The 143,599-nt window shown below is 42.6% G+C and overlaps 4 protein-coding genes and 1 non-coding gene across 7 annotated transcripts; 3 read left to right on the top strand and 2 right to left on the bottom strand.

Moving 5' to 3' along the window:
- The first annotated feature begins 2,295 nt into the window (after positions 1–2,295).
- On the top strand, positions 2,296–18,880 carry Rnf122 (ring finger protein 122). 2 transcript variants are annotated; one of them, XM_027389099.2, is made up of 6 exons: positions 2,296–2,638; positions 9,335–9,491; positions 15,118–15,163; positions 15,452–15,493; positions 17,522–17,601; positions 17,837–18,880. In XM_027389099.2, exons 1-6 carry the CDS (start codon positions 2,614–2,616, stop codon positions 17,949–17,951), a joined length of 465 nt encoding a protein of 154 aa, XP_027244900.1. In that variant the 5' UTR covers positions 2,296–2,613; the 3' UTR covers positions 17,952–18,880. The 2 variants fall into 2 exon arrangements, with proteins under 2 accessions (XP_027244900.1, XP_027244899.1); XM_027389098.2 differs by having other exon boundaries at positions 17,519–17,601.
- Positions 18,881–34,288: 15,408 nt separating this feature from the next.
- LOC113832536 lies at positions 34,289–34,393 on the bottom strand. Its single transcript, XR_003479836.1, has one exon. It is a non-coding gene; the product is annotated as a small nucleolar RNA U13 (small nucleolar RNA).
- A 335-nt stretch (positions 34,394–34,728) lies between these two features.
- Positions 34,729–44,251, top strand: Tti2 (TELO2 interacting protein 2). 2 transcript variants are annotated; one of them, XM_035452364.1, is made up of 7 exons: positions 34,729–35,759; positions 37,588–37,726; positions 38,236–38,328; positions 39,654–39,841; positions 39,916–40,059; positions 42,505–42,667; positions 44,050–44,251. In XM_035452364.1, exons 1-7 carry the CDS (start codon positions 35,110–35,112, stop codon positions 44,152–44,154), a joined length of 1,482 nt encoding a protein of 493 aa, XP_035308255.1. In that variant the 5' UTR covers positions 34,729–35,109; the 3' UTR covers positions 44,155–44,251. The 2 variants fall into 2 exon arrangements, with proteins under 2 accessions (XP_035308255.1, XP_027244897.1); XM_027389096.2 differs by having other exon boundaries at positions 34,730–35,759; positions 37,540–37,726.
- Positions 44,252–44,486: 235 nt separating this feature from the next.
- Positions 44,487–53,050, bottom strand: Mak16 (MAK16 homolog). Its single transcript, XM_027389097.2, has 10 exons — positions 52,962–53,050; positions 50,842–50,891; positions 50,632–50,741; positions 50,489–50,553; positions 50,156–50,307; positions 49,053–49,107; positions 47,226–47,300; positions 45,535–45,639; positions 45,136–45,201; positions 44,487–44,957 (listed from the first exon to the last, which is right to left on the bottom strand). Exons 1-10 carry the CDS (start codon positions 52,974–52,976, stop codon positions 44,760–44,762), a joined length of 891 nt encoding a protein of 296 aa, XP_027244898.1. The 5' UTR covers positions 52,977–53,050; the 3' UTR covers positions 44,487–44,759.
- Positions 53,051–69,409: 16,359 nt separating this feature from the next.
- On the top strand, positions 69,410–136,650 carry Fut10 (fucosyltransferase 10). The gene is made up of 4 exons (XM_035453317.1): positions 69,410–69,738; positions 79,821–80,115; positions 120,470–121,305; positions 136,305–136,650. The coding sequence occupies exons 1-4, from the start codon at positions 69,658–69,660 to the stop codon at positions 136,536–136,538; spliced, it is 1,446 nt and encodes a 481-aa protein (XP_035309208.1). The 5' UTR covers positions 69,410–69,657; the 3' UTR covers positions 136,539–136,650.
- The last annotated feature ends 6,949 nt before the right edge of the window (positions 136,651–143,599 follow it).

Raw genomic sequence — 143,599 nt, 5'->3', positions numbered from 1 at the left:
GATCACTATCAAATCAGAGTGCCATTTCTCTCAACAACTGCAGGATTGTCACAGGAAACAAGGCCTGTTGGAAAGACTACTGGAGCAGGATTATAAAACAGAATCTCTGGGCTCAAGCTTGGGTGTCAGTAGATGCCACTGGCCTGATTGTGATTCCTGTGACTCTGAAGTCAGAGGCAAAGAGGAGGATCAGAGAGGCCATTAGAGACTCTTTGCACTGATCTCATTAAGAATCCAGAGGAGACAGGTGGTGATGGCACACAGCACTTGGGAAGCAGAGGCAGGCAGATCTCTATGAGTTCAAGGCCAGCCTGGTCTACAAAGCAAGTGCCAGAACAGGCTCCAAAGTAATACAGAGAAACCCTATCTAAAAAAAAAAAAAATCCAGAGATGTTTAATCCCAGCATGCAAGAGGCCTGTCTAGTCATATAGAGTAAGTTCCAGGTCAGCCAGAGCTACAAATTAAAACCCTGCCTCAAGAAAACAACAAACAAGGGCTCGAGAGAGGACTCAGCGGTTAAGAGCACTGACTGCTCTTCCAGAGGACCAGAGTTCAACTCCCAGAACCCACATGGCAGCTCACAATTGTCTGTAACTCAGTTCCAGGGGACCTGACACCTTCACACCAATGCACATAAAATAAAGTTAAATAAATTAATAAATAAACAAGCAAACAGAGAAGCAGTTAGATCTGCATGTGACAACACACCTCAGCCTAGCTCTGAAAGAACAGAATTGTTAAGGAAGCAATTGATAAACTACAGTGAGCCCTCCACATTGTCAAATTATGCAAATAAATATTAGAGGAAAAGACTATTTAACGTTAAGGGATGTATAGCTTACTTTTGAACACCATGTCGCTGCCCTCAAGGGCCTTCTGAATTTGGAGCCATCTAACCATCCCCAGAGACTGCCTTGGTTCCAGCAGCTCCATGGTGCTGAGCAGGACATTTGATACTTTAACGACTATACTTTGAAATGGCAAAGCACTCACACGGATTAGCTTACTTAGGTGCCAGAACTCCCCAGAGTTAGGGAAAGTACTCCATTCCAATGGACAGATCGATAGTGGGATAAAAAGTGTGTCACACACGAAGAGCAGGACATTTTGCTTGCTTAGTTGTGGGTCTGTCTCCTCACACAGCCTCTGACCCTGGATGAGGCTCCTGTACCAAGGTACTCTGAATGATACTGTACACTCGATGGTAATACTTTAAGTGGAAAGATAAACAAAAACAGAAATAAACCAGATGGGTGTGGTATCGTACACCTGTAATCCCAGCAATCAGGAAGCAGAGGAGGGCAGATCTCTCTGCATTGGAGGCCAGTCAGGACTAAATAAATTTCTATTTAAAAAACAAAACATGAAGCCTGGCAGTGGTGGTGCAGGCTTTAATCCCAGTACTCGCACTCGGGAGGCAGAGGCAGGCGGATCTCTGTGGAGTTCGAGACCAGCCTGGTCTACACAGCGAATTCCAGGACAGACTCCAAAAGCTACAGAGAAACCCTGTCTCGAAAAACCAAAATAGATATAGATAGATAGACAGATAGATAGATAGATAGATTTTTAAAAATGAAATAAAGTGTGGAATGTCATGCAAAATAAATAATACTGCACAGAAAACTGAGATTGTCTTTCCTTCATGTGCTGTTCATTCCACACAGACACAAGACCCAGCACTGACAAAGCCACAATCTGGGAGACTGTAATCCTGGCAAGTGATGGTCTCTCAGCTTTAGGCCTTAAATCCTTGTTTGTAAAAGAAGGCGCTGTCCTGAAGTGAGGTGAGAACAATAGCCCTTTTGAAGATCCGAGTTTTGAGTTTCATTCTGCTTTGCCTTCTTGTCTCAGTTCCCTCCTTTCGCAGTGGATCTGGGAATGCGCTAGCTGCCACGCACAACCCTCCAGGACTGGCTGCTACAGAGCTATAGAAATTCGAGACAGGGACGGATCTGTAGGCGGAAAACAAAAGTGGCACTAATAGTCGGGTCGTTCCCCTGCCCTACTCTCCCACCCCCCACCCCGCCCCACGCCCGCGTCCTGGGAGGTGGCGGTCCCCGCCCCCTGCGGGCGTCGCCCCTGAAAACCCGGGACTCCCCAGCTCTGGCTAGGAGGCGGGGTAGGAGACTACCCAGCGAGAAAACTCCCCTTTCCAGAGGGGGGCCGCCTGTAAATAATACCCGGGTGCAGAAGAAACGCTCCCATTGGCCGGAGGGCAGGTGACGAGCAGGGGGCGGGCTCCCAGGAGGGGGCAGTCATAGGGAGGGGGTGTGCGCCTCTCCGTGTCAGTTTTCGGAATCCCAGCGCACACTCCTCGGCGCGGTGGGACCCCAGCCCGGCTTCGTGCCCCGGCTGTTGCCTCCTTGGCCGGGCGTCCCGGCCCACTCCGCTGCCATCCCGGCCCGGGCCCTCCGTGATTCCCCTCGGCAGGGCTCCGCAAGACTTTGTTTGTTTCCTTCTCTGCCCTCTTTGTTGCTCTGCAAACCGGCCTCTCCGGAGCCCTTGACTCCTCCAGGAGTTGCATCTCCAGCCCGGCGGTGGCCGTGCACAACCCCACCAGGTCTCAGCACCCTGTCTCCGTTCGCTCCGGGAAGCCGACCTTGACTTCATTGATGCACCCATTCCAGTGGTGTAACGGTGAGTTCCGGGACGGGCGGGTGAGTGGACACCGCTCAGGTTCAGGTCCTGAGCCAAGTTTCCCCGTCTCTGGGATGGCCCAGAAGGCGTCCTGGTGCTCTGTTGTGCTCTGCACTGCACAGCGCGCAGTTTGAAACGACCCCCATTCTCAGTGTTTGGAGATGAAAAGGGTCTAGAAGCGAGTGGAGGGCCAGGAGCATGTGAGCCGAGGGCTTCCCGGCCTTTGTGTGGTGGTCCGGCTCTTCTACCCCTTTCCCCTTTCGCCTGCCTTTGTGCGCTCTCAAACTCTGTTCTTTGTTGTGGTGGTTAGAGAATTAAATCCGCGCTCCGGCTAGGATCTCCTCCTAGAGGGAGCTCAAGTTCCGGTTCTGAAACTTTGCAGGCTCTTTTAAATACGTCTGCAGTGCGATGTGCGGGACAGGGCGCTGAGTGACTTTCCTCATCTTTTGTTGGTTCCCACCGGCTTCCAGGGACAAGATTCTGGATTAAAGAGAGTCAATACTGAATAGATAACGCCTTGCAGACTGCTGGGCCCCTCCAGCTCAGGGCTGGCCTGGCAAGAGCTTTGATTTCTGGCAAGGAGGCCTGACCATGGGGTCTGCTTTCAGCCTAAGTGGTGACAGTGCCTCCAGACACAGCCACTGACCACCATCCCCTCTCCATGCCCCACCGGGTAATGATGCTAAGTTAGTTCACCTGAGGCTTTTTTGGGTGGCTCGGGTGTTATGGATAAGGAGCGGATCTGGATTTCCTGTCTAAGCTACCTGATGGATCTTTCTGAGACGGTCACTTAAGCTTTAGATGTTAATACCATTCACCCCTCTCCACAATGTTCCCCAGAATCTTGGCTACTTTTTCTAAGCTTGAAGAGTTGGGCGAGGTGGAAAGCAAAGCAGAAAGCAGCTGGCGCTTTTTTTTTTTTTTTTTTTTTTTTTTTTTGTATGGCTGGTTGGTTACTGGAGGTCGGGGGGAGGATCCATTCTTGAGTGGGCTTCTGCCAGATCTTGGATTAATTATTTCAAGGATCTTTTGTTTTAAGGCAGGGTTTGGGCCACATGTGTATGAGTGGCCCCCATCCCCCCTCCTTCCTCCTTTTGCTAGTCGGATCTAATTTCCTGAAAATGAACCAAGCTGTGTGTGATAGGCGGGTAATGGAGAGGGGCGGGGGATGGGGGCTAAGGCCTGACGGTGTATTCCAGCATCTGGGAAAGATTCCCTTTGGCTGGAAAGAAGCAGTTCCCAGATCCGCTGGTCTTGGCCAGACCTGCCCTGACGTCATTCCTGCTTGCAGCCTGCCAGCTGAGATGAGACATACTGGTGTCAAGTCGAAGACAATGGACCAGAGACTTAGGGAGGACTAAGCTGTCAGTAACCCCGACCTTCTCTGGCAGCTCCCTTTGGGAAGTGTTTTATCTTTCCCTGCTTCTCTGCCCCACCCCCGCGGGCATGGAACCCAGGCCTTGCTCATACTACACATAACTTCATCACTGACTGGCACTGCAACCTTTCTTTATCTTGCACTTCTTTTATTTTGTTTTTGTTTTTGTTTTGTTTTAGAGACAGGGTTTCTCTGTATAGCTTTGTAGACCAGGCTGACCTCGAACTCATAGAGATACACCTGTCTTTGCCTCCCGAGTGCTGCGATTAAAGGAAGTCACCGCCAACACCTAGTTTATATTGCACTTTTTAAAGTGAGTGGGCCAGGCTGTGGTGGCACATTTCTTTAATTCCAGCACTCAGAAGGCAGAGACAGGTGGATCTCTGAGTTTCAGGACAGTCTCCAAAGCTACACAGAGAAACCCAGTCTCAGAAAGCCAAAATAGATAGATAGATAGATAGATAGATAGATAGATAGATAGATAGATAGATAGTCAGACAGACAGATAAGGTGATTGGCAGATCCTGTCTCTTGACTCCAAGGGAGATGCAACCCCATATCTGCCCCCCTTAAAAATCGTCTTAGAGACCCCATATCTGGGTTGGGTATTCTTTGACCTTAAAGTTTTAAGGAAAAACTCTATTGTCCAATTTAGATCAGTATTTTTTCCCATTTCTCTTCAAGAGTACAAATTGAACATTCCCAATCTGAAAATTAAAAATCCTGGAAAGTCCAAATTGTATAAAATTTGAACATGAAATTGCAAGAGATAATTTCACACCATTAAACTTTGCTTTTTGCAAAGGTACTTCAAATGTGTAGTTATCTTCAGGTTGTGTGAATAAGGTGTATATAAAACATAGGACGACTTTCGTGTTTAGACTTGAGCCCTATCCTAGTGATATCATAGTATGTACAGATATTCTAAGGTAAAAACATTTCAAATCCAAAACTAGTTCTGTTCTCTAAAATATAAAATGAATGAAACTCATTCACACTGGGTTTTCACTGTCACCCATGCTGGCCTCAGGAAAACTCATAGTTCTGCCTGAGCCCCTCAGACTGCTGAGGTCACACACATGAGCTACCTTGACAGCAGGCTGTTGTGTGACAAAGCTTTTTCCTGGGGATATGCAACTTGAATGCCTACTCACCCCAGCTAGGGATTCCAGGACAGACCAAAGTACGGATACCACTGAAGTCCAACTTGGGTGGATCAAGGAGTTTTATTGGGGTTACTTAGAAGAATACGGGAGAAGGGTTACTATTCATAGCAGAAATGACTCCAATAGCTAGCTCTATCACCAAAGCCCATCCCAGCATGGGTGACTGTTCACAAAAGCTGTGAACCTGGAACACACTGCACAGACTGCAGGTCAGCAGGTTGGAGAGTGACTGAGTCTGGTTTTAAGAGTCTTCTTTACAGCTCGTTTACATCTGAGTTCAGATTCTCTTTTGTTGTTTCCTCTGTCAGGAAGGGGCCTGGTGAGTCTGGTCAGCTTCAGGTACTTCCTGAAGCTATATAAGTTTACCCTCCTGCTTGAGGAGCTTCCTGCAGAATGAAATCTTTGAATCTCAGAGGAAACTATACACAACACAGGCTGAACATCTGCTCTTGAAGCTGACACCTTATAGGTTCCATAAAGTCCCAAGTTCATTGATTCAGTCCTAGAGCCCCAAGAAAAGCCTTTTAGGAGATGGGAAAAGATGGAGATAAACTGATCTGGCACTGCTGGGACCAAAGTACCTGTAGGGTGCAAGTGCATACCCTCCAAACACAGTTCTAGTTTTTCAGAATAGAAATATGAGGTTCCATGCTGGTTTCCCAACTATCAGTCTGGGAACCAAGAGCTCCCCCTTGTTCAGGTCAGCTGTTTCTGTGGGTTTCACCAGCCCAGTCTTGACCTCTTTACTCATCACTCCTCCCGCTCTGCAACTGGGTTCCAGAGTTCAGTTCAGTGTTTAGCTGTGGGTGTCTGCCTCTGCTTCCATCAGCCACTGGATGAAGGCTCTAGGATGGCATATAAGGTAGTCATCAGTCTCATTATAGGGAAAGGGCATTTAGGGTAGCCTGTCCATTATTGCTTAGATTGCCAGTTGGTGGCATCCTTGTAGATCTCTGGAAATCTCCCTAGTGCCAGATCTCTCCTCAAATGGCTCCCTCTATTATGGTATCTCTCATCCTGCTCTTAGGGGAGCAGGGATTGACATGTGAAGCAGGCTTGTTTCTAGTTTGAACTAGTAAAAAAATAATTTCTTGGAAAAAAATTTTAAAAAAAGAAATATGAGGTTCTTTAAGACCCAGTAGATACCAGGATCCTGCTTATGTAAGGTTCATAGAAGGGCCATAGTAACTGTAGAGAGGATGTTGGCTCTCTTACAGCATCAGATATTTCTGTGGCAGGATGAAGGAGGCTATTGGCAGTAGAAGGTCCTGTTGGTCCTGAAGGTGCAATTTTCTGGAAGAGAGTTCCCTGAGGCCCTTTACTGGTGCAGAGTGGAGGATGCTGGGTCAAGTCTAGCATGATATCTTAGTAGAGAGTTACTCTATGAAAGGCCCACAGAAAGCAAATCCTCAAGTGGAAACCAGTGATGGAAATGGTATTCTTTCTAGCCCTCCAGTGGAACCTAGAAGCAAGAAACATTCTATTGAGCAAAGCAAGCTTTAGTAGCTAATTGCTTCTTTAATTTCCCCTAATTGAAAATGCCTTCAGAACAAGAGCTTCTTTTGCTTTTTGTTTCCCCACAAGGTCTAGGTCAGTATATAAAGCACACCCAGAACAAAACCTGTTGGCTGACTGGTGATTTATTAGCTGAGGGCAGTTTCTGGGCAGTTTTCCCAAACATCAGTCTTCCCACTTTGAAGTAGGAGCTTTTGCCAAGGAGACTAAGTTGTTTTGAGAAAGTAGGGAGCTGTCTGTTAACTAGCTATGTAGACAGACCAAGCACTAGCTCAGGGCACTGAAGAGTGTTTAGGAGTCCAAGTTGGTATTTCCAGGTTGAGCAAAGTTCAGGCTTGTTGAGAGGACTACAGTTACTCCCAGAATTGTAGACTCACCTCCACTATCGCATCTAACTTTGTTAAGGAAAGTTCATGAGTCTGTCTCTTTCCTACATGGAAAGTCATCCAGCCATTTGCTGGTATGCTTCTTTTATTCTTTATCTCAACTATCATTATTATCGTATAATCGATGTAGAATGCAACAATAACCAAATTTAAGTTTATGCTAGCAACATCAGGGTAACAGAAGATGTTTGGAACAAAAACCATGGCAAGTGATACAAGTCTTAAGCATTGTAGAGTTCCAGAGAGCTCCCTGGAATATCCTAAAGACCATGCAGGAGCTGAGAGGTCAGCACAGTAGTAGATCACTGCCTAGCCTATGCAAAGTACTAGTTCAACCCACAGCCCTGGCATCAGAAAGGAAAATTATCACCAAGACCAAGGCTAGACTCCAGAAAGGAAAGAATTCTAGGCAGAGAAGGTGACATAGATAAAGGTGTGGAGACCAACAAGGACATGGGTGGCCAAGATGTAATAAGACTGACCCAAGTGGAGAAAGCTCACAGGATATTGCAAGGGGTTGGGGTGCATGTTCATATAGACTTGAAACCAGACAAGAGTTTGGAAATTACATGGTAAGTGGAGTTGGAGGATATTGCCAGGCATGGAGGACAATTAGAGAAACTAGAAACAGTGGTGACATCGATAAGACAGAAGAAGGTGTGTAAAATAGAGATGTGGCAGGAGGATGTGGCATGGCCTTAGACTTTTGGGTGAAGGCTTAGGTCATCCACTGATAAGATGCAGAGGAATGAATGACATGTACCATGTGTGACACTTAGTTATGTCATCACTGTGACAGACTCCTAATCATACATGACTTAGACAATTTTAGCTCATGGCTTTTTGAGGTTTAAGTCTATCAAGTGGGAAAGATGTAGCTTTACTTCATGGGGTCTAAGAAGCAGAGAGGAAGAAGGGCCAACATCTAAGCCCACTGCAGGGTTGCCTCAAGTGCAGACCATAACACAGTGTCACAATTGATTGCAGTCTCTGGAACTGGTCTACTTGCACAGTTGTGGTAGCACTCAGTCATGGTAATTACCAGGTAGAATCCTGGCTCCTAATCAAACAGCCAGGAGAGAGCCTGGATCCTGAGAACTGGCAGTTCTTGGGAAAGTAAAAAGGTGAGGAGTGTAGAATGTGGTTGGAATGTAGGACACAGATTCTGGTTAAATCAGGGATATCGCCCTTCAATGCTTTTGGCTCTTCTCTTCTAGCTGTGTCTTGTCTATACCTTCCTAGATGTCTGAGGTGATAGAAGAAGAAAATATTTCCTTAAAGGAATTTTTGGGGAGGGGTAGGGGTATCCCTGCATTGCTCAGGCTAGCCTGGAACTCATTCCCTTGTTCCAGCCTCCTAAGTAGACACTTAGATCATTAGGATCTTCCTAATGAATCCAGTTCATGTAGTGTGGTATAGACCCAAGACTGTACATTTCTAACAAGTTCGTAGGGAATATACACAAGGAGGGACCTTGCAGCTGTGAGTAGAAAGGCGACCAATCAATGAAGATAGTCCCTGGCACCAGTCCCCATCAGCACCTTCTGGAATACTGGCCTGGACTTCTAGTGAACAATTTCTTTTCTGATTTCTGGCACAGCTTGCCTTCTGCAACAGGTGGTTATTAGTGACAAATGACCTTTGCAATTGCTCTTTCTTTGCAGCTTACTAATTCTCAAGCCATCATTTCTATTCCTTTATTTTGCTAGTTTTCTTATGATGAGGTTGATTCTATAGTAATAACTCATTGAATGTCACATAGCTAGCTGAGGAGGCATGTATATTTTCTCACCTAAGGCTCTTCTTTTTCCTATGTATTCAATGAGTGTCTCCTACTTGGAGGCAGTTTTGTTATTGTTTCCTTTTTCTACTTTCTACCCTTTCTTGCCTTAATTCTTTGTTTGGTTTATTGAGACAGTTTCTCTGTGTAGCCCTGACTGTCCTGGAACTTGCTCTATAGGCCAGGCTGGCCTTGAACTCAGAGATCCACCTGCCTCTGCTACCATGGAGTGCTAGAACTAAGGGCATGCACCACAACTCCAGGTTTCTAAATTCTTAATCCATTTAAATACTTTGCTTAACATTGCGTTTCATAGATTGGCTAAGTAATTTACTTAGGACCATGTAGTTAGTAGTTAGTGCTGGGATATAAGCTTAAGCTAGAACCTGCTAACATCCCTGCTAACACAATGCCCCAGGCCCCAGTGGTAAAAGTGTCTAACTTTAGTATTATTTGCCTCTTGCTTTGCAGGGTGTTTCTGTGGCCTGGGACTGGTTAGTACCAACAAGTCCTGCTCAATGCCACCTATCAGTTTCCAAGACCTTCCCCTCAACATCTACATGGTCATCTTTGGTACAGGCATCTTTGTCTTCATGCTCAGCCTCATCTTCTGCTGCTACTTCATCAGGTTGGTTGCTGGCTGGCTGATATGGGGAGGGGAATGAAGAAGGAAGGAGACTAATGCATGGAGGATATTGAGCAAGGCATGCAAATGCATGAACACACACACACACACACACACACACACACACACACACACACACCCCAGAGCCTTGTGCTGGAGCCTCTATGGAGGATGTTAGCCTGCCCGTCTCTGGACACTTGAGGTCTAGTGTTTGCATTTATATCAGCCTATCAAGTTATCTCAAAGCACATAAGGTCACCAAGGGTTGGACTGCATTCCACCTCTTGGTCAGTTATTTGAGGGTTGTCTAGAATAAGTGTTAGCTGAGTGATAAAGCCAGCATTCTTAACCTGCTTCCCATCCACAGCCAGGGAGAGGTAGGTAGATATCAGTTCTCTTGTTCACCTGTGAAATTAATTGCCAGTTCTCCCAATGCTGATGTGAGCAAGCTCATGTTAGAAAGCTCCTTGCTTATTCTGTCTTGTAAGCTTTTTATTTTTTGAGAGTGGAAAGGAAAAATGACACTAACTCTTAGTTGCTTAGGGATCAAGGGAAGGGCTTGAGCTTGGCAGGGGTAAGCTCCAGGAACTATTTCTCCTTATTGTAAAGGACATAGGAGCTTATGGCTGTTGTCTACTAAAAAGCCGGAGAGATGGTTCAGGAGTGGAATTTGAATACCAGAACCCATGTTAATGCTGGGTGAGCATGGTGGCCTGAGGTAATTCTAGCCTGGAGTGTGGAGATGGGATCCCTAGAATGAGCTGGCTATCTAGACCAATCATATCAGGGAACTCTGAGTTCAACGGAAGAAGTTGTCTCAGTCAATAAGGTAGAGAGCCACTGAGGAAGACTGCCAGTGTCAATCTCCTACATACACACGAGTGCTTATACACATAGGAATGTGAGTACATACATGCACGTGGGGGAAAGTGTTGGGCATGTGTGATGCTTAGAGCAGAAACCAAAGCAGAGTTCTAGTGGGGTGCTCTATTGGTACTTTTGGGTCTTTGTCCCATGGGTCTGCCCTATACATTGGAGAGAGTGGGATATTTCTGGTCAATAGAACATGTTCATAATACTTGCAGTCCTGTGACAACTGCCCCCTTGCCTGGCACACACATTAATTACCCAATGCTTGGGGAGACATGAACTAGGGTCTAATCAAATCAATTTAGGAAATTAAGAGACCGGAGTCTTGGTACTGCTTGATTTTTCCTCTGATACAATTAGTGCAAAATCCACACTTAACTGCTAAGTGAATGTAGGCTTCCTCTTTCCTGTTCTATAATCCCTGTGTTTCTCTCCCCAGACTATTCTTATTCACTGATCTTTTCCCTCAACTCCTTTAAAATACAATTAACTCAATTCTTGTGAAGGGTAAAGGTATGCATGTTTTAAGTTATCACAGATTTATTTAGGATGTGACTGATAGAAATATAAATTTATATAAAACTGTTTCTCGATTTGGTTCCTTTACACACACACACACACACACACACACACACACACACACACACACACACCAAGGACCAAAGATGATAAACAAAAGAAAATCCAGAGGCTAACACTCTGACCAACAAGTAGATGACTGAGGCTCGTTCCCTAATTGCCACTACCAGGCATGACCTTGTGCTTTAGGCTAGTCTTTGCTAAGGGCTTTCTCGTGCCAGGCATTTCGGTAAACCATTTAGCTCACTTAATTCTGTGAACAAGCATCCAATGTAAGGCTTAGGGAATTGCATAAATGAAGACATTCATGTACAGACAGTTAAGAATTTTTCCAGAAAGATCCTGAGGTGGGTTAATCTGACAATTTAGCTTTTCATGCTGTCCCTCATGTTTGTCTTTTGTGTGTCTTCTTCCTTGCGTGGGAAGTAGAGCTGCTGAGACCTGCGTGGCTAACCCCTTTCAGCTGGTGTCAGGGTCTTACAGGAGAAGACAGGTTGTTCTGTTGGTTACTGATTTGTTTTGTTTGAGTTGTAGCAGAAGAACAGAGAGAGTAGTGACCACATGATACTAAAAGCCATCCACACTGTGGTGCAGCTCAGTGCCATCTGTCCACTCTGCAGTATTTGTCTCCTTCACCACCCCACCCTATGTCCCGTAGTCTGTCCAGAGCCATCTGACCCCTGGGTCTCATGCTTCCAAAGGCTCACTGGCATGTGGTATCTGTGTCTATATATAGAGAGACACACAGGCACAAAAGCCACTTCCTCTCCCTGCTTCTCAGTTTCCACCTCTGCCAAAATAGGTCCATGACTGCCACTCCTGACCCGGTGAGCTCACGAGCCAAGGACACATTGACTGCCAGCTGCCCCTTGTTTCCCCTCTTTCCCCTCAGAGCTGGCCTCTGCTTACACAGGATGGAGGGGCCAGTGGAGTACAAATAGGCAGGAAAGGAACAATTATTTTCAGGAGCTGGCTGCATTGTCTTGCTCTCAAAGGGAAAGGAGGGAAGGGAGAGCCTGCTGGCAGTGGCTTGCAATGGTCTCATTGAAATGGTGGTATTTTTAGTTGCTTTGCTCAGCCAACAGCTGAGAAAGCCACCTGTCTAGAGTTCTTGGCTCTCCATCCCCAGCTGGGACAGCCCAGAGCATGATTTTTGCTGTTGTTTTCTTTCCAATTATCTGATCCCCATCTCCTCAAGACCTATCCCTTTCTGAGCCGAAATAGCCATGCAGGATGAAGATGGAGCCATGAGGGCTCTGGATCCCTCCATTAAAGGGAGCATGCCATACACAATAGGTGAGAGGACCCCAGGCACTAAAACCCGGTGGTCATAAAGCGCAGCACACGATGCATAAGTGTATCAGTGGTGGAAGGTGAATTACGAATTGTTCATGTTAGATCTCTCAACATGCCAGTGTTGTTGGTGAGGTAGAAAATGTATGACATTCTCTCCTTTAAACTTCTACCCCAGACAGGGTTGGGATGTAGCTCAGTATCCTAGCAAGCATTAGGTCCTTAGACCTAGAGGGAGGAGGAAGAATAAGATCTAGAGTGCAGATGGACTGGGTTATAGCTAAACTGGAGAGTGCCTAGCAAGCCCAGAGCCCTCATAATCAATACTAGCGTCTCAGAGATGGAGGAAGGAAGATCAGAAGGTCAAGGTCATCCTTGCCTAAGTAGCCAGTTTTGAGGCCAGCCTGGGTTATATAAGACTCTCAAAAACAGGGAAGAAGGCTGGCAGTGGTGACGCACGCCTTTAATCCCAGCATTTGGGAGGCAGAGGCAGATGGATCTGAGTTCGAGGCCAGCCTGGTCTATAAAACAAGTTCCAGGATAGCTAAGAATGTTACACAGAGAAGCCCTAAAAACGGGAAAGAAAATGAAAAGTTCTTCTGAAGAAAGATCAGACACAGTGTGGTCAGGTAATAGCTCACTTGTGCTTTGGACACACCCTTCCCTGCCCATCCCCTTTGGAGGCTGAGAAAAAGACACGCTTGTATTGTATATGAAAACCTTTCCAGAATTGGAGAGTTCTGCACATTAAGGGTTTAGTCTAGGCGTAAAAGTGAGCAAAAAGTACTGGGGGGGTGGGGAGGAGCTCGGGGCGGCAGTGGCGAGCATAGATGTCAGTGCTGCCTAAGCCCAAGCCCTGGCAGGAGGCCACCTGGCAGGGACTTTCCCAGAGGCTCACAGAGGCCCCAGGAACATTCAACCTTGCCAGACCACGTGACTTCCTGTCAGGAAGGATGGAGGCAGCTGGTGACCAGATCTTATCTGTCCTGACCCACCTTTCAGGCATGCCTAAGCACCCTGCTTCTTCACCACCCTGGGAGGGGCTACAACCCCTGAAATGAGGTGTTCTGTGTTTGTCACTTAGAGCATCAACCTTCTTATTTACAGGCTTCCTGGGTTGTAAAGTCTCTGTCACAACCACCCAGCAATTCTAGTATGCCATCACAGCCAGTTCCAAAGGCAATGCATAAGCTGATTGGACTAATGGCATAAAAAAAATGGATTTCTTTTTCTTTTGTAATGCCAGGGATCAAACCCAGGCCTTCATGCATAGGAAACAAATGCTCTACTGCTGAGCTACGCCCCAGCCCTAAAGTTTCAGGTCATGCGATAAAAGTTTTTATACTATGAGATGTTGATCTTTTTTTTTTCCTTCTATCTTCACCCAGTGAAGAATAATAAAAGCCATTCATAGCCTGTCGAACCAGTAAGAACAGGTAGTGAGGTGTAGCCAGGCTTCCCTCCCATACTCCAGGCAGATCTATATTAGAAAGTGCTGGGTGTGTAGCTCAGTGGTGAAGCATGTACTCAGTAAAATATATCATATATATCAAATATACTTTTATCTTTGCTATGAAAGATACCTGATTTGATTTGTGATTTTGGAGGGTTTCATCTGTGGCCACTTAGTCTCAAGCGCTTAAGCAGAAAACTGTGGTGGCAGGAGCATGGACAAGAGACAGAAAGGGGCCAGGACAAGATCCCTCTTTCTACAACCTTCCAGAATGCCATTGAACCATGAATCCATTGGAGGACCAGGTCAAACTCTCACTGGGAAATGACATCATAGATGCACCCTGATATGTTCTTCACATAATACTGAGATATTAAGGTATTTCTTAATCAAATTAACTTGATCATTATAGCATGCCTGAGGCACTGGGGTTAATTCCAAGCAAGGTGAGAGAAAGTTCTGTGCCCATATGTAGGAAGCATGTATACTTACCTACAGCTGGGCACAGTAGCACATGCTTGTGATACCTCCTTTTTGGAGATTATGAATTTGAAGTCAGTCTGGGCTATGTGTAGAACTCACAGTAAAAATGTCCCCCACTGATGTAAGGTGGCACAGACTCAGTCGAATCATGCTTCCAGTCATCTGCACAGTGGGTCACCCAAAGTCAAGGGCTTAATAAAGCATGCATTGTATCTCCAGATCAAATGAGAACTCAAGGCTCCAGTGTATTCCACCTTATTACAGAAGCAGGGGGGATCATGTTCTGTGGTAAAGACATTGGGCTCTGTAATCACAGAAACTGACTTTTAACCCAGGAATTGCTCCCCATCAGCTCTGTAAAGTTTGGGCAAATTGCTTGATTTCTTTGGGGTTCTTTTTTTTTTTCTTATCTATGAAATGAAAAGTCCCTCCTTCCTGGAGTCCTTTGGATTCAGTGACACAATGCCAGTCTCCAAGGGACAGACACACAACATAGCCTGGATGAACTGTTTATTATGCCATTGCTATGAATAACAACATGCTGTGTTGTAGCTATCAAGAGTGGCTTTGTGCAGGCAACCAGTTGAAATATCTGCCTACCTCAGCACACAGTAAACACACTGTTGGTCTATGTAGTTTGGTTATCTGGAGGAATTTACATACTGGGAAAAAGGCAAAGAAAGCAGATAAGCCATTTATCTCCAGCAGGATACCCTGCTGGAGAACAGCCCAGAATGTGGCTGGGACCTGGTAAGAAAAATCCTTAATCCTTATCATTTCTGATTGGCCGGCATACTCCTGAACTATGCCACCATTGACATTTATGAAACAAGTACCCATCTCACCTCCAGAAAAATGTCCAAGCAGTCGCATACTGTCATTATCTTTTGTATCTTAAAAAACAAAACAAAACATGGTCATCTGCCCTCTTCTCTTTCTTTCTCTATCTAGTAAACTCCGGAACCAGGCACAGAGCGAGCGATATGGCTACAAGGAGGTAAAGTACCACTACACTTCTCCTTCACCACTTGCCCTGATAGATAAGGAGAGCAAGCCCAAGCTTCCATAGCCTACATTCCCTGACCTCCTGGACATCCCGGAGACTTACCACTCTTGCCACTGTTCTGTAGTTGGGTTTGCCCTCCACTTTCATGGAGAGAGAGAGAGAGAGAGAGAGAGAGAGAGAGAGAGAGAGAGAGAGAGAGAGAGAGAGAGCGCATCATTGGATGAGCCTCTCTGGCTTCAGTGATTGGTACCTGCAGACATCACCTGCTTCTTTCCTTAGGTGGTGCTTAAAGGAGATGCTAAGAAGTTGCAGCTCTATGGGGTAAGTGTCTTGGGATAACTAATGTTTGGGAGGTTTCTGCTTAGGCATCCTTCTCCAGCTCTTGGGTTGAACCTTTTCTAGACTTTTTAGTCCCTGCCTTCAGGTTACCTGTGTCCAAACAGAAGGAATTCATCCTGGCAGGTAATATATTTACTCTAGAGTCAAATAAGTCAGGAAACAAAGGGATCACTGCCATAGACATAGAATCTGTAAGAGTGCCACAGACAGGCTCTATGCCATAGGCAGTATGCTGTACAGAATCTATAAGTTTGGTCACAGGCTCTATGTTATAGGCAGTGTGCTGTGTTGAATCTTTAAGGGTGTCATAAGCTCTATGCCATAGGCAGTGTAGTGTGCAGAATCAATAAGAGTATCACACACTCTGTGACATAGGCAGTGTGATGCTAAGTTTCCCTTTATTTGATACCTTTAACTCATGTGTATTGCATTGTCCTAACAGATCAGTAATTTGTATCCTCCCCCCCACCCCACCCCCGCCACACACATATAATGCCAATTCCATAGGGTCTATCAACTTTGACCTTTTTATTTTAATTAAAATATAATCACATTGGTCCCCCTTCCCTTTTTTCCCTCCACCCCCTCTTTTAATGGACCATTTCCAGATCAGTCCCCTCAGTCTTTAAGGTTACCCAACTTATCTCCCAAGGCTTCCACCCATAACCACAGACACCCTAACCAGAGATTTGGCCTTTTGTGGTTGTCTGAAAATGAATACGATTCCAACATCACCAAACATGAGACTCTCTGGAGGTAGCCTCATTTTACTCTTGTTTTTCATATTGCTACTATACCTCAGGTTCTTAAAATAAGTTCAGGTGTTTCCTAAAGCCTTTTGGAATAGTTCAGCTGAGATCTTGGAGCTTCATAAATGGAGATATAAGTCTAGATTTAAAGAATGTAACAGTGCATATATCTGTATTGATCAGGTTCTGTAGTGGAACAGAACTATATATATATATATATATATATATATATATATACATACATACACATTTGCTTACAGGCTGTGGTCCAGCTAGTCCAACATTGGCTGTCTACCAAAAGGTCTAATCCACAGGCTGGCTGTCTCAGCTGGTCTTCGTTATACGCTAGAATCCCAAAGTAGATCTAATACCACTGAAGGAATGAACCTGCCAGTGAGAGTGAGAATAAGTGGAGAGCACACTTCTTCCATTGTCCCCTTCATAGGCTGCTGGCAAAAGATGTGGCCCAGATTAAAAGTGGATCTTCTCACCGCAAAGATCCAGATTAGAAGTGGGTCTTTCCACTTCAGATGATTTAATTAAGAAAAATCCCTCACTGCCAGGTGGTGATAGTACACTCCTTTAATCCTAGCATTCAGAGACAGGTGGCTCTCTGAGTTCAAGGACAGCTAGGGCTACACAGAGAAACCCTTTCTCAGAAAAGAAAGAAGGGAAGGAAGGAAGGAAGGAAGGAAGGAAGGAAGGAAGGAAGGAAGGAAGGAAGGAAGGAAAGAAAAAGAAAGGAAAGAAAGGAAAGAAAGAAAAAAAAAGAAAATCTCACAGGTGTGCCCAGTCATTTGGATTTTAGTAAATTTCAGATATAGTCAAATTGACAACTAAGACTGCCATCACATCTATCCTATGGTCTCACTTATTACTGTGTGCCTCCTTAGCCCATGCTGTAGGCTGGAAAAGATAAAACTATTTGAGACCAACACTGTCAATTCAAAACTTGAATGTTCATAAGAATGTCCTGAGACTGTACTCTCTCCAATCTGGGACCCATCAACCATAGGTAGCTTTTGAGCACTGGAAATATGGACAGCTGCCTCCAGGGTTTGAGAGAGGCTTAGAACTCATCAAATTAGCCTGCACCTACTAAGTAGTCACCATGAGCCCAACTCTCCTCTGAGACAAAATATACATAATTTGAATACCTGAGAAGTTATCGGTGACAAATAATTTTCACTCTCTCTCTCTCTCTCTCTCTCTCTCTCTCTCTCTCTCTCTCTCTCTCTCTCTCTCTCTCTCTCCATAGCAGACCTGTGCAGTTTGTCTGGAAGACTTCAAGGGGAAAGATGAGCTAGGTGTACTTCCATGCCAGCATGCGTTTCACCGCAAGTATGTGAGGGTGTGATGGGGGGGATCCTGTAGGGGAGAAATAATTAGGGAGTGTCTTTAAGAACCTTCTAATCCCCTCCAGTGCTGTTCAACAGTGATGCCCTAGGTTCGGCACCCTAGAGGGGTTAGCTAAGGGCAGGCACAGGGGCACTTTGTTCTCAGAGGCAGCTGGACTCAGAGACAGCTGGAGCCATCTGGAATGTCTCCTCAGAGATAACAGTCCTCTTGTTCACAGGTGTCTGGTGAAGTGGCTAGAAGTGCGTTGTGTCTGCCCCATGTGCAACAAGCCTATCGCTGGCCCCACAGAGACCTCGCAGAGCATTGGGATCCTGTTGGATGAACTGGTGTGAGCGCTCCTTGTATGTGGACACTAGAGAAGACGGCTTACTCTGTGGGCGCTGGGGTTCCTCGACACAATGAATAGGACTTTTGGGTATTAACCAGCAGTGTGGGACCAGTACCAGACTTGCCCGGGCTCTGCCTCCCAGAGCTTCTTTCCCTGTTACCCAGTTCCAGTGGCCTCATTCAGCCAGACTACTCCATCATGGCCCTACACTATCCACCTGTCTCATGCTCGCCCTGGGAAGGAATCAACCCTGTGACTGTGAACGTGGGCACTTCCCCTTTGGAGAACAAGCTACTCTGGCTTTGAAAGGGTGAGGTGGCTGTGCCCCACCCACATCCCTCACTCCTGTCAGAGCCTTGGGATGATTTAAAGGGAAGGAAGGGAAGATCAAAAAAAAAAAAAAAAAAAAAAAAAAAAAAAAAAAAAAAAGCCAAGGTGAAAGACTCCACCTGAAATAAAGGACAGCAGGGACCTAGAAAAGGGAAAAGTCGATGTTTACATGGGATGTAGGAAACAAAGGCCAGCTTTGTCCTGGCTGACTGCAGGGTGATGGGACCAACCATCCCCTGTTAGATTCTTAGGTGCTATCCATTTTCTCCCTGGCCCTGGTTAATCTCAGAGCTTCCAATTCCTCGTTGGTTTTGAAGAGACCCCACTCTATAGAAAGGAACTTTTTCTATCCTCATCACATTTCCAGGAGCTTTTTAAACGAAAAGGACCCTGGGATGGGGGTTTCTGAGGTTACAGTAGAGCAGGTGCCTGCTTCCCCTCTGTAAATAGTATTTTTATACTTCATCTTCACCATCTCAGGCTTTACACATGCAGCCCCCAAGGATGGAGTGGGTGGAGTCTCCCCGTCCTCAGCCAGGTGGCTGAGAGTGGAAAAAAGTTATGTATTTAAAGAAAATTAAATTTAATAACATGTTTCTTTAATCAAATTTGCTCGTGGTGTGGCTCTGTGCCAGGAAAGGCAACAGAGCACTTCACCTGATTCTTCCTCCTTCCCAAGTCAGAGCATACTTGACATTTCTAATCCATAAAATCTAATCCTTGGAAGAAAGAAAGAAAGAAAATTGAGGACTGGGCAGGCATGTAGCTCACTGGTAGAGTGCTTGGTTAACATGCTCAGGGACTTTCTGGCAATGAAAAAGAGAAAGGATTACCTGTTGAACACCAATGTGCAATAAGATCTGATGAAGCCAGAATCAATCGTCAGAATTTTTTGAAATGTTTTAAAGTCAGTGTTTTCAAGTGTCATTTACCAATTAAGTCTTGGAACTGATAGAATTCAACCTGTAAGCTGACTACCTGTGACCTTGTAACCTCTCATAGGTCCAATGTAGCTATTCTGGTGCCCCATCCCTACTTCTGTGTCACTGACAATCCCTGAGTGGCATATCCTAGCCTCCCACACCCCATCTAGAATTCTGCATGATAGCAACTCACGGCCCTGTGTGCATCCAGATTGTCTACCTATGGCCTCCAACTTAGCTTTGCCAGTATCCCAAGGGGCTGCTGCATCAACATTGAGTTGATATATTGTATATCCCATTGTATAAAGAATGGGATGATGTTGGGAACACTTTTTTTTTTTTTGGTTTTTCGAGACAGGGTTTCTCTGGGTAGCTTTGGAGCCTGTCCTGGCACTCCCTCGAGACCAGGCTGGCCTCGAACTCACAGAAATCAGCCTGCCTCTGCCTCCTGAGTGCTGGGATTAAAGGCATGCGCCACCAACGCCCGGCAGGAACACCTTTCTTAAGCATAAAGATGCTAGGCCCTGTTTGCCCCCTGCTTGGTAGCACAGGTCAATGCCAGTCAAGTGGGCAATATTCGTTGGGTGGTAAGGTCAGGAAAGCTAAGTTCAATATAGTGTATTGATATCAACTGTACAGGAGCTATTGGGTACCAGCCACCAAGAGTGGGTATGGAGCCTTCTTACCCAGACATTGTCTTGGGGAGACTGAACAATACCAAGGTATACCTGAGTACATGAGTATGGGGTCCTCTGCAGGAAGGTGCCCTTATCCTTCATGCTAAATAACCCCTGCTTGCTGCTGCCAGCCTTACAGGACGTGATCTCTTTACTGGGTCACTGCACCCTCTTCTAACACTGTCAAAAGGTGTGTAAGTATTTTCTTAGCCCATTTCAGCCTCTGCTCCCATCCTGCCACTGGTGGGTACATTGCTGGAATATGATGGGGAAACTGATCACAGCTTTGCATCTCCTGCCTCACCATCTCTCCTTGCTTTTGGGAGAATCCCTCAGTGTTGGCATCCAGATGAAAATGTTAGCACTAAAATGCATGTTTCACAGATTTTTTTAGTCAGTATACTGAGGTCAAAATAAGGTGGGAGAGAAAAACATGTTTTATTCCCAGCACTTGCATTCAGTTATATTGAACTAGAGTAATTTGTATTAGAGTACACAGAAGGGGAAATGATGCTGTTGAGCTGACTGGCTGTGAATTGGCAGCTGCAGAGCAGTTAGGTAATATATCCCTAATTCAGACAGTCATTGGTGAAGTCTTGTTACTTAGTGCCACCTTTCTAGAACACCTGGTACCCAGATCAACGAGTTACCAGGAAAATCCTGACTTTGGGTAAATGGTGTGAGCACTATGTTTGGGTAGAGCACATGGCAGGGGCCTTTACTCCACTACAGCAGTAGCAAGAGTGGATGGCAGGACATGATGTCCAACCTTGAGAGAGTTGTAATGTGGCCATTTACCATGATTAACCAGTCTATTGGGGGCCAGAGAGTGTATTCTATATGAAGCTAATGTGGGGAAGAACCATGGGGGGCGCGGGGAGAATAAATACTGTGTGGAGACCAGGAACAAAGGATTTGATACAGTAAGCACCCTGAAGTTTATGTAGATAAAACTTAAACAAAGCTGGGAAGTGGTGGCACACACCTTTAATCCCAGCACTCAGGGAGGCAGAGGCAGGTGGATCTCTGTGAGTTTGAGACCAGCCTGGTCTACATGAGCTAGTTCAGTACAGCCTCCAAAGCCACAGAGAAACCCTGTCTCGAAAAAGAAAGAAAGAAAAACCTAAACAAGCCACTAAGTACCATCTGAGAACTAAGCTAATTATTTTCGATTGGAGTCCCACACAGTCATACTACAACATGCCCAGTCCTATTTAAGTTAACAAAGAACTTCATCCTGAATGTATCTAAAAGGGAAAAGTATCAAGGAAAGTTGTATTGTGACTATACATACCAGCTTCAGTAACCAAGGGTTTTCGTTTTGCTTTTTTTTTTTTTCCAACAAAAGATAAACTTTGCTTGCTTTTCTGAATGCATCCTGAATACACTGAATTTAGAGTTAGGATGTTAAAAACAAATAGTGCTCTCTTAATTAAACACTAAGTGTCAAGGCTAATAGAAACCCCAGACAATGTGGATCCAAGTTCAATGTCAGCTTCATCGCCCCACTGTTTTGGAAGCAGATGAGGCTGAAGGTTTTCAGAGGACAAGGTGCTGTGGAGCCTGATGCAGCCAGAGAAGACAAAAGCCCCATTGTCCCTGTATTCTTCACCCTCCCCATTATTAGGTGCATGGCAGCGTTTTGCAACTTATGGTCTTTGTTTTTGTTTTAATTTGGCGGCTTTTGTGTTGTTTAAATTCCACGGTGGATGTCTTAAGTCTTAAATAGAACCATCACTTACAAAATGGGTAACTGAAGTAAGGAAGGAGTTGAGAGCTCTTTTAGGGCAGAATTTGAAATTCAGTGAAAGAGTGAGGTGTGTCACCTTGGGCGGGCATGGTGGTACACAGCTTTAATCCCAGTACCTGGGAGGCAGAGGCTGGCAGATCTCGGAGTTCAGCATGTGTACATGGTAAGTTCTAGGACTGCCATATAAGTAGTCATGTACATAGCCAGGCTATGTAGACCGACCCTGGTTCCAAAAAAGCACTACCTTTCCTCCTGGTAGTTCCAACTCAACCCTCCCACCCTGACCAGGGCTTTCCTTGTTTTCACTCTTCTTTTATTCCTCAATTTGATCATTTTTCCTCCTTACCCATCATCTGCCCTCTATTCCACTATCTCCTATCTCAGAGCAATAGACTAACATCTTCACTGTCCTGACCTGACCATGTCACCCACAGCTCAGTCTTCTGTTGAAGGCTTATGTGCACAGGTTCAGAGGGACAAATGTGATTGAGTTGGAGACAAGAATAAAGTGACCAGTTTTACAAGCTTGTACAAATTCATGGAACATATTAAGCTGTTTGTTGTTCCACTCAGTAGCATTGGATTACAACTGATCCAATGTAAGAAGTTAAAAGCCATACCCATTTCCTTTCTGATGGGAAGACATCAAATGTCACCTTTGTGCTTTGATCTTCCCCCTGTGACAGCTCATCAAAAGACCGTCAGTTTTGCACTATAGATGAATAGCTGGTGGGGGGGTGGGGGCGAGGACACATCAGCAACAGGAGATGCTGGGGTCACTTGATGGCTGAGTGTTCTCAGTCATAACCTCTTTCAAAGTAGCACATTTATCTTTATCTGTGCCTATTACTAAGAATGCCATATCATTGTAGAACTCCCCAGATGAGCTGCTGTTGCCATGAAAGGAAAAAAAAAACAACCCCCACCCCCCCACACACAAAAAACAGGAAATGCTAAGGGTTTATGCATAAATGATGGTATGAATCTCTACAGAGACTGTCTCTGAGTTCTAAATGTTCAATGAATAAGCATTGTGTCTCAAGAAGGTGCTGATGTCCTCAAAGACATGAATAACATTTGTGATAACTATAATGTTTTTTTTTAAAAAAATTGAAGTGTGAAGAGGCCAACAAGAAGAGAAACTACTGGTACTCAAATCCAAAATACAATAATAAACCAAATGCCAGGGAATTGTTTTCTCTGCTACTTTCCACATTTAAATCTCTGTTGGGTTGACTCAGTTTTTATGTCTATTGAAAGCCAGGGATGGCTTTAAAACTCCTGTGGAGGGCTTGAGGGTGTCCTGGGTTGTGAAGCACTTAGCACTGGAAAGGTGTTGAGTCTGTCTCCTGTGCCCCTAAACAAAAAGCCCAGAGAGCAAGAAACTGAAGGACTGCATCTGGAGGGATGAAGACCAAAGAACAAGCAAGTCTCTGGTGGCCTTTAGCAAGCTGCTTTTGCTGTAAGCCATGCCCATTTCCTTTCTGAGATAGTGGGAACACATCCTGTCTGTGTTTCTATCATGATCTCATTGCTGTGAGCAGACGCCCAGCAAGACACATCACGAAGGAGAAAAGGGTGATTCTGCTCCCATGGTTTGAGGAGATGCAGCCCATCCTTGTAGGAAAGGCATAGTGCTGAAAAGCTGTGTGGTGCTAGCAATGGGTGTCAGCTGGTTCCATTAAGTCAGCATTGAGACAGGAAGCAGGTTCATGCTATAAAACCTCAAGGTCCACCACCTTCCCAACTAGGTCTGCATCTAAAGGTCCTATAATCTCTTCAAACAGCAATGTCATCTGGGGTGTAAAATGTTCAACGTGAGAACCTGTCAGGAACATTTCACTTTGAAACTGTAACATGTCCCTTCTTGCAATATTCAGGAACCAGGGATTAATACCCTCTACTCCATTCTTCTGTAATTGTTAACCCTGGATTGCTTTCTGTGTCCCCCAAGACCTCACTACTACCACCAGCCTGTCATCTGGGGCCAGGTTGAAGGTGAGTTTAATGACATGTCCAAAGGTGAAGACATCTAGGGCCCCATGACAGCTCTGTCTGGCAACAGCTCTGTAGTTCTACCTGGGAAGTAAATTTGGTCTCAACTATGTGTGGTACCTGCCCCTTTCATCCTTTTTAGCAGAAAGGTTGTAGCGTGAACCATTTGGATTATTCCAAGAACATTTTGCTACATCTACTTTATGACTTATTTTTCCATCATCAATATGTTTTTAATGTATTTCAAAGTAGGCTACAGATAATGGTACATTTCTTGTTGTACCAGTTTGTGCAGGGAACTGCTGCTGCTTTTTTGATTTGTTTGTTTGTTTTGTTTTGTTTGGACAGTAGACTGAAGATGACTTGAACATTAAGGAGGATCAGGATTTCAAGCCAGTCTGCCACACAAAGTGGCCAAAATCTCAAAGGCTGGGAATGTGATTACCAGGGGGTACTTCCCTAGCCTTGCCCAGTGCCTTCCATTTGATGCCCTGGCACCACAAAATTACCAAAATAACTTGCTGATTTTGAAGAATGTCTCTAACTTCAAGGCGTTTTTTTTTTTTTTTTAGAATAACTCAAATATGAAATCATTTATTTACTTACTTATAGTGGTAGGAATTGAAGCCAGAACTTAGCATGTACTAAGTATGAAGGGTACCCCTAAACCATATTTTATATATAAAACTGTCCTTGTTTTATATTTAAAATTCAGTCCTGGTGATAAAGAGCTTGTCACTAGCTCAGTTAACTTTGAATCTTGTTAAATTACATGTTGTGTGTCAGAGAGGGAGGGAAAAATCATCCGGGAGTTTGAAATACCCTCCATTGCCTCACATATTAACATTTCTTGCACAATTACCAATGGAGTATTCTCACTTTGGACTTTATCCACACCCTAAATTTAGCAAGCTAGAATTATCTTTTAAGCACCACTTTGAGCAACCTTTCTGAAAGGAATGCCGACGAGGGGGGAAAAAGTCTGTGTTTGCTCTAGCTTTAAACGCAATGCCTAATTCGGTCATTCAACCAAGCAGCAGTCTTATATGCTGACGACTCAGCAAAGACAGAAATCCGGGAGATTCATCCCAGGTGTGTAAGAGTCAAAAGTTACACATTCAGGTTGAGACACATGAGACCCAGACTCCACCAGACAATGAATCACACGCTCTGTGTGTTGGGGAAGCTGTGTGCATGGAGTTGGGAAATGACTTTCCGTATGCCATAGGGTTTTTCTTATTATTTAAAGGAATGGTACATGAAAGATTTTGAAAGCTAAAGCAGTTGGGAAGCCAAAGCCAGGACCTAGGCCATGCTAGGCAAGCACCGTTCCCTGAACTGCATCCCAAACCCCAAAGCATCCTTTAAAGTGGGATTCAAAGACTTGCAACTTTTAAATATGCATACAAAAGTAGTGAGTTTGTTTTCAAGTGGGGCATGTGTATAAAGCAGTTAGAAATAGTTTCCTTGAAGTCTTACTTAGGAAGAGAAAATCATAAAGTTCTAATTAGTTTTGCTCGGCTATCGCTTTCAAAAGGAGAGGGACTCCCAACCCTGTGCTGAAACATTCTCAAAACTATCCTTTCTTCTACCCCTTCCCAGTGAGGCTAAACCTTTGAACATAATACTAAACTCCATGGTTGTGACATCTTGGACACACCCTTGCCATAGAAGGCCCCTGCAGGTTGCAAGCAGATGAAACCTTCACTCCACTCCAGGCCATCTATCTAGCTTTGCCCTCCCTCCCTGTCCTTGAGGGGAAGGGGCTGTCGGAAATCTGACCGAACTATGGTGCATGGTCTCTTCTTGATTTGATTATACTGGGATCTTAAGGCAGAACTTAGCTTTGTTTGCTGGTTTTGGAGACAGGATCTCACCACATGTAGTCCACACTAACCTTGAACTGGTGGTCCTCCTACCTTGCTAGCAAACACAAGACAGTTGTTTCTCAGTATTTTGTTTATATAGTTTATTCCAACTGTATTGAAGTTCATTGAGCTGTATAGTCTTTGGGTCTGGTTTATTTCCATGTGTGACTTTTTTATTTGCAGCATTTTATTTTTAATAATAAATTTTAAAATAAAAATATTTTCTTTATGTTTACTTATACTACATGTGTGGGTACCCATGGAGACCAGAAGTGGGTGTCAGAGCCCCTAGAGCTGAAGTTACAGGCAGTCATGAGCCATCCATTATGAGTACTGGGAACTGGGTCCTTCTAGAAGAACAGTCGGTGCTCTTAACTGCTGAGCCATCTCTCCAGCCCCCGAGTTCCCAGTATTCTATAAACAAAATGTACACTGCCAAGAATCGGTGATGACATGTGGCTATGTTTTAGGAAAATATGGAGACTTCTCTCCTCATTATGAGATGTAGTGGAGTAAACAAAGCTAAGACTGGAATCCGAAGAGTGAGTTTAAAGCCAGACTTCCCTTACCTTAGCTGGGAATTCCCAGTCTAGCTCCTCGATTTTTTTCTTTCCTTTAAAAAATATTATGGAGGGTGTGTGTGTGTGTGTGTGTGTGTGTGAAACAGTGTCTCATGTACCCCATATCTGGCCTTCAACACACTATGTATCTGAGGCTGATTTTAAATATGTGCTGTCTTGCTCAACTAGTTCCTCAATCTTTCTAAGCTCAGTTTTCCCCTGGGGGGGAATCAAGGATGCCTGGGTGAATGTGTAAGGAGAGAATGAAGCCCTGAGTGGATCTGTATAGTTGACATACACAAGACCCACCTGATTCCAGCTCTTCTAGACATGTGTCTGCGTGTCTGTCCCTTCTATATTTCTTCATCACCCCAGTCAGGTCAAGTCCTAAGCTGTGCTGGGCACATGGCTCTTCCTATGTCAATGGGGGTAATAGGAAATAACACAGCCAAGGGAAGCATAGGCAAGAATGCACACAGAAGTCATAATAGTCACGAGATATTTTCACATCTCAGGTCATAGGGAGCTAGGCAAATAAACAAGAAGACTGGATAAAAAAGACTGTAGGACATAACAAAATGCACTGGGGTGTTGGGTCAGTGGGTAAAATGCTTATCACACATGTGTGAAGACCAGAATTTGGATTCCTGGCACCCAAGTAAATGCTAGGGTGGGTGTGGTGTCGCACCACACTGTGTAATCCTAGTTCTAAGGAGGCTGAGACAGGAGACTCTCAGGGAAAGCTGGCAAACTAGGAAAATTCATGAGTTATGAATACAAGTAAGATACCCTTCCCCAATCTAGGAGGTGAAGGGGGATTGATGAAGACACTGATGTCAGCCTCTGGCCTCCACATGCAAACACTCAAATGCACAATGCACCTGTAAACAAAATTCACCCCCACACATGTATGTGGTGGCAGAAGAAATCATAAAGTATAGTTGGGTATGTAATTCCAGCAGCCAGGAGGCAGAGACAGGAGGATTGCTGCAAGTTTGAGGCTAACCTGGTCTACATTGTGACTTCCAGACCAGCCAGGACTACATAGCCAGACTCAGTGTCAGAAGACAAAATGATTGAATAATCAACAAAACAGCCATCTGGATGAATGCAGCTGTTGTTTTCCTTACTGACCATAACTATGTCACAGGACTCCAGTCTGGATTTTCTCTACTTCAGCGGAAATAGGTGACATCCACTGAATATGCCATTCATAGAGAAGTCTAATGCGGATAATCTTACTCTGTCAAAACCTTCAAATGTATTCACCAGCTAGCACATATTAACTGTGTGCCTTGTAGACACCAGTACTGTTCTAGTGACCAAGTGTCAGATGATTCCTACCCCTCCTCCCCCCACCCAAGGTACTGGGTCCTGAGAGACATGGATATTAAACAAGCATGCATATCCACAGTTGCAACCATGGTTGGCTATGCAGTGTCTGTCTACACTAAACTGAGCTGTGCGTGGAATAAGGTCTTTAGAAGCAGGAGGTGTCTCAGCGAAGAACAGAGGCATGACCCAAAATGGAGTCTAGGCAGAAGGGCAGATAGAAGAACTTGGAGGCCCAACAGAACTTAGAGTGAAGGAGAACAAACTCCGTACACCTGGGGCATAGCAAAGAGACAGGGAGAAGAAAGGTACAATATGAGATTCAAGGGATACAGGAAGAGCAGCTATATTAAGGTATTTCAGTTATGGCAATGATACTTAAACAGACTAGTTACAGTGTCTAAACTTTTTTATGTTTCCTTACTTCACGTATGTATGTATGTATGTATGTATGTATGTATGTATGTATGTATGTTCTGCCTGCATGTTGGCCTGCAGGCCAGAAGAGAGCACCAGATCTCATTACAGATGGTTATGAGCCATCATGTGGTTGCTGGGAACTGAACTCAGGACCTCTGGAAAAGCAGCTAGTGCTCTTAACCTCTGAGCCAACTCTCCAGGCCCCAGCATCTGAATTTTTAATAGAAATAAAATTGTGGGTATGAATGGGAAAAAAAGCCATTTTGAAGGCTTGTAAGTGGGCTTGGCATGAGACAGGAAGAAAGGGCTGGGACAGTAGCTTAATGGTAGAATAATTGTTTAGCACAACGAAGCCCTGGATTCAGCCTATCGCACTGGAATAAGAAGAGGAGGAGGATAAGGAGGGGAAAGAGGAAGAGAAGAAGAAAAGGAGAGGAGGAGGAGAATTCACGGGTATTTTAGAGGTAAAAATCAATAAATTTTTTTTGATAGGTTACATGTGGGAAGGGAAGGAATTAAACTCAGGTTAGTTTCTGATGCTCAAGTCTGTATTTCCTAGGGGTATCCACAAGAAAGACTAGTGAAGCTGAAGAAGGGACTCCATTTGAACTCTCGTAGAAATGGCATTCCCATGATGAGCTGTAGCTTTTAAACAATGTTCCTCTCAAAAAGTACCAGGGCTCTGATGCAATCTTGCCATTTTTGAAAATCCGGGAAACATTCCAAGATTACGTGACAGGGACATCGTAGCCAGAATGAAAAGATGTCTGTTGGAAAGAGTCTGGGCAACCTGAGTATAACTTTTGGGAAAAACTCATCACATTCACAGAGTTGCTAGACCAGATGAGACTGGCAAGAACAGCAGTGAGTAAATACTGGGTGTTGATTGAAGGTCACTGGAGCAATACACTTATTACTGCAAACACTGGTACAGGAATCGAGCATTTTTCCCCCTGCCTTCCCTGTGCAAGCTGTATTCAGGGTGATCAAATCAGTAGCTGCAGGTGGAAAGTCATCCTTAAAGAGTCGTCCCCATTAAAAGAGTGCCAAAGGAAATTAAGCAACAATCATGGGTTGGTTCCGTTAAAGCCGCCAGAGCAAAGAAGATGTGGAAATTTTTAACAAATCAACCTCTCAAAATATCTGTGTCCTGACAGAAAGCCTCAGCCTTTGGTTTCCCTGCCCCCCAAAAAACCATTACAAGGTGAGAAGAAGGACAGTGAAGGAGTCACGGTCTATAGGTGCTTACATTTTACGCTCTTCACAGGATGCATGCTGGGAACCTGGCACCAACACTCTCGGGCTGCTGTGTCGGCACAATTGAAGGGTCCAAGTTTTCAGCCTATACGAAATACCTCTGATTTCCTGAAAAAAAAAAAAATGCCACCATCATGATCACATCAGGCAATATCCACAGCAAAGCTAATGGTGTATACTGTTACACAATTTCTAAAACTGGGGATAAGGACAAATAACTCAAAGCAAATGTGGCTGCAAGACTTAGCAATAATTGTCTTACAGTATTTCAAAATCTGTTATAAACCATGTTTGGGCCACAGAGACCTTGACAGCCAAATAAGGAATAATTTCATGTTTCAATCACTGTAGTTGTTATTCTCAGTAAGAAGAAGAAAATAGATTGCTCTTTTTGACTTTCTCTCATTTTGTTTTTTCTTATGAAGGTGTTTTTACCCAAAATGGTTTTGGTGTTTGTTTTGGATTTTCATTCTTATTTTTATTTACTTTGGTTTTTTGAGACAGGGTTTCTTTGTGTAACAGTCCTGGCTGTCCTGGAACTCTTTGTAGACTGAGAACTGCTTGCCTTTGCCTCCCAAGTGCTGGGATTAAAACCATGTGGTTTATTTTTTAATCTTAGAGACAGGTTTGGTGACAGAATGTAGTCAAGGTTGGCCTTGAACTTCTGATCCTCTTTTGTCAACCTCTCCAGTGCTGAGATGACCAAAGCTCCAAATTGTTCAGGATATAGTACCTGGAAGGCTGAGAAGTCTTCCTGAATGTTTAGTCAAAAGCTTCCTGCAAGTGAATGTAGTCTTCTGTTTCCCATCAAAGGAAATATCTAAAATGTAATCCCTTTATACATAAATACACTTGATACCTATTTTAGATAAGTACACAAATGTGTCATATCATGACTTGTAAAGCATGAGGTCATCTTTTTCCTGGCTTGCTTAACTCTATCTACTTCTCAGCCTTCCTTCCCTTACATCAACACTGTCCACTCTGCCCCTCAAGGTCATCTATGTGTGCTGTAAATCTAGGCTTCACCTTTGACCTTTGCATGAATCTACATAAACCTAGCACTGATTTTTTTTAAAGCACAGTTGTATACATGAAGCCCCATGTTACCATGTGCACTGTCCATACATCATTTAGCAAGTTTACTTAGTTTAGAATTTCTTCAAACAAACAATCATGGCTGGAGAATGTTCAGCTAGTGTAGATTCGACACTGAAGAGCCTACTCTTTGTCCTTGGGTTTTTGTTGTATGAACTAGAAGCTACTTATTTATCCTTGCAGTCCAGAGTCCATATCTTTACATATAATAATTTGCATTTTATAGTTGATTTGATTCTTTTCCTACCTTTACATGGATCTCAGTGTGTTTGTTCTAGATCTATGGAGACATCTTGCTGACCCTTAGCAGTATTTAACTGAAATTTAATGTACAAACCATAATATTCCACATTAGGGAGTACAGCTCACTAAATTTTTGCAAGACTGGGAAATCACTATCACTAGCCATATCCAGCACATTTTTAGCATCCTAAAAGGAATCACTGTAAGTGTTCGCAGCCATCTTTCATTTCTCCCTCCATCTCCTAGGAGTCACTGGTCTACGTATGACTTTATTGATACATGTACTCTGGGAATTTCATGTCAGTAAAATTATACAATGTGTGCCTTTATCACTGGCTTATTTTACTTTGCATAATGTCTTGAAGGTTCATCCATGTTGTAGTATGCATCAGAATCTCACTTACAGCTGAGAGCACAGCTCAGTGACACACCCATGTGTTTGGCATGGGTAAGGCCACAGGTTCAATTCCCAGAACTAAAAGCTCTCATCAAACAAAACAGAACAAACAAAAACTTTCATTAATTTTGGCTAAGCAGAATCCCATTGTGTGTATCTATCACATTTCATTTACTGTGTTAGTTTTTGTCATCATAACAAAGTAGCTGACATAGTCAAATTACGAAGAAAAAAAGTTTGTTTCCCAGCTTTGCAGACATTACCATATGATCTATTGGCCAGGTTGCATTTGGCCTGTGGTGCTTCATCTAGGGTGTTCATGCCAGAGCATAAGCATTTACCTCATAGGCTTGACTGGATGTGAACTAAAGCCCCAAAGGCCCATGTGTTGACAGCTTCTTCTCTAACTTGTGGCACTACTGCAAGGTGGTAGAACTTTTATAAGTAAGGCCAGGTAGAAAGTATCTGGATCAACAGAGGCCTACTTTCAAAGAAGACACTGGAAATTAACCCTAGTCATTCTGTCTCTCTCTTTGCTTATGTGTGTGTGTCCCCCCATCTGTCTGTCTGCCTGTCTGTCTCTGACTCTCTTTCTAGTTCTTTTTCTGTTTTTTTTTTCCCATCACGATTTGTATCAGTACAAGAATTTAGTTGTCTTGGCTGTATATTTAGGAAGAGAATTGTTGAATCCTGTTCAGCTCTGTGTTAAGTCTGTTTAATTCTCAAGGAAACTGTTAGACTAGTCCACAACATTCACACCACTTCATTCACAACCATGTGGGCATTTCATATTATTTTTCAGTTTCCCAAAACACTTGCCAAAATTATCAGTGCTTTTTGTTTCTAGCCATTCTAGTGAATATGACTTTATAATTCTTTCTTCCCTCCTTTCTTTCTTTCCTTCCTTCCTTCTTTCTTTTTTTTCTTTTTTTTCTTCCTTCCTTCTCTCCTTCTCTTCTTTCTTCTTTCTAAGTCAGGGCTTCATGTAGCTCAAATTGGCCTTGAATTTCTGATCCTGCTGCCTTCCCCACCTGAGCACTGGGATTACAGGCATGCACCAGTATACCCAGTTTCATGTGTTGCTGGTGGTTCTAGTCCATTTTCTCGTGCTTGTTAGGCAAACATTCCCCTAAATGAGCTACATTATTATTTACCCAAGGCTGGTGTGGATCTTCCTGTCTTAGCCTCCCAAATGCTGGTATTATAGTCATGTGCCACCATGGGCTTTGGAAGCTGTCCTGGAACTAGCTCTTGTAGTCCAGGCTGGTCTCCAACTCACAGAGATCTGCCTGCCTCTGCCTCCCGAGTGCTGGGATTAAAGGCGTGTGCCACCACCGCCCGGCTATTTTCTCTTGAAAATAACTATATAAGGTATTCACATGATTCCAAAGTCAAAACTACTGTAGTGTGTATAGAGAGATCTAGCTTTCATTCCTATTCCTTTCATTCTATTATTCTCCTATGTCTTAGTTAGGATTTCTTTTGTTGCAAAGAAATACCATGACCAAAAAAGAAAGTTGGGGAGGAAAGGGTTTCTTCAGCTTTACATTTCCATAGCACTGTTCATCATTGAAGGAAATCAGGGCAGAAACTCAAAACAGGCAGGGGCCTGGAGGCAGGGGCTGATTAAGAGGCCGTGGAGGGGAGCTGCTTACTGGCTTGCTCCCCATGGCTTGCTCAGTCCGCTTTCTTACAGAACCAGAGTCACTAGCCCAGGGATGGCACCACCTACAACTGGCCTATTGATCACTAACTGAGAAAATGCCTTACAGCTGGATCTCATGAAGGCATTTCCTCAACTGAGGCTTGCTCCTTCCTGTCCAATGACTCTAGCTTGTGCCAAGTTGCCACAAAACAAGCTAGTAAGCCTACATATAATTTTTTTGTAGTTTGTTATTTAGACTCAATTTCTTTGTTAACATACAAGAAAATATATACATTTTGCTTTCTATTTTCCCATCTCTCTTTATAGCAAGATAAAATCTACACTGCATCCCCTCTACTCTTTTCACTGATCTATATTTCATGGAGTTCCACATCATTACATGAAGATTGCTCTCTTTTACTCAGTGCAGCTGTACCGAGCTGCATTGTGTGGACCCAGCGCCATGCAGCTACATTGTGTGTATAGACTGTGATCAATTCAGTCTGTGCTCTGTGTGTGGACATGGGGGTTCAGGATACATTTGTTGCCTGAATAAATTGTGCCAAGCACTAGGAGTAAAGGCAAGGCCAGCTCTGGCTTCAGGAAGCTCAGCAAGAGATCTCTACAATAAAGAACATTCCTTAAGTCCATGAGCATGCCTGGATCCACTGAACAGAAGGGGCACATGTATTGGAGAAGAAACGTCCCACACAGAAGGAACACAATAACCTCTTATTAACCAGCATCATGCTGTGCTTGGGCCTTTGTGTGAGAAGGTTCCCTTGGATGTGCTTAACAGTGATTGATCAGGAGTGCCACCAATTGGTCAGAGTAGGAAAAGCCAAATGAAAGAGACCCTGAGTTGGGATTCTAATAACCAAATTTCCTTGAAGAGAAGAAATGTAAGTTAATGCTAATGCTGTGGGCATAACAGCAGGAGCTAACATCTGTATGAACTTTATGATGATCGGATTACTGTTCTTAGCATTTATGTACATTAAACTTAAAAAAGTTCTCCCAACAGTCCTAAGAAGTGGGGACTATTATCTAAAAATTTTCCCCAATATAGAAATTAAGACATAGAGATCTGAGTTGCATGTTTGCAAAAGGTCACACAGAAAAAAGGGGATGGGGGACAGACAGGCATCACAGATAGGGTAATTGCAAAGTGTACTAAGAACTGTATGCCACCGAGCTGACAAGGGGGCTCAGCAGTTAAGAGCATGGCATAGCTAACAACCTTCAGAAACTCAGTGGCATCCTTTCCTGGATTCCGCAGGGACCAAGCACGCAGGAGGCACAAGGATATGCATGTGGACAAACATTCACACACATAATGTAATATCCTAAAATAACAACCTTTATTTTACTTTTTGAGAGAGGGTATCTCTTTAAAAAGAACAATTAAAACTCTCCCGTAGACGGATGCATAACTCTCATACTCTGGTTTCTTCCTCCTTTTTTTTTCATTTTTTTATATATTTGAATTACAAACAAGATTGAATTACATGACAATCCCAGTTCCCTTCTCCCCGCCCAAGTAAAATCCTACCTATCATATGTCCTTTCTTCTAATCTCCATCTGACTCAACCTTTCTGCCTCCTCATGACCTCTGCATCCTTCCTTTTCTTCCCTTCTCACTCTCCCACCTTCCCATGTTCTCAATTTGCTCAGTGGATGGTGACCCTTTCCCCTTCTCCATAGTCTGATTTCTTAAAAGAAGAGTCCAGTTTGCCAAAACTGAAGATAGTACTAAAACTGGCAGCCGGGAACACTCCTCTAGAGAAACATCCAGAGTAGACACTTCAAGTTTCAAAGTGAAAGTGGTGGATCCTCTTTAGTTCACGTCAGACGGGTAATGTGCCCGCGGCGTAACAAGGCTTAATGGGCGGCACATGTCACGCAAAGGCGTGAATCCCCAATCATCACGCTTATGAACCAAAAAAGGATCACCTCCCTGATTGCGTAGGGAAGAATCAAGTCACTCCTACCGGTTTTACAGAGAGGGTGACTAACGCAGTGCGGCTCTATTTAGTCCTTACACAGAAAATCTCATGCAACTCAAAACTACTGGTGAGACTTTTGTGAGCGTTCCCCTATTCCTGGCCTGGAACATGAAATCAGAAGCAAAATTATTGAGCGGACGCTTAATTATGCAAATATATTCTTCATAGCTCCACCTTTTACTCATCCTCTGCCGGGCTCTTCCTTGCTTTTCGGTCGTAAGTCGTGAAAAGAAGCATTGCAGCTCCGGGGCCGGAAGTTATTTTTGCACTTTACGGAAGTACAGTTACCCGGGGCCGGAAGTTGCTGGGTATTGAGGCTGTACGGGATAAGCTGTATGTACCTGGCACCTTGTCGGTGTCACGGCTCAGTTTTATCTTTAAAACTTACTTTTTTTTTGTTCTCGAATCTCCAGAAAGATGAATTCCTCCACGTGTTAGGAGTTGGAGGCTCTCACCGTACCAAGGCCCTTTCATACACCCTCTTAACCGGTCCCACCCGACCCTTGTCTGGACAGCTCGCCTTTTTACTGTCTATGGTTTTAGTTCTGTTCGTTGGGAGACTCCCAGCCCCGGGGCGATCTTCCTTCTGAGACTCCAGAGCCCTCCCGGCTTCGGTGTCGGTCCCCGCGGGGAGCCCAGCCCACCCGGGTGCGATCAGGAATGAAGCTTGACAGCGCTGAGGAGGAATCGCGAGGCGTCCCCTCCCCGCTCGCAGAGGGGTCTCCCTCGACCCTCGAACTTGCTTTCTCCAAGATTCTGCACGGCCTGAGCCGCCCAGAGTCAGGTCAGGGCAACGCAAGGACTGCCGTCCTCCAAGACCTGGGTGCTTTAATAGAAGCCGCCGAATGTGATGAATTGTGCGAGGGGACTAGGAGTGGTGACTCACTCCGGGGGATGCCCGAGATCCTGGGACAGGTGGCGAAGGCCCTGGAGAAGCTCGCAGCCCCACCCAAGGAGAAGGCAGAGGGAGGCGATGGGCATTCCGAAGTGGCTGGGAAAGCAACTGAAGTCGGGTTACTCTTTCTTAAGCTGCTGGGCAAGGTTGAGGCTGCCAAGAGTTCTCCCGCCTGCCCTGCGTGGAAGACAGGCCTCCGCCACTTGGCAGGACCCGCGTATGTTTTTGCCACCACACACAGGCTGAAGCAGCCGTGGACCAGTCCAAGATCTCAGCGCGTGGCTGATGAGGTGCTGTCCTTACTGCTTCGAGTTACTGAGTGCAGTTCCGTGGCAGGATTCCTGTGCGGAGAGAATGAAGATGATCGAGGGAGATTTGCTGTGGTCTTGGGGCTTCTTAAACCCCATCTGAATAAGTGAGTACCGCACCTTCCACAATTATCAGGTAGATGGAGATGTTGGCATATTAGATCGTTTAAGGCCCAGAGCGGCTGTGACTTGCTAGAAGTGAGGTAACCGAATAGAAGGAAACTCCAGATTAGAACCAAAGCCTTGAAACTCCATTTTCTGCACTGAACGGCTGACTGCCTTGGGAAATTGGAAATTCTGACATTAGCCATGGAAATTGGAAATCCTGACCCATTTATATGGAATCAACTATCTTATGCTAAGCACCCATGAGTATTTAATGCAAAGGATCCATCCAGGCTTTTAGCTTGAATTTAAATATTGGCGCCTCTAGCTCTAATAACTCTAGTTATTAGATTAGGTTGATTATTATATAAGGAAGTAATAATTGGAATGAAATAATGAAAACCCTTTACTTTAAAGTGGACTGAATTGGATTGCTATTAGAATACTTGCTGTGGGTTTTGACTTGCTACTTTTAGTATTTTGTTTTGAGCCAGGTTTTAATTTTGTTTGTTTATATTTTATTTATTTATTTTTGAGATAGGTTCTAACTATATAGCCTTGGCCATCTTGAAGCTCTTATGTAGATCAGGCCAGCATGGAGATTGGTCTGCCTCTAATTTCGTGTGTGCCATCAAATCTGTTCCAAGCAGATTTTTTTCTTTTTAGGATTTTGTTATTTTTAATTATGTATATGTATAGATGTGTGTCTGCATGAGAGTGCAGGTGCCTTAGTAAGCCAGAGGTGTCTGATCCCCTGGAGCTGGACTTAAAGATTGTGAGCCACTTGATAGAGTTGCTGGCTCCTTTGTAAGAGCAGCAAGTGCTCTTGACCACTCTAGCAATCTCTCTAGCCCCTTCAGGTAGGTTTTCAGGTAACCAAGGATGGTGTCCCTGAATTTCTGATCCTTCCTCCAAGTGCTAGGCTTACATGCAAGTGCTGGGATTTCACATGTGCCCCACAGGCATGCCACACTATGCCTAGTGTATGCTGCCTTGGATTCAGCCTAGGGGTTTGTGCATGTTAGGCAAGCCCCTTGCCAACTGAGCAGATCCCCAGTTTTCTGGCACCAAAATGATGAGACAAAATAAACTTGGAGCAAAAAGGCTTTGAAACTAGTTTTTTTTTTTTTTTGAAGAGATGATTACTTTATAGGCTGTCTTTGAGCTTACTATGTAGTTCATGTTGACCTCAACCTTGAGCAATCCTCCTTCCTCAGTTTCCTCAATGCTTAGATTACAGAGGGGCAGCACAGTGCCCAGTTTAGTGTTTCTTTGTAATGTTTTGAGTAGGACTAGGTCAGGTAGCTTCCATGAATCTTGTTTTATTATTTGTAACTAAAGGCGATATACCTATTGTACAGTTATTATTTTGAGTAAGATGTGCACACTTTTATAAAAGTTGGTGCTCACATAGTGTAAGACACCTTTACTCCCCTCTCTCTCTTACCAGCACATGTCACATCATCCACCAACATGACCACCACTAAAACCCCACAGGACTTTTACATAGCTGTAGTTGTGAATGGCTGCTACTTACTGAATAAGCTTTTATTACCCAGAGTTTGGGCAATTGGTGAGTGTATATAGTGTAAGTTATGTAAATTAATTCAACTTAAATCATAAAATATATTTGAAAAAACAATAGTTACATATTTATACATACATGCACATATAAGCATAAATCTGTTAAAGACAAGAAAAGAAGCTCTTATTAAGCTTCAGTAGTTTTCTTTGCTGCTGCTGTGTCATTTTACTTAGTGTGGTTTTCATGTGTCCTGGAAGGGAATCCTGGAAGAATAATCCTGCTGTCAAACATGTTTTCTCGTGGAGCCTGCAACAAGTCACTCAGCCCTGGCTGAGCCAGCACCTGGAGAAAATACTTCCTCCATCTTTGCTCATCTCAGATGATTATCAGACTGAGAATAAAATCCTGGGTGTACAGTGCCTCCATCACATTGTGATTAACGTGGTAAGCAGCTCAGCTCTGGCCTGTACTGATTGGGCAGACTGAGTTACTCTATGTTTATGTCTCATAAGTAGCTTTCTTTTCATGTTGTCAATTATTTCACTTATTTATTATATTCTCTCTCTCTCTCTCTCTCTCTCTATATATATATATATATAATATATATATATATATATATAGAAATAGTATCTCATTGGTAATATAATAAATAAAATGGTAATTTTAGAAGAGACAAGGTCATGCTTCCGCTATAAAAATGAAAACAAAGGCAAAACCAAAACATGCTTAACAGGTAGCTCTCAAGTTTAAAAGAAAACAAAATCAGAATTCAAAAGGGATCATACCAAAGTGTGCAGAGTGCTACTGAAGGAGACTTCTGTATTGTGGAGCTTTTACAGTGCATGCAGAAGAGGGTGGTTTACTGAGTCTCCATATACCCATATTTCATTTAAAATCATTCACATTTTGCCACTCTTGAGAAACCTTTAACTGGATAATTTGTGTGTTTGCAGCCAGCTGCTGATTTGCTGCAGTACAACAGAGCCCAGGTCCTATACCATGCCCTTTTCAATCACTTGTACATGCCAGAGCACCACCTCATTCAGGTATTGTAAGATTTACTCCTAACTGTCTGGGTTCTGGTATGAATAGAGGGTAGTGTTATGTAAGCAGGAGCAGTTTAGAGCTGTTTTCCCCTGGGAAAATGAGGACACCTGAGAGCTGCTGCCTAATTAAGAGCATCTCAGTGTTAAGCGGGCATCCCCTCTCCTAAGCATCCACGAGTAGCCAGGGTTTTATCTTCATGCTTGTTGACTATATGCCACCTGTGGGTAGGTCTGTTTTTATTAAGTTAAATGTTCATCCTCTGTGCTGCTCCATGTCAACACATGTATTTCAAACCTCTTGTGTGACGATACTTAGTGTCATTCTCCCAGCCAACAGCCATTAGCTGATAGCTATTATGTTCTGTGCTAGGCTCCAAGAATAAATGAATCATAGTGTTTCTGGCTTGAAATCCTTTGGAAGACTTTTATGTGAATATATGACTGTACATGTATATCTCTGTGTATGCACAATACAGCGATAGCTATATTACACAAGGTGTAATGTGTGACCAGCAGCAGTAGGCAACTAGCAAGGTTGAGGATGGCTTTAGGAGACTGGGGATGACAAGATAAATGTTTATGAAGGGTAAAAAAGTAGTTTCTTAGGCGAGAGAAGAACACTGTAAAGACAGAAGAATCAAGTATAGAAATGTATAAGTAGAGACATCTTGTTTTTCTATTTGCTGGGACTGAATTCCAGTCCTCATACATGTAAGGAAGGTGCTCTATTCTGAGCCTCCTCTTCAACCTTTTGTTTCCATTTTTTGTGACAGGGTCTGATTCTAGCCCAGGCTGGCCTAGAACTTGCACTGACCCTGGCTACTAAGTGCTGGGATGGCAGGTACACAGCACAGTGTCCAGCAGCTCCTCCCTGCTTCTGTTTTGTGCTTTCTCTACCATAATGTTTTGAGTACTTAGAATTCATTAACATGGTGGAGAAAGGAGATTTTTAAAATCATCAGACACCTAGAAAAGCCTGAGGTCTCCAGAGTGCTAAAAGGGAATGCCTAGACACCATAACTTCAGATAAAGAAGTGCCCATGACTATCATGTAATACTAAGTCTAAGGCGTGCTATACCTAGATGCCTGGGTTAAGTAAGGCCTGAGCTCACCATTCTTTCCATTTCACAGATTACTAAAGAACAGTTCTGGAGGGGAAGTTTGAAAATTTGCAGTAACATGTACCTCATACGTTAATTACGGGTATCTTTTAGAATTCTATTACATATCCTAGGGACAGTAGATTAATGAAGATCTTAGAAAAGTCAGAAATGCTGTGAATGCAAATAAATGAACTATGTTTCTTTTTATTCTCTTCTCCCAGGCTGTGCTCCTGTGCCTCCTAGATTTGTTCCCTGTCCTAGAAAAAGGTCTGCACTGGAAGGGAGATGCAGTTCGAGCCACTACACACTGTCATGACGTACTACAACTGATACTCACCCACATGGAGCCAGAGCATCGCCTTCTCTTACGTAGGACTTACGCCAGAAACCTGCCAGCTTTTGTGAGGAAGTGAGTGCCTGGCTGCTCTGGTCATAATTGCCATGTTCAACTTCTTAGCATCTCATTTTCTCTTCTCTTTTTAGGTTGGGGATCCTCACTGTCCGGCACTTGAAGAGGCTGGAGCCAGTCATCATTGGTTATCTGGAGGTTTATGATGGACCAGAAGAAGAAACTAGGTTGAAGATATTGGAAACCCTGAAACTTGTCATGCAGTATGCTTGGCCCAGGTGACAGATGTGCTAAAAGGACATGCTTAGGTTAACTTTCACTTCAGAACTTTCCCAGATAAAATATTTAGGACATGCAGTGTAGATGAATCTTTATTCATTTCTAGGATATACAGCTACTTCAAATATTCATTATTTGAATCCCTTTCAGGAGCCAGCAGTTCTAGGTTCGGACACAATTCAATCACTTCTCTTCCTTAAAAGTTCTAAGGGTGGGCACTGTGGCGCAGCCCTTTAATTCCAGCACTCAGGAGGCAGAGGCAGGCAGATCTCTGTAAGTTTGAGGCCAGCCTAATCTATATAATGAGTTTCAGGCCAGCCAGGGCTACATAGAGAGACCCTTTCTTAAAATGACCAAAAAAAAAAAAAAATCACACAAAACAACAACAAAAAATTGTATGGTCTTGTAAGTTGGGAAACCTTGCTGATTGTCTTACTTTTGTATTGCTGTGGTGAAATACCATGACCAAAGCAATTTCTAGAAGAAAGTTTATTTGGAGCTTACAGTTTGAGAGGGTTAAGTCCATGACCACCACAGAAGGGAGCATGACAGCAGACAGGCAGTAGCTGAGTGCTCACATCTTGAGATACAGAGGATGAAGGAAGAGAGAGCCAACTAGAAATGGCATGGGCTTTTAAAACTTCAAAGCCCATCCCTAGTGCTATACCTTCTAATTTTTTTCCAAACAGTTCTTCCCACTGGGACCAAGTATTCCAATACATGAGCCTATGGGGTCTATTCTCATTGAATATACTACACAGATGGTCGGTCCAGATTGTAATTTAATTCATATCAAAATACTAAAGGCTATTTAGGGCTGATGTGTAGTTAAGTGGTAGAACACTTGCCTGTTATGCACAGGGTCTGATCCTCACCACGGCTCCTCCCCAAAAAGAGGACTTAGAGAAGTGCTTCATCCTACAGGTCCTACATCTGAAAAGTGGAATGAATACTTGGAGGCACATCACTCAGCATTTGCAGAACAGTGATTAGATTTGCTAAGTTAGGATATGCTTATTTAGAAGGCATTCCATATGTGGCTTGAAGGTGGCAGGAGTAAACAAGAACCTTACCAGTCTAGTCACCTAGCAGCTTTCTTGCATGAATGGGTTAATTGAGCCAGAAAATCCAGAGCCCCAACATGCTCTGTTTGTGAATGTATGTTCTTTCTTATAAATATACCAAGAGTCAAGAAACTCCCCAGTGACAATCTTAAGTCACATTTGTAACTACATTGCACCTCTTCATCTATCAGCTTTGTCCCCCACTAAACTACAGGATAGAAGACCACATCTATGATGTACTCCTGAAGCACTCAGTACCTGTTATTAGGTACATAAGTAATTAGAGAATGAATAGATGGATAAAAGGAATTGAATCAAACTCTTTCTATCCTGGGCCTTACAGAGTAAAGACTCCAAGGAGAAGGGAAGTGAAGAAATGTTAGGGAGGTTAAGGCAGGAGCATGTGTATCTCTGAGTAGAGGCAGAGCATGGGAAGTGAACACAGTAGACTATAGTGAGTGGTTACAGAGAAACACAAGCTGTAGGGAAACACTCAATAGTTTTGAGATGAAGGGATGGAAATGTTTTTGCTAGTCAGTTCTACCCAGAAATATGGTTTATAAATATATTTTTCCCACAGTACACGTTATTTTCCACCTTTCATTAAAATTTAGTTTATAAAACTTACCAAGTTAAAGGCTATAACTTAGTGGCATGATATACAGCCAGAATGTTATATAGCCAATGCTTGAGTCCATTTCATCAAAAGGATGAATTCTTAGAGAAAAGTAGTTAATAAAAGACTAGAAAAGGCAATCGAGTAGCCAGTGACTGCAAGTTCATATTGATACTTAAGCACTACCAGTCATCTTTATTCCTGTCTTTTAAAGCAAGGTGTCTCTCTGTAGTAAAGCTCGAGTTCTAGACCCTCCTGTGTCCTAAGTGTTGGGATTATAAGCACATACCACTACCTGCAGCCTCACTTTATTCTTAATGTCCAGGCATTAAGTTGCATGACTGGGCTATCTTATCTTCAGTCAAGAGCAGAGGGCCTTGAAAAGGAGAGATCTTGGCCCATCTTATTCTCATCCCATAATAGGGCAATTTCCATGAACAGAATCAAGCATTGGCAGGAAACAAAGTTGAGTTTTCTGTTTGAGACAGAGCCTTGCTGTAGCCCTGCTGCGCAAAAACTCACAGAGCCCCACCTGTCTGTGCTCCCTGACCGGCACGAAGTGTTCTTGAACAAGCCAATGTGTGTACACAGGTTGGGTGCAATAGAAAGGAACTTTTGAGACTAACAATCTGCCGTCTCCTTGGTCCTCTTTGCAGTGCTTCAATAGCAAACATCATTTGACTTCAGTTTTCCCATGCCTGGACCAAGTCTCACCCAAGTTTAACATTCTAGTTTGCATATGAAGGTTTTCTTTCTGATTCCAGAATTCCCTGCAGAGTTGTGGTTTTGCTGAAGGCTCTCCTGAAACTAATATGTGATGTAGCAAGGGACACAAGCCTCACAACTGAGGCCACTAAGTGCACCCTGCTCCAAGAAGCCACAGACTGCCTGATTCTTTTGGACCACTGTTCTCAGGGGCAGGTGAAGGTAAGGCAGTCTTCAAGTCGGTTTCATTTGGCCTCTTTGTTTCTAGGTAACCCCAGTGATTAACTGTAATTTACTATGTGTATACTCAGCCCAGTTTGGACATGAGCATGGAGGGTGTTAGGCCCCCTACCTCTGTACTCTGGTCTTGGACTGTCTTCGATACCTTCCCCTATTTATTTTTGATGCTAGGGCTGAACTCCTTTTAATACTATTCAAAACCATTTAGAGCAAGAGTATCAGATGTTACTGGCATTTAGGACAAGAAAGAACAAGCAAGCCACCAAGATTCTATAAAATTAAGTTCTGAGATTGACACAATACCTTCTGTGTTTGTGAGACAGATCCCTTAAAGTTCTGTTCTAAACTTCAAATTAAAACCAGTACCAAGAAAGCTCAACAAAATGAGGCTGTAAGCTGCCAAGGAGGAATACTTTAATTGAGATACCACAGTGTACCCATGGTGGCACCTCAGAGATGTTTGTCTCATGTGTGCATGTGTAGGTAAAAAAGGTGACATGGGGTGTCATTCCTGAAGTACCATCTCCACTTTCCCTTTTAGACAGAATCTGACAGGGAGCTCTGCAAGCAGGCTTGACTGGCTGGCTTGCTAGTGGGCAAGTGGTCCCTGAGGATCTGCTTGTCTCCTCCCCATACTGCAGTTATGGGTGTGTGTTCCCACTTATGACAAGCATGGAATTTAAATATGGAACTGAAATCAGGCCCCAGTGCTCCTCCCACTGACCTATCTCCCCAGTTTGCAGATACTCAGTTTACCAGCAAGAAATTCTTTAGTTTCATCTACAAAATTCTCAGAGTAGTTTATGGTATCTTTACTGTGTATTTACATATAATTAAAAGACTAATTTCCATTTTTACCAATTAGAAATCTCCAAAGATTAAAAGAGCATGAGAAGAAATTAATGCCCCAAAATATGTACAGCGGTTTTTGTTTTTTTTTTTTTTTTTTTGGGGGGGGGGTTCAAGACAGGGTTTCTGTGTAGCTTTGGAGCCTATCCGGGAACTTGTTCTATAAACCAGGCTGGCCTTGAACTCAGAGATCCGCCTGCTCCTGCCTCCGAGTGCTGGGATTAAAGGTGTACGCCAACACCCGGCCAGTTTTTTTAGTTTATTAAAACATTTCATTGCTGCCCTTTATGTTTGTGCAGTTTTCCAGTCCAGTTTGAGTTGTTTTGGCTGGAATGAAGCAGGCTCTTGAGAGCCAGTGGGCTACTTACAAGCATGGGACAATTTTTAAGTGACACCTGTTCTGACGGAGGCACTTAACCTTAGTGCCATGCACCTCTCACTGAGTATGTGGGAAAAGACACAGTGGGGAAAACAGGTTTTACACAAATGAATGTCTGTTTGGTTTCATGTTTCAGGGTCTTCTGTCTAAAATTGTCCTATCCTGTGAAGACCACACAGTGGTGAACTGCATCAGGAGAGTGCAGCAGAGCTCTGCAGCTGTTCCCTGTGATGACTCTTAGATAAGGAACCAGCAAGAAAGGGCGCTTTTCCTATCCCAGATCATATGGATGGAGTTACAGAAAATTCTATTTTTATATTAAAGATTGTAAGTTACAACTTTGTTTCCTTCAGTTTATCCTTATAAGAGAAACTGAACAAGAAAGAAAATAAAAAAGAAATTGAAGCCAGTGTGGTGGCATACCTTTAATCCCAGCACTCAGCAGGCAGAGGCTGAGTTTGAGGCTAGCCTGATCTAGAAAGAGTTCCAGGACAGCCCAGGCAACACAGAGAAACCTTGCCTTAAAAAACCAAAAGGGATAAAGAAACAATGTCATTTCTAAGTAAAAATGGGGAGGGGGAGAGTTTAGCACTTGTAATTCAGAAATATTTACAGGCACAATGTCATTCCAGCTCCAGGAATTCATCAATTAGGCCCCTTGGGCTCCCTCTGTTACAGCACATGTATTAAAAAAAATACTGTACAATTGAGACTCTTCTCCTCTCACTCCAGGTTTTTGGTCCACTGAAGTGACATAAATATTAACAATATAAATACTGTATGAAATATAGCACAAAAGAGCACAGTGGAAAGTGTTGATTTTTCAGGATAAATCGTGAAGGGAACTCATGTGGTTTTGGCTTTGGTCATGGGCTCTGTCTCCTGCTCATACTCTATTTCCACATAGGCCCGTTTTTTCCGCAAAGGTCCTTTCAAGGGTGCTTTGCCTTTGTGTTTGGCCTTAAGGGCCTTTTCTTCTTCTTCTTCACTGGAGGATTCTTCATCCTGTCCTTCGTCACTGCCAGCATCCAGTTTATCCATATCCTAATACGTGGACACAGAAGTCAGAGAGGGAAAGTGCAGGGTTTCTCCAAACTCCCTTCCCCACTCTGCCCATTCAGAAGAGACTAGAGAGCTTATATCTGCTCTTGTGTGTTCAGATCCTCCATACTTTCCCCCTTTGCTGCATGCCACAAGACATTCTTTATCCCACAGAGCTCACCTCAAAGTCACTCAGGTCACTCTCATCTACCTCATCATCTTCTACAAACTCTCTTTTCCCCACATCCTAAAATAAAACAGTTACCAGGTTAGGGAAAAAAAAAAAAAAAAAAAAGATCCAGTTTAGCCATCTAATTTCACCTCTTTTCATAAATAAGTGAATCAGAGTCTACTTACATATTCAGCTACAGAAATTTACTACTCTCAAGTTTAACGTTTATACATCAAAAAGAAAAATTAAGGATGTAAAAGTCAGTACAGTTGGTTGCTGAACTCTGCTAAACCAAAATTAATCATCACACGATACAAATGGGGGTATAAATAATGCTCCCTCTGAATTACATGAGAACATGTCATCCTAAAGATTACTTTGTTTCAAAACAAGACAAACCATACTCACCTCTTCATCTTCCTCCTCATCTTCTTCTTCAGAGTCACTCTCTGCTTCCTGTTTCTCTAGGGCCTTATCGAAGGCATGGATGGGGAAGTTGTAGATGTCACCATACTGGAAAACAAACAGACTGCCTTTAACTATTCTTGAGAATTACATCTTCCAAAGTTCTGCCTGACAAGCATACTATTCACCATCAGGGAATGAACAATTTTCTACAGTTTTCCAACCTAGGTACAGCATGTTTATGACATTTATGATATTAAATAGATGGCTTCTATGGAGAAGAGAACCAAGTCATTTCAAACTTACTGGCTTATGGAACCACATGCATTGGGACAAATCTAATTTTGCTTAGAAAAGGAAATAACACGTTTTAATTACCTTTCCATCTTTCTAAATGACATTGACCTTAGTCAAAAGGCTGAGATATTTTTAAAAAAGATTTTTAAAACCTCATTTTAAGGACCTCAAAAGATTAGAGTAATACATAGAGGCAGAAACTATTGGGACTGAGAATGCAGCTGGGTTGGCAGAGTACTTATTCATCACATACAAATTTCTGGCTTTAATCCCCAACATCATATACACTTGCATGGTGACAGACACCTATAATCCAGCATGTGGGAGGTTCAAGGCAGGAGGATCAAGAATGGAAACTCTTCTTTTGCTACATAGTGAATCCTGAGGCTATCATCAGATTAGTCTCAAAACAACAAAATAAACTATAGGGAGGTGCAGTAGTGCATGAATGTTTGCTGATGACATGGCCATGCCAAGGACCCCAGAGGACCCCAGAGCATCAGACCCATGGAAGAATGGTAAAGCTTTCTTTCAGGGTGAGGCTCAAAGAAGGATGACAAAGCTGTCCTCTGGTCTGTGTGCACATGCTGACAGTGTGTGCAGAAAATAACTACTATAACTCCCCAACATTTATGGTCTGAAGAAGTCCCTACTACAGAGACTGCTCCTACTAATATTTAGCTAAACCTGTCTCCTTATTTATCTGTACGCAATAACCCCACTCCCTTGTTTAGCTGTATGCAATTATCACCTCTATATAGTAAACATGCTAAGCTTGCAAGGTGCTCAGGTTTCTCAGCTTTCTGCCTATCTTTTTATTCTTTGCTGCCTGAAGTCAGGTCTGTCCCTGGAGGCTGTGCATGGGCAGGGAAAAAAAAAAAAAAAAAACCTATGACATCCATTCATTTTATTTATTTATGGTTTTCGAGAAAGGGTTTCTATGTAGTTTTGGAGGCTGTCCTGAACTTTTATGTTTTTTATGTTTTTATACAGAACTGTTGATCTTGGAAGTGCCAACTGGAAATAAGGGCAAACCGAAAAAAGTCTCATCAGAAAAACAGGCCTACACAAATTTGTTTTATTCCATGGATGAATTGCAGTGGGAAGGCTATTTGGGACATGTTTAAAAATAAATACACTGGGAGAGGGATACATGCCTTTAATCCCAGCACTTGGGAGGCAGAGACAGGTAGATCTCGGTGAATTGGAGGTCAGCCTGACCTACAAAGCGAGTTCCAGGACAGCCAGGGCTGTTACATAGAGAAACCCTGTCCTGAAAAACCAAATAAATAATTGAGTAAGCAAACAAACAGATAGTTTGGGGGAAATGCACTTCCTGTACTTCCTCGCATGGTACTACTACTTAACACTTGCCCCAACACTACTAGCTTTCTCACCGTGTCTTGTTTCAGTCTTTCCAGTAATTCCTTCTCAATGGCATTGTCCAGCTGGGCAGCTATTAACGCTTTTTCCTATAAGAAAAATAGCAAACCCATTACTCCATTTGGATTCACTTTCTCGTCTGTACAAATATAATTGCCAATTTTTAATAACAGTATGATGTAATGTGGTTACTTCCTACTGGCCTCCATTAGTGAGGCTTTTGCCTCTAGCTAGATACATTTCTTCTTTCCTTCTCAAAGTCTCTTGGGAATCTTCAATTAAACAATTTCCTTCTATAATTTGCATAAATGTAATAAATAAAGTGAAAATAATTCCTATAGCTTCAACAATAGTATTCTGAATTTTTAACAAGCCCTTGTTAGACAGACTATACAGGTATGCCTGCATACACTTAAAAATGTCAGAGGGCTGGGGGAGATGGCTCAGTTGGTAAAGTGTTTGACCTGTAAATCAAGGACCTAAGTTTGGACTTCCTGCAGGATCCATGCAGAAGTCAGGCATAATGACACATACCGGTGTTTGTGCCAAAAGCAAGAGAGGAGGCAGAGATATGTGGACCCTGGAAGTCTATGGGAAAGATCTTTGCTTACAGAGTTGAGGCCAATAAAAGATCTCTCAAACAGAATGAGCCTGAGGCCTGTCACCCAGGGCTGTCTTCTGATTTCCATATGCATGCTACGCCATGCATGTGCATTGTGAACACAATAAGTAAATACATTAATGGATTAAAAACAGTGTCAGAAAATACTTTTGGTGAGAAGAGGAAGCCTTTGAATTCACAGGGAGAAAGTGTAACACACTCTGAAATGTTTGCATGAACACAGAAACTCACTAGCTAGACTTGAATAAAATGGGTGCATAATTAATGGAGAATTAAGAATTCACAATGAATGTAGTCTCCATTCACATAAGCTGTGTGTGTTACACACATGCAATTCCAGTACCATGGGATGCTGACGAAGGAGGATTATGTAAGACCAGTTTAGATCACATAGTAAGATGCTGTCTTGGACAGCAATGAAACGATAGATTAGCTAGAAAACTCCATGTGATTAGTGGGGGTAAAAGTACCAAAGATTATTGAAGATGTTCCTTAAAAGGAAAAAGGGAGGCAAATGCCATTTGGTCAAAGAGAGAAAAATGCAAATGCCATGAATGAATAAAAACTGGAGCTTGTTGGGAACAACCGACTCTTAAGTATAGCACTTGAAGACCATGGAAGCTCAGGTGGACTCGGAAGTATCAGTGAGAAGGGATGGACAGACTACCCTCTGGACAAAAGATGGAGATTCTGGAGCAGGCCATGCTCTTCATGCACATCATCACCACCCCTTTACTTTAGAAACAAAACCACCCAGTTTACTTCAGAGCAGCTTAATCCGAGATTAGAGCAGTGTGTCCTGTTTTTTGTTTTTTGTTTTTTTTTTTTTTTACCAACAGTCCCACAACCAAAACCTTTCAATTTTGTAAGTAATACAACCACAATTAGCCACAGGGCTACTTAAAGACAGGGTTTAAACTCTGCCGAAGGCAATGTATGAGACAGGCAATGTCAAAATTCTAAATTCTGAAATGTTTGACTCGAAGAATTTTAGACATGGTGTTATCTAAAATACCCTTTTACTGTTTCCCATTATATCCAAACACCCCAGAGTATCTATTTTTATCCTTCAGTGAAAATCATAGTAATCTGAAGACATGAAAGAGATCATGTCACAGAAGATAAACCACCCATTAGTGACTTGTTATTCTGAGTCCATGCATCCAACTCCCCTTTCACATGAAAATACAGATGCTATGTAAATATCAGCACATGTTACCTCTCTTCTTTTTTCCCTTCGTTCCACTTTCTTACTCAAAGGAACAAGTTTCTTCCTAGCAGAAATAAAATACATTATATTAGAAAATTCAAGTTCATTTTAAAGACTAAAGAATTAAAACTGATTTTGTGTGGGCTCCATATAGCAAAACATATAGTACATATGTTTCTAGATATTCAGGCTGCTGGTATAGCTCAGTGACTGAACATCTGCTCAGCACATGCAAGGCTCTGCATGTACATATGTGCATGAACACACACACACACACACACACACACACACACACACACACACACACACACACACACAGTGGAATGGTATGAAAGTCAGGAGTCTAGGTAATGGCATCACATCACTGAGGTGAGGCAGAAGGATCACTACGAGTTGGAAACTGCATAAGTTTCCAGGCCAGCTTGGAGGATGTGATGTTGCCTTAACTCTCTACCAACAGATTTGTTTGTTTGTTTTTGAGACAGGGTCTCTCTGTATAGCCCTGGCTGTCCTGGAACTTGCTTTGTAGACCAGGTTGGCCTTGAACTCAGTGATCAACCTGCCTCTGCCTCAAAGTGCTGGGATTAAACTATATGCCACCACATCCAGCTATAAGTGTCAGATATTTTCACATGGTTACTTTTGTTTTCTTTAGGTTCACTATAGTAAGATCAATGCTTCAGTGAACTAAGAAAAAGGAATTTTCTGGAAAAGGTTCACGTGATTTTTAACATTCTCTGCTGATCTCAATGAAAAGGCCTTCATCTCACACACCCTCAGAAGGTATTCTACTAGTCCTGTGGGTTCCACATCATCTTCACTCGAGTGGAGTTCATACACCTGTTAATCACATTTATAGACCATTCTGAAGCCTTTCATTTTAGTTTTTCTTAGGGACTACACAGAACAATTTCCAGGCAGGCAGAATAATCAATCACATATCCTACTCTAAAATCCTACAGAAGCACTGGACACATCTTTATCCCAGAGTTTTTTCTTGGCATATCGTAAAAGATTAGTCACGGTTAAATTTCATATAAAACACTGTTTGTGACTGGTCTAGGAAAAGGTAGTAGGCTGAAAGTGAATAAAGGAATGAGCCTGGCTCTTACCGTCGCTTCAGCGTAAGTTTTCTAATTCGAATCAGGTACTGGGTAATCTTGGTAAACCTCTGCTTACATTTGTGCCGAATGAAGCGGGGCCAGTAAATTAAATTTTCATCTATTTGTTCCAGTGCTTTCTCATAGTTTTTACTAAGTCGGACCTGTGGAACACAAAAGGGAAATGTGAGATGGAAAAGTAAATCATGTTAGGTCCTCATCGTCAGCACCAACTGGATATAATGAAGATGGCTCCAAATTCTAGAGATGGCCCAGGGAAGAGGGAAGCACATGGCATTCTTGCTGTTGACCTATGGTCACTGCAGTTTTCTCAATGAGTCTTACCCGTTCCCAGAGCCGCCGAGGAAAAGCTGCCCGTTCTATAACTTTCATATACAGGTAGCACTGTCCTGAGAAGTTAAACAGCTGTGTTATTATTTATAGAGACTAGGAAGAACCTGTTACAAACTGTTGTGTAGTTTTCATACCTTTCTCTTCTTTAATTGTAGCATACTGACTATTTGCTAAAGGACAGGATGACCGATTGCACAGCCCAGTCAGACTATACTCATTTCTGCAAAAGCCTTGAGTCTTGGTTCTAGGATGCAAGGAGAATAATGTTTACAACCAAGGGGGCAACTAAATGCTTGTTTGTCTAGCAACTAAATGCTTGTTTGTCTAGGCTGCAATATACTCACCTTATTTTGAAAGAACAAAATTGCTTGTTTCCTAGGGTATTCCAGATAACCTGCAAGACAAAGTGAAAGCCCTTTTGCTCTGGCCCCAAAGATGCTGTTTAACATAAAAAGATACAATGTTCTCCAGGCTGCAAATGGTGCTCACTGGTAGAATTCTTCCCAGCATATGCAAAGCCCTCTGTTTAGTCTCCACCACCACCACCAAAATACAAAAAAAAAAAAAAAAAAAAAAAAAAAAGATGAGAACCATGTCTTAGCACAGTCTGCAGCACCTCAATAAGTAAAGGGTCTTTAGGGAATGAAAAGAAGTTTTCTTTTAATAGGTTTGATTTGTTTCCTTTACACAATAACATAGTCTTGTAAAACCAAACCAAACCACCTGAATACAGCCAGATGGATGTGACAAACTTTAATCCTTTAATCCCAGCTCTTGGGAGACAGAGCTTTGTAAATCCAAGGCCAGCCTGGTCTTAGCAACAGAATTTCATTAATAGTTGGCTTAACTATTTTCCCCACTTTTTCCAGTATATACATTCACCTATCATCTGTAATATGTACCCGTGTATAATGTTAAAATTAATCATATATATATATATATATATATATATATATCTTGTAACTTTTCTTTTCACATGTCTCCATTATCCACTGTCAAAGGCTGCACACTACACACTACTAAATACTCAGATATACATACCACAACTCTATTACCTTTTACTATCTCGCACTGGTTAATGTGTTCTTTATTCTAATGCAAAAGCACTGATGTCTCCATAAACACTTGAGTGTTTGTTGGATAAAAGAAAGTACAGTCCTCCAAGCACCATCTATATTTAGTCAGGGGAAAATGATGCATAAACAAGTTGCAGTCAATTTAAAAGCGGTATATGGGTGTATGAGAGCACAGAAGTCTTTGGACGGACTGCTTTGAGGAACCGAAAAAGACTCTAAAGCAACTAAAAGAAAAAATGAAGAAAGGTCAAAGAATAAAACACATGCTGGGGATTTAACAGGGATGTCTGATGGTGGAGGAAGGAGGCAAAAAATGAAATGGGAAAGGGGGATGCCATTAAAGCTTGTGGCCTTTAAACGTCATTGGGTCAGACTGCTTTCCTAAGCGCCAGATTTGTCTATGCATCTAGCTGCCCACTTGGCATCTCTAAAAGGATCCAGATGATAAACACAGCAAAAAGCAACTCTCAATTCCACACTCCTCCAAAGAACACAGCATTCCTCCCAGTTCCCACTAAAAGAACCTAAAGGCACTTTATCCAAGACTCAGCCTGACCTTGCCCTGGCAAGCTTATCAAATTTGTCGTCCTTCTCTCATCCTCTTGATTCCTGTAAAGAGTCCCATCGGTGCCTTCTATATTCCGCCTTTCCATCTCCAATCTTTATAAACACCTTTACCATTCCTACCCTCCTTCAGTGGCTGGCTCATTTTCTTTCTTTCTTTTTTTTTTTTTTTTGGTCTTTATCCAAATGTCTGACTGGCCTTCTCTGCAGTGGTCTCTCCTCTCCACTCTTCTCCATTACTCGTCTTTCGTGGGACCATTTACATCTGTTTATTCTCCATCCCCAGAGGGCTTATGAGAGCCCAAGTCTTTTGTCTGACTGGTTAACCAAATCCTCAGTAATTACAATTCCCAGACACTGCTGGAATTGATAAGTAAACAGACGAACCTAGGATACTTCCGAAATTACGACTTAAGACAATAGAGCAAAGTAAAGAAAATCCTAACACAGGAAAAGTAGACTGAAAAGGCACGCTCATGGACGAGCAGGACTCTTAAACAGGAATTTTCGCACCTCTCCCGCCTTCCAAAGCCAGGAACTACTGACATTCAGCTAGTAATGGCACAGGAGCCTTTATTGCAAGGCACCAGGGACTAAGTAAGTCCAGCCGATGGGCTGACGTTAGTGTGTCCAGGCCGCTTAACCGCAGTGGGGCGCTGAGATAAACTCGAGTGGGTACCCATTTGAAAATGGGGGTTCTGGAAGTCTCGCAATCCGAGAAAACTGGGGACGAACGGGCCATCTAAGTATGCGGATCTGAGTGCTAAGTGAGCGAAACGTCCCGCACAAACCCCTGGGCTCCAGAGCAAGGGGAGGGAACTCACATCATCCGACTGCATGGTGCCGGCGGGTCAGCACGCCGCGTTAGCCAGGACCAGGAAAGCAGACAAACTCCTTCCGGGGAGCCACTTCCGGAAAGACTGGCCTAACCTATCGCGAGAAAGATTCAATCTCGCGAAAGCTCGTGACGTCACCTGGTGGACTGAGCGTGCGCGCCTCCGTGCTCTAGCTCTGCGCTGGTTTCGCCTCCCGCGTTCTTTTACCATTTGGACACAGGCGGCTGCGCGTCTTGTTCGCTGTTTTTGGTGCGCTCGCGCCTAGCATCTTCCTCAGTGACAGGCCATGCTGGCTACTCATGTGAACTCGCCCCAGTCTCTAAAGAGCGGGACTCGTTTGTCCTAATTGAAGGCGCGCGGGGACTTAATGCTAATGCGGTCCCACATCTGGGCTGTGGCCGCGAACCTGTCAGGCTTGAAGTGTCTGTCAGCTCTTTTACCACTCTGCTGCGACTTGTAACAGCCACCTCTATTCTCACTTTGAAATGCACACTGTAGAGCTACTTTAAAGCGAAACAACAACAAACAAAAACCTGTGTGCAAGCGACCCCAAATATGACAGATTCTCCGAATCAGCCTTGCTTCTCCCATGGGAGTGCTGGGGACCAAACTCAGGTGTCCAGGCTCATACAACCTCCTGAGCCATCATCCACTGAGAATGCTTTTTAAAGGACATCAGGGGTGATAATATAATGAAGTTTACTTCTCCCATTCTCTCTCCTGAAAGCCATTAAGTAAGTCATAAAGTAATTTTGGAGCAACTGCCATGTACCACCAGATCCAGTCCCAGGGTCTAGGAAAACAACAGCAAAGAGGGAAAATGTTCTATGCCTTCAAGGTGCTTACTTGGTAATGGGGATTCAGAAAATAAGTAAATAAATCATACCATATGCTATATAGTGTAATATTTCAGTACTAGTAAGTGTTGTAAAAGCAATGAAGCAGCTGTGCACCATATACAACTCTCAGCTATTTGGGAGGCAGAGATACAAAGATTGCTTTTGTCCAGGAGCTTGAGTCCTATAGGGAGGCCACATCTTGATGATGATTATGATTATAACTGCAATGATAAAGCAAAAGAAGTTAGTGGAGGCTTTTTGTTTTTGTTTTTGTTTTTTGAAAGAGTTATTGGGAGAACTCCATAGAAGCAGTAACTAAATAGGGAATGTCAATGAGGGGAAGCTCTGATAAGTCATGACAACACGGGTGTCTGTGAAGGAAGGATGAAGAGCAAATGCAGAGCCCCCCAGCTAAGGAAATGCTCGGAGGAAACACTAGCAAGGGAAAATGTGGGTTAGTGAATGGAGAGCAAGAGGAAACAACAGTAGGAAATGAGACCAGGAGGAAACCACACCCAAAGTGTATGCAACCTTCACAGTAAACTCCTGGGGTCTTAAAAAAGAAATCCCTGTGCCTAGACTGCATCTCCAATCAAACAGCAATAACAGAATATGATATTGCTTCTCCCACAGCTAAACATTGAAGAGAGGTTACAATAAAAATAGGATAAGCTTGGCGTTGGTGGCACATGCCTTTTATCCCAGCAGAAGCAGGAGGATCTCTGTGAGTTCCAGTCCAGCCTGGTCTACATAGCGAGTTCCATGGCAGTCTCTGAAGCTACACAGAGGAAGAAGAAATAAATGACAGCTTGGTGCAGCAAGAATGCTTCCTAAACCATCAAGATCCAAAACTCAATCAACGCCAAGACATTTGGGGAGGTATGAGTCCCCGAAAGCTCAGTGGAGAATGGTGGAAAGCTAATTCTCACTAACTGATGGGTTGCATAGACTGCAACCCAGGAGAACTGTGCCCTGTTTTTAATTGGGTTGTTTGTTTCCTTGATATCCTGTTTTTAAATTATAGTGACGCACTGTCAGATGTGTAGTTGGTAGAGATTTTCGCCTCATTCTGTAGCCTGCCTCTTTTCCCACATGATTGTGCCCCAGAAGCCACATCTGTGGGTCAGTCAGAAACTGTAGGCACATTCTTTCCAAGGAGAAATAGCCAACATTCTGGCATGAGAGGTCTTCTCACATATAGATTTTGTTTACGTTTTAGGCTTTTGTATTAGTGACTCCGATTACTGAGCATCTGAGTGGGGTTTGTTAGAACAGTATTATTGGTGATGAAAAGAATAATTCTTATGTTTTCCCCCCTTGTCTTTAAGAAGGACCTTTGAGATGGGTAGTGGTGGCACACACCTTTAATCCCAGCACTCGGGAGTCACAGGCAGGAGGATCTCTGTGAGTTGGAGGCCAACTTGGTCTATAAAAAGAGTCCCAGGACAGTCTGAAACCTACAGAGAAATCCTGTCTCGAAAAATCAAAAAAGGACCTTCGCCGGCCATTCTGGATTGGTGAAGTCGAAGGGTTCCAGGGACAAGACTGGAGGAGCAGCTGCTTTGAGACTCAGGTGTGCTTCTTGAGGCACAGTGGGAAAATGCAGAAGGTGGAACCCTGGAGCTACCAAGAGCTTCGTTTTTAAGTAAAGTGACTTGAGCATCTCCCACTTCTATTTCTCTACCTTTAGCGCAGAGAAACCTTCGACGAGGCTCCTTGAATTCACTTAAAGGACTTCGAAAGCCTGGCTGGCAGTCTTCACCAGCCGTGGAGTGGTTTTGAAATAGCGGGGCTAAGAGTCCTCTTCAGTTGACAGTTTGATCCTCTATCCTAGATCTCTGTCTTTGAAAGCAATCTCCAACAGTCTTTTTGAGGCATTCTTCAAGGAGCTTATGAGATGAAAGATATAGAAAGGAAAGTATGTTTTTGTAATCCCAGTCCACAAGGATAGAGAGTGTAAAATTCCAAGGAAAAGTTCATATTTTTCATCATGCATGAATTTCTTAGAATAAGCATTATATTATATATGTATTATATTATCCATCAGACATTAGAAATTCTGCAATGTTTGATTCAGATGAAATGGGCTGCATTTTGAAAATGTATCTGAATTTTGACACATTTTCCATCTTGCCTTCAGAAAACTTAAGATTCTGATGGGGCAGCAAACAAAACGAACAAACAACACATCATGCTGAATGAGGAAAGCAGCACTGGGGAGTGGTGAGAAGGCTGTTTCAAACAAGGCATCAAGTAAAGGTAAATATAATATTGGTGTGGGGAGAAGTGGAGAGTCTGTGCAAGTGTGTGGGGAAAGACCTTCTCTAGTATTGTAATAGCAAAGGTCCTACACAGGTATGGGTGGGGGGCAGTGTGAATAGAGAGCAATGCAAAATGAAGTCAGAGAAAGAGCCAATCCAGGTAATTTATGGCCTTACACTTCATTATTCTCTATGGGTGTTTTTTTTTTTTTTTTTGCTTTTTTAAAAATTTTAATTGAAAAAAATTCATACAATATATCTGATCGTACTTTTCCCCTCCCCCAACTTCTCCCAGATTCTTCCCACCTCCCACCACCCAAATCAATGCATGCTCTTTCTCTCTCATCCAGAAACAATGAAATACATATAAAACACCATCCCAAAACACAAAAAATGGAAAACAAAATATATAAACAAAAGATCAATAAGACAAAAAATGGCCAATGAAAACAAAATGGGGCCTAACGTTTACAAAACTATCATTGAATTTGTTTTATGTTGGCCAACTACTGCTAGGCATGGGGCGTACCCTGAAGTTTGGTTAATACAACTAGTGAGACTCCATTGGAGGAAACTGCATTGGAAAAGTATTCAGTTTAGTGTTGTTAAGTAGGTACCATTGCTGAATAACAATCACCACCATACATCAATATCCAGAATTTTCTCATCATCCCAAAGTGACACTGTCTGTTAAACAAAACATCCTTTGTCCCCTCTGAACTCCATACACCAGCAAAGTTTATTTTATGTTCCTATGAATTTTTTATTAATAGAATTATATAATACTTTTTATTTTGTGTTTTCTTTCTTTTTTTTATTTTTGGTTTTTCGAGACGGGGTTTTTGTGTAGCTTTGGAGCCTATCCTGGCACTTGCTTTGGAGACCAGGCTGGCCTCGAACTCACAGAGATCTTCCTGCCTCTGCCTCCTGAGTGCTGGGATTAAAGGTGTGTGCCATCAATGCCCAGCATTTTTTGTGTTTTCAAGTGTCTATTTTGCAGCATGTGTTGGAATTTCATTTCCTTTAAAATGTGAGTAGTAGAGCTGGAGAGAAAGCTTGGTTGTTAAACCCTAAGACTTACAGCCAAAGCCAGGCAGTGGTGGCACACTCCTTTAATCCCAGCCCTTGGGAGGCAGAGGCAGGTGGATCCCTATGAGTTCAAGGCCATCCTGGTCTACAGGTCTACACTCTGGTCTACATCCCCCACCTGGGACGCAGCTATACTATCCCGCACAGTTACCTTTCTACCTGACATTGAAAGGCATAAAATGTCAGTGTGTGTGCTTTATATGTGGGCAGTGGCTAGAGAGGAGAGTTTACCACATATTTCAGAAATATACAAAACATGAATATTCTACAGCTTGTTACAACAATTTTCTTTCTTTTTGTCCTAGTTTGCTTTCTGTTGTTGGGATAAAACACCATGACCTAAAGCAAGTTGGGGTGGGGTGGGCAGGGATTATTTAATTTTTTTAATTTTTGGTGTTTTGAGACAGCATTTCTCTGTGTAACTTTGGAGGCTGTTCTGCAACTAGCTCTTGTAGACCAGGCTGGTCTCGAACTCACAGAGATCCGCCTGCCTCTGCCTCCAGAGTGCTGGGATTAAAGGCATGTGACACCATTGCCCAGGGGGTGCACCTCTTACAGTGGACTGGACCCTTCCACATCAATCATTAATCAAGAAAATGCCCCCCCCCCCCATACTTGCTTACAGTACACTGAGGTGGAGGCATCTTTTCCATTAGTTCTTCCTTCCAATTGCCTGTAGCTTGTGCCACGTTGACAACCCAAACCAACCAAACAAAAAACCCAACCAGTACTGAAGGGAGGGGAGTTCCATACAAGGGGGCGGGAGGCTCCTTCCTGGATTAGGCACAAACCACATCCAAACACCTGTTTTCACAGAGAGATTCTTTATTAATCAGGGAAGAAAAGTTAAAGTGGCTGCTTTTTGACTCAGGCAGAAAAACAGCAACAAATGACCTTGCATGTGGAATGGAGAGGTCTGTGTTAGAATGGGCTGGATGCAGTGGTAAAGGAGATGGGGGTGGGGGTGGGGCGGCAGAGGTGTTTGTCCCTTCCGAACAAAGGACTGTTTCGGGATAGAGGGTAGACAGATGTTGCACGTAAGCAAATGGTGATTTATAAAGGTAAATGGGAAACCCGGTGCTAGGGTGAAGTGTTTAATTTTAATTGGGCATGTTACTTAGGTGGACCAAAGGGGGCTTCTGATTGCTCAACTTTGGTAGTCAGCCTCAGGAGGAGGAAGTGGCAAATAAATTGAGTCTTACTGTTCTTTTCAACTTTTGTGCATCACATTGTCCCAAGGCAGTGCCACAGTGGTCTTGTTAAAATCATCAACAACAACAACACAGACCACTTCAACCCCAGAAGTGTAAGCCCTTAATCCCAGCACTCGACAAGCAGAGGCAGGTGGATCTATGAGTTCCAGGCTAGTCTGGTCTTCAGAGAGTTCCAGGACAGCCAGGAGAAATTTTGTCTTGAAAAACAAAGACAAAACCAAACAAGCAAAACAACAACAACAACAGACCATTTCAGATGCCAGTTTTTTACTGTTAGCTGTGGCTGTGTAACTTACCTGTTATGATTTGAATGCGTACACTGGTAGTGTTTGAAGTGGGCGCCCCTACCTTTTCCTAAGGGGTGGAATCTCATTAGTGAGGACTGACAGTTCCCAGCACCATGGGCACCAGCAATGTGTGGGTATCTAAGACACTGAGACCACAGCAATCCCCTGCTGGGAGCCTTGCCTTAAAGTTTACTTTGTGCTTCAGTCATACAAGAGAATGAGCACAGTTTCTGAGACCTGAGTGTTAGGTTTCAAACATAGGTGCCTATTTGACACATCAAAGCAAGCCTGACTTCCAGTTCTACCCGCAAACCTCAGTCCCTACCTGTTACAGGGCATTCCTTCCTGGCACACCCAGCCCCCTATCCTAAAACTCTCCAGCTCAGGCGGCTGGGCTGCTCTTCCTTACACATTCCAAGCATTTTGGTTGCCCTCTCTTTGTACCTTTGGGCTTCCTGGCTGCTGCACCTGGTTCTCTCCTCCCCTCTCTCCCTTCCTCTCTTCCCATATGTCTCAGGGTCACCAAGAGTCTTCCTTTACTGAGGGCTTTTTAGAATATATTAATGTATTCTTATTTTGTGTGCATTGGTGTTTTGCCTGCATGCATGTCTGTGTGAAGTGTTGGATCCTGGAGTTACAGACAGTTGTGCGCTGCCATGAGGGTGCTGGGAATTGAATTCGGGTCCTCTGGAAGAGCGGCTCCAGGGGGCTCTTATAGAGAACTTTCCAGAACTTGGTGCCTTATAGAACACACAGGAGAGGGCGAGGGGCGGTCCAAAATTTTTTGAAGCCCAGACCGCCAGCTTTGAAAGACCGCATCCAAGAAAACGTGGATCCCGGATTTTGCAGGCTGCCTGCGGCGGAATGATCCTGGAGCTGCACCTGCCATTCCATTTCTGCTTCTCCGGGTCTTCGGGGGAGCTCATGGGCGTAAATAGAAAATGAGGACCCTGGGGTTCGCTGAGCGTCCCGCACCCTAGAGGCTGATAGAAGTACAGTGATGGGCACTTGTTTTGATGCTCGCAATCCTAAGGTGAGTCTCCTGGGCGGGTGGAGACTGGGGCGCGCCTGCTGGAGCTAGCTGGACTTCACCGCCGCTCTGCGCAGAAAGCTGGGTGTAAGAGAAAACAGTTTGCTGGGCCCTGGTAAAGAACCCACGTCTGCTGGGAGAGCCTAGAAACCCTGGCAGCGCTTTTTCAGAGCCAGAAACTGGGGTGCAAGCTGAGGTGGCCTCTGAAAGCTCAGATGGGAGCTTGTGACCCCGGAGCCTTGGGCTGGGGAGCAGTGAGGAGGAGCACTGTATCCCGAGGGTGTGTGATTTAGTGCTTTTCTCGGGGCGGCAGCTCTGCTTTCTTTGCAAGGCCCTAGGCAAAAGTCTCACTGCTCCGCTAGGTTGGGGACTGCCCCTGGTACCTGGCTGCTCACCTAGAAACACTTGTTGATAGAATCTTGTGCCCTGCGAGTAGCAGTTTTGGTTTTCCTGAGGTGGAAACATTGTGAATTTAGTATATACTTGCGAAGAGCCTCCCCAAGAGCTGGCTTTGATTATGCACGCAGGCAAGTAGCTTTTTAGAGTTTTTGTACCCATCTAGGGTGCATAATATGAGATTCATTTTGTATCATAAGATACAGAACTTTGACTTTTAATGACACTTGATTGGGACTTTCCCATCTTTGGTTAATTGCTGGCAAATTTTACACAAATTTACTTTTTCTTGGCATAACAATTCCCAACAGATTACGCCATAACCACTGACATGATGCTCTGAAACAGCTGGTGTTAGACCCCCGGAAAACTCAAGTATCCCGGATCCCAGGCCACGACTGCCGTCACCCCAATCACCAGGCGGATTCGAGAGCTTGATATAAACTGTACGAGGCTTTACTGTAATTTAACGTTAGCTCGGGTCTTTCACCCACCCGCCATGGCGGATGGCTAGCAAAAGACGGTTCCTAGGGCCTCCCAAGAGATCTTATAGGACAGCGTAAGGGGAGTGTCTTGGGGGGGGGGTACATGCACAGACTCACGATTGGTGTGCCTCCAGGCTTGGAGGGCTTGCCCTGTGTTGATTGGTCAACTGGTTGTTATGGCCCATAGGCCCTCCCAGGGTGGTTGCTATACTTTGTGCTTCCTTGCTGTGCGCTTGTCTGTAAAGCACACCCAGAGTCGTAAAGCATAGCGCCACCAGCTAACTTCTGATTGGTTCCTTGTCACGAGGCAGGCATCTGACTTTCTAGTGACTAACTTCTGATGGGTTCCTTGTCACGAGACAGGCATCTGACCTCTAAGTGACCAAAGCAGGTTTATGGCAAGCACGTGTTCGGCTGTTATGGCTGCCGAAAGGGGAGCAGGTCCCTTCACTGGTAGACTTGGCCATGAATAAAGTGTCTTGTGTTGTGCAATGTGTGCAACCCAGATAGGTCCAGTTTTGAATAAGGCTAGCTGATGTTCAGGATCTTAATACCTTCAAATGTAACTTCCCTTCTTTCAGATGAAGTGCACCACTCCTCACATGCTTGAGACCAAACTTGGGCCTGCTAGAAATGTCATACCACAAACTAGAGTCTTGGGTCTTTTTGGTTCATCATACTCTCAGAGTTCTTTCAGGTGGGGCTTAGATTGGTTTTCTGCTTTGAATAAAACAGCTCAGGTGTTTGAACACTTGATACAGACAGCACCAGGCTCCCCCTCTCAGTCTTAGAACTGTCTCTTAAATGCTTTCCAAGAGTATAGTGCACAATTGGCTAACTGAGATGCCCATCAACATATCAAAGCTGATGCTGGCTACCAGCTAGGTTCTCCCAGCATCCCTGAGTCCCAACCTGATACAGGATCCTCCTCAGACAGCTTACCCCACCCCTACCCTAAACTTCTCCAGTCTAAGGGACTGGGCTAGGCTACCCTCCCCCAGCTGCTTTTCCCTGTATAACTCAGCCATTTTGGCTATGCCAGCCCTTTTGCCCTTTTGGTCTCCTGGTCTCCTATCTCTCCCCTCTCTCCTCAAATGGCTCTCTGCTCAGCCTGCCAGTCATGCCCACTCTGGACTGTCCCAGATGTCCCTGCCTCTGGCTATTCTCTCCTCATACCTAGGAGTGGCAGTGTCCTCCCTCCCTCCCTCCCTCCCTCCCTCTCCCTCCCTCCCTCCCTCCCTTCCTTCCTTCCTTTTCATTCAACAGCCTGTATCACCAGCACTCCTTCTGGAGGCCAAGGAAGGAGAAGGTGATTTAGAGGCCAGCCTAGGCTTTGTAGCCAGCCCCTGCCTTAGAAAAAAAAAAGGCCAGGGGTGGGGGAGTGGGGGGGTAGGGGGGGTGGTGCACTCGGGAGACAGAGGCAGGTGGATCTCTGTGAGTTTGAGACCAGCCTGGTCTACAAGAGCTAGTTCCAAGACAACTTCCAAAACCACAGAGAAACCCTGTCTCGAAAAACAAAACAAAACAGAAAAGAATAAATAAAAAAAAAACCTAAAACCCGCCTCTTGCCTCTAAGTCAAAGGCAATGCATCAGATGATCAATAAGGTGTGTTAAAATTCTGAAATTGTTCTACTGATCTGCTGTCTTCCTGCTAGATGGCAGTGTCTAATAGTGAATCAGAGACTCCACTGTTACTATGTTATTGCTTTCTTTGAGGACAAAAGTAAAGCAGTTTTCAAGTTCCTTCTTAGAAACTACATTCAGAAACACCTCCTTAGGATGATATCTAGGAAATAAAAGAAAAGATTATAATTTGGCCAGTGTTACATATGCACAAATATGGCATAGTGCAAATACCTTTCCGTCCTGTATTTAAGTGCCTTTATACTTACACAGAATTGATTTCCCCAACAAATGTAGCATCCTACTCCACTAGCATCATTTTGCAACAAACACCCTCTCCCCCAGGCTCATGTTTGCCCACTTGGTCCTCTGTTGGTGGTGTTGTTTTGGGAGGTTGTAGAGCCTTTAGGAGGTGTGGCCTGGGTATTGGAAGGAGGTGACTAAGGATGGGCTTTGAAGGTGGTGTTAGCCACTGGTTCTGATTAGTGGGAACACCCACTACCTGGTGCTCCTACCACCATGGAGGGAGCTATTTTGTCCATCATCCTTCTCCAATAGGATGAACTGAAGTCCTTTGAAATGGAAAGGCGAGGTGAGCCCTTCCTCCTGTAAATTGCTTCTGTTAGGTTTTTTGTTTGTTTGTTTTGTTACAGTGACAACTATTCAATATAGATAGTGTTCTTGAAATGGGCTTTGGAAAAAGTAAATATTAAGTTTATTTTAATTTACATGCCTTCTAAATACTTTTTAAAAAGAGTTATGTAAAACCTTCATTTTCAGGAAGAAATGCTGAACTACTAAAAAGGAAAATGGAGCCAGGCTTTGTGGTACGCACCTTCCCAGAACCCTGAAGGCAGAGACAGTCAGAACTGTGAGTTCTAGCCCAGCCTAGTTTACAGAGCGAGTTCCAGGACAGCCAGAGCTACACAAAGAAACCCTGTCTGGAAAACAAGACAAGACAAAACAAAACCCACAAAAGTAAAACAAATAATCAAAAAAAAAAAAAGAGGAAAATGGGGCTAATCATATAGCTCAATGGTAGATCATTTGCCTAATTAGTGTGTTGGAAGCCCTTAGTTCAGTCCGTAGCATCACCCCCCCCCCCCGCCAAAAAAAAAAAACTCTTGGGGATGTCTAGGACAATGCTTGAGGTACTGGTGTTTAAAGTTGGTCCAGCAGTACCGAAAAGGCAAATTACATTCTGGGAGCATCGGGCACACAGACCTCGAGGAAGAGAACAGGGAAGGGAGGTAGAGAAATAGAGTGGGGTACACATCCATGTTCGTTTTCAGTGTTAGGGATGGGGCACAGGGCCTGTGTATGGTAGGCAGGGGCTCTACCGTTGAGCTACAGCCCCATACCTGGACCTCTTTTTAAGCTGACTTGTAGAACCTTTGCAAAGGCCCGCACAGACTTCAGTCAGAGGCAAGACACTGTTTTCATTCAAGACATTAGTTTATTCCTAGCTGAGTGGAGAATCCAAGGGGATGGGACTGGGAAAAACACCAGTTTGGAGGCTTTGAGGGCAACCCCTGTAGTGATAAATGAGAAGTCTTGATGTGGCATGGTTGAAAGAGGCAGTAAAAAGTTCTTTAAAGTATGACACATTCCTGCCCGCCTACCATGTCATTTCTTTCTAAGGACAGCCACACTTTAAGAGGTGTTCTGGAGATTTTTGTTTGTTTTGTGATGTGAGAGGTCCTTCTGTATGCTGCAAATATGTGTTGCTTTTACGGGTTGATGAGACAGGGTTTCTCTGTGTTGTTCTGCCTGTCTTGGAACTCTCTCTGCAGACCAGGCTGCCCTCAAGCCTTCTGCCTCTGCCTACAGAGGGCTGGGATTAAAGGCATGCACCACCACATGGAGATTTATGCAGTGTAAAGTGACAGTGTCTTGGAGAAACAAGCCTGTTTGAGAAATTAAGCATTACTGTGAATAATTTAGGTTTGATAATTAGATTCTTCTGAAACCCTTCCCTGGTGTTATCTTTAGCTCAGTAAAAACAATTGCTAATGAAGAACCAATCAGAAGACAGTTGCTATTGGCTCCTCATTGATTGAGAACCAATCAGAAGAGTCACTTTAGAGCTGTCTGTCTTCTGCCTCACTTCTTTCCTGTCAGTGGAGAGAAGGAGGAGGAGGAGAGGAACCCATTGAGTGTCAGGATTTGTCATGATGAATTTTGGTTGTGAGAATCATGGCAGCATGACTGGAAATGTCATGAGGGTGTTTCCAGAAAGGTTGAGTTGAGAAGGGAAGCTTTGCTCTGAACGAGGGCAGCAGCATTCTGTGTGCTAGATAAAAGGGAGGAAGTCACCCAAGTATTATCATTCATCCCTGTTTCTTGACTTTGGACACAATATGAGCTGCCACCTCACACTGCACTATATGCCTGCCTGGTTATGATGGACTGTAGAGTCACACTGTGTGCCAAACCCAATTATCCCATAAGTTGCTTTTGCCATATACTTTGTTACAGTGACAAGAAAAGTAGGTATTCCAGAGAGACAACTCAGTGTGTCAAGCATACCAGCAACCCTGGTTTATCACCATCATCAGGGACATGTCAGAGATCATCCCTTGGTTCAATTGCTGGCCATGTACAGGCAAAATTTGAAACTAGTCACCACAACCTGCTAACTTTCTTTGAGATACTCACTCTTAACTTCTGTAGAAGAAGAGAGGAATTATTTTAAGATGGTGGTGATGTTGGCTTTGATAAACGAGAACTTATAGATGCTCCATGAATTCAGACCATTTCTGCACAGCAGATGGGCAACCCTATATAGTGTGCACCAGCCATGCAATGCATTGCAGAAGCTCAGATCTCAGAGTCAAGAGTTGGTTAGTCAGAGACCATTTCAGATGTTATATACCATGGCCTATAAATAGAAACAGTCCTCTGTCCTGGGAAAGAGTATTAATGGGGCATTGTCCTGAAGGACTCAGGTTCACCCTGTAGTTAATGATGAAACAGAAACAGGGGGGAGCCTCCCCATCTTGGAGTGCCATTACATTGGACCTGAGGGCTTTCCTGGTACTCTCTGTGGGTCCACCTGTCCTCACCAGCTGGAGGACTTCTGACTCGATGATATGCTCCTGGCTAATGAACTGGCATGAGTTAGATTGAGTGCTACTATTGTAAATGTACCTTAAGGCCTGACGGGTTGCTGCAGAGTGTAATTCACATACTGGAGTCTGCTCTTCAGTAGTGAATATTTAGTCACAGCCAGCTTCCGGACACCTTACTACACTCTGGCTTTCGCAGTAACCTAACTTGATGTTCCTGCATGGAAGGGCATTTGTACTCTTGATTTCTTCTTTGGTAGTTGATATGACTGACCAAAAATTGCAAAAAGGCCCTCCAACTATCCTGAGACATTAGCTAGAAAAATATCCCACGCTAGCTTCAGAATCTCCCTCCTCCTTCTGTTTTCCTTTCCTCTCGACTTTCTGTCCTAAAGCCGCCACTGTTTCTGGTGTCTCTTTCCTTTCTATTGTTCCTGGAGTCAGGTGACCTGATTTCTAGACCTGTTTCTAAAAATATGATCTCAGACCAATTGCTTAAATTGGTAAGGCTTAGTTTCATTTTTGTAATAACTGGAATTAATAATACCTATCTTGTCTATTTCTCCAAAGTGGTTATAAATAATATTGAATGAAGTGACAGATTTAAAACTCTTTGGAGAATGTTGGAGTCTTAAATTTACTTTTAGTGATTTTATACGATGGCACATTTGATTGGTGTGGGGCAAAGGGGGTGGCATGTGCCAGTGAGAACGTGAGAAGGTTAGAGGACAACATTCTGAAAGTTGTTTTTAATCTTCCACCATGAGGTCAGGGATCGAATGTAGGTTGGTGGCTTTGCATGATAAGTGATTTTCCCCACTGAGCCATCTTGCTGGTCTGAAAGTGATGTAGTTTTATTCCCATCTAAAATGTTAATATTTCACTACTTAATCTGGGTCATATTAATTATAGCTTTGGTAAATTGCTTTTGCACATAAAATGAAAATTTAATAATCTTTCTGTCATGCAAGGGAAAGGATAAAGTTTATTACTTACAGTGAATACACTGAGGATTAGAAATACTTAGTCACCTCCCAAAATTTATATTGTTTGAATGCTAGAACCTGAAACTGGAATTCGAAATGCTAAGTTGACATTTTATGTAATTAATATGCACTGAGTAGAATCTTGCAGGGAGCTTTTTAGGTTCCTAGAGCCTTTTGTTCCCTTCCTCTTTGACACGCCAGGTGACAGCTGCTCTACACAGGCTTGTTTGTTCTCTGTGTTCGCATCATTTAGTGTGGATTGTATAGTATTAACGTTAAAAACTAGGAAAGAATACCTGAGTTTCAGAGCAGAACTGTCTGTTGTACTGCCAAAGTTCTGATTTTGTAAAATAATTGTTTTCTGAGAATATGATTACATGGGTACATAATTACATTATTCTCTTCTTCCCTTTCATCCTTCCAACTTACTTTCATGGATCTCCTTGCTCTCTCTCAAACTTATAGCCTCTTTTACAAAATTTGCTGTTATACACATGCATGCATGTGTATAAATACATAAATACAACCTTCTCAGTCTGTAGTAATGTTACTATCATGAATAGGACTGACCACTTGGTATTGTATAACCAGTTTGAGGGCCCTTCCATGGGGAACCCTGTTTCTCCTGTTCCAGAATTCTTGCTTGCCTAGTGTAGTTCTTTGTCTGCAGTTTGGCCCTATGACATTTCCCCCTCCATGCTACCATGGATATTGGTGTTGACCTTGTTCAGGTCATGTTTAGGCAGCCATGTTGGTGAGACTTTATGAGTGTAGCTTCTCACATTTCTAAGAGACACAAGCTCACAGCTATCTTCCTATTCTTCTGGCTCTTAACAGTCTTTTGGTCCCCTTTCCACACAAAGATATCTGAACCTTAGGTGTAGGAATTGTGTTGTGGATTTAACAGTCGGGACCAATGAAAATGCAGGGCTGTGGGGCCCCACATTTTGGTTGGTTGTAGTGTTTGTTTGTTTGTTTGTTTTGTTTTTCCAAGACAGGAGTTTGCTGTCCTGGAATTCAGTCTATAGACCAGGATGGCCTTGAACTCAGAGATCAGATTGCCTCTGCCTTCTAAGTGCTGGGATCTAAGGTGTGCACCACCACTGCCCAGCTGGTGCTCCCCCACCCCCCCTTTTGTCTGTTGGCCAAAGTGATGTTTCTCTGATGATGGGTAAGATCTACACTTATCTGTGGTAAAGTTAAAGTTTTGGTCCAGTGACCCTGCTGCCATCAAATTCAGTTTTGCTTTGAAGATGAGGATGGTAGCTGGGATGTCATGGGATGGGGAGGACTGAACGTGCTCGTGCATACTGTGTATCCAGCAATGGCCTCACTCCTGATGGCTTTCTTAGCAGATGTTAGTGGGTCCTTTGCCTTGTCCACTTTCCCTTTGCAGTTTCATATTGACGAGGCAGCTGTGTGCTGTGTGAATTCAACTTCACTTTCTCCATAAAGTTTTAATATCATGAATACTGTTTAAATAAAAGAAGATAAATAGTTACTGGACATGTGCTCTGTGTAATGTTTTGATAGGAAAACTTATCAATCTTATATCATGCCCACAGTAACTCTGACCAGTTGACATGACTATCTATGTTTAGAATTTGAAAGATTGTTCTGAATTATTGAGAGATTAGGTGAAACCAACTGTGATGTTGAGATGGTATTCTGGAAGGATGAGCCTGTCCACTTAGCTATTCTATTTTGTGAAATTCCACAGGCGAAAGAGGAAAAATATATTTTTGGAGATTTCTGGGACCAAGAATCAGTGTGCTATTGAAGAAGAAAAATATCTTAAATTTAGAAGTCAGTCAGCAGAGGGGCTGGAGCCATGGCTCAGTGGTTAAGAGGGCTTGCAGTAGATTGGAGTTCAGTTCTGAATTCCCTCGTTGGGTAGTCCAAAGCCTGCCTGTAACTAGCTCCAGTGTATCCAGTGCCATCTGTGGCCCTGTTGGTGCACACACACACACACACACACACACACACACACACACACACACACACACACACACGAGTTCACTGACAGACAGACACACAACAAGCACATAAACACATAAAAAATAAAATAACAACTCATGAGAGAGGAGCATGCTGTTAAGATACAGGCCTTTCCTCCTAACCCCTGTTCTATCTAGAAATTATTTCTAACTAATTTCTAGTTCTGCATCCTGGAGACATATGACTCAGACTTAGAATACAGCTCTTGACATCCTGTGTCCTCCAATCCTGCTTCAGTTTTGCCTGCATAGGACGTTGCCCAGGATCTCCAAGTTATGACATTTTAGGAATAAAAAACATTTATTGTGACCATTCTGTGCCTTTTAAGAGGTTTTTTTGTTTTCCTCTCCTGAAAAGGCTGGAAAGGTAGCTTGGTTGATATGCTGCTACTCACCTCAAATACACAAGGCCCTGGGTTTCATTCGTAATATCCCATAAATCTGGGCATGCTGGTGGACACCTATAATCCCAGCATTTAGGAAGTACAGTCATGGGTGGGGAAAGGTCCAGAGGTCCAGGGCTGTCTTTGGTCACAACAGTGAATTTGAGGCCAGCCTGGCTTCATGAGAACCTGTCTCAAAAACACCAAAAAGAGCAGCCAGTTCAGATACATGAAGATCTTGCCCGAAGCTTCCAGAACTCATATTGCCCACACAACCCGCTGCTTTGTTGTACTTTCCACAAAAGGCTCAGCCGATAATCCAGTAAACACAATTCCTCCATGAGCCCGTTGGTTTCTTCAGTCGGTCACTATCCCATCTTTAACCAAAACCTGAACCTTTATTATTTTCTCCCCTAGTCTTTTTGGCAGTGGGAGTGTGGTCTAGTTCTTTATTCCTTTGAGACCTGGTTAGGAAGTGACTTCATCTAAGTAGCCCTGGAATCCAGTCTTCTAATGGCAGAGAAATTAGGGGAGATTTGAGACAGGAGAGTTGATGGGGCTATGTGGCCTTGAGTAGGTTAGGTAACCATTTGGGTCCCAGTTGCTTTCTTTCTGAGTGAGGCGTTAGATATATGCATGATTAGGTGTTAGGGATCATGAGGTATATGATCTAAAAGGTTCCTTTTAGTTTAAGACTTCTGTGCTTTTACACAGTAAGCCTATGTCTATCAGCTCTGCACTGTGGCTAAAAGATCATTCATTCATTGCAGTGTTTTTGGATGGTGCTGTGTCTGAGGACTCCAGCTGCTCTGATGATAGCCTAAGAAGACTGCATGCTGTTCCCTCCCAGCGCCAAGCCAGGCCCATTCCGAACCTTGGATCTCAGTCCTTCATGGAGACCAGCTCCCAGCAGGAAATTGGCACCCAGATGGTTCCTCCATGTGAAGTTGTCTCTGGCTGTGGGCTGACTAGAGGACACCTGGTGGCCAGGCCAGCCCTTTCTCAGTCATCCAGGACAGGGCAGCATGGTGCGGATTCAGAGGAGGAAGCTTGTGGCATCTTGCCTGTGCATGACAGCTACTGTCTTTCTGATGGTCACCCTGCAGGTACTGGGAATCTGGGCTGTGTAGAGCAGATTCATTGCTAGGCCCTCACCATCTCCTTCCTCCCCAGATCCCCTTTCCTCTGAGAAATCTGAGTAATTGATGTCTGCTTAACTTTTCAGCATCATGAGCCCATGCTACACAATACAAAGGAGGACACCCTAATTCTATTTCTTCCAGCATGATCTGGAAGATACTTCTGCTTCTGATTCCAAGTGTCTGGATTAAAGGAAGGAGCCCCCATGCCCATTTAGGAGAACATTTTCTTTTTAGCATCCTCTCATGTTGCCCAGGCAGGCCTCAGGTTTGACACATACTCAAAGATAACCTTGAGCATATGATCTCTCTGCCTCTAACCTCCCAAGTGTTGTGACTATAATCATGTTACCCCATTTAGTCATTTAACAATTTTATTTAAAAATTGCCCTCATATAGTATATTTTGATCATGTTTTTCCTCTCCTCTGTCCTCTCCAATCTTCCCACCTCCCTAACCCATCCAACCTTATGGTCTGTCTCTCAAAAAAAGCACAAAAACACAAAAACTAAAATAAAAAAGAAACAAAAATAAGACAAAAAAATGCCAAAATGAAACACAAAGCCCACAGAAAATGGAGCTCTTTTTGTGTTGGCATGGAGCCTGCCATGGAATGTGGTTGATATACCCAGTGACACTCTAATGGAGAAAACTGATGGTCCCATTTCCAGCTCGTATCAGTTCTAGATAGCTTCTTGGCTAGGGATGGGAGCCAGTGTCCAGTTTCCTGTCTTAGTGCTGGGACACTGAATCTGTGCAGGTCCTGTGCATGCTGTCATGGTCTTTGTGAGTTCATATTGTGTATCAGTATTGTTTTGTCTGGAAGACACTGTTTTCTCAGAGTCATCAGTTACCTCTGGCTCTTATGATCTTTCTGTCCCCCTTTCCGTGAAGATCCTGATTCCTGAGAAAAGAGGTCTGCTGGTGGGCTGGGGTTAGAATCCTGCAGTATGTTTTAATAACATGTATAGATTGTTTTTCTTTTTGAGACTGGGTTGATCTGTCTCTGTCCCTGTCCCTCCTGCCCAGGCTAACTTCAAACTCACTGTCCTGTTCTAGAGCGCCTTGTCCTGAATACTGGAATTGCTCCCTACATCAACCAGATAGACTTCAAATGATTTATTGTGTGTGTGTGTGTGGGGGGGGAGGCTGTGGGTGTGTGGACAAGCAAATGTGCATGTCTGTGCAATTGTGCCCCATTTGTGTAGGTGCCTACAGAGATTAAAAGCAGGTTTCAGATCCTATAGAGCTATAGTTACAGGCAGTTTGGGCTGCCTAATGTGGATGCTAGGAACCAAACTCAGGTCTTTTAGGAGAGCAGTCAGTATGTGCACTTAGTCTCTGAGCTGTCTCTCCAGTCTGGAGACCTTAAAGAATATAACCACATGACTGCTATCTTACCTGCTGCAGTCAACAGTTGTTTCTCAGTCCCCTCTATAGAAAACAGGCTAGATTTCTCCCAGAGAAAAGCCCCTTTACAGTGGGGTTATGAATCTGCAGTGTGCTAGGCTTTCTTTTGGGCCACCAACCAGCTACCAGATCATGACAGGGAGACTTAATATTAGTTCTGAATGCTCGACCTTATCTTATGCTTGTTTCTTGCTAGCTATTATAACTTAACCTGTTTCTCTTCATCTATGTTTTGTCTTGGGGTCCTCCCTCTCTCTCTCTTTTCCTCCCCCCCTCCTTCTTACATTGTACTCCATCTAACTGGTTGGCAGCTGCCTGCCTGGCTGGCTGGCCTTGGGTGTCCCTCTTCCTTTATACCCCTTTCTCTCTTCCTCCTTCTCTCCCATTCTTCTCAAGCCTAGATTTCCCCTCCTATCTATTCTCTCTGCTTGCCAGCCCTGCCTATTTCTCTCTCAGGTCATTTAGCTCTTTATTATAACAATCCTTAGGCAGGCAAGGTGAGACAAATTGCAACACATCTTTACATAATTAAACAAATGCAACAGAAACAAATGAAACACACCTTTACACAGTTAAAGTAATATTCCACAGCAGAAACAAATTTAACACGTTTGCCTACTTAAAATAATATTCTACAACACTGCAGTAAACACATCCCCATACACTGCATTTGGCTGGCAAATCTTAAGTTTTGCATTTGTATTTCACTTTGTTTTGACTGGGAGGTTTCTTCCACATTATTTATTTATTTATTTTATTAGTTCAAGTTAGGGAACAAGCTTGTTTCACATGTAAGTCCCTTCTCCCTCTCTTTCCCCTCACTCCCCTCCCTCCTCCCCTATCCCCAACCTACACCCCACCCCATCCACCCACTACTCCCCAGGCAGGGTAGGGCCCTCAATGGGGGCTCTGCAGTGTCCACCAAATCTTCCTGTGCTGGGCCTGGGCCCTTCCCCATGTGTCCAGGGCCAGAGTGTAACCCTTCATGTGGGATGGGCTCTCAAAGTCCCTTCTTGCACCAGGGAAAAATACTAATCCATTACCAGAGGCTCCCTGGAGTGCAGAGGCCTCCTTATTGATATCCATGTTTAGGGGTCTAGATCAGTCTTGTACGGGCCTCCCAGACAGCATCTGGGGTCCATGTGCTCTCCCTTGTTCAGGTCAACTGTTCCTGTGGGTTTCTCCAACCTGGTACAGACTCCTTCGCTCTTCATTCCTCCCTCTCTTCAACTAAATTCCAGATTTAAGCTCAGTGTATATCTGAGGATGTCTGTCTCTGCTTCCATCAGCCACTGGATGAGGGCTCTAGGATGGCATAAAGAGAAGTCATGAATCTCAATTTAGGGGAAGGGCTTTTAGGGTATCCTCTCCACCATTACCTGGATTGTCAGATCGTGTCATCCTTGTAGGTCTCTGGAGATCTCCCTGGTTCCAGATCTCTTCTCGGACCTATAGTGGCTCCCTCTGATATGGTATCTCTCATCCTGCTCTCTCTCCTCTATTCTTCCCCCAACTCAATATTTCTGCTCCTCCATTTCCTCTCCTCTACTCCTCTTCTCATGCTCCCAATTAGCTCAGGAGTCCATGCCACTTCCCATTCCTGGGGACCATTTATCCCTTAGAGTACTTCATGTTTCCTAGTTTCTTTGGTGAAGAGGATTATAGGCTGGTAATCCTTTTCTCTATGTCTAAAATTCATATATGAGTGAGTACATACCATGTTTGTCTTTTTGTGACTGGGTTACCTCACTCAGGATGGTTTCTTCTAGTTCCATCCATTTGCCTGTGAATTTCAAGATTCCATTGCTTTTTTCTGCTGAGTAGTACTCCATTGTATAAATGTACCACATTTTCTCAATCCATTCTTCAGTTGAGGGGCATCTAGGTTGCTTCCAGGTTCTGGCTATTACAAACAATGCTGCTATGAACATGGTTGAACATATGTCCTTGTTGTATGAACATGCACTATTTGGGTATATACCCAAGAGAGGAATGGCTGGATCTTGAGGTAGACTGATTCCCATTTTTCTGAACAACCACCATACTGATTTCCAGAGTGGTCTTACAAGTTCATACTCCCACCAGCAATGGAGGAGTGTTCCTTTTTCTCCACATCCTCTCCAGCATAGATTGTCATTGGTATTTTTGATTTTAGCCATTCTGACAGGTGTGCGGTGGTATCTCAGAGTTGTTTTGAATTGCATTTCTCTGATGGTCAAGAATTTTGAGCACTTTCTTAAGTGTCTTTCAGTCTTTTCAGATTACTCTGTTGAGAATTCTCCATTCAGTTCTGCACCCCACTTTTTAATTTCATTGTTTGGTGTTTTGGTTGCTAGCTTCTTGAGCTCCTTATATATTTTGGAAATCAGTCCTCTGTCAGATGTGGGATCGGTGAAGATCTTTTCCCATTCTGTGGGTGGTCGTTTTGTCCTACTGACTGTTTCCTTTCCCTTGCAGAAGCTTCTCAGTTTTAGGAGGTCCCATTTATTAATTGCAGACCTCAGTGTCTGTGCTACTGGCGTGATGTTCAGGAAGCAGTCTCCTGTGCCAATTTGTTCAAGGGTAATTCCCACTTTCTCTTCTAGAAGATTCAGTGTGGCTGGATTTATGGTGAGATCTTTGATCCATTTGCACTTAAGGTTTGTGCATGGTGACAGATACAGATATGGAACCATCTGCAATCTTCTGCATGTCCGAATCCAATTGTGCCAGCACCATTTGTTGAAGATGCTATCTTTATTCCATTGTATAGATTTAGCACCTTGGTCAAAAATAAGATGTTCGTAGGTGCGTGGGTTACTATCAAGGTTTTCAATTCGATTCCATTGGTCTATCTGTCTATTTTTGTGCCAATACCAAGCTGTTTTCAGAACTATGACTCTATAGTAGAGCTTGAAGTCAGGTATGGTGATGCCTCCAGAAGATACTTTATTGTAAAGAGTTGTTTTGGCTTTCTTGGGTTTTTTATTTTTCCATATAAAGTTGAGTATTGTTCTTTCAATGTCTGTGAAAAACTGTGGTGGGATTTTGATGGGGATTGCATTGAATCTGTAGATTGCTTTTGGAAGGATTGCCATTTTTACTATGTTAATTCTACCTATCCAAGAGCATGGGAGGTCTTTCCATTTTCTGGTATCTTCTTTAATTTCTTTCTTTAAAATCTCAAAGTTCTTGTTGAACAGGTCTTTCACTTTTTTTGGTTAGTGTTACCCCAAGATATTTTATGTAGCTTGTGGATATTGTGAAAGGTGATGTTTCTCTGATTTCTTTCTCATTGGATTTATCATCTGTATATAGTAGGGCTACTGATTTTTTTGAGTTAATTTTGTATCCTGCTACCTTGCTGAAGGTGTTTATCAGCTGTAGGAGTTCTCTGGTAGAGTTTTTCCGGTCACTAATGTAGACTATCATGTCATCTGCAAATAGTGAAAGTTTGACTTCTTCCTTTCCAATTTGTATCTGTTTGATCCCCTTTTCTTGTCTAATAAGACAAGATTGCTCTAGCTAGAACTTCAAGTACAATATTGAAGAGATATGGAGAGAGTGGACAGCCTTGTCTTGTTCCTGATTTTAGAGGAAACGCTTTGAGTTTCTCTCCATTTACTTTGATGTTGGCTATTGGTTTGGTGTATATTGCGTTTATCATGTTTAGATATGTTCCTGTTATTCCTGTCCTCTCCAAGGTCTTTATCATGAAGGGATGTTGGATTTTGTCAAAGGCTTTTTCAGCATCTTATGAGATGATCATGTGGTTTTTCTTTTCCAGTTTGTTTATATGGTGGATTACATTGATGGATTTTTGTATGTTGAACCATCCTTGCATTCCTGGAATGAAGCCTCCTTGATCATGGTGGATGATTTTTCTGATATGTTCTTGGACTCAGTTTGCCAATATTTTATTGAGTATTTTATCATCGATGTTTATGAGGGATATCGGTCTGTAGTTCTCTTTCTTAGTCATATCTTTGTGTGGCTTGGGTATCAAAATGATTGTAGCCTCGTAGAAAGAGTTTGGCAATATTCCATCTGCTTCTATTGTGTGGAACAGTTTGAGGAGTACTGGAATTAGCTCTTGTTTGAATTTCTGGTAGAATTCTGCAGTGAAGCCATCTGGCTCTGGGCTTTTTTTGTTTGGGAGGCTTTTGATGACTTCTTCTATTTCATTAGGGGTTATAGGTCTATTTAAACTGTTTATCTGTTATTGGTTTAATTTTGGTATGTGACATCTATCCAGAAAACTGTCCATTTCCTTTAGATTTCTGAATTTTGTGGAGTACAGGTTTTCAAAGTATGACCTGAAGATTCTCTGGATTTCCTCAGTGTCCGTTGTTATATCCCCCTTTTCGTTTCTGGTTTTGTTAATTAGCATGCCCTCTCTCTGCCTTTTGGTAAGTTTGGATAGAGGTTTGTCTATCTTGTTGGTTTTGTCGAAGAATCAACTCTTTTTTCATTGATTCTTTGTACTGTTTTCCTAGTTTCTACTTTGTTCATTTTGGCCCTCAGGGTGATTATTTCCTGGCGTCTACTCCTCCTTGGTGAGTTTGCTTCTTTTTCCTCTAAAGCTTTCAGTTGTTCTGTCCATTCTCTAATGTGACTTTCCTCCAGTTTCTTCATGTGAGCACTTAGTGCTATGAACTTCCCTCTTAGCACTGCTTTCAGAGTGTCCCATAAGTTTGGGTATGTTGTGTCTACATTCTCATTAAATTCTAGGAAGTCTTTAATTTCCTTATTTCTTCCTCAACCCAGGAATGGTGCAATTGGGTGTTATTCATTTTCCACGAGTATGTAGGTTTTCTGTAATTCGTATTGCTGTTGAATTCTAGCTTTAATGCATGGTGATCTGATAAGGTACAGGGGGTTATTTCAATTCTTTTGTAACTGTGGAGGTTTGCTTTGCTGCCAACTATGCGGTCAATTTTAGAGAAGGTTCCATGTGTCTCTGAGAAGATGGTATATTCTTTTGTGTTTTGATGGAATGGTCTATAGATATCTGTTAATTCCAGTTGGGTCATAATTTCTGTCAGATCCTTTGTTTCTTTGTTAAGTTTCTGTCTGGTGGTGGTGTGTAGTGGTGTAAGGGGGGTGTTGAAGTCTCCTACTATAAGTGTGTCTGGTTTTATGTGTGGTTTGAGATTTAGTAATGTTTCTTTTACAAATGTGGGTGCCTTCGTATTTGGGGCATAGATGTTCAGGATTGAGACTTCATCTTGATGGACTTTTCCTGTGTTGAGTATGAAATGCCCTTCCTCATCTCTTTTGATTGATTTTAGTTTAAAGTCTAATTTGTTAGATATTAGGATTGCTACACCAGCTTGTTTCTTGAGCCCATTTGATTGGAAAATCTTTTCCCATCCTTTTACTCTGAGGTATTACCTGTCTTAGAAGTTGAGGTGTGTTTCTTGTAAACAGCAGATGGATGAATTCTGTCTTCGTATCCATTCTGTTAGCCTATATCTTTTTATGGGTAAGTTAAGACCATTGACATTTAGGGATATTAATGTCCATTGTTCGTTGGTTCTTGTTTGTTTTGGATTTATTGTTGGTGGTGTCATTTTGCCCTCCATTTTGCCTTTTTGTGTTTGGTAAAATTAGATTATCTATTGCCTGTGTTTTTGTGAGTGTAGTTATGTTCATTGGGTTGGAGTTTTCCTTCCAGAACCTTCTGTAGTGCTGGATTTGTGTATATGTATTGTTTAAATCTGTTTTTGTCATGGAATATCTTGTTTTCTCCATCTATAGTGATTGAAAATTTTGCTGGGTACAGTAGTCTGGGTTCACATCCATGCTCCCTTAGTGCTTGTAGGGTATCTATCCAAGACCTTCTGGCTATCAGAGTTTCCATTGAGAAGTCGGGTGTCATTCTGATTGGTTTGCCTTTATATGTTACTTGGCCTTTTTCCTTTGCTGCTCTCAGTATTTTCTCTTCATTCTGTAGATTTGGTGTTTTGATTATTATGTGTCGGCAGGGGGGAGGGGGAGACTTTTTTTTGTGGTCCAGTCTGTTTGGTGTCATGTAAGCTTCTTGTACTTTCATAGGCATGTCCTTCCATATGTTGGGGAAGTTTTCTTCTATGATTTTGTTGAATATGTTTTCTGTAGTTTGAGCAGTGTTTCTTCACCTTCTTTTACACCTATTATCCTTAGGTTTGGTCTTTTTACGGTGTCCCATATTTCCTGGATATTTTGTGTTAGGGATTTGTTGGACTTGAGGTTTTCTTTGGTTGATGAATGTATATCCTCTAGCAAGTCTTCAATAGCTGAGATTCTCTCTTCCATCTCTTGAATTCTATTAGTTATACTCACATCTTTAGTTCCTGATCGTTTATCCAGCCTTTCTATTTCCAGCATTCCCTCATTCTGTGTTTTTTTTTTTTATTGTGTCTATTTCACCTTTCATGCTTTGAACTGTTTAAAGAACTTCCTTCACTTGTTTGTTTGTTTTTTCTTGGGTTTCTTTAGATTCTTTAAGAGATTTGTTTATTTCTTGAATTTTTTGGTTTATCTTTTCCTCCATTTCATGTAATTTTTTGCTTGATTTTTCCTCTATTTCTTTAAGAGATTTTCTTGTTTCCTCTTTAAAGGTCTCTATCATTTTGCCAAGATAATTTTTGAGGTCCATCTCTTCTTCATGCTCTGTGTTGGGCTTTTCAGATCTTGCTGGAGTGGAGTCCCTAGATTCTGGTGGTGTCATTGGTCTTTCTGTTGTTGAGTGAGATCTTATTCTGTCTTCTTCTCATATCTTCTTCTAGTGGGTGCAAGTGGGGTCTCTCTATCTCCTCTTGTGACACAGTGGTGTGTGGGGGCCAGGAATTCAATGTCCGCATCTCTGGATGGTCTTGCCTCTCCTGGTAGTCTCCTCACTTTCATTGTGGATTGGGCAGCAGAAAGGGATGGAAGAGTGGGGTGTTACCAGATTCAGGGAGCTCCTCCCTGCCTGGGCGTGTCTACCCCAAGTAGGCAGGCGCAGGCCTGGGGGGGGTTGGGATGAATGATGGTTTGGACGGGGGGTTGGGTAAGAGCAGAGGCTCATTCACCTCGTTGTGGATTGGTCGGCCCTCTTGGATCGGTCGGCCTTCTTCCACATTTTATTCCATTTCTTGGATATGTTGAAGAAACTGGTTTATTTGTCTTTTAGATAGTGGATTTGGCTGATCTTATCCTTAAGGTTTTGCTTCATGGCTTTCTCTCATATTTCCTTCAACCTGACAATGACATCTAGGGATAAATACACATTGAGAGCAGAAACAACTGTCCTTAAAACTGCCTCTATTATATATAAATGAACTTACACTTCACACAGGAGACATGGGTGAGACATGTAGAACAAATTTTGTATTGAACTTCCACCCCACGGAGTTCTGACAGCCTTTTTCTTTAAGTTACTGGCTATACATTAGTAAGAAGGAAGGTCAAATGAAGAGAGGGCCTGGAGCTATAAATGAACTTGCTCCCATCAAGCTTTTGGGGAAGAGCCACATTATTACATTATAAAAACGCCGAGAAAGCTCTTGGCAAGGGCTGACTTGGTGTTGGTTGCTTAAAGCTAATGTATTTTTGTTTTTCATTCTTCTGGAATATCACTTGGCTTTCATAGAGACCATCTTAACATCTTAGTTGGCATGGGTATTTGTGAGAATCTAATCAAGTTTTACCCTTTCCTTAGGGAGTTATGGACTCCTGGTGATGCATGGTGGTCAGGGGCCTTTTTCTCACACCAGAGAGAGCAAGCCCATTAAAATGGAGCTGCCCTTGGCTGCTGGGTGTGTGTCCTCCTGTAGAGGACTTAGTGTCATTATAATGGAACTGGGCTATTTTAGGAGTGTGTTGCTGGTAAAAAGATGCTTCTCTCTCTCCTATTGTGGGACAAGGTCTCACTATGTATCCCATGTTGACCCTGAACTTGGTTTATTGCTGCCTCAGCCTCTTAAGCACTAGGATCGCATGTATATGCTACCACTCTGGCTCTAAAATAATCTCTTTGGTGGATGGCATGTGCCTGGATGAAGCCCATGGCTTTGAGCGCAGTGGGCAAGCATATCAGCACTAAGCTACAACCCAGCCCTTCCTGTCCCTTTCCTTCTCTTGGACTCTTCAATGTTTGACAGCACAGTCTCCAGAACTATGAGAAACACATCTTTATTCTCTAGAGATTATCAACCTCAGGTATTCTGTTATAGCAGCACCCAGTGGAACAAGGCAGGAGATTATCCAGAATTATCCACAGAAGTTGAAGGTAATGACACAAGTTGTTAAAAGCAGAGAACCTTTCCTGGATGCTGTCACAGAGAGGGGCAGTGTCAGGAGTGAGAGGAGTAGTGTTGATATATGTAAAGATTGAAAATGGGTCATTAAGCTAAAAAAACATTGTGAACTATTCCTAAAAGATAGAAAAAGCAAGAGGGTGGCTGTCCCTCAGGGTCCAGAAGAAGAGTGTCCAGATGCTAGCCCTTTGATTTTAGACTATCCACCCACATCTAGCTCCTGACCGCCATAACTGTATGGTTATAAGTGTCATTTTAAAGGAGTTTTGGTATGTTGTTATAGAAGACTGTCAGGATGCTAACTCTATCAAGACAATGGGAGTTGTGCCAAAGGAAATGGAAAAATCAGGTTCTGATAATCGTTGTCTTCACTTTCAGGTAGTGGTTGAACTTGGAAAATTTGAAAGGAAGAAGCTTAAAAATGCCCATTTGCAAGAGGGGCATCAAAATGTCGAGGAAGAGCCTAACTATCTCAATCCATTTCCTAAAAAGGAAGCACTAGCCTTGGATGTGAAGAATGCAATGGACATTGGCAGCTACCCGATTGTGCTGTGGTGGTCCCCCCTGACTGGAGAGACTGGCAGACTCGGCCAGTGTGGGGCCGATGCTTGTTTCTTCACCATCAACCGGACATTCCAGCATCATCACATGACCAAGGCCTTCCTCTTCTATGGTGAGTTGGGCTTCTCCTTCCTCCTTTCATTTATTAATGTCTTGTTCAAAGCTGAGTTACTGCTTACCCTGAGAGGGCTGAACTCTCTGAACATGTGTTAGGACACCTGATTTCAGTGTTGGCTGTGTGGAAGGCCTGTGGCATTTAGCAGATAACAAACAATCCTGGCCAACTGTGCTAGTTTGAATGAGAATGGTCCCTATCTATAGGCTCATATGTTTGAATGAGTGGTCCCAGTTGGTGGAGGAGTTTAGGAAGGTTTAAGAGGTATGACCTTGTTAGAGGATGTTTGTTACTGAGGGTGGGCTTTGAGGTTTCAAAAGCCTGCGCCAGGCCTAGTCTTCTCTATCTCTGCCTGCGGCCTGCAAAATAGGATGTAAGATCTTAGCTACTGCTCCAGCACCATGTCTACCTACCTGCCTGCCACTGTACTTTCCACGGTGATGATCATGGCCTAACCCTCTGAAACTGTAAGCCATCTCCCAAATAAATGCTGTATTTTATAAAATGCCTTGGTGTAGTTGGTTGTTTCTACTCTTTACCCTTTGGGGAGCCCGCCATCCAGCTCCCAAATAAATACAAATGGAGACTTATTATTACTTATGAATGCCCAGCCTGTGCTTGGCTTGTTTCTTGCCAGCTTTTCTTAACTTAAATTATCCCATCTACCTTTTGCCTCTGGGTGGCTGACCTTTTCGTTTTTTTTGGTTTTTCGAGACAGGGTTTCTCTGTGGCTTTGGAGGCTGTCCTGGAACTAGCTCTTGTAGACCAGGCTGGTCTCGAACTCACAGAGATCTGCCTGCCTCTGCCTCCTGAGTGCTGGGATTAAAGGCATGCGCCACCAACACCCGGCACGCCTCTTCTTTTCTTGCTCCTCCATCTTTTTCTCCCCAGAGTTCTCCTTCTATTTATTCTCTCTGCCTGCCAGCCCCGCCTATCCTTTCTCCTGCCTTGCTATTGGTCGTTTAGCTCTTTGTTAGACCAATCAGGTGTTTTAGACAGGCAAAGTAACACAGCTTCACAGAGTTCAACAGATGTACCATAAAATAAGGCAACACATCTGCATCATTAGACAAATGTTCCACCGCATGAACAATGAACACGTCTAAAAATAATAGTCTACAACATTGTTGGAAGTCAAAAATCTTGGATTTGGGAGCATATTTGGATTTTGCTTTTTTGGATTAAGGATGCTCAACCTGTATTTAAAAATCCTGACCTGGCTGATTGCTTCTTTGCTGCATGTGTGTGTGGGTCAGAGTGAGGATGTTCTGGCTCTTCAGGGCCAGGCTGCAGCTTGCTTGTCCCCAGAGGCGATCAAAAGCCACAGAACAGTACTGAGTGCTTGTTCTGAACATCATCTAATTGCAGATCGCACTGAAGGTGTGATCTAACACTGACATGAAGCTATATTTTTTAAGCCCTTCTAAAATGTTCTGGATTCAGAAATCCACATTGTACAGGTGTTGGTGAGGGACGGTGAACCGCTATTTGTGTTGTGCTTTGATATGAAGCAAGAGTTAAATACTGAGTTTAATTAATTTCCTTTCCTGTTTTTGCCTTTTTGAGACAGAGTTTCATGATGTGGCCCAGGTCACACCATAGCAGTCTTCCAACGTTGATAAAGAAAATATCATAATTAGAACTGTATGATTCTATAGCATGTGTGTTGAATATGTGTGTGTTTATGTGGGCATGTGTATATGCACGTTCATGCATATGTGGGTACTTATATATGTGTGTGCATATACCTCTTCGTGTAGAGGCCAGAGGTCAACCATCCACCTTGAGTTTTGTGTCAGGGTCTTTCCCTAGGACCCAGGGCTTACCAATTAGGCCAAGGTGGCTGGGCAGTGAGCCTAGATCTTTTTGTCTCTGTCTCTAGGATTACAAGTATGGGCCACCATATCTGTCTTTTTCATGTGCATGTTGGGGATTGACCTCAGGCCCTCTTGCTTTGGGAGTAGCACTTTACTGATTGCTCCATCTCCTCCACTACCAAACTGAATCTTTATTTACTTAATTCTACTGAGAATTGAACCAGAGCCTCGTATATACCCAGTAAGTGCTTCATCACTGACCTCTGTCCTCTGCCTACAATTTTTGAAACACACAAAAAAAATACTGAATATTGTGGATGCTATTAGGAATTTCTAGTAGACATTTATTTAAACACACCAGTGCCTTTTGCCCCGGGAAACAAGTTGAGTACCTACGTCTTTGAACACACACACACACACACACACACACACACACACACACACACACCATTGTGCATAGTGTGTATTTACCTCCCACTTCCCTCTCAGGCAATGTATGGAATCTTCTTGTTTTTCACAGTTAAAATGCAGTAATGATTGCTTTCCTGGGTGACTGTTTTCCTGCCATCATGGTGGGAACTCAAATAACCGGCTGGTGGAAGCTGGTAAAGCAAGACTCTGCTTGGTGACTGTCCAGGACTGCAGATCTGTATGCCCCACTCTTAATTTTCTAGTCAGGCTGAGACCCGTGTTTTTTCAGAGGTGGCCTCACCTTTATCCAGCTTTGTGCCATGCTAACAGTATGCCTCAGCTGTGACTGTCATCATACCTTAGATCTCTAACTTGCCAGTACTCTCATTGAAAACCAAATGCTAGGTGTTTGTCGTTTTTGTTAGTGTGCAATTCAAGGCTCCATGGGTCTACTTCAGTCTTTCATGATTAATCAACTATCCTGGACAAACATCACAAATGTTCTTGGATCAGAATCATTGTTTATTCAGTCTTTGTGTCCTAACGTGTTTGTCTGTATTTCTCTTGTCAGAAAAATGGAATGCATAGCCTGTATTTGGTTGGCAGTGTAGACAAACAGTAGTTTTGATGTTACCCAGTATACACAAGGCTGGGTGACCCATGGTCCCTTAGAGCAGTGGTTCTCAACCCCATTGTGAGTCAAATGACCCTTTCACAGAGGTTACCTAAGACTATCCTGCATACCACACACTTACATTATGATTCATAATAGTAGAAAAATTACAGTTATAAAGCAGCAACGAGATAATTTTATGGTTGGTGGCCACCATAACATGAAGAACTGTATTAAAGGGTCGCAGCATTAGGAAGGTTGAGCACCATTGTGTTAGAGGAATTGTGTTTCTGAGGAAGGAGAGAGCATCCAAAAAATGTTTTCTGAGGCTTCCTTCATGAAATAGGAGAGGCCCAGGGTGAGCTCAGTGGGAGAGCATGTGCTTTGTCTATATGAAGCTCTATGCATCCAATTTCCAGAAGAGAAACAACACACCCAGATAAAGTAGGAGAAATCTGAAGTTGCCTTTGAGAGATTGTATTAGGGTTTCTATTGCTGTGAAGAGACACCATGACCCTGCAACTCTTATATAGGAAAACATTTAATTGGGGCTGGTTTACAGTTTCAGAGGTTTAATCCCTTATCTTCATGGTGAGAAGCATGGTGGCATGCAAGAAGACATGGTGCTGGAAAAGATGCTACAAGTTCTATATCATGATCCACAGGCAGCAGGAAGAGACTAAGCCACTAGGCAGGCTTGAGCATCTGAGACCTCAAAGTCCCACAGTGACACACTTCCTCCAACAAGGCCACACCTCCTAATAGTGCCACTCCCTATGGGCCGAGCATTTGAACACAAAAGAGTCTATGGGGACTATTTATATTCAAATCACCACAGGTTGTTTTAGGATTTGATAACGTGGGGTATGGAGGAAGAAAATGGAGTGTGTTTTGAGACGTATAACAAAGAGGTTTAGGTAAGGGAGAGATGGGATTAAAAGGTTACAATGGGACTGAGCTAAGACGCTGGTGAAGATTTTACATCCAGTAGGAGGATGGGGGTGGGGGAATCACTGAGAGCTGACCATCCCCTGTAAGAGTCTCTTCTGAATGCCCATTTACTGTCTGCCCAGCACAGTGCTGAATGTGTGTAGAAGAGAGGATGGTAGTAATGTAGCCATAAAATAAAAGATAGAAAAGATGGCGATAACCAAGTGAAGACTATACACTGTAACCCATCCCCTTACTTTAAGTAGACTTTCTGTTTCTATTCAAACAATTAGCTGTGTAATGCTTAATGTATAGAAAGCCAGCCATGGAGCTCTGTTGAGACTTTTTGGTGATTCACATCTCATTAAAATCTCAGGTTTTGGAGCTGGAGAGATGGCTTGGCAGTTAAGAACACAGCTATTCTTGCAGAGGTCATTATCAGGATTTACAGGAGTATAACCCAGGATTACAGTTACAGCTCAGCTAGCAATGAACTTAAAACTGCATCATTCACCATGACACAGAGTTTTCTTTTGGATTGGTCAAATTTCCCAGTGAGCATCTGACCTAGTTAGCTTTTTTGACCACCAAGCCACCTCTATCCTCCCTTGACCTAGTCAGCTTTAACTATCAACTTGACAGAGCCTAGAGACACTGGAGGAGGGTGTCTCAATTGAGAGAGTACCCAGATCAGATTGGCCTTTGGGTATGTCTGAGGGGGATTATCTTGAAGGTAGGGCTCTGATTGATGTAGGAGTGCCTAGCACACTGTGGGTAACACTATTCCCTGGGGCAAGTGGTCCTGGTTTGCACAAAAAACTAACCAGTAGCAGCAAGAAGCATTTACCCATGGTTTCTCCTTCAGGCTCCTGCTGGAGTTCTGACTCTTAACTTCCTTCAACAATGGGCTATAACTTGTAAGCTGAAACAAACCCTTTTCTCCCCTAAGTTGCTTTTGTTCAGAGTGGTTGTGTTAGACCCCCGGAAAACTCAGGTATCCGAGGTCCCAGGCCACGACTGCAGTCACCCCAATCACCAGGCAGATTCGAGAGCTTGATGCAAACTGCACGAGGCTTTATTGTAATTTAATGAGCTAACCCCATGTTAGCTCGGGTCTTTCATCCATCTGCCATGGCCGGAGGGCTCACAAAAGACGGCTCCTAGGGCCTCCCAAGAGATCTTATAGGACAGCATAAGGGGCGTGTCTAGGGGTACACACAGGCTCATGATTAGTGTGCCTCCAGGCTTGGAGGGCTTGCCCTGTGTTGATTGGTCAACTGGTTGTTATGGCCCATAGGCCCTCCCAGGGTGGTTGCTATACTTTGTGCACACCCAGGGTCGTAAAGCATAGCGCCACCAGCTAACTTCTGATTGGTTCCTTGTCACGAGGCAGGCATCTGACTTTCTAGTGTCTATGACAAGGTCATAGAAGCACGTGTTCGGCCGTTATGGCTGCCAAAAGGGAAGCTGGTCCCTTCAGTTGGTGTGTGTGTGTGTGTGTGTGTGTGTGTGTGTGTGTGTGTGTGTGTGTGTTTAATCACAGCAATAGAAATCAGACTCAAAGAGGATCCTTTTTAAAAGGGTAACATGAGAACGGCAACCTTCTGGGACTTGAGCTGCAAGAGGCAGCTGAGCTGTTAATATCTAGTCTGTAAACCAATTATTTTTTCAGTATGAAACTCTGATCTCAATTAAGCTCTGTGTCTGCAGCCCAAATACCCGATGTTTTCCTAGGAATTATGGTGGGAAGGAACCCTTGCTTATCTGTGTGATGTGTCTGACAAGGAAATAGGAACCTATACTCTTAAGTCTTGAAGGGGTAGTGATCTCTGGCATGTGGCAGTAAGGAATGGGGATGGGGAGGACACCGATGTCTGTGCACTGCCTGATAAAACTGGTGTTTCACCATTAAAGGCCTGTAATTTCATTTGGCTTAAATAAAACTGTAATTGACAAAGTCATTTTGTCTTCAGAGATAGCACAAAAGCAGTAACAAAAGTTATGAGCAAATTAACAGATCCCTGGCTTCTTTTGCTTTTAGGAACAGTATAACATGTAAAAAAAATTAGTATTTCTCACAGCTAAGAAACATCTTTCATTAAAAAAAAAAGCAAAAGCAATACTATCTGTTAATGTTACTTGACTTTTAATCTCTCTAGTTAAAGAAGACCATAGTCATGTGATACGAGGACATAACATTATTCATTATAAGGGTTGACCAGCCAGGAGTCCCAGCTTCCTTCTGAGCAAGCACTCTGGTCTGGCATGACACGTGACAACTGAAGAATGGAAGGAAGGGCCAAACTACCTGAGAATCTGGCCATGTTTCTCAAGTTAACTTTGTAGTTCTGAAAGAAAGCAGAGATGAGTGCCTGTTCCTGGCTCTTCCTTTCCAATGGCAGCAGGAGGCAGCGGGTGGCTTCCAAGACTGCAGGTCAGCAATTTGGGCAGGTGGAAAGTCTGGCTCCTTCAGTTCTAGGCAGATGCTCCGAAGGCCAGCAGTCCCCTGAGAGAGTCTGGAGATTCTGTCGTCCGCACAGAGAGACGTTTCTTATTAACACAGATTATAAGTGTAGCTTTAGTCTGTTTCTCTTCTAAGAGAAATCAAATTAGGGGTCTGGAGAGATGGCTGAGTTGTTAAGAGCACTAACTGCTCTTGAGGACTTGGGTTCAATTCCCAGCTCCCACGTGGCAGCCCATAGCTATCTGTAACTCTGGTGGGGGGGGCGTCCAGCACCCTCTTCTGGCCTCCCCTGGTGCATATACATAGATGCAGGTGAAATACTCATACAGATCAAGCAAAAATAAATACATCTAAAACGAAAAATCAACATAGACTGATAGAGTAGGAGCAGCAGGACCTTGCCTTCACAGGGCTGTGTTTACAGTTGGATTTATCCTGCCTGGATTATTCTACAGCGTAGATGCCAGGGTCTTTTGAGAAATGAGAGTGCCTGGAAGCAGTCACTGCTGGGCAGGCAAGATCTGTCAGCATTTGTCACAATGGCCTTGTGTCATATACTGTGGCATGTGCTGGAACTCCCTTGGACTGCTGAAAATTGTGAATATCAGTAAAAAAACGCCACCCCTCTGAAGCAAGCCAACTATGAGTGCTGATCTTGGAAGTGAAGGCAAAGGTCAAATGTCTTAAGAAACAGTAGTATGGGAATGGATACATGGCTCAGCAGTGAAGATTATTGGCTCCTCTTCCAGAGGTCCGGGTTCAATTATCAGCAGCCATGATAGCTTGTAACTGTCTTAACTCCAGGGGGATCTGATGCCCTCTTCTGGCTTCTGTGGCACCAGGCACACACATGGTGCCCAGACACCATGCAGCCAAAATATCCATACACATCAAGAAAAAACAAACAGGAGTTATTAGGCAGGCAATAGCCACTTTAAATAATAAAGAGTAGAACACTGAACTGTGTTGGTGGTCTGGTATGGATGAAATAGTCCACAGAGTTCTAATTTTCAAAGAAATAGCATGCAGTGATATTGTGTCAGGTGTTAGGCACATAAGGTGGAGTTTATGAAACGTGAGTGGGGTGCTAACAGATACGGGGTGCCCAGGCCTGTGTGTGCTAGGCAAGTGCTATAGAGCTACATCTTACAAGTCTGATATATTAAAGATGCTGTGGGAAACCATCAACATTTTAAGCAGGGATGGCATGATTGGATATTTAGTTATTCATATAATTTTTTTTTGTTTTTGAGATAGGGTCTCACTGTGTAGCCCAGGCTAGCCTGACACTCATGATCTGGGCCCCATCTCCTAAGTGTTGGAATGTACAGCACATGGCCAGCATTTTATTTTGCTTGTCTTTGATTTATGTGTCAAAAATTCTTCATTGCTTCCTCCTGGAAAACAAACTGAAATGTATTTCAAAACAAATGTAGGTAATGGTTCCCTAGATGAGGGTGGTGTCAGTGGAGGAGAAATACAGGGAAGTTTGGAGATGTGAGTTGGAGGTAGAATTTATTCTTGATGACGAGTTATCTGTGTAGAAAGAGGAAGATTAACAGCATATTCATTTAATTCCTTGGCTTGCTAGGCACTCTGTCCATCCTTATCTTACCAACTTACCATAATAATGATATATAAAAATGTCAATTCAGGGGGCTGGAGAGATAGCTCAGAGGTTAAGAGCACTGGCTACTCTTCCAGAGGTCCTGAGTTCAGTTCCCAGCAATCATATGGTGGCTCACAGCTATCTATATGAGATCTGGTGCCCTCATCTGATGTGTAAGCATACATACAGACAGAACACTGTATACATGAAAAAATAGTCTTAAAAAAGAAACACAGCCAGGCAGTGGTAGCACACTCCTTTAAAAAATGTCAGTTCAGTTACTCTCCTCTTTCCTGGCAGGTAAAAACAGTAATAAAGCATCATTCACTAAGTATTAGCCTTCTACAGGCCTTTTCATATTTAATATAAGAATCCAGAGGATAGACCTTCTCACCTAGAGAGGAAGAACATTTCCTGCGACAGTGGTTTCAAGGTTTTGCTTTAAGATTGGTTTGACCTGGTGTTTTCTTTTATGCCTAGTGCATGGGAACTATTGAGAGAAACTGTACAGGTCTCTAGAAAGTGCAGTTCTTTTCCTCTGAGAGTTGAGAGTTGAGTTCTCCTGTGACAGGAGAAAATCTGGCAGCATAGTCTTTTCCTCTGGCTTCCTCTGCATCCTTGCCTGCATCCTTCCAAAGGTGTCTCAAATTGTTTAGACAAGACCATTGCTAAGCCTCACAGCTCACAGGCAACACTGCTTATAAAAGTATCCAGCAGCAAATGGAAGGAAGTGCTCCCCACTGTGAGCCCCTTTTCATTTTTCTACTCACCCCCACACAAAGGTCATCATTATGGTCAGAATCCCTTTCTTGTATCTGTAAGTCTTTAGGGGCATGCTGAAGGCTGTGTGAAGTCATTGATGGGGGCCATGGGTCCTTTACAGAGACTCTAGTGTAGACAGCATAAAAATGCCATATTGGCACCGAGTTCCATGAACACTGATACAGTTTTTTTTTCAATGGAAGAGCACATTGGGTAGATACTCAACAGCAGACCAGTTTCCCTTTAATTTATACAATTCTACATTTTTTTTCTGGAAAATTCAGTGTAAGTTCCTGGAAAATTGAAAATAAAACTAGTCACATTTAAACTATTTATATTAATTCTTTGATAAATTTACACAATGTACTTTTAATCATATGCATCCTGATGTGATGAATTTCTTTTCTTTTTTCTTCCCCCTGACTCCCCAGAGACAGGATTTCTCTGTGTAACAGTCCTGGCTGTCCTGGAACTCACTTTGTATGTAGATCAGGCTGGCCTCTAACTTACTGAGATCCACCTGTCTCTGCCTCCCAAGTGCTGGAATTAAAGGTGTGCACCACTACTGCCTGGCTGATGTGATGCATTTCTTTGTGGTATTTTTAAAACAGTTCTTTCTTTTTGTCTTGATAACAGGTTGAATTGGGCAGGTTTTGCCATTTCTTAGCAAATTTCATGAAATACAGAAAGGTCAGCCTTATGGGTACTCTGAAGTGTCACATACTAACTGGGGACCAGACCAAATCTTATCTGAACCCCTCTTCCCAGTACTTCTGAGATCGAAACTTCTCTTCCTCATATAGGGATATAGGGAGTCCAGAGAATTAGTTCCCCTTGAAAGAGGGAAGTCCACATTAGTAAATGGTGTCTTTCCCTTGAAGTAAGCCCCTGATCATACTGTCCCACAAGAAGACCAAACTTTACAACTGTAACATACATGCAGAGGGCTTAGGTTAGTCCCATGCAGGCTCCCTGGTTGTCAGTTCAATCTGAGTGCTTGTTTTAATGTCCCATTGCTGTGAAGAGACACTATGACCATGGCAGCTCCTAAAGGAAAACATTTAATTGGGGCTTACTTAAAGTTTAGAAGTTTAGTCCATTATCATCATGGTGGGAAGCATGGTGACATGCAGCCAGACACAGTGCTGGAGAAGTAGCTGAGAGTTCTACATCTGGATCTGCAGGCAGCAGGAAGAGATGTACCACATGATCTGGCTTGGGCTTCTGAAACCTGAAAGCCCACCCCCAGTGACACACTTCCTCAAACAAGACCACACCTGATAATGTCACTCCCTATGAGCCTATGGGGGCCATTTTCATTCAAACCACCACAGTGCCCATTCTGTGGTAATCCATTCTGTACTTGCTATCCATTTTAAGTGCCACACAGTCACCTCCAAATTCAGAAAATGGCTCTAGGGTTTACCTATCATGAGATCTAGAAACCGGAAGTCATCCCTGGGCCTCCTCCTTTTGTAGGAAACCAGTTCATCATAAGCTTCCCTTGCTTCCTCCATGTTTCCTAAATCCTGAAACTGTTTTCTTGCCCCTCCTCCTTAACAAATTGTTTCCCTTCTCCTAAGCTCTACTTTAGCTTCCCGCCTTAAGTACCATAACCTCGTCCCTGGACACTGCCCACTCCCAGCCATCTCTAATGGCCCTACCTGCAGCTGCTTGCTTCCTCTGCTGCTCTGCCTTCCAGTTTGCATCTCCCTCTAAACAGGCTGATTTTCTTTCTTCTCATGTAATTATGGTATTTCCTGTTATCTGAGACCAACATGCTGCTTCCTCCTCTGGAATGTTCCTTCTACCCTTTCCTTCTCCTTATTCCACTCATCCTTCATCTCAGCCTGTATCACTACGGTAGGAGACCTCCGCTGATCCCCCGACAAGGTCATAGCTGCTCTTAAAACATCTCCTAAGCCCTTTGAGTTGGGATGTAACATTTGCTATGTGATCAGTCAATGCTCGCCTTTCCTCCTGTATCATGAGCTCCACAGAAGTGAGGGCATTTATCAATTTGCCCCCTATTGCATTTCTAGTACTGAGCATAGTGTCTGGCATGCCAAGCACCCTCAAAATTGCTGCCATGACCAAGGTGAATTTCAAGAATCTCTTGTTCCATATGGTAACAAGAGGGGGCAGCAGAGAGCTGTCGGAGTAGAAGCCGCTGTGAAGTTAGCAAACCAAGTTTGTCAGGCCGTTTAATTAGGAACAGGCTAGGGGAGGGAGAAATGTCAATTTGGAAACCGAGAAGCCAGAGAACAATTTGTTCAGACAAAAAATGGGGTGAGAGTGAGAAGCTTTTAGCTGCACCTAGGGAAGGGGCGGGGCTTGCAGGGTGTGTGAGCATGCCTCAGTCTGTAGCTGGGCATCCTCCTTCACAGGGGTCCTTTCCTGGGCTGGGGAGGATTCCACCGCAGTCAGTACCCAGGGAAGCCATGCTGCAGACTGGCTCGTGCATGTGGACGCGGCCCACTTTGTTCTGGCCAGCAGCTGCACATATATGGTGGGAGGTCTGTCCCTCCACAGGATCCAGGACTAACAGGCTGCACCTTGAGACAAGGAGGAGGGTAGAGACGAACATTTCCAAGTTCTCTGTGTTATACACACAAAACAGCCTGGGGAGATCCCCCTGTAACTCACTGGAAAGATGAACGTGGCCTGTTCTATGAGTTACAGTGACAACTGTCAGTCATCCACTTGCTAATCTGAATTCTTAATCTTAGCCTTTTGCTTCACAATTTTGTATCTCTAATATACTCAGATGATGCGAAGATTCTGGCATTTTAAAAACTTTCTGTGTTTAAAGAGATGTATGCTCTTTTCATTTCTGTGTCACAGTAGGACCAACACTTATGTGAGAAAGGTGGAGAATTCAGCTTGGTGGAGGAGAATTTATTTAAGTGTACTTGAAGGCCCTGGATTCCGTTCCCAGCATCACACACAGAAAAGCTATACTGGAAACTGTTACCCTGATTATGTATTTGTTGGTTCCAAGGAAGTAATACTGCAATTTAGGCTGGTGTCCAAGTCTGTAAAGGGGAACTTGGTCAGGATTGTTCTCTTGATTTTATGTGGAAGCGAACAAACACTTTGTGAGACTTTCTTGTTCTAAGCTGATACCAGTGTAGAGAAGGGAGTGGTTTATCAGCTCGCAGCTAGGACCAGCATTAAAGTTATTTCAGGCACATTGGATTTCTGGCCCTGAGCCAGAGGTTTCTGTGAAGTCCTCAGAAGAGAGTCCCCCCTCAGGGGAGGCTGTCAACCCACTACTCCCATTGTCACCACTGTCTCCACTGCCCTCACCGCCCCCCCCCATTAGGCTTTGACTTGCTATGCCTGGCACCCCAGCCCAGGCCCCCTGACTTCATGATCAGCAGAGCCAGTGTGGGTAGGAGGTGTGTAACCTGGGATGACAAACAGTGAAAGCCAGCAAAGTCAAGGCGGTGCAGAGCACTCTCTCTGTCACCCAGCAGCAGAGAACTGAACACGAGCCAGTGTTCTCACAGGGAGAAATACGCAACTTTGTCAAACAGTAAATGACACTTAGGAAGAAAATACATTCTTCTCAGTGCACAGCAGTGAGTGGAAAAGCAGTTGTTGCTGTTGAATTTGTACATTGTTCCTTTCTAGAAGGAGTGGGAGACATCGGTGTGGCCGGTTGCCTTGTCCTTCTTAGGTAATTTTGGTCCAGCAGTTACTATTGGTGACAGTTAACAGCTGCCCTTCAGATACCTGCAGGTATCCGGATGGGTCATGGAAGCAGTTACTAATGGCGACAGTATCTTCAGATGCCTGCAGACACCAGTATGATCATGGAAGCAGCTACTGTCACACCACCTATAATGTCAAGCTTCTGTCTAACTCTGCTTTTGATTCGGAAAGCACCTGTAGATTTGAAAGGCATTGGGAACAGTAAAAGGGTTTCTTGTTTGTTTGTTTGTTGTTTTCCTCACAACTAAAGAAACATTTGATTGTAACTTAGAACATATTTCTCTCTAAATTTATCATTAACTAGGTTCCATGATGACCTAGTGAATCCTTTAGAAAAAGACCACAGTGAAGCAATGCTATCAAAGAAATCGTCCTAGCCAAATCTGGGACCTAGAATCAGGAGACTGAGCACAGGAAGATAACAGAGGATTCAAGAGGGCATTGTTAAGTACATTTCCCTTACAGATTTCAGGATGGTTTCCCGTGTGGTGACACTAGAGGGCACTGTGTACAGTTAAACCTGGTAGTGGAGCACGGCATCGATGTCTATTCCTCCAATTATGCTTTAAAATGTCCACATGTCAGTCTTTAACGCTTTGTTTCACTACACAAAGGAAAAAGGCAGTGTTAGAGTTATATGCTAGTGGAACAAAAACTATCTTAGGGTGAAGAATTTTGATAATTTTATCAAGTTAACATTTAAATTTAATGTTCAAAGTCAATTTTAAAAAATAACACACACACACACACACACACACACACACACACACACACACACACACACCTTCTTAGTCAGATGGCCCTTGCCTGTAATCACAGAATTCAGGAGGCTGAAACAGCAGGATTGGAATACAAGACCAATTTAAGGCAATGCAAGAAGGAAGGCCTTTTCTCTGAAGAAACAAAAATGAAAATGGTAGTTCTTTTCCTCCATAATTACTTATCCTGAAGTTTTCCTCTGGAATTTGTGTTTATGTTTCTGCTCTCTCTCACTCTTTCCTCTCATTTTCAGACAAGGTCTCACGGAGCCAGGCTGTCTCAAATTCTCTGCAGCTGAAGATGACCTTGAACAGGGGATTCTCCTGTGTGTCACCTTGGCCCAATACCCCCTCCCTCCTCCTCTTTCTCCCCCTCCTCTTTGGGATGGGGGTGTGGTCTAAGAGCTTCATTAGGGATGCTTACAGAGTCACAACTGTGAGGTTATTTATAGGAGCATGGCCACTTTACCAGTGACCACATTACAGGAGAAAGCACCTTCCTTTACCTCCGCAACTTTCAGCTTCCAGTAGCTGTCCAGAGAGGTTTGGAGCCTCAGAAAGCCTCCACTCAGCCTATTGCCTGTTCATTCTCAGGGAAAGTGGGACCTTCTTATTCTCTTCTCCATTCATGATGGAATGTCATTAAAAAAAGCCTTATTACATTTATTTATTGGGAGTGTGTATGTTTGGGTGCATGTGTGTGTGTTTGTGTGTGTGTGTGTGTGTGTGTGTGTGTGTGTGTGTGTGTGTGTGTGCATGTATGTATTATACCATGGTGCACATGTGGAAGTCATGGGACAAGTTTCAGGAATTGGTTCTCTCCTCCCACCATGTTGGTTTTGGGGATCAAAGTCAGGTTGTCAGGCCTGACAGCAAGCAAGTTTACCAATTCAGACATCTTGCCTGCCCATGACAGATGTTGATAGGTCCCGTGTTGTTCAGGTCTTCTGCAAGCAAACTCAGCTGCTATGAATTTGATAGTGCAGTGACCATGTGATGCCAGTAAGCTAGTATATACCACAGTACTCCAAAAGTCAAGCTCTGTTCTTTCTGCCTCCTGTTCTTTGACGTTTCCCAAGACTTGGAGCATTCAAACATCACTTGTTCTCATTACCTTCTGCAGGAAAAACTTCCTCGCATGAAGCTGACAATAGCACTAATCTATGGATGTAAATATTGTTATTTAGAAGACTCATCATGAGCACTTGGAGAAACAACAGCTATAGCTTTCCTACTAGGGTATATAGCCTTCCCGGCCATGGGCTCTTGTCCAGGTTTATAGGACCAGATGTGTGAATTTCCTCTTGAGGGGGGAATTAGAAAGCATTTGGTTACCTCTATAAGTTGTTTGGTATGATTGAGCCAGTGGGAGTATATTGTCTGGCTGGTCATTAGTATAGCATGAGGGGTTCACAGCTGGTTAAGACTGTATATGACAGTTCTCCCTTAACAGCCTGCCTGCCTTCTGTCATTCTGAGGGCTCCCCAGCAGGGAAGACTCTTCCAGCTCATTTGATATCTCTAGGTCCTGCAGTGAGACCAGTGCATACCACTTCTAAATAATATGTTCATTTTTTTAAAAAAATTGATTTTATTATTTAGTTTTGATTTATGTTTGTGTACATGTGTGGCAGGTGCATTTGAATGCAGGTGCCTGCAGAGGTCAGAAGAGGGCATTGAGTCCTGGAGTTACAGGTAGCTATGAGTTGTCTGACATGGTGGCTGGACACTGAACTTGGGTGTTCTGGAAAAGCAGCAAGCCCTCTAAACCACCAAGTCATCTCTCAAGTCTCTCATATAGATGCCTGTTAGGTGTTTTTGTTTTGTTTTGTCTTTTTTAGTTTTATGTGCGTTGGTGTTTTGCCTGAATGTATGTCTGTGTGAGGATGGTAGAAATCCTGGAACTGGAGTTACAGACAGTTGTGAGCTGTTTATGTGGGTGCTGGGAATTGAATCCTGGTTCTTTGGATGAGCAGCCAGTGCTCTTAACTGATGAGCCACCTCTCCAGCCTTTGAGGACTTAGTTTTATGAAATTAAAACACTTTGTTATTATTGTGTGCAGTGTGTATATAAGGGTGCATATCTGACATAGTGCATGGGAGGAGGTCAGAGGACACCTTTGTGGAGTTGGTTTTCCCCTTTCACCTTTATGTCAATCCTGGGGATCGAACTAATGCCATCAGCTAATGCAGCAAGTACATCACCTGCTGAGCCATCTGACTGGCCCTGTTAGTTTCATATTTAATAAATTTCCCCAGATGCATATATTTCTCTATCCCAAATCTAATATAGTTACATTATATTACATCAGAAATCGATTACAATATAATGTTGTAATTTAACTTTTCCTCATGGCACATTTCACAGGAGACCCAGAGCACATAGAATGAATGGTATCTCCTGTTCTTTACCCTCTGCAGCAGCCGTCAGCTTCCTGTTTGGGTTTGATTGCTCCCAAGTCATCTTTTTCATATTACTGTAAATAGATCCCAGATCATCATTCACCAGCATTGTTTACGATACTGTCACCATGGAAACCTTGCTTAGAGCCAATGAGTCCATTTCTTTTTACTCTATTTTCTTTCTTCCCCCTTTTTGGGTACATTTTATTTACCTTGAACTAAATCTTTAAAGTTTGTAAAATTTTATTAATTACTTATTGGTTAATTTTGTGTCTCATTAGACAGATCCAACACACATAAAATTATCTGTAAATACATTTTTTGTTTTGTTTTGTTTTTTTTGTTTTGTTTTTTCTTTTGGTTTTTCGAGACAGGGTTTCTCTGTGTAGCTTTGGAGCCTATCCTGGCACTTGCTCTGGAGACCAAGCTGGCCTCGAACTCACAGAGATTTGCCTGCCTCTGCCTCCCAAGTGCTGAGATTAAAGGCGTATGTGCCACCAACGCCCGGCTTTGTAAATAAGATTTAAATGAATAAAATTGAAGCAAATGGTCTCCTATTACAATGATCTGCTAATTTGATTTTCTCATAGGAGATATTTGTTCCTTTTTTAAAAAAATACTGCAGAATAATCTGGAATATACTCCTTTTGGAGTTTCAGATAGCCTGAGGGTATTTTCCTCCACGTGCTTTTGTTGTTTTATGGTACAGTCCCTCCTATTTGCCTAGCTACTGTGTTTTGCCCCCCCCCCCCAGTAACCGTTGCTCATTTTCTAACCATTTCCTAGGAAGGGTGTTGTGATTTGAATAGGTATGGCCCCCACAGACTCGTGGCTGAATGCTTGATTCATAGGGAGTGGCACTATTAGGAGGTGTGGCCTTGGAGTGGATGTGGCCTTGTTGGAAGTAGTGTGTCACTGTGGGGCAGGCTTTGCAGTCTCATATATGCTTGAGCCACGCCTAGTGTGACAGTCTCTCTTTGCTCCCTGCAGATCAAGGTGTAGAACTCTCAACTCCTTCTCCAGCAGCACCATGTCTGCTTGCACACTGCCATGCTTTCTGCCATGATGATAACAGAGTAAACCTCTGAAGATAATGGACAAAACCTCTGAAACTGTAAGCCAGTCCCAGTTAAATGCTTTCCTTTATAAGAGTAGTTGTGGTCCTGGTGTCTCTTCAGAGCAGCAGAAACCCTAACTAGGACAGGTGTGAAGGGAGTGTGGAGTTGAGGCTGGACCTTTTTCCTGAGAACCGCAAGCTTTGCTCCTGTCTTTTAGATATGGCTGCAGTTCTGCTTCTTCTTCCCTAAGTGACTCTTGTAGCCAGTAAGTCACACAGGGTAATTTCGCTACAGTTCATCAGGTTGTTGCTCTCCCAGTGAGTTACTACCCCATGTTGTATCTTTGAAGAAAGGTACCGTGCATTCTAACTACAAATGCTGCTGTCTAGAATTGGACTGACTCTTAGATCAGTCCTCTGTAGATCTGGAATTGTTTTGATTTTCTTTCTTTTATAAATAAGATCTCAAGAATCTGTGTGGCTGTAGCTTGTTATGGGCCTTTCTCTTCTTCAGAATGGTCACTCAGCAAACTTTGTAATCTAAGGCTATTACTCATTCTGAAAAAGTGTGTCATGGTGTTTTCTCAATGGTATCCTCGGATTGCAACTTTTGAAGCTATTGTGAAGATGACACTGAAATTTTCACTCTATTTTTAATTTTTCTTTTCCATTACTTTGTCATTTTTTAAATTAGTTTATTTTTATTGCATGTACATTGATGGCTTGCCTGCATGTAGGCCTGTGTAAGGGTGCTGGATCCCCTGGAACAGGAATTATAGACAATTGTGAGCTGCTTTTTGGGTGCTGGGAATTGAACTTAGGACCTCTAGAAGAGCAGTTAGTGCTCTCAACCTCTGAGTCATCTCCCAGCCCCGTCATTTTGTTTTAATTTCCTTTTTGACATTTACTTATTTGTGCAATCACACATAGGCATATGCTCATGCCACAAGCATATATGTAGGTCAGAGGACAGCTTGTGGGAGTCTGTTTTCCTTTCTCTGTGTGGGTGCTGGGGATGGAACTGACCATCAGCTCTGGTCTTTACCTGCTGAGCCAGCTCTTTAGCCCTTGTTTGCTTTTAGTGGAGATTTCTGTTTTATCTTCACCTGTATCATCACAGTTTATAAAATTTTCTTACAATACTTTGATTTCATTTTTTTCTTTCAGTATTTTTGTTGAGTGGTTGCCCTCACACATCTTTTTTTTTTTTTTTAATTTATTTATTAGTTCTAGGTAGGGAACAAGCTTGTTTCACATGTAAGTCCCTTCTCCCTCTCCCTCCCCTCACCCCCATCCCTCCTCCCCCACCCCTAACCTACCCCCACCCCATCCACCCACCACTCCCCAGGCAGGGTAGGGCCCTCAACGGGGGCTCTGCAAAGTAAGGTGGGTCATTTTTATTGAGCTTCTCAGTTTCTGAAGGGAAGTGTTTCCATCATGTAAACCCGATTGTAAAATTATGGGACCTGGGGTAGTAGGGGCAGTTGCAGGGGCTTCACGTTTTCTCTTAAGCCTCCCATATTTAGTCTTACCCTTTATTGTACCATGTGCAGCCAAGACTGTTGATTTTCATTTCAAAACTAGAGAGAGCTCTGTTTTTCTGGGTTGGAGCATGTGGGTCTCTTTCTGTGTGGTGCTTGATTTATCTGTAATTACACTTTTTGTCAGTCCCAACCTTTTTAGTCCTATCTTCCAAGTCCTCTCTGTTATTGGCATGATACTACAGTTTTCCAGATCTGGTAGAACCACAGCCCCTCTTCCATATCACCTTTCTCCTTGAGTCCTTCATATGTGTCTTCATATGTTAGGGTTTCTATTGCTGTGAAGAGACCCAGGACCATGGCATCTCTTATAAAGGGAAATATTTAATTGAGGTGATAGCTTATGGTTTCAGAAGTTTAGTCTAGTATCATGATGGGGAACATTGCAGCTGGGAGTATGGTGGCATGCAGGCAGACATGGTGCATTCTACAGGAAGTGAACTGAGACGCTGGGTGTGGCTTGAGTATGTATGAGAGACCTTAAAGCCCACCCCCACAGTGACATACTTCCTTCAACAAGGCCGTACCTACTCCAACAAAGCCACACCTCATAATAGTGCCTCTCTCTATGAGCTTATGGGAGCCGATTACATTCAAACTACCACAATCTATACCTTTCACTCAATGCATTTAAATCCCTTACTGATTCAGTGGCTTCCTCCAGCTTTGTATTGTAGGTTTCTATTTTCTCCATTTCAGTGCTGGTTTGGGGATGGGAAAAGAGCTGGCTTATATTTAACCAGGAGATTGAGAAATGTGTAACCCAGTGAGCTAAGCTCACTACTTTCCTTTACCCTGCCTGAGAGCTTCCTATGACCAACTTTACTTTGTGGCATTTAAAACACACACACACACACACACACACACACACAGGGAAATGGACAACATATTAATTTAGGAATAAAAGAAGGAAGACTATGGCCAAGATAATAGAAGTTAAGTTGTTAGAATTTGGTTGGTATTTCAGAGCTTTGTGCTTTTGAAAGAAAGATACTGTCATAGTTTAGATCTTAGGTCCTCCCCAGATGCTCATTGGTCCACCATGTGGGGCTAGTTGGAGGTAGTAGGGCCTTTAAAAGGTAGTGCCTAGTGGGAGGTTTTAGATTATTGGGAAGCATGCCACAGATGGGGATATGGAGACTACTCCCTTTGTATTTCTTCATGTTCCAGCCATGAAATAATCAATTTTGCCCATCCTGGGCTCAGCCAGCATGTGCCACCATGAGCCTAAAGCATGGACTGGAAGCTCCAAAGCTGAGTGCCAACATAAACATTCTCATTACAAGTTGATTCAGCCAGGTGTTTCTTACAATACTGAAGTCGGTGCTTATACTTACTAAATTATAAGTCATGTTTATATCAAGTTCTTATTTGTTATTTATTTTTTATAAGCAGTGGGAGTTGAACCCATGATCTTGCACATGTTAAACATTCAGCTGTTTTAGCTTATTTTTGAGCTTGAGGTGTACTTGCATTGTAAGTGTTGGAATCTGCTTGCTTTTTTTGATAAGATATTATGATATATATATATATATATATATATATATATATATATATTGCATCATCATCATATTGCTCACGTAATCTCTTGCTGATTTATTTGGTGAAATAGGGTACTGAAATTGGATAGAGTAACTTGACAACAGTAAAGGCATCGGAAAAAAGGAAGACAGACAGAACAGTTCTCCAGGGTAGCTCCAGGATGGCAGTGTGTCTTTTAGTTTGGCTGCTATTATGCAATCCCATGGCCTGAGTGCTTAAGGAACACTTCATACAGTTCCCAACCTGGGAAGTACGAGGTACTTCATGGAGCTTTGAAGCGCTTGTAGATAACTTGTTTTCTTGCTGTGTCTACATTTGGTGGAGATAGTGAGAGGGTAGTTTCTCTTCCTTTTGGAGTTACACTCGTGTGCAACCATGTCTGTCTTTTGTTTTCTTATTAACTATAGGTTTTTCTCATTGAGACAGAGTCATTTAATAAATTGGAATCAGCCACTCTGTTACTCTGTCTGTCAGAGAGCAGGTTCATAAAATGTAAAAATATGATTCCATAGTTCATTTTGGCCCCGGTCTAGCCACACTCTAGATAAAAGTGCCTCAGTGTTTCCTGTCTCCCGTTCCTTCTACCTCAGGTTATCCTATCTCAATTTTCTCACCTTGGATCAGTGGTCCTTTTCTCATAACGTCATTCACCCGTTCTAATCCTCTAACTCCTTTGGTGCAGACACAGTGATGTCTCTATAGTGCCATTATTTTCTTAAGCACTAGCTGCGAGGTACTGGGGGAGGATTTATTTTCGCCATTTGGCATCTAAATAGCCCAGCCCATAACACCCTACGGCTGTCCACTGCACATTATTAGGCAGAAGGGACCAGCATGTGGTAGGAAACCCGAGCACAGTGGCTGTTAGGGGTGGTCATCAGGAACAGGCTGCCGTCATGAAGGATCCGGCTTGGGCAGACAGTACTGTGTTGGGCCCCTGAGTGCCAGTTCGACTCTCAGGTTGCAGAGGATCCAATTGGCTCTGATGTTTTACTGGGCCAGGATCTCCACTGTGTACTAGACTTTGTTACATACCACGAGATGGAAGAGGCCATCCAGCAACTTTCCATTTCCCAACCGGGAAATAATTCCAGGAAGATGTTTGGCTCAATTGGTGCAGTGCAAAGAGTCGCCTTGTGGGCTAACAGAAACCAGCAAGACTTTTGGCACGTAGAAATGTATGTGTTTGCACACACCCGCATGCTCCCAAGCCTTATCCCTTGCCAAATATGTATCAAGTGAGAGACTTCTGGATGTTGTGCTTGAGACATTTTCAGTGCAAGTTCACAGAAGGGTCCTTGTGGGTCATTTTAAGGGTTGAGCTGCCTTTCTCTTCTACCATCACCACTGGCAGGCAGCACCGCCCCCTCCTGTGGTTGCTGCAGTCTGTCTCTGGTTGCATAGCGACAAGGTGGATTCCATGGTTTCCTCATTGTGTGTATACCATATGCAGTCACTTGTAGGTGAACACGTTCGATGATTCCTTATCTGTGCTGTTGTACATGGTACTGAGCAATGCTTGAGCAGGTATTGCTTTTGATTGAAACTATTTAAAGGAGAAGTTTATGTTTTAAGCCTCCACTTGGTGATCTTGGACAAATGCATCCTGTACTTACTACCTTAGACAAGATACACAGAAAATTTCCAAATGCCAGAAAGTTTCCTCCTGGCCCTCTGTAAGGTGGCCTTCCTTCTTGCCTCCTCCCCAGGAACCAGGCAAGCACTGACCTGATTTCTGCCACTAGAGTCTCATTTTTGTCAGTTTGAGGAGCACGTGAATTGGATTGTACACTCTGTACTCTTGCCTCTTGCAATTGGCGTCTTCTTGGACAGCATGCTTTTGGTATTCCTCTTTTTTTCCAATCAAGGAACTAAATTCTGATCTTTAGCCCACATTTAGCTAACTTTTATGACCAAGAGGCATAGCTGAGCATAGTTAACATGCCTTTCCTGCTCATGCTGATACCATTAGAGGACTTTTGTTGTTGTTGTTTGTTTTATTTTAAATAGGAGTATGGATCCATCTCAACTTGCTCAGAATCAGGGAGGCCCTTCATTACAGGGTTTTCAGTGGGGAAATAGGCATTTTGGGTAAATTGGGATTAACTGGCCACTGTAGCCTCCTTTAGGACATACTACAGGAAACACTAGGGGGTAGGGATAGGTGCTTGGAGAGGCTCCGTTTGGAAGCCAAATCTAGCTAGAATATTTGCTGGAGGCACAAGCATTACCTGATTTTAACTAGTTAAGTTAAAAAAAAAAACACCTTCTTTTTATAAACTAGTTTCTTTTTAAAAAGTATGTACATACTATGTTTTATTACTTTTCTGTCTACCAACATGCCATTTTAAGAGCACTGACTTTACCAACATTTAGTTTTTAAATATACTGAAAAGTAGTATCCAGTCAAAAAGTATTAAGATTAATGCATTAAACTCTGAGGTATTATTTCAAGGTAAGGTGCTTGGTTTGATAGGCTCCAGTTTGGTTATTTTGATGTCAGCTTAATTTTAAAAAATGTAGCCAATTGTTAGGCTGAACTGTAGGGCATTTTTCTAGCACAACTTCTCAGAGGGCGTGTATTGATCATCTGCATCTGTAATAATAATTCACAGGGTGGGAATTAGCAGAATGCTTCACCTGTTGATGGTCAAGTTTAATCGGTGTGTTTGCTCTCTGAGGTGGATGAAACCCATGGCAGCTTACTGTACCGCATAGTTTTCCATATAAATTATGATCTGTGCTATTCTTACAAGCAGGCAGGATGCCAGCAGCAGTATTTCTTCAGAGCAGAGGGGACCGTGTGGCAGCTTAAGGAATGTGTCTAAGCCTTTCCACACTTTACTAAATTTCTGAGGCTTTCTTATGCTTTTGTCTTTCTCTATACATTTCTGGTTTTGAAAAATTAGACAAATAGTGCACGAATATATCACTGTAGAAAAATTTAAACCATAAAGAAGTCTCCCAGGAAACAATGAAATTTCATCTTTTACAAGCCACATTCCAGTTGTATTAAAGGCTGTTCTTCTAGAATTTTAATGTAAAATTGCTTGGCCTATAGTTTTGTCTACTTTATTGAGCTGATTCACACATATAATACATATATACATATATATTTAAGTATTTTTCACATTTTGTTGTTTTAAAGCTATGTTGATTCCTTGGTGTACATGTACTTAGTTTTATTTACCACTCCCCCTCCCATCATCCCTCTTGTGCTGTGCTGTATTAGTAAGATCTCTACCCCTTCAACAAAATACTTGAGGTAAACAAGAGAAGAAAATACATTACAGTTTCCGAGCATGGCCTTTGCCTCACTGTTTTCCATCTGCAGTGAGACAACACAGGGTATTGGTGGGGAGCCTGTGATGTAGTAAATTTGCTGATCTTCCGACAGCCAGGAAGCCAAGAGGAGAGGAGGGAGGACCGGCTTCCACCATCCTTCATGGGTATTTGCACTAATGTCCCAACTACCTTTCACTAGGCCCCATATCTTGAAGGTTCCACCACTGCAGACCAGTGGCAGGCTGATCGCCAAGCCTTTAACACACAAGTCTTTGTAGGGTACCTCAGATCCAACCTGTAACCGTTACTATGAACATATATGCTCATATGTGTTATTAGTTCTCTCTCGGAATTGTTAGGTCAATAGATACATCAAAATGTTGATGTATACTATTGAATTGGCCTCTGAAAAATATCAACCTTACATTCAAAATTTGAATATTTTTAATAGTTGAATAATTTGAAGCAAGACAAAAATGGATAGTGAAAAATTTCAACCACCACCAAGTCAGAAATTTCCCCCATTTTGAACACAATTTCATTTGTTGCTTAGTTATATATCTGACCTGTATAAAGTGTCTCAGACACACTTAATATGTTTGGGTTGTTGATCTATTTGCTAATTATAACTTCAGGATTTCACATAGGTTCAGAATGAAGCTTAGTGTTTCTCCATGGCTGACCACTGGGGATAAACACTTTGTGGACAAGTAGGGTCGGGTTATTATGGGATAACCGAAGTTACAGCCAACTAAAGGGTCTTTTATTTCAAAGCTCAAGCTAAGAGTAACATTTTTTAGTCTCGTTTTCCATGCCTATCACTCATAATATTCTCAAGTCACTGATTTTATAAATATTTTCTAAGAATAGCTGAGTACCAAAGAGTCGTTTATATTTTATTGTACAGCATTATTTTAATGAGGTGGTACTAAAACATACTTATCAGCTATGAAATATTATTATGAGAAATTAAAATAAAACTTACCCAAGAAAATAAGGCAATAAAAATTTCATAAGACAAGTTATTTTTTTCCCAATTTGTTGCTCCAGTTTCTTATTTGATATAAATTTTTATGGTCAATGTACTTTTTGACCTCATTGGCTGGAAATGCAGGCCACAGAATCCAGCAGTTAGTAGGGTGAACTGGTTCTCATGTGATGAGACCCTTCACATGACGGTTATATGGAGAGTTGCCCCATATTTCAATATTTAGGAATTTTCAGAATTCCCACTGTATCCATATTTGAGCGATGTCCCTTGCTTTTAATCCACAGCTGGCCTCTTATTTCTTCTTCCTTCTTTTTTTGTTTGCTTTTAATTTTTTTTTATTTTAAAAACAATCTTTTTTTACATACCAATCCCAGTTCCCTCTCCCTCCTGTCTTCCCACTCCCCACACTATCTCCCCACCCCCCATCCACTCCTCAGAGAGGGTAAGGCCTCCCATGGGGAATCATCAAAATCTATCACATTATTTGGGGAAGAACCAAGGCCTTCACCTCTGTATCTAGGTTGATAAAGGAGAGATACCTTTAAGGAATGGGCTCTAAAAATCTCTTCCTTATTCTTGACATAGTATTGACAGAATAAGCTATGGCCTGAGTTTTTACAAAATGAGCTTACAATACATTTGTTTTGTTTTTTCCAAGTACTTTTGGATACCTACTAGATTGTGGGCACTATGTTAGGTTCTTCAGGCAAAGATAAACAAGCTTGCATTTTTGAAGTGCTCCCTGACCTATGGGGAGCCAGCTAAGTACATGTGCAATTATAGTGCTGTTGTCAAGATACTTGCAAAAGGCCACATGATAACTGAATAGGAGCATCCAGTGGAGACTTGGGCAACTTGCAAAGTTCTCCCTGGAGAAATATTTGCTTCTTTGAGTCTCACTGTCAGAATCAACTTAAACTTAGAAAACTGGGAAGGGTCCCACCTACACTGCTTCTTAAACTCCCCTGTGTAGACCCCCATATATTAGACCATACTCTTAACACAAGTATCATTCAGGTGTATTAGATTACAGCTGTCAAAAGCCTGGCCAAAGGTGGCTTAGTGATAAGGACCTTCATTTATTTATTAACTTAAGCAGAAGTCCAGAGCAAGCAGACCTGTTTAGTAGTTCAATGCCATTGAAACATATTTTTCACTCTGTCATTTCTTCACATGTTGGTGAGGCTTTCCATGTGACAAAATGATTGCTGTACCAGATGAAGCAGTTAGTAGTCACTTATTCAAGAATAGCCAGCAAAGGCTAAACGTTGTATAATGAGCTCTCACCCTGAGAAGTTTCTGTGCTTGTGCCTCTGTGTATCTGACTGCCTGCTGATTGCCTTTGTGCCCAGCTGAAGACACTCACATCCAGGGATAGTGGTGAGTGAGCCAGGAAGCCGGGAGCTTTGCCTGTTAGGTATTCCTATTATGATTGGAGTGGTAGGGATTGTCATTTCCTATGGGGCCTGTGCCTTTCCTGCTTTGAGTCACAGTCTTTACAGGATGGAGTTTAGGATACATATCTCAAATTTATATATAAGCAATAATTTTACTATGAATTCATTTTCTCAAGACTGGCTGAGAGTTGGGAAGATGGTTCCGTAAGTGAAGTGGTTGCTGTGCAAGCCTGACAGGAATTCAGATCTCTAGAACTCACTAGAAGATGGATGCAGTTGCATACACATCAGTAATCCCAGTATGCCTCCAGATGGGTATTGGGATATACAGACAGGAGAATTGCCTGCAGCTCATGGGCCAGTTAGAGTGACACTAGTGAGCAAGAGAGACCCTGTCACAAACAAGGTAGCTTCCACACATATGTCATGATTCCTGTGTGCCTGATCTCATGTAGACACTTATAGGCTGAGTTTCTCTGTGTCCCAGCAGCCACTCCCAAATAACCATTCAGAGACTTATTAATTATAAATGCTCTGCCAATAGCCTCAGGCTTGTTACTAGTTAACTCTTACATTTTAAATTAACCTGTATTTCTTATATGTGTTCCACCACATGGTTAGATACACTTTCTCAGTGTGACTTCTGTCTGTGTCTCTCACAATTCTGTGAAACTCTTCTTCACACTCTCTTTTTTTTCTGCAAGTCCTGCCTAATCTCTACCAGTCCATCTCTTGGCTCGTCAGTTTGATTATTAACCCAGTCACAGTGACGAATACACACATTGTAAAGGAATCTCTCTCTCTCTCTCTCTCTCTCTCACACACACACACACACACACACACACACACACACAGAGAGAGAGAGAGAGAGAGAGAGAGAGAGAGAGATATTGAGAGAACACAGACTTGTTAATAGTGGCCCTGTTGATGAATTGAGAATATATTCTCTATCTATCTATCTATCTATCTATCTATCTATCTATCTATCTATCTATCTATCTATCTATATTGGTTTTTCGAGACAGGGTTTCTCTGTGTAGCTTCCTATCCTGGCACTTGCTCTGGAGACCAGGCTGGCCTCGAACTCACAGAGTTCCACCTGCCTCTGCCTCCCGAGTGCTGGGATTAAAGGCGTGTGCCACCAACGCCCAGCGAGAATATATTCTCATTTATCTCTACAAACACACTTGCTCATATATATATATATATATATATATATATATATATATATATTATATGCCCCCTTCCCTTGACATACACAAAACACATGCTATGGGGAAAAGCCCCCAAGTTTACATGGGGAGTGAGGAATATGGATAATGCTGTTTTTCCCTTCTGCTTCCTTTTTTATTCTCTCCCGCCTCTCTCTCTCTCTCTCTCTCCTCTCTCTCTCTCTCTCTCTCTTCCTCTCCCTCTCTCCCTCTCTCTCTCTCTCTCTCTCTCACACACACACACACACTTGAGTTCAATAAAATTTGTGGTAGTAATGTATGCTTTAGTACTAGACATTTCATGAGAGCAGTTAAAGAAAAGCTATTTGAAAATATGTGTCTTCTGCTGTTTTACACACTTTTACCACCTTGCTTTTTGTTTGCTGACAAAGAGTTGAGTCTTGTCTATAGCATTAGATCTGGGCTTCTAAGGTGAAATTCATGGAGATGCTTAATGTGGATCTCAGATCCTTGATCAAGTCTGTTACTTGAGTGATGAGATATGACTGGAGTTATTATAGATGTGATTGACATGGGAGAACAGTGCTTTATTCTGCATTGCTTCTTTCTTGAGAGAGAGAGAAAGAGGGGGGGAAGGAAGAGAAAGAAAGAGAAAGAGAGAGAAAGGAAGAGAAAGAGAGATAAAGGAAGAGAAAGAGAGAGATTGATTTACCATGATTAAATGGAGTTAAAACCACAGGTTTGGAGAATTAATTCATTTTTGTTAGTCTTCTAGATAAGGTTAAGAGTAGGGCAAAATGACTTGGCAATTTATAATGTACCTGCTGGATAGACTTGCTTTGAAAAAAGTGAGTCATTGGTATCTTGATTAGACTGTAGAGTGACTTAGTATTAGGTTTTGACTTAACTAGAATATACTTTTACCCAAGGTTCTGTGACAGATAGATACTGCACACTGAAATTTTATTTGTGATTGAAGATAGCTGCTTTAGGGCTCAGTGTGCCTGTCTAAATTGTGAAAAGAGTGTTTTCTTGATTCCCCTTTCATACTGTTGATGTATCCTCACAAACTGGAGAACTTGTATAACATGACTGTGTTATACACAGTGGAGTAGTGCCATGTGACCATCGAAAGAACAGGGCAGCTCTGAGTGCAGCAGTGTGGAAATGCTCTCTGCTGTTTACATCGACAGTGCCAGGTTCACAGCTATACATGCTTCAATTTACGTGAAACAGTTTTCCTTTGTTCTAAAACATTATCCCCTTTTTCAGATTTTCATATTTCTGATCAGTATCTGTGTGACAGTTGATAGCATCTTGTCTTAATTTTCAGAATTAAGCATTGTCCAATTACTGCTTGTCTTGCAAGAGGAGCATTAATTTATTCACTCATTCCTGTTAACAGCCATGCTGAGTCTTCCTGTATTCCTCCCTTCTATATGGTTAATTACCATGCTTGGTAGATCAGTAGTCACTCCTTACATTATCATCATCATGATGCAGATTATTTTATTCATAGTTAAACCAGAGAATACAATGATTGCTTCTCTTGTTTGTCTTGAGCTAGCAACTGAGCCTAAGTCTTTGATTACTAGGTTTTCTGTGTACTTGTCAATAGTTCAACACCAGTCTAGTCAGACATAATTACTCTTTTCTTTCTTCTGCAGTGGCTGAGTGTATGCATCATACTCTAGTTTGAATTTCAGCTAATGGTTTAACATTTGCATCACCACCATAAGATCCCCTGGGGCTCATTTTGTTTCTCTTTGAAGTTCCAGAGTTTTAATGTCCAATTAGTAGGACCTAGCCTATCTGTGCTCTGTGGGAGTGGTTGTGCCTCTCTCAGTTAGTACTGCTGACTCCATTTATGATGACTGCACATATGAGCAATATGGATGTGGTTCATGGAAGGATGTTAACATGACTTTAATCTTTTTTACATTTATTATTTGGTGTGTGTGTGTACATGTGACTGCATGTATGCAGGGAATGGAAAGCATGCTTGTGCCACGGGCACACACATAAATTAATGACAACTCCTGGGTGCCAGTTCTTTCTTTGCACCAGGTAGGGCTAGGGGATCAAACTTAAGTCCTCAGACTTGGCGGCAAGCACCTTCACCTGCTGAGCCATCTTTTTGACTCTACCCTGATAAAGTTTTCCTTTGAAAACTTTTAATCTGTCTGTTGCTACATGGATCTTAGGGTCCTGTATGTTTTCACTCATATCTCAGAGGAGAATTATAATGTAGTATAGGAGTGAAAAAATGTGGGTTTCTTGTTTTGTTTTAAGTAATTTGATGGCTCTTTCATAAAGACATTTCTTTTTTATTATATTTTTATATAAAAAGGAAGCATGCATTTTTATGTTTCCACATTTCACCAGATGTGCTACGGGATATAAAAGCCCAGTGGTGCCGACAAGTTGTTAGACAAGTGAACGAAACAAACAAACAAATAATATTTTCAGAAAAGTGAGGGACCAGAAGAACAAGAGGCAGAGGTAAAGTAGAGATGAGCCTTGTGTCACTTGTCTTCTGATGAGAAGGCAGAAGTTACTCTAGATGTGACAAGCAACAGACCTTTATTAGAGGGTCAGTTGCACAGTCTTGAAGCACCGACTGGTAGAACAAGAGAGAAGGAGGCTATGAAAAGAAACCATTCCAGTGAACCACTGAGGGCTGGTGAAGCCTAGGGGCAGTGGCTTCTTGAAGAGTGACGACCTTGGCTGCACCTCACTCTCCAGCCTCCAGTGTTCCCATTGGCCATATCTAATGGCAGGCCAGTTGTTCAGAGATTCTGAGGTAGCGGGTTTGCAGGATGAAGTCCCATATAACATAGAGTATTGGCACACCATCTCATTCAAGAAATAGTGCTCCAGAATTCCCTGCCCCAAAGGCCTAGCATCAGTCCACTTCCAGAGTCTACACTGGTATTTCTCCTGGTTTGTAGTCTCCAGGGCAGGCTGTACTGCTAGTATGTACTTAGGGCTTGGTGCTTATCCAAAGGGTGATAGCAAATTATGGGTCATAAAAGTTTTGTACTAAATACTCGCTAAAACCAGAAAGACATTTTATTTGCTTTACTACAGTAGGGGATAGATACTTTACCATAAACCTGAGCTCAACCATGAATGTAGGAAACACAGCTGGGGCTTATAGTCAACCAGGAAAGTGGGGATAGTGGAAGGAAAATGGCTGAGAGTAAATCAAGAGTATGGAGGCAGGCAGGGATCTTAGACATCAAGTGTAGGCAATTAGGATCCCCAGGTAGGAGATTCTTGTTCACCTGATATAGCAGGATTCTTTGAAACACCTCGACTCAGCAGGATGAATATAGAATCAGGCTGTGAAGGGCTCTTTGGGGAGCTTGATGAAGTTTGGTCAAGGAGGGAGACTTTGGTGCTATGAAGCCTGGGGTTGTAGTTTGAGGTAGCCATATGCATATTCATAGGTTGATCTTTCATGGCGTGGGGCAGGTCCAACTGTAGGAGAAGTCTTGCTCAAACCCTTGAGGATCTAAGCATTCTAAATGTGAACCCCAACTTCCTGCTTCTACTGTTTGCTTTGAATACATTAACCCACTGGTACCCACTGGTACTAGCAGGGATGGGTAACAATAACTCTTTCCGCTAGCCGCCTGAGTTCCGCCACCACATTATGGCCCCCAAATAACACACAGAGTCTTATACTATTTACAATGCGGTTGGCCAATGACTTGGATTTCTTATTTGCTATCTCAATCTTAATTATCAACCATAAATACTATTCTATACATTTTATAAAGACTTATCTTATTGAGGATGCCAGTGGCATGCATCCTCTATTCCTGGAATCACATTGTGATTCCTCTTTACTACCTTTCCCAGAATCTTCCTCCTCTTCTAGTCCTGCCTGACTTGCTTCCCTATTGGCCAACAATGATTTATTTATCAACCAGTAAGACAAACATATAACAGAAGGACCTCCCCCATCAGGGATGGATGTAGGACAGAGGTTGTCTGTGGAAGAAAAGCTGGGGAGAAGCCTCAGAAGCCACAAACAGAGGTGCTTCTGGAGTTGTCCCAACAGTGGGAGGAAGAGAACAGGGGTACCTCAACTGTGGTAGCTCCCAGTGAATGAAAGGGGAGTCAGCATATTAGTTGCTACCTTCATTGCTAGAATAGAAACTCTGAAAGAAGCCACTTAACGAAGGAGGAGTTTATTTGGTTCTGAGATCAAGGCTACTGTTATAGTGGTGAAATCACATTGGCCATAACTTGCAACTGCTGGCCATTCGGAATCCACAGTGAGAGCAGAGAGGTGAATACAGCTGCCCAGTTTCCTCTCCGTTTTGGACTCCAGCCCCTGGAATGGTGCTGCCCACAATCATCCCACTCGGTCAACCCAATCCAGAGACTCACTCGTAGACACAGCTAGAGGGTTGTCACCTAGGTAACTCAGGATTTTGTCACATTGACGATGTTAACCAGATCGCTGTCCTGTCTTCTTCACCTCATACTAACCAGCCTCTAAAGAAAATCTTCATCATTGACAAAACCAATGTGTTTGTTTTTAGCTTTTTGAGACAGGATCTTACTATGAGGCCCAGGCTAGTCTTGAACTTGTGGTCCTTCTGCCCTAACCTCTGGAATGCTGAGATAATAGGCATGCCTGACTTTTTTTTTTTTTTTTTTTTTTTTTTAAGACAGGTCCCAAGCTATTCTCACTTGCTATGTAGCCTAGGCTGGCCTTGAACATTTGGTCTTCTTGTCTAGGCCTCAAGTATGCTAGGATTAAGGGTATGTAGTACCATGCTTTAAAAAAAGTTTGTTTTAGGGGCTGGAGAGATGGCTCAGAGGTTAAGAGCACTGGCTGCTCTTTCAGAGGTGTGTAATTGACAGAGGGTGCCTGCATGGTGGCCAGTTGGTTAAGGGGCAGGCAAAGGGAGCCTCGGGGAGAATTAGTGGGAGGAGAGGGAGGAATATGGGCCTAGCAGTTAGCTGGAGGACTCTCTGTCAGAGCCCCTTCTGAGCTGGCTAGAGAGACAGGGTGTCTGTAGAGGTGCATGTGCTAATTCAGAATTGTTCAGAACTTAGCTTTCAGTGACAGGATCCTCTCCTTGATGTCATTTCAAAGTGTTGGTTACAGCTTACAACCCTGGGAGAACTAAATAACCTGATAGAGTTGTGTAGATAAGTCAAGAAAATTCACAGGAAAAGGGTTTAAAAGTAGCAGTCATTGTACTCATTGAACAACAGACCAAGCTTCCCTTTGTTCCATATGGCTTTTCTCAGGAAGTTTTAATTCTCCTTGTTGAGTATTTTTGGTAGGACTGGGTTTTTTCCTAGGCTATTTGGCTTCATGGTAGGGATATTTTGTTTGGAGGACACTTTGGGAAGTGCGAATCTCTTCTAGGTTAAGCTGTGCTTTTTTTCTTTTCTTTCTTTTTTTTTTTTTTTTTTTTTTGGTTTTTTGAGACAGGGTTTCTCTGTGTAGCTTTGGAGCCTATCCTGGCACTCGCTCTGGAGACGAAGCTGACCTCAAACTCACAGAGATCCGCCTGCCTCTGCCTCCCGAGTGCTGGGATTAAAGGCGTGCCCCACCAACGCCTGGCTGTGCTTTCTTTCAAAGACTGTGTCTGCCATATTACCAGAGTGCTAAAGTTGTTATGTATTTTTGTGGGAGCACTTGAGGGTGCCCATATTCATTCATTCATTCATTCATTCATTCATTCATTCATTCATACTCATTCATTTATTCACAGTCTAGAATCAGTGTCACAGTGGGGCCAGTGATTGTTCTAGTCTCCTGCCATTGGTCAGTCTGACTCCTGTTCCTCATCTGGATTTTTAGTTCTAGATGAGTGAGCCAACCTTTGTGGTTTAAGTGGGGACGATAATCCAAGTTGTCTTCTGTTTTCTCCAGTTTGTGTGGGGATGATGAAAGAAGGGGGAAGGCACATAAACACGTTCCATAAAGCATGCCACTCCTTTTATTGCTATTGCAAATCAGTCTCTGTAGTTAGCAATCTGGCATGATTTGCCTGCATCAGCTTGATCCCAAATTACATTTCCCTTTACAGTGCACTTGAGTGTGTAAGTTCTGCTCATCAGCAGCTGTTTAAAGAACTAATAAATGTATCAATGTTCAGCAAACACAAAATAACCCAGAGAAATGGAAGCTTGAGTCTAAAGTTGTTACACGTAAGAGGCCACAAAAGGGACTGTATAAACTGGTGACCATAGATCTTTATGGGTCACTGTATTTTCATTTCCTTTGCTTCCCTCAGTACCACTCTTGTAGTACATGCTATCCTGGAGCTGAAGTTAAATCATTCACTTGTCTTTTCAGCCACTCCCTTTTGGAATGGTCCAGCACTGACACTCTGTTGTAGGCTGTGATGTCCCCAGTGTGGTAGTTGAGATCTGTGGTAGATTTATTTATTTATTTATCTATTTATCTATTTATTTATATTGGAAACAAGCTTGTTTTACATGTCAATCCCAGTTCCCTTTCCCTCCCCTGCCCCCCACCAACCCCCTATCCCATCCTCTTTCTGCTCCCCAGGGAGGGTGAGGCTGTCCATGGGGGAACTTCAAAGTCTGTTACATCATTTGGAGCAGGGCCTAGGCCCTCCCCAGTGTGTCTAGGCTGAGAGAGTATCTCTCTATGTGGAGTGGGCTCCCAAAGTCCATTAGTGTACTAGGGATAAATACTGTTTCGCTACTAGGGGCCCCATAGATTAACCAGACCTCCAAACTGACATCCACGTTCAGGGGGTCTGGGACAGTCCTATGCTGGTTTCCCAGCTATCAGCCAGGGGTTCGTGAGCTCCCCCTTGTTCAGGTCAGCTGTTTCTGTGAGTTTCTCCAATCTGGTTTTGACCCTTTTGCTCACCACTCCTCCCTCTCTGCAACTGGATTCCAGAGTTCAGCTCAGTGTTTAGCTGTGGGTGTCTGCTTCTGCTTCCATCAGCTACTGGATGAAGGCTCTAGGATGGCATATAAGGTAGTCATTAATCTCATTATCTTGTTGGGGAAGGGCATTTGAGGTAGCCTCTCCACTATTGCTTAGATTGTTAGTTGGGGTAAACCTTGTAGATCTCTGAACATTTCCCTAGTGCCCGATTTCTCTCTAAACCTAAAATGTCTCCCTCTATTATGGTATCTCTGTTCTTGTTATCTTCTATTCTTCCCCTGACTCAACCTTTCTACTCTCTCATGTCCTCTGCATCCCTCCTCTTCTCCTCTTCTCATTCTCCTAGCTCCCTCCCCACTCTTCCCGTGCTCCCAATTTGCTCAGGGAATCTTGACTCTTTCCCCTTCTCCAGGGAACCATGTATGTCTCTCTTAGGGTCCTCCTTGTTTACTAGCTTCTCTGGCAGTATGGATTGTAGGCTGGTAATTCTTTACTCTATCTCTAAAATCCATATCTGAGTGAGTACATACCATGTTTGTCTTTTTGTGCCTGGGTTACCTCACACAGGATGGTTTCTTTAGTTCCATCCATTTGCCTACGAATTTTGAGATTCCATTGTTTTTTTTTTTCCCACTGAGTAGTACATCATTGTGTAAATGTACCACATTTTCTCCATCCATTCTTCAGTTGAGGGGCATCTAGGTTGCTTCCAGGTTCTGGTTAGTACAAATATTGCTGCTCTGAACATCGTTGAACAGATTCCTTGTTGTATGAATGGCTTCTTTTGGGTATATGCCTGAGAGTGAACTTGCTGGATCTTGTGGTAGACTGATTCTCATGTTCCCAAGAAACCACCATACTGATTTCCAAAGTGGCTGTATGAGTTGGCACTCCCACTAGCAGTGGAGGAGTGTTCCCCTTTCTTCACATCCTCTCCATCATAAACTGTCATTGGTGTTTTTGATTTTAGCCATTCTGACAGGAGTAAGATGGTATCTCAGAGTTGTTTTGATTTGCATTCTCTGATGGCTAGGGATGTTGAGCACTTTCTTATATGTCTTTCAGCCATTTTAGATTCATCTATTGAGAATTGTCTACTTAGTTCTATACTCCACTTTTTAATCGGATTAGTAGTTGTGTTTTGGTGACTAGCTTCTTGAGTTCTTTGTAAATTTTGGAGATCAGCCCTCTGTCAGGTGTGGGGTTGGTAAATATCTTTTCCCATTCTGTGGGCTGCCGTTTTGTCTTGTTAACTGTGTCTTTTGCCTTACAGAGGCTTCTCAGTTTCAGGAGGTCCCATTTATTGTCTATCTCAGTGTCTGTGCTACTGGCATTATGTTCAGGAAATGGTCTCCTGTACCAATTCATTCGAGGGTACCACCTACTTTCTCTTCTAAGAAGTTCAGTGTGGCTGGATTTATGTTGAGGTCTTTGATCCATTTGGACTTAAGTTTTATGCATGACAATAGACTTGGATCTATTTGCAATCTTCTACATGTCAGCATCCAGTTATGCCAGCACCATTTGTTAAAGATGCTTTCTTTTTTCCATTGTATAACTTTAGCTTCTTTGTCAAAAATCAGGTGTACGTAGGTGTGTGGGTCCATATCAGGGTTTTCAATGATTCCATTGGTCTACCTGTCTATTTTTGTGCCAATCCAAGCTGTTTTCAGGACTATAGCTCTATAATAGAGCTTGAAGTCAGGGATGGTGATGCCTCTAGAAGTTCCTTTATTGTACAGGGTTGTTTTGGCTATCCTGAGTCTTTTGTTTTTCCATATAAAGTTGAGAATTGTTCATTCAAGATCTATGAAGAATTGTGCTGGGATTTTGATGGGGATTGAGTGTTTTCTAATGGTTAAGTCTAGGTCAGTGGCTCATGGGTACATAGTGACATTTTAAAACCTGTTTCCTAGAGAATTTTAGCATGAAACAATTAACAGAAGACTTATTTAATGTGATGTTGTTTGTGCTTAGGGATTTAGGGTCATGTTATATTTCATGTATGTCTCAGGATCGATATTGAGAGAAATGCCTTTTTGTTTGTTTTTATTTTCTTTGAGACTGTGTAGCTCTGGCTGTCCTGAAACTTACTATGTACACCAGCTTGAGCTCAGAGATTCACCTGCCTCTGCCTCCCCAGTGCTGGGATTGAAAGCATGCGCCACCACTACCCAGTGCTGGGAAATGCTTTTCAAAACAGCAGATACATGAAGTATTTCTGCTAAGTTAGAGCCTTTATGTCACTATTAAAGTGACATATCTCACTAATGGGGATGTTCTCCTACCCCTGCAGACTCAAGAGAATTAAGAGGAGAAAAGAGGAACTCCACACTCGAACATTTAGCTTTTTTGGGGGTGGGTGGGTAGGGCACTGGGCATTGAACTTATATTCTTGTGCATGCTAGGCACAATGTTCTGCCATTGAGGTAAATTCTTAGTACTTGGTTTTGGAGACAGGGTCATGCTGTGTTATTCAGGCTAGAGTCCAGGCTGGCCTTGAACTCATTCTTTCTCCCTCAGACCCCCAAATTCTGGGATTATTGGTGCATGTCACTGTGTCCAGCTATGTGTATTGATTCTGAATGAGCAAATGTAGTTTTGCTTAGATTCTGCAAGGTATTGTTTTATTTAGATTTTGTTACTGTAGATTGCACTTGTAAGGGGTTTATCATCCTTTCTGACACTGGGATTCTATAGCAGCTCACCTAGAGGCACAGCACACTTAAGTATAACAGGCTCATTTCAGTCCCATTCCTGTCACCAACACAACATGACTGGACCTTCATAGTGGTCGCAGAAATCTTGGTATGGCTGTTTTTTCTTCTTGCTGCACTTTATTAATGTAGGTAGCAGAAGTAGAGCTCAGGCTCTTATCACTCTGGATACTGGAGGATGCTTTGTGGTTTCTGTGTCCCTGCTCTGCTGCACATAGCAAGGCTCCAGAGACATACTTGTCTAGATGGCAAGGGAATGAAGGAAAAAAAAAATTAGATGGACACATTATTTGCTGGGATTGGGTAGTCTTGGCTCTCTGCTGAAGAAACTGCAGTAGCCCCAAAGTTTATTGTGTTTATTATATTATATACAGTTGAACAAGGAGGGGATAGTATTTTTTTTATCATTTTTTTATTTGAATTAGAAACAAGATTGATTTACATGACAATCCCAGTTTCCTTCTCCCTCCCGTCCTCGCCTACCACCCTCCCCCGCCCCAACTAAAACCCTACCTATCACATATCCTTTCTTCTATTCTTCCCCTGACTCAACCTTTCTGCTCCCTCATGACCTCTGTATCCCTCCTCTTCTTTCCTTCTCATTCTGGTAGCTCAACCCCCCTCTTCCCATGCTCTCAATTTGCTCAGGGGATCGTGACCCTTTCCTCTTCTCCAGGGGACAATGTTTGTCTTTTTTAGGGTTAGGGGAGAGTATTATATGTAGAAAAACAAGGAGATGAGGCTTATGGTATTCAGGAGACAGGACTATCCAATCTCTGTAGGAGCAGTCTCTGTAGGGGAGCAGCCATCCTGCCATAAAGATCCTAGGGGAGAAAGCTATGGAGGGCGATTTCTGCACATACTGTCAACATCTGCCAACATCTGCATGTGGATCAGAAGGGACGGCTTTGCTGTTTACCCACACATCTGATGCTAGGGTCCTTAATATGGCCAAGCCAATGCCAACAATACACACTAAGGACCTCACAAAGTCAGGGCTTCCTCCACTCCCTACACTGTCTTGCAGTTGAGATTTTTTCGTTGTGCTTTCCCACTGTGACCTGGATTAAGAATCTTCCATGTGCCACTGAGGAGTTAGTTGTGGGCAACTAGTGGATAGGAATTCCTTGCTCAAAACCCTTGTGACTGATCCAATAGTTAATTCTAGACCGGTGTGTGTGTGTGTGTGTGTGTGTGTGTGTGTGTGTGTGTGTGTTGTGTGTGTATGTGTGTGTTGTGTGTGTGTTTTAGTTCTTTTTCCTTTTTTTATTAATTTATTTTTTTTACATTCCAATCCCAGTTCCCCCACCTTCCTCTCTTCCCATTCATCCCATTCCCCCACTTCCCCCTTCTCCCATCTGCTCCATGGAGATGGTAAGGCCTCCCCTAGGAAGTCTACTAAGTCAGTCCCACCATCTAGTTGAGGCAGGACCAAGGCACCTCTCCACCCCCACACCCCTGTGTCTAAGCTGGGCAAGGTATCTCTCCATATAGAATGGGCTCCACTAAGTCAGTTTGTGCATTAGTGTTAGATATTGGACCCAATGCCAATGGCCTCATGCATTGTCCCAGTCATACAATTGTCACCTATATTAAGGGAGTCTAGTTTTTTGGTTTTTTTTTTTTTTTGATTTTTGAGTCAGGGTTTCTCTGTATTGCTTTGAAGGTTGTCCTGGAACTAGCTCTGTAGACCAGGCTGGCCTTGAACTCACAGACATCTTCCTGCCTCTGCCTCCCGAGTACTGAGTGCTGGGATTAAAGGCATGCACCACCAACACCTGGCTAGTATTTTTTTTTTTTTCAAACAGGGATTTCACTATGAAGTCCAGGATGACCTCAAACCCTTGATCCCTCTATGTTAGCCTCTCATGTACTACATAGGATTCTTCGATTTTCTAAATTCTAGAAGTCCTCAACCTTCCAGTTGTTAGGTAGTTGATAGGATTCCTCAGCCCCACAAATGCTGGGAGTACAAGTATGGCCCCGATGTGTGTCTTGGACCTCATTGATTTTCATCATATCCCTTTCAGCCTCTAAGGCTACAGATCTGTACCATTCCTGTACTTTCTCTGAGCAGGAGTTTAATATTTTCTCCCAGGCACATGGCCTCCATACCCTGTTATGCCATAGGTAGAAACTTGATGTTATGGGCTGCCTTTCCCGTCATTGACCTCTGCCAGGCTAGACTCTCTCTGAGCAGCAACAGCAGCTTCATCATGTTGAATGCCTTTCTTCCCAGATTTCCCCTCGTGTCCTCCTGCCTTCCTGTGTTGATAGCTATTAACCTCTGTGAACAACCCCATCAGACTCTTTTTCTGTGCCATGTATGTTATATTTCAAGTGTGTGGATGAGAATTCTAAAAAGAATTGCTTAATGTCAAATATAGCCAACACCAGCTACACATATATGGGTCGCTCTTGCTGGTGACTGAGAACACAAGCCCATCACCGAGATAGAGGTGTCTTCATGGCAATTTCTCTGTGTTCAGTATGCATCCTCTGACTTAATCTAAAATCACCTATAAAGGTTTAAAACCCTTTTTTCTTCTTTGTTTTGAGTCACAAATGATAAAAATACATATACCGTGGGGCTCAGGAACACTGCTCAGTGTGTCATTGGATTGAGTTGGCATCACATGTGGCAAAACTAGTGAAGAGGAAAGAATTAGTGAGCAGCACTGATACACATGGTCACAAAATGCAAAGATGGTTATGTCTCAGTTCCCTCATTGCTTTGCAGCATGTAGGGGGTTGCACACTTGATGGGGAACAGATCACCAGATTCTGGGCATTGCAGGGACCCTCTAGCATGTCTGTCCCAGCAGCATGTGATATGTGTTGTCAGAAATGCCCTGTCTGTCATGCTCATACCTCATAGTCAGCCAGGTCTAGTAGATATCTGCTGCCTCAATAAGCACTGGTCCCTCCAATTTGGGTATTATCTAGCAGTGAAGTTGGGGTTGAATTCCATGTAGTTAATGAGGACCTTGGACTGTTGGCTTGGAGGTACAGGGTGACCCGTAGGACTCTCACCCTGCCTGCCATGTGAGCACAGTAGGTTTTGAGTAAGCAATTTCTGGTTGCCACATTCATTCTTACCAATTTGGACTAAAAGACTTTTTTTATTACCTGATTTCTCATTGATGTACTGTTGGCATCAAAGAGTTTGTATTTATTTGAGAGCATTTGAACTAAATTTAAGCAACTAATTTTTACAAGCCCTCCAGTGACTATATAGTCTTTACTGCTGTAGTCATTTGGTACATTTTAATCCCCCAATAGGTGGTAGAAGATGGAGTGTGTGTGTGTGTGTGTGTGTGTGTGTGTGTGTGTGTGTGTGTGTGTTGGTTTTGCTATTTCCTTACATTAATGTTTAATAACCTCAAGCCAGTATTCATGGTATCATTGTCAGGAGCATTCAGAAATTCCATATTGTGATAAAGTCTTAATTTTTCTTTTGTAGTCATAGAAATTAGTTCTTCCTGAGCGGATCTCTACCCACCCGGTCAGGAAATAACTGCTGACCACATCCATCACATCTATCTGCATATTATCATATTTCAGAGGTTTTCCAATTAATCCATGGAAGCCAGAATCACTCCTAATTATAAGCTGTTATGCCTCTTTATTTTTTGATGTACTTGTTAATTCATGCCTACCCCTGCAGCAGTCCGTAACACAGCGCTATTATCAGTGCTTTTGTCTTTAAAAGCCTCCTGTCTGCCATTTGACCAAGATTGATCAACTGCACTCTGCTGAAATCAATCATTTTGGATTAAAAAGAAATCCATCCTGCATATTTCTTAAGGCTACTCTCGCACAATTTCTCCCCTCTTAACCCGATTAATCAATCTGCCAGCCCGGTTGCTTTTCTCCATTTTGGCTTCCTTTCCTTGCTTTTCTCTTTTTAAGGAATTGTCTGTGTATCTTGCTGTCTTTATTTCTTGTGCTGTCTTGTAGACAATGCCTCTGGAATGAAGAACCACCTGCAGAAGGCAATAGAATAATGCCTCTGTTTAAATCTGCCCAGCACTCCTCTCCGTACTTTTTTTTTAAAGAATGAAAATGACAATCCTTACATTTGGTGATTCTTTCCTTGTTTGGTTTTAGGGTTCATGCTTCACAGTTTGCTTCTAGATGCTTGGGAGGAGCTGTGACATACACGCTTCTTATTTATAGCATTGCACTGCTTTATATTATGATATCTTACCCTGAGATCCCAAATGTCCTTTGGACAGATTCATTTGTATTTTATTTTCTCCTCCTAGGTACTGACTTTAACATAGACAGCTTGCCTCTGCCTCGGAAAGCCTATCATGACTGGGCCCTTTTCCATGAAGAGTCCCCCAAAAACAACTATAAGCTCTTCCATGAGCCAGTCATCACCTTATTCAACCATACAGCCACGTTCAGCAGGCATTCCCACTTGCCACTGACCACCCAGTACTTGGAAAGTGTGGAAGTCCTGAAGTCTCTCAGATACCTAGTTCCTTTGCAGTCTAAAAACAAGCTAAGAGAAAAACTTGCTCCCTTGGTGTATGTACAGTCAGACTGTGATCCACCGTCAGACAGGGACAGCTATGTTCGTGAGCTGATGGCTTATATTGAAGTTGATTCCTATGGTCAGTGTTTACAAAACAAAGAGCTTCCTCAGCCATTGAGAAATCCAGCCTCCATGGATGCTGACAGCTTCTACAGGATCATCGCCCAGTACAAGTTCATCCTTGCATTTGAGAATGCAGTCTGTGAGGATTACATCACAGAGAAGTTCTGGAGACCACTGAAGCTGGGGGTGGTGCCTGTGTATTACGGTTCCCCCACCATCGCAGACTGGCTCCCAAGTAACAGAAGTGCCATTCTTGTTTCAGACTTTTCTCACCCCAAAGAGCTGGCAAGTTTCCTTCGACAGCTGGATCGCGACGATAGATTGTATGAGGCCTATGTAGAATGGAAGCTGAAGGGTGAGATCTCTAACCATCGACTTCTGACAGCTCTGCGGGAACGGAAGTGGGGAGTGCAAGACATCAACCAGGACAACTACATTGATACATTTGAGTGTATGGTTTGCCACAGGCTGTGGGAAAACAGTAGGCTCTGGGAGCAGGTGAGTGAAGGGAACTTTGGTGTGTGTGTGTGTGTGTGTGTGTGTGTGTGTGTAGGGGGTTGGCCTGTCTCTGCCATTCTGTGTGGTGTTGACCTTCTGTCTGTGGCTGCTGCCTGCCACCATTCTCCATTTCTAGCAGAGAGGTGTGCCACCCAAGAAGGTAGAAGATCGCTTTACTCTCTGGGGACACTGGCATACTTACAATGCAGGACCTTCTGAAGCTCTCCAGTTCTGAAGATACTTTTGCTACAGGCACTGGGCATTGACACATGGGGCTGCAGAAGAGGGGAGAAGGTCCCCAAATCAGAAAATTAAGAGGTCTGCCTGCCGCCTGCCAGCATGGGCAGTCCTGTAATCCATCACCAGTTCTGTTGTTAAGGAGCTTGTGATTTGTGCCAGCTGCCTTTGCTCAAGCCCACAGCCTGCCATTAGGAAATCATCTTGCATATGCATCTAGCTACCTCTGTCTCCATTCTTGATCTTGTTCTTTCTGACATATACTTATATTTGCTAATATAATTTAGTTTTCCTAATCCTTAATGCTTGGGATCAGAAGAATTTCAGATTTTAAAGTGTTTCCATTCTTAAATTGTTTGCATAAAACTTTACCAGTTGAACATTTCTAATCCCCAAATCCAAAACCTGAAATTAGAAAGTTTTGAATGTCAGTTTGTTGCTCAAAAAGTTTCAGGCTTCAGAGCATTTTGAATTTCAGATCTTCAGTTCTTAATTGAGGGATGCTCGACCTATATGAAGACTTGAAATAACTAGGTTCATGTCATGGAGCAAAGACCCTGAGGACCACCCAACAAAACAGGAGTACTAATTTGATAGTATTTATTAAGCTGGCTGGTGACTGCCTGGAGAGAAACAGTTCTCACAGAGCAGCCTGGCTACTTTCTGTATGGAGCTTTTAAGGGCAAAAATCATATCCTGGATGTCAGTTGCAAGTAGAAGTAGAGCAAGCAAGCTGTTTAACAGAAGCAAAAAGCAGCAGTTGGGGGGCCATCTTGGTTTCAAGTTCCTGGGACAAGATTGAGTAATTTTTAAAGAGACTTCCCCATAGGAGGGAAGCAGGGTGTCAGCTCACAGTCAGTCCTCAGATGCCTGCAGCAGAGACAGGAACTCACCAAACACTGAGATTTCTATCTCCTTGATCTTGTACTACCTGGACTCCAGAATTGTGAGAAACACCCAGATTATAGTGTTCTGTTACAGTAGAATACCTAGTGACTTCACTAAGACATAAGGTAGGATATTAAACAAGGTCTCTGTACAAGAATCCCTAGTGACTACCCTACCCAAAGACATAAGGTAGGATATTAAACAAGGTTTCTGTACAAGAAAAATGGCAGAATTAATTTGTCAACTTAATAAAATTGAAGTATATGAACTTGATAAAATTATTTTTTTCTATATTCTATCACTAAACAATTAGAAAAATAAATTGTTTAAAAATACTATTATAGTACCATAAAATATGAACTAATTAGAGTTGTCTGGCCAGTTAGTCAACATTACACACCAGAAGTGAAAAATACTGTTCAGAGAAGCTGAGGAAGAGCTAAATCAATGGTCAGATAAATCATGCCCAAGGATTTTGTCAATATTCTTGTCAGTTCTAAAACTGATAGGGACTTAACATAATCTTAATAAAAAGCCTATCAAGTATTTTTGTGGCAATTGACAAATGAATATTAAAAAAACATATGTGGAAGTAGAAGACCTAAACCGACATGAAATTTGCAGTTAAATGGATGGAGCTAGAAATAAATATTCTTTGTGAGATAACCTAGACCAAGAAGGTCAAACATGGCATGTTTTCTCACATTTGTGGATGTTAGCTTTGAATCTTTAGATATTTTGGAATTTCTATAGATGCCAAGAAACTGGTAAGAGGCTTGAGGCATTGGGTTCAATGTAAGGAATATAGAATGCAGATAACATGAAGGGGGTTGAGAAATAATGGAGCAAGAAGGAGTAAGGGGATTTCTAGGGTAGAAGAGGGATTACGGAGAAGGATAACTAACACTTCAGAACTTTGAAAAAGTCATATGGAAACCTACTACTATGGAAGCATATATATGCATACACACATACACACACTCACACACACACACACTAGATGGAGATAACCTTTAATGTGAGGACAATGCCCCTCCTAGACCCTGTAGGCTATTAAAAGCCAATTATAGGAATGAGTGACCTCTTCTTTTGGACTTGTTGGTCCCATGGACTCCCCCACAAAATGTTACAGGCTATCACCATCACGGTTGACTACCTTCCAGAACTTGGGTAGGAGTCTTGCCAAAGATCCTGTACACTCAAGCCATAGAACACAGAGAAACCAAGCAGGCACTGACCTGATAGTTTTATTTGTATTGGAAAGTGCTGTACATGCCCCTTGAGGAGAAAAGTAACCGTCAGTCTTAGATAGTTGTGAATTATATGAGCTTAAAAAATGACTGGCCTGGCAAGATATGCCCACTGGTACAACAGTGGTATGGATGTTATGGGAGTAGTCAACCACTTTCTGATTGGATTTAAGGCTTTGTTCTTAAGATAGTATTTACACCTGGCACCATTATAAGGGCCAAGAACACATGCTATGGCTAGAGAGACCCCAGACACTAGGGAAGAACCTATTACTGTTATTTTGCTAAATGGATATAGTACTAAACCAAGTCCTAAGAGTTATCATTGTGCCCATAGATTAGTGTATCTCTCAACCCTATTAGAGACACTTTTTGTAGTTTATGGTGATTAACACAGAGACCCACAGCTGTTCAAGGAGTGGAGAATAAGAGCCTGGGCTCTCAGCTCTAAATGGGATGTGCATATCACACTTCTCCCAAGCCTCAGGGATCATTGTAGAGGAGGAAAGAGAAAGATAGTAAGAGCCAGAGGCAGTGAGTTAGGGATAGGGTTAGAGTTGAAATAATGTTTTCTGGACACAGCAGGGCAGCTGCACATATGAACTCGCAGAGATTGTGACAGCACATATAAGACTTGTGCAAGTTCAAGACAGACACATTTCTTCATGGAGGGGGGCGGTGGTCAGGAAGTCCCACCCCTAGCTGAAGACCTATTGAAGGCAATTAGTAGTTGCTGGGAGAGGGAGATTCAGTTTTCTTTAAAGATGTGACCCCTGGTAGGTAGGGCCAGACGCCAATGGATATCACCAAACCTAGGAATATGTGAGTATATGAGCAATACATATTGCACTGGATGGATTATTTAAAAATAAAGAAGTCATGAAGTGTATATGAGGCTAGAAAGGCAGGGTTGGATCTGGAAGAAATTGGGAGAGGACTAGGGAGTAAGTATAATCAAAATGTATTGCATTAAAATCTCAAAGAATTAACTGAAATTTAAGACTTTCTATATATTCTTGACAAAGATTTAAAAATATACATGGGAAAAAGATTGCCTATTCAGTAAATTTTCTGACAAACTTAATATCTACCTGCAGAAGAATAAAATTAGACACCTCTCTCTTATCCTGCACAAAAATCAGTTCAAAGTGAACCAAAGACCTTAATTTAAAAACAGCCAAAAATCCTAGAGGAAAATACTTGAGGGTATGGGATAGGAATAGACAAGGACTTTCTAAATAGACCCCCACAAACCTGACAAATACCCTCAAGAAATGACAAATGGGATTTCATGAAATTAAAAAGCTTTTGCACAGCAAAAGAAACTACCAGCAGAGGCAACAGACAGCCTGCATACATAATGGGAGAAAATTGGTGTCAGCTATACATCAGGCAGGGGTGTTGATATCTGGAATATATAAAGAACTACAAACATTAACGCTAGGAACAAAAACAATAAATGGGCCAATGAACTGAACAGACAAAGCCCTAAACACAAATGGCCATTGAAACATATGAAAAAAAATGCTCAACCTCATTAGTCATCAGAGAAAGATAAATGAAAACACTGAAATTCCATCTCCATTAAGAATGGCAGGCATTGTGAAAACAACAAATGATGATGAGGTTATGGTCATAACAGAACCCTGGTTGGCATGTAAATTAGTCCGGTCACTGTGGTAATCAGTATGGCGGTGCCTCAGGAAGCTAAGAATATATCTATCACATGACATAGCTATACCACTTCTCTGGGCATTCATGTCAAGTACTGTAAATCAGTGTATCTCAGAGAAACACCAATATTTGCAGCACCATTCACAATAAGTGTTTTGGAATCAGCCAAGTTTGCAGCAGAGGAATGGAGAAAGAAAAAGTGGCTTAGAGACATGGAGTGTTTTCAGCTCTAAAGACATTAAATTGTCAGCAAGGAACTGGAGGAACTGGAGAGAATCTTATGTTAAATGAGTTAATGCAGTCTCAGATAAATGTCTCTCATATGCGGTTCCCTGATTATATAGATTCATAAAACCACATGCGAACAAAAGACATAAAAGCAAAAACAAAACTGTCTAGGAAAACAAAGGGACTTAATTGAAGTGGGAGGGTTTAGGGGAGATTGAGTGATATAGAAGGAATGATACTCAGTGTGTCATATATACTTGCACAAAAATGCCCATATGTAACACAGGAACAGGTTCCATAGATATATATTATAGTTTTAAGAAATATATATTGTAGGGTTGAGGCCTCATAGGCTTTTCCTTGTTAACTATGACATGTCCATCGGTGTCATCCTTGTTCAGCTCACATTCAGGTGATCATCTTGGTGAGACTTTATGGGGGTAGCTGCTGATGTTACTAGGAGGCACAATCTCAGAGCAAACTCTGGCTCTGACAGTCTTTCTGCCCCATCTTCTGCAGTGTTCCCTGAGCCTTAGGTGAAGGAGTGTGATATATATATCCATCCATCCATCCATTGGCACTGGGCTCCACATAAAGAACTATAGGCAACCAAGGAATGCTGGGAGCAGGAGAATTGGTCTTCTCCAAGCTAGAGCACACCAGTTGGTTGTCCAGTGCCAAATAATCATCCCTGAGAACATGCATACAAGTAAGATTGTATAGACTGAACAGGTTATATTTAGGAATATATATGTATATACATAAACATATATGCATGCCATGACAATTGTGAAAAAAGAGAGCATGAATTTGAAGGAGAGCAGGGAGGGGTTTATAGGAGGGTTTGGAGGAAAAAAAGAGAAGAGAGAAATGTAATTACAATCTCAAAAAAGTTATATTATGTATTTCTGTTATTTAAATGCATCATTATAGCTCCTATGTACAATTAAAAATCTATATAGTCAGTCCTGTCACCAGTGCTTTCCATATTGATATCATAAGGGGGATGTCTTCTGTCATAGGGATCATAATCACATGGTAAAAACCTAGCCTGACTTTTCCAGCTCCCAGAGCTTTTGGACCACCTTGCTCAATATTACGCCAAGGAAGCTTTGACATCTCTATTTACAGTAGGTTGTCAGCACAGCCAAGTTCAAGGAGCCATTCAACATGTCACTAGCAACAGCTTCAGTTATTCTTGCTACAGCATTGAATTTCATGAGTGTGTCCCTCCAGGTCTGTGAAAGCCATTCTATGTACCTTTTACCTCAGCCCACACACCTCAAGATGGGCTCCATATGCTCCCCTAGTTCTTGCCAGCACAGCCTGGCCAGGCCTGCTAGAGGATTCTCATGGTTCATCCAGGCTGTCGCTCTCAGAGCTGGTGACGGCTAGGTGCTACCCTTATTAATACTCTTTATCATAGCCGTAGAGCTTTTACTGTCATCAGGTAAAACATGCTCCATGGGCCTACTTCAGCTGATCTCCACAGGAAGCAAAAATGGAAGCAGAGTCTTAAGGACTATGGTTATATTAGGGAGTATAACCCGAGAGAGAGGAGGAAGGGAAGAAGTGAAGGAAGTGGGGGCAGATAGGATGTGACAGGGCCAAGTACTTTTCTGTGAGCTTCATTGACTAAACCTTTGTACTTATCCACTGTGGTGCATACCCTGTGTCTCAGGACCATGTCTTCAGAGTAGGAAGGGGACAGAATCTGTTTTCCTTTGGTTAAAGAAAGAAGGCCCTTCAGAGCCTAACTCTCCTTTTGTGTTGGGTTGGGATATGGTTATCAGGAGTTCCATGACTTTGGTGGTTAACTTTGAGGATAGGGTAGGAAGGGAGGGTCACACTGGGGGAGGTGAGGTATGCATTTGGTTACAGCCCTACTTGCTTGTAACAAGAGAGAGCTGAGCTCTTCAGGTATCTGAGATGTCAGTCAGTCAAATCACTGACAAATTCCTAATGTAGACAGAATAGGACAGAAGGTTCTTTTAGCTTCTGGTTTTAGAAATGTCAGTTCTCAGGCCTTGAGTTTGTTTTTAGTGTTAACAGGAGAGCACTATGGCAGCAGGAATGTGGCCAGTTATTTGCCTCAGGGCAGAATGGGAGTGAAAGATAGGAGCAGGGGTGGAAGGAGAGGGAGAGGGACATCCTGAGGGGCCCTAAGTGACCTACTTACCCAGTTATATCCTGGGTCCTGAAGTCCCAGAGCCTCCTAGAACAGCGCCATCAACTAAGCACCAAGTTTTTAATACATGAACCCTTGGGGGAGATATTTCACATCTGAATTACAATAAGGTATCTGCTGGAATCCAGTGGCCCTACCCTCATCTAAACCTATTATCCCTTCACCCTTGGTACCTAAAGTCTCACTGTTAGACCAGTGAGACAGCTCGGTAATTAAAGGTACTTGATGCCATGGGTGACAACCAGAGTTTGAGCCCCAGAAACCACATGATGGAAGGACAGAACAGACTTGTCAGGTCGTTCCCTCGCTTCAGCTTGCACACCCCTCCCTCTCCTGCCCACAGAGTAAATAAAGTGTAATGGAACTCATTATTGAGAAAATGAAGTCCTACTCTTCGAATTCTTAGAAAGTGGGACTGTTTAAATGATGGTGAGCATCATTTAAATAAATTTTTTATTTTTATATACCAACCACAGTTTCCCCTCTCTCCTCTCATCCTGCTCCCTCCCCTGACCTCCTTTTTACTCCCCTGTGTGCAGAATAATGACACAGGCACTTAAGGGCTTCTTACTCAAACAGCAAGGCGCTTTAGCTTTGCTGTTAGCCCCATCTTTACAGCCATGCCCAGGGATCCCATCTGTCACCAAGTTCCAGAATATCTTGTTGGACTTGCTGCTTGTTGGAATTGGGCTTTCTTTGCCCAGCTAAGTCATTTCCCACCCATTTTTAATTAATGTCACAATTTCCAAAATTTGGTTGTCGTTTTCTTCATCGTTTTAATTTTTCTTTATGAATCCATACCATAACACAAAATGTATTATTTTCATCTTGTGGGAATTCAGGAGAGAATGGAATTAAACTACGTGTTTAGTCAATACTGTTTTACTTGGACATCTCCATTTTATTTACTGGAAAAAAAATTCTGTAAAACTATTACTAAGGCAGTTCCCTCATCTTGGACTGACTGACTTCCGTAGTGGCCATCAATAAAAGACATTGCCTTTGTCCTATGCTTGCAGTTTGAACAGACAGTTTTGAGTAATTATGGAAATAAACTTTGATGGGCTCTGTGAGGGAAAGATTCTCTGATGGGGAACATGAATATTTACAGTACAGATTCTACTAGAACCTTCCAAAGGGCCATCCTCATTATTGGCAGAAACTTTTTGGTACAATTGCCACAGGACTGAGGATCCCAACTGTTAGCAGTGGCTCCATTAATTACCCAGAGAGTGCACACTCTAGTAATAAAAGAACTAAATGGAGTTGGAGTCACATATCAGAATTTTCTGGCAAGATACAGCTTTTGGTACTAAATATGCAGCTTCATCATAACCATAAGTCATCAACTGGACACTTGCCAGGAGAGAATGAATTCCCTTCTTCTTCTTCTTCTTCTTCTTCTTCTTCTTCTTCTTCTTCTTCTTCTTCTTCTTCTTCTTCTTCTTCTTCTTCTTCTTCTTCTTCTCTGAGAGAGAGATAGAGAGAGATAGTGTGTGTGTGTGTGTGTGTGTGTGTGTGTGTGTGTGTGTGTGTGTTTTGCATACATTTACATGTGTGAGTATGGTTATGTGTACCACTGAGTAGGTGTGGAGGTCACATGGCAAAGCTTGGGCTGTTTCTCATCTTCCACCATATCTGTAACACAGCCTTTGCTGTGAGGTACCACTGTGTATACTAGGCTAGCTGCCTGTGAGGTTTTGAAAGGGGAGTCCCCTGTCGTGGCCTCCCATGTCACCTCAGCAGCACTGGGTTTTACAGGTGTACACTATCACATACCCAGCTTTCCGTAGCTTCTAGGGATTCTAACTCAGGTCTTAAAGGCAAGTGCTTTTGCTCACTGAGCTCCCTCCCCAGCATTAAGCCCTCATTATTTCAATGAACAAACTTTTATCTAACATCTACCGAATGCATAAACTAGTATTTCCTATATTACAGAAACTAACTGTTAAAAGTTATCCACAATCATACCATGGGTCAAAATTCTTAAATGTTAGACAATATTTTATGCACTTGGGATGGCATTGGAAGGATTAGAATGCTAAATACTATAGGAAGACAGGATATTTCTGGCCTGACTGTACAAGAGAATTTAAACATTTCCTATTTCCACCAAACAAAGCAGCCTGACTAATAGGCTAATAGGATTTACTGTAATGAGAGTTGCCTGGAAATTTCTCTGCTTTTTATGTTATAGACAGAAGATGTGAGGAGACAGTTCCAAGTTGGAGACTGTTGGTAGCCTCACAGTTCCCACATAGAAACCACACATGTCCTTGTTTTGTTTGTCTTCTCTCCTCCTCTTGAAGTGGTGGTTTGAAAATCATAGGCGGATGGGCTGATGAAATGGCTCAGCAGGTAAATGCACTTGTTGCCCAAGCCTGGTGACCTGAGTTAGAGTCCTTAGAACCTGTGTGGGGGAAGGAGTGGCCTGACTCCCAAGGCTGTCTTCTGACACCCATGTGTGCAGTATAGCATTCCCTACCCTCCCTAAGCAAATACATTTAAAAAATGAAAGTCCTAGAACATCAATAGAAAGTAGCAGAGGCCTCACCAGATTCAACATCCCTTCAGCTACTGAAACTTAGCGTTTCCATTTGACTCTCAATAAAATTATCCTAGTAATCCTACTTTCTCCACTATTTGCTGTGTATTTTTTAGCACGTTACTGGCAATCATTTTAGATGCCCTCCCCAAGAGTGTCAGTATCTGAGTCATCTCCCTTTCTGTTTCCATTCATATCTTTTTCTCTTGGCAATGCTTACTTAGCTATTGCCTTACTTTTCATGTGCCCCATGGTCCTTGACTTATTGCTGGTACTGCAAGCAACAGGACAGACATAGAGGTAGTCTAACATTTGTATTTAAAAGTGGATATGCTTCTGTCGCTATCTGGCTTTAGTCAGTTTACTTAAGAGTGTAACTGGATTTCAAATTTATGTTTATCTTTCCTGTCCTATCCTGGCCCCCAGTGCTACAGATTACCCTTTAACTTTTCCTTATATCAGACAAGTACTCCACCATTGAGCAGTTGTCCCAGATCTTTGTTGCTTCCTTTTAATTTTCCATAGACTTCAATATTTTTCCTCTTGCCATATAGTAAACTGCCGTTGCAGATTATGATATGGTAGGCTCATGGTGGGTCATGCTAGGTTCTTTGTCTTGGAAGCCTCAAACTGAGGCCAGCTCTGATTTCCTGGATCCTAGTGGTAAAGCTGTGGAGATTTTCCTGCCTCTTCTTTCCATGGCAGACTATATTTTGTATTTCTGAGTGGTTTGGATGGGAGAATTCCATGTCTCTCACCAAGGGCAGGTGACTTGTAGTATTATCGTGGCCTACTAGTCACACAATCATTTCTAGATTTCCCCCAACCGTTAGAAAGATGGTTTTTGTTTTGTTTTTGCTATGGAAGTAGATCCAGGAGTAGAAGGATTTTCTTAGGATCCTTTAGTGGCTGAAGATGATTTTCTTTTTTGAAAAGAATCTGTGATTCTTGAATGTCCACCACTCTTACACTGTACCAAAGAGGGTACAGTGCTTTCTGTTCTGCTTTTACTCCTCCTTGGGTATTTAATGGAAGCCCATAGAGAAGAACAGTGGTGGGCATTTGAATGTTATTTGCACTTGGGCCTCCCAGCTGTTGCACACTGATAAGGTAGACCATTCGTGACCTTTAGGAATTTGGGGAAATTTTTGCTGATTCCTTGTTAACTGTGTGGTAGCCACCTCTTTCCAGTTTAACGTCCAAAGCTACAGTTGACATTTCATCGTTCCTGGGAAGGTGTTCTCACTCGTTGCAATTTGGTTCCTAGTAGACTGTGGCAAAGTGCAGAATCTTAGGACTCTCAAAATCTTTTCTCTTTGTTGGCCTAAGAACTATATTCTCTTTGGAAGTAGAGTCTTTTAAAATCATATTTTAGAAGCAGCTGGTTTTTCTACTCAAGTCCTCAGCTGGAAGGAGATGCAGAAACTAAGTTATTTCCAAAAATGCCATAACCATTTCATCAAACACACTTCAGATCATGTTGTGAGATGTTTCTGGTAGAACTTTAGACTGTTAACAGTACATTTCATATATTTCTTTTCTCTGTAGTGTTACAGTCAGATGGAACCTAACACTACACCATTCAGTGGACCCTTCTCTTGGGTGGCAGGAACATGCTCTTATTACTGATGGCCTCATATAAACATCTGTACAGGGTCCTGGTTGAGGAGGACTCCCAGCTATATGGTCAAACAATTACTAGCTGGCTGATGATGCAGATTAGGCAAGTTGTCTGTAGTGAATTTGCAGTACTTTTTAAAGACAGCTTAATTTATCAGTTTGGGCAGTTATGTGGTGTTTTGTATGCATCTTAAGTTTCCCCTCTGTGAGTTCTTAGCTACCTGCCTCTGGTTCTTGCTCTGCTGAGAACATGAACCATTGCCTCTGGTTATTGCTCTGGTATCCCTTTCACAGCATCTGTTTAGCTCCTGCCCAAGTGTACCCCAACACAATGCCTAGCCAAAGTAACCCCAATCTTGAGTCTAAGTCTAATTTCCTCATGGTCTGCAATTTGGCTCTCTATGCTCAGAAATGTCTTGGTAAAGAACTATTAATGTGGTATTGTTAGGGAAGGCCAAGAGTTAGGGTTTTGGGAGAGGGGGCCTATTGTCCAAAAGGCAACTTAACAACATACAGTTGCTAGCATTTCAGAATGTAGTCTTCAAACTGCTTGTGACTGCTTAGTGAAAGAGAAATCAAAAGAGGAATGTGGGCTCTTCAACTGGCCACAAAACAAACAGGTAAACTGAAAGCAGTAGTTGCTGTTCTCACCCTTCTTGCCACACGGCTGACACAAACTAATAGGTAAACCCAGTTAGTAAATTCAGCCAGCTGTCTCCTTTCTCACACACACATCTGGAATCTTAGGTCCCACAAACAGCATTTAACTGACCCAAAGTTAAAAACTACCAGAAACAGAGTGATTATTTATTTCTTCCTTCACTCGTCTAAGGGAGTGAATTGCAGTTTTCATTTCATGTCCACTCCAACAAAAGCCTCAGCAAAGAGTCAGAGACAGCATATGACCATCCCCCCTCTTTTGTCTGCCTTTGCCCCATATTACAAAGCTCTGCTCTCCTCCCCTGTACTCTGGTTTCATTAAAAGCCCCAACCCCCCCCCCCCAGTTTCCCTCCTGGTCTCTACCTCCTTGTCTAAGAAGATGTGCTGGGAAAAGCACTAACATTAGGCCAAGCCTTACTGGAGACAGAGATGGTGCTCCAGTAACAGTGCCAAAACTAATAGAAACCAAATTAATAGACAGAGGATTGGGGGAAGGCTTGCCTTCCTGAATAAACTAGTTCATACTTCCCTGGATGGTCGCTTCAGATGTTTAATACAAGCTGTTCACTCGTAGCCCTCTTCTCCCTTAGAGTAAATACCCCAGTGTCTTCTCATATGTTTCCCATGAGCAGTTTAAGGAAAGGAAAGTATATTGACCTGACCATGGGTAGCTTCAAAATTGCTATTGTATTTCTAACTTTGGTCTACTCTTCTGCTTTCTAAATTTGAGATAGATTAGGATTATAATAATTACAGACTTGATACATTACTGCCATGTTTTTTATACTGGACCACTAATTTTTAGAAAAAGATACTTATGCATACAGGTGAAAGCCTCAAATAATCCTACATATTTAAAAATAAAGCCAATGATCTTTCACTTCCTTTTGCTTCTTTCTTCAGCAGCTTCCGAAAAAGCTGTATAGCACATGGTGTCTTGTCCCTTATCTATACAGCTTTTTGTTTCCTTCTAACTAATCACTTTTTTATTGTTGGATGACTTGTCACTCAGTCTTTGCTGAGCCTTCTCTGAGGAGTTTCCATGCTCTGGGTATGATGATCAATGAAGACTGTCAGCATGGCGATCCCGAGATGCCTAGATTTGAAAGCACAGCTAGTGTGTCTGTGAGGACATTTCCAGAGAGAGTTAGATCATGAGGGCTCTCATATGATCAATGGCTTAACCTTAAGAGTCTATTGTAAAGTGTTGGGAATGGGAAAGCAGAGCCTGTCTGGGTGAAGGACGTGGGTCATTGAGGGTGTATCTTCGAGCTATGTCTTGAGCAGTAAGATGGTTTGGTGGGAGAAGATGCTTTTATGCCTGATACTCTGAGTTTACTCTTGGGAACCCACATGATAGAAAGAAAGTACCAACACAGGCAAGTTGTCTTGTGACTTTTCTATGAATGTCATGACACCCATCCCCTTTAATAAATAAATGAGTATCATCTAAAAGAGAAAGTGCCTATCTTGCTTGGCTTCTTCTTGTCTCCATTCAGCTTCTCAGCCACTCTGAATTCTGTTGTACCATGCATGCCCTCTGTCATGATGGACTGAAACCTCCAAAAGCTCTCGCTAACCAAATCCTTTCTTAAGTTGTTCTCTGAAGTGTTTGTAATCTGTAAATTATTTTTAGAGGTTGCCTCTATATTTTTACACTAAAAAAATTGACTTTTTTTGAGTGGACACTGGTTGCCTTCAGTTTATGTGTTTGGACCCATGTACTTATGGTAATGACAAAGTCTGACCACATGGATATTGTCTAGCCTTGTGACCGTGCCTTTGGGCACTGTTGCTCTCTGCACTGCATGTGGTAGCCTTCCATGTTGACACTGCTTTGTGGTTATCTCAGTTTGCTCCCTTGGTTTGGTTGGTCACAGCCTCCAGTGGCTTCCTGACAAGTGTGTGGGGTATCTTCATTCTTGCTAATGTTTATGACATAGCTTAGCCAAATAGAAACTATGGGAACATCAGTTTTCCTGGGAATTTTAAGGCATTTTGCCATTGCCTTTAAAAATGTTCTTTTACTGGAAGGAATTTTATTCACAGAAGACTTACAATGAAAAACTGATATCTGTATACACTTTTCCTAGCTTCTCCTGATGCTAGCTAACATTTTATATAACCACTATACACACGTCAACACTAAGTAGTTACTATCCGTACATCACTACTAACTGAATTACAGATTTCAGGCATGTCTCACTGTAAAGAAACTTTTATTTTTAAATCTCTCCAGCTATTGACAATTGATAGCTGGTGGAAGAGAGAAAATCAGTTTTCTATAATGGAATGGTATGTCAGCCACACTCCAGGGCAGGTCCCAGGAGTAATTAGCTAACACAAATCAGGCTGTTTAGTTTTTTTTTTTTTTTTTTTTTTTTTTTTTTACAACATAATGTTTTTATTGATTATTTGGGATTCTCATACGATGCACCCCAATCACACTCGCTTCTCATTCCTCCCAGGTCTACCCTATTATGCCCCCCCCCCCTCAAATGCATCAAGTCCAGTTTGTGTTGGGCATATATTCATTGAAACATGATCAAACTCCCAGTGGCCATCCCTTATGATAACTGAATAATTTTGGCATCATTAAGGTTTTTTATCTGTTTTTTTTTTTTTTTTGAGTGATTAGGGAATCCTGAGTTTATATGTTGCCAAAGGAGTGGGGAGACTACAGGCCTATTTGCAATTTTTTTTTTTGGAGACAGGGTTTTTCTGTACAGCTTTTTTGAAGCCTGTCCTAGAACTTTCTTTGTAGACCAGGCTGTCCTTGAACTCACAGAGATCCGCCTGCCTCTGCCTCCTGAGTGCTGGAATTAAAGGCGTGCACCACCAACCACCATCTGGCAATATTTTTGTTTTTTAAGAGGCAGAACAAGCATAAAGTTTCATGTGTGTGTGAGTGGAAGATATCGGGGAGAGAAAAGTGTATGACTTCTTGGTCCCCATTTGGTGGAACTGTGTGGGAAGAATAGGAGGCGTGACCTTATTAGAGGAGGTTATCACTCAGAACAGACTTTGAGGTATCTGTCACTCACGCCATTCCTGGTGTGTCCTCTCTGCCTCCTACTTGTAGAAAAGGATGCAAGCTCCCAGCTGTTCTTGTTGCTATGTCTTTGCTACACTATCAAAGACTAACCCTTTGAAACTGTAAACCCCATTAAATACTTTTTCTTTCTAAGTTGCCTTGGTCATGGGGTTTTGTCCCAGCAATAGAAAAGTGACAGTACATCAAAATTTGAAGAACTACCTTAATCACATTAAAAAGTTTTTGTATGCAGAGGAGGATGGGGCATTGGCATACAGGAGAAAAGTAATTAAGTCAGCAAGCAGGAGAGGAAGGATTGGGGGGAACTAGACTGTGTCTTAGGTGTGCTGATGTATTGTTTTGGGGCATTACTTAGAATGCCACTTCCCATCTTTGTATAATATAGTGGTTATATCTGTTTCATTTGTTTGCGAGGAGAATGAAATGAGACTATTTCAGCTAGGACATGTAGAGTGTCCAGTGCACAGAATAGTCTCAATAAATGTTGATACTGTCCCCTTGGACACTTAAACCACGTAACTGCAGAGACTGTGGAGGGAAAGTATTTGCTTTATGGAAAGTGTGCTGCAGCCTCCTATTGACTGGCAGGAGAATGGGGACTGCATTTCCTTACCATTATGTTTGAAACTCTTTTTCTCCTTGTCTCAATGCAGGGCTTACCACCCAAACAATGGAAGGCAGACGTTAGCCACCTGAGTTGTCCAGAGCCTACCTTGTTCGCCTTCTCATCTCCAGTGTCTCCGGCCCTGCATGGGCGATCGTTGAGAGATCTGTGGCTGCCCAGCTTTCAGCAGTCTAAGAGGGAAGCCCAAGCACTAAGGTGGCTTCTGGATAGGAATCAGAATTTTTCATCTGAAGACTTTTGGGCCCTAGTCTTTAAGGACTGATTTCAAAAGGTACTAGAATGACAGAATTAGATTAATTTTCTTGGAGGCCTTAATATTTGGAGATAATAGCTATTCTGTTGAGTAGCCTTTAGAATAAGAATGAATTGCAATAGTTCTCACACAGAGCCCTTTCAATTAATATCTGTAAATTACTTTTAGAGGTTGCCTCTATATTTTTATACTAAAAAAATCGACTTTTTTGAGTGGACACTGGTTGCCTTCAGTTTATGTGTTTGGATTCATGTACTCGCTGTCTTCTGTGGAAGCTGACCTAAGGTCAAGTGCTTTCCTAGCTGCAGCTCTAGCTGTGGATGAATACTCACCTCCCTGTCAGCCACTCATTTGGTATTTGGCAAGCCCAGTTTCGTGATGCTGAGAATGAGTGAAACACATTAGAACTTGGCAATGAGAGATCCCATCTGTTGTTCTCATCGATGTGAGTGAGTAAGAAAAGCCATGTCAGGCGTCTCTGTTCTCCCAGTCCAAAGGACACATGCATGTCTTCCTTAGTCTCTACACCTGCAAGCCACCTCACTTGTGAAGGGGCTGTAGCTGGCCCAAGCATAGCAAACATGGTTCTGGAGACCTTGTCCTTCCCCATTCCCTCCTCCTTGTTTAACTGTTATATTGTTCCTAAAGCTAGCCTCCAAGGTCTGTTCCCTTATTTTTTTACTTCCTGCCCCTGAGATTGACCACCAAGGTCCAGCTTTCCAAGCTAAAGTCCAGAAATAAAAAAAAAAAAACCCTTTGGCTATCCTAATTAACATGCCCAATCAAAATTAAACACTGCATCTTAACATGGGTTTTCCCTTTCTTATAAACTAACTTTTGCCTATGGGTCTCTTCTCTATCCAGACGCAAATACCCCTTCCCCCTCTCATTTGTTCCTTTCCCTTGCCCTGTTCTCTATCTCCTGTCTTTGTCTCTTTTTCCCTGAACTTTGTCCTGGGGCAAATAAATCTCCTTTGTACTGAGAACCTTCCTGGTGTTGGGGTGTCTTGTGCCAACCTTGATGCCCTTTCAACTAGCCTGGTCTATATTCTCTTCACCTGTGGCTTCCTTCCATTTCTCTCAGAAGTAGAATTTTTTATAAAGACATGACTCCTCATAATAACATGTCACTAATAGTTTCTTATACTATGGAGCAGAAGAGGAAGAATTGTCACATTCATGGTGAACAGACATTTGCTTTGGTCAAGGTGAAGGAAGTGAATGTCCTGGGCTCTCCTTTGGGTTGAAGCTGATTGTCATTAGGATGACATATGCAGCCTGTCATGGTAGGCAGGCAGTTTGTAGATGAGCATTTCCTGGTTTCTAATGCTGTCAGAGAAGTTTCAGCCATATTGTCTGTCTACCTACTGACTCTCTGAAAACAAGGGGAAGCAACACTGGCTGTCATTCCATTAGATGGTAAGGAGACTTCTGGTCAAGACAAAAGCCTGTTGATAACCTTTGTGTTCACCTCTGTGTCTTTAACTTGGGAATATGTAAGCATTGCTTTCCAGATGTGGCAGCCAGCCTGTAAGAAATGAGGATTAAAAACAGCACATTTATGATGAACAATAGGATCACCTTGCTGTGGAACCTGTCTGTGGAGAGGGTCTCCTCAACCTTATGCCTGTTGTTAATTCATCATGATTTTAGGCAAGCCTCTACCTCCCTAGGCCTTGGGTCTTATACCTTAAGAAGTGATTGAGATGATATTTGATGTTGTAATATTCTTTAATTCCTCAGGAAATTTCAAGATGTTTAATTTTATAGGTGCTTTTACTAAAGTGGGAATAAACTAGCTTAGATGTGTTTTTCAAGAGAATTATATTCTTTGGAGGAGGAGCATGTGTTTTTTACATATTGTATGGAGTATTGGAAGTGGAGGGGAGTATTATTATTATTTATATAAATAACATCAAAACAGTAAAAGTTTGAAAGGGGGTTGTTGGTGTAAGGTCAGGCTTTAAACTGTATATTGAAGGAAGTGGAATTCTTTCTGAATCCTCAAAATGGTCTGCAAAAGCATTTATGCCTTTGAAAAAATAATGTAGTAGCTTAACTTTCTCTCCATAAATGTCTAAAACAAATGCTCAGTTCATCCTGTTTCTTAATTTTCATATGTCAGGCAATTATTAACATTTTTGAGAATTCCAAATACAATGAATATGACGAATATTTAAAAAATGATGAGTGATTCTCCCTCCCACCTCTCTCAATGTCCTTGCAATGTCCACTCCTCCTAATTTGTAGATCCAGTCAGTGCTGCTCATATGTGCATGGGTGAAGGGACATACACTGGCACATAGGAACACTGTCAGTGGCCACATTCTCAATTGTAAATAGCTTGGAGATCATTTTTCCCACCTTTGCAGGGATTTTGACTGACATGATCTTCTGAAGGTCTTGTATAGGTAGCCCAGGATGCTGTGAGTTCATCTGTGTGATAGCAATGTCATGTCTAGAGGACATCATTTCACAACACTATTTCCCATCTTTTGGCTTTTACATTCTTTCTGTCCCATTTTCTCAATGTTTCCCAAACTTTGACTGGGGCAGGTGTTTGAGATAGATGTCCCATTTATGCTGAGTACTTAGCCTTTTTATTCTCAGCATGTTGACCAGTTGTGGATCTCTCCAGTTACTGCTACTCACTGCAAAAAAAATTTTCTTTGATTAAGGCTCTGTTATAGGTATAAACAAAATTTACTTCATTTCTTAAAATTATTTTTTTAGAATTTCGTAAGTGAGTACACTGTAATTACATCATTTCCACTCATCTTTGTCTGCCCCCTAACTTCTTCCTCTCTTCACTCATTTTCAGATTCATGACTTATTTGATTATAATTATTAGTGTTACACATGTGTGCATGTGCGCGCATGCGGACACACACACACACACACACACACACACACACACACACACACACACACACACACACCCTAAGGCCATTTAGTGTCGCTTGTATGTTCATGTGTTTAGGGCTGACATTTTATATTGGATCACCTGTCAGGGGTCTTGTTCCTAGAGAATACGGATTGTTTCTCTCTCAACAGTCACTGACTGCCTGTAGTTCTTTATCTAGGGATGGGCCCTTGTGTAATTTCACACATTTCCATTGGCATGTTGACTGGTATGGTCTTTATGCAGGTCTAGTTTAGGCAGCCATTTCATTGAGATTTCATGGGTTCAGAATCTCTGTCATGTCTAGAAGACACTGTCATGGATGCAGCATCACTGTTGTGTCTAGAAGACACGGTCAAGAGTGCAGCATCCTTGTTCTATATAGAAGATGCTATCTTGTACCAGGTATCATGGTCCTCTTGTTCTTACTCTCTCTTTTTTTGTTTTGTTTTTACTCTCTCTCTTTTTAATTAAATTATCTTTCATACAACATATTCTAATCTTGCTTTCCCCTCCTCTGCCTCCTCCCAGATCTTCCCCATTTCCCCACCTACCCAGTTCTGTGACCTTGCTCTAAAAAACAAAAACAAACAAACAAACAAACAAAACCCAAACACCTCCAAAACCCCACAAAAACTGAAAACAAAATATCCAGGCAAAACATCAATAACATTAGACAAAAAAATGCCTAAACAAAAAAGTCTACAAAAATGTCATTGAGTTTGTATTGTTGGCTAAGTACTCCTTGGCATGAGGCCTGCCCTGAAGTGTGGTTGATATACCCAGTGAGGCTGCTTTGGAGAAAGCTAATTTTTCCTTTGGCAGCAGTTTCAAATTAAGCATAGTTTCCTTGATTAGTGTGTGGGAGCCTGTGTACACTTCCCCTCTTCAGTGTTGTGTTGTACATGTACCTGTTGGGGCTGGATAACCCATGTTCACTTATTCTCTGTATCTTGACCACTTGTGAACCTCTAGAGTAGCCATATATAATGAGGCCCCATAATGATGAGAACTACCATTATCTGTGGCTGTAAGAATATAGTTAGAAGCTATATTAATTTAGGAAGAGGGTGGTAGAGAGTTCTCCTGTTGGTTCTGTGACCTCTCCAGCCATGGGTGGTTGGCATGAGTTCCGTAAGTCCAGTTAGTTTTCATTGAGGTAGAAGTGCCACTATTGCATATTTTATGCCATCTTGTTTCATCATAGTTCTTTTTCCAGAGTTCCATAGTAAAATTTTGACTAAACTTCATTGGAGTATGTATATCTCTAAGAATTTTTATATGAAATAAAGTTTTGGATTATGTCATCCCTTCCCATTTGTGAAAGGTGGAGAAGAGGAAATTCCATGGAAGTAAAAATTGGAGTAAAGTTTGGTACTCTGTCCCTAAAGTACTGTGTTCACTCATGTAAAACCTCCTTCTGAACCCAGATCTCTGTAACTAGAGATTAGTCTAGTTGTCAGACACCAAAGAAATGTGTCTTTGTGCAGTGGGTAGTAGTTAACACAGACACCTCACAAGTGGCCAAAGTGCAGAGAATGAGTGTCAGTGGAGGGCTCAGCTACAAATGGGTCATGTACATCACACCCTTCTCCAAGGCTCAGGGACCATTGAGGAAGATGATGCAGAAAGCTTGCAAGAGGCAGAGGTCAGGGAGGACTGGAGGGAAATGGTACCTTCTGGACATTGCAGCACTGCTGCACTCATGAACTCACAGCAGCTCTGGTTGCCAGGACAAGATCAAGCCAGTCGCTATAGCATGGAGTGGGAACAGATTCTTGAGCCCTGACTAGCAACCAAAGAGCAGTGGAGAGTTGATGTATTCTAGGTAAGGGAGAGTCATTTTTCTTCAATGGTTTGCCCCTGGTAGGTCAGCCATGCTTGTGTGGGTCATTTCACACCCAGGAGTATTTGGAATGCATTATTTGGATTCTGTGGGTTATTAAACAAACAAACAAACAAACAAACAAACAAAAAACTGTCATAGGACATCAGGGAAAATATTTTAGAAGATATAGGGACAATATTTGTAGGTAAATATTATCAAAGTACATTGTGTGAAGTTTTTGAATTAGTAAAAATTTTTAATGGAGTACATTTCAATGAAAATAAATGTGGTATTATGGGACTCTTAGGTACCCACAGATTTGAGACTTACGTGCTTCAAGACTTATTTTTGTTCCTTAGCATATGCTTCTTCTGTCATTAGGGTTTTTCTAATAAGATGCTTTTTTGCTTCTGACAATTGGCTGTTATAGTGTGAGAAATGTCTCCTAATCTAACAGGCCTCTTGTTTGCTATTGAGAACTTCACTCTGCATGCCTAAGAGTACTTTGCCTGTGTTTGTGCTATCAAGCCACACTTTTCTTTACCTCACTCTCCATGAACTGCCTCACGAGACCACAATAAGGAATGCCAATGCAATAATCACTTTAGTGCCTCAGGATATTTTACCTAGATTATTCACAAGAACAAAGTTTCAAAGCAGTATGAGAAAGTGGAGAGAAAACCTACCAGAATTTTTATGAAAATGAACATTTTTTTTAAACTAATGTTTGCAAGAGTTTTCACTTCTGCACCTGAAAATGGAGTCAACTTTGACATTGGTCATGAAACAAATCTAAAGTTTAAGAACTTAAATTCTTCCTGGCTTAAGGAGTAGTTTCTAGTAGCTAGAATGTCCTTTAAGGCCATTATTATTATTTGTAACTGGATGCATAGTATGTTTCTCAGAAGAAAAAGTGAAAATGAGTATCATTTTTCCAGTTATATAGTATGAATTACACATAGGAAAGCCGTATCAGTATCTGTAGAATTCCAAGACACTTAACACACTTTGGGCCCTTGTACAACAGCACCCCACTTCTGATACCAAGTTCTGTTTTCGTCTCTCTTGGTTGTGTTATAGAATATCACAACAGACTTGGTGGCTTACAAATAACAAAAATCTACTTCTTTTATTTTTGGAGGCCAGTCCATTTGGGGTCGAGTCAGTGACTACTTGGTTCACAGATAGCAGTCTTCTTCTTGTGACTCACAAGGCAATACATGAGTGAGATCTCTGAGGTTTATTTTATAACAACACTGATACACCCCATGCCGTACTTACTTCCCAAAGGCCCTACCTCTCTATTTTTTTTTTAACAGGGTCTCATTATGTATCCCTGGCTTGCCTAGAACTCTGTTTATAGATTTGGCTGGATTCAAATTCACAGAGATCTGGCTACCTCTGGCTCCCATGTGCTGGAATTAAAGGTGTGCACCACCATCCCTGGAAAATGCCTAATATTTTACATTAAAATTTTGGCATATGCAGTCTGTAGCACCAGGGTAGAGTAGGTTGAGTACCCTAGGGCAGGATGGTCACAGTTCTGCATGAGTAATGTGTCTTGGAATCATCAAATTATGTAGTATGGAAGCTCAGAGAAGTGCAGTGGTGATTAGTTTATGTTACAGAAAACTTTTCAGTCTTGAATATTTTATAAAATGTTCTGACAGTTCTTTAAAATTTTTGTTTTTAAATTTTTATTAGTGAATATTTTTAGTACATATTGTATTATCAACATATACACTGTATATACTATATAGTGTAATAAACACATACTATATAGTATAGTACATAGAGTATAATAATAAATTATATTACCAAAAATGTTGGAAAAAGTCAGGGGATATGGAATTATGCATTATGACATTAGAGTAAGAAAAATATAGGCTGAGTGGATTCTCTCCAATGTATTAGCTTTATTATCTTGCTCAAGTTACTTGGTCTTTCTACCTATTCTACCATGTGCCTGCTGTACTCGCTAACCTTGTGAAACAGTTGTAATGATTAAATAAGCAAATGTTCATTTGCTTTATATTTTACATAAATGGTGATGTCTGTAGCCATTACTCTTTCATTTGAGAAGACTGTGACTAAGATTTGTCCAATAGGACAGATTGACTAATGATGGTCTTAGGGGGATGTCCCTTTGTTCTTATTTGTTATTTGATATGTATTTGTTGACTGTTGTGAAATAGGCATTGTGACAGGCAATGTAATGATGTAAGACATGAGAGAAAGCTGGGGAGGGCTTTGGGATTTTATGTTGGTATTAAAACCAGGGAGTAGGAGGCCACAGAGATAGCTCAGTGATGAGAGTGCTTGATGCTTTTGCAGAGGACC

This window comes from Cricetulus griseus (genome assembly GCF_003668045.3).
Source record: "Cricetulus griseus strain 17A/GY chromosome 1 unlocalized genomic scaffold, alternate assembly CriGri-PICRH-1.0 chr1_1, whole genome shotgun sequence".
In the NCBI taxonomy this organism is placed as follows: Eukaryota; Metazoa; Chordata; class Mammalia; order Rodentia; family Cricetidae; genus Cricetulus; species Cricetulus griseus.
This window is presented reverse-complemented; position numbering and strand designations above follow the sequence as displayed.

Bases quoted from the DNA above. Each gene is read 5' to 3' on its own strand.
- Fut10 (XM_035453317.1), top strand. From the start codon at position 69,658: ATGGTGCGGATTCAGAGGAGGAAGCTTGTGGCATCTTGCCTGTGCATG. The intron at 69,739-79,820 runs GTACTGGGAATC...CTTCACTTTCAG, and splicing joins TTCTGATGGTCACCCTGCAG to GTAGTGGTTGAACTTGGAAA. The intron at 121,306-136,304 runs GTGAGTGAAGGG...GTCTCAATGCAG, and splicing joins ACAGTAGGCTCTGGGAGCAG to GGCTTACCACCCAAACAATG.
- Mak16 (XM_027389097.2), bottom strand. The intron at 50,742-50,841 runs GTGAGTATATTG...CTTGCATCCTAG, and splicing joins TTTTGTTCTTTCAAAATAAG to AACCAAGACTCAAGGCTTTT. The intron at 45,640-47,225 runs GTGAGAAAGCTA...TTTGTTTTCCAG, and splicing joins AAAGACTGAAACAAGACACG to TATGGTGACATCTACAACTT.
- Rnf122 (XM_027389098.2), top strand. From the start codon at position 2,614: ATGCACCCATTCCAGTGGTGTAACG. The intron at 9,492-15,117 runs GTTGGTTGCTGG...TTCTCTATCTAG, and splicing joins TTCTGCTGCTACTTCATCAG to TAAACTCCGGAACCAGGCAC. The intron at 17,602-17,836 runs GTATGTGAGGGT...TCTTGTTCACAG, and splicing joins CAGCATGCGTTTCACCGCAA to GTGTCTGGTGAAGTGGCTAG.
- Tti2 (XM_027389096.2), top strand. From the start codon at position 35,110: ATGAAGCTTGACAGCGCTGAGGAGGAATCGCGAGGCGTCCCCTCCCCG. The intron at 35,760-37,539 runs GTGAGTACCGCA...GTGTCCTGGAAG, and splicing joins CTTAAACCCCATCTGAATAA to GGAATCCTGGAAGAATAATC. The intron at 37,727-38,235 runs GTAAGCAGCTCA...GTGTGTTTGCAG, and splicing joins ATCACATTGTGATTAACGTG to CCAGCTGCTGATTTGCTGCA.